Source organism: Salmo salar, chromosome ssa29 (assembly GCF_905237065.1).
Source record: "Salmo salar chromosome ssa29, Ssal_v3.1, whole genome shotgun sequence".
In the NCBI taxonomy this organism is placed as follows: Eukaryota; Metazoa; Chordata; class Actinopteri; order Salmoniformes; family Salmonidae; genus Salmo; species Salmo salar.
Window position 1 is genome coordinate 37,431,140 of NC_059470.1, and position 133,861 is coordinate 37,565,000.

General features: G+C 43.2%; 2 protein-coding genes across 2 annotated transcripts; both read right to left on the minus strand.

Annotated features, from left to right (window-relative positions):
- Nucleotides 1-20,259: 20,259 nt before the first annotated feature.
- LOC106590664 (musculin) lies at nt 20,260-22,290 on the minus strand. Its single transcript, XM_045710937.1, has 2 exons — nt 21,389-22,290; nt 20,260-20,540 (listed from the first exon to the last, which is right to left on the minus strand). The coding sequence occupies exons 1-2, from the start codon at nt 21,845-21,847 to the stop codon at nt 20,463-20,465; spliced, it is 537 nt and encodes a 178-aa protein (XP_045566893.1). The 5' UTR covers nt 21,848-22,290; the 3' UTR covers nt 20,260-20,462.
- Nucleotides 22,291-37,953: 15,663 nt separating this feature from the next.
- On the minus strand, nt 37,954-121,290 carry LOC106590663 (transient receptor potential cation channel subfamily A member 1). The gene is made up of 28 exons (XM_045710959.1): nt 121,174-121,290; nt 111,336-111,506; nt 109,886-110,048; nt 109,357-109,532; nt 97,615-97,722; nt 94,154-94,262; nt 90,630-90,775; nt 85,935-86,071; nt 81,501-81,549; nt 79,202-79,301; nt 78,770-78,870; nt 74,548-74,717; nt 68,382-68,546; nt 67,178-67,292; nt 65,215-65,381; nt 64,728-64,818; nt 64,271-64,330; nt 63,976-64,074; nt 61,516-61,586; nt 61,041-61,200; nt 54,033-54,122; nt 48,064-48,233; nt 46,624-46,753; nt 45,761-45,943; nt 40,872-40,940; nt 40,495-40,596; nt 39,101-39,201; nt 37,954-38,715 (listed from the first exon to the last, which is right to left on the minus strand). Exons 2-28 carry the CDS (start codon nt 111,459-111,461, stop codon nt 38,514-38,516), a joined length of 3,360 nt encoding a protein of 1,119 aa, XP_045566915.1. The 5' UTR covers nt 111,462-111,506; nt 121,174-121,290; the 3' UTR covers nt 37,954-38,513.
- Nucleotides 121,291-133,861: the final 12,571 nt, after the last annotated feature.

The following is a 133,861-nucleotide window of genomic DNA, read 5'->3' on the forward strand; positions in this document are numbered from 1 at the left end:
GAACTAATGGGGATCCATAATAAACCCCAGGAAGAGTAGCTGCTGCCTTGGCAGGAACTAATGGGGATCCATAATAAACCCCAGGAAGAGTAGCTGCTGCCTTGGCAGGAACTAATGGAGATCCATAATAAACCCCAGGAAGAGTAGCTGCTGCCTTGGCAGGAACTAATGGGGATCCATAATATGAAAAGCCAACTCCTGAGGTGCTTAAATGTTGCACCTCCTACAACCAATGTTGTTATTATTTGACCCTGCTGGTCATCAATGAACATTTAAACACCTTTTTAGATCCATCTGGCCTTAATGGCCATGTTCTGTTATAATCTCCACCCGGCACAGCCAGAAGAAGACTGGACACTACCCCTCAGAGCCTGGTTCCTCTCTAGGTTTCTTCCTAGGTTCCTGCCTTTCAAGGGAGTTTTTCCTATCCACCGTGCTTCTACATCTGCTTTGCTTTGCTGTTTGGGGTTTTAGGCTGCTTTTCTGTATAAAGCACTTTGGGACATCAGCTGATGTAAAAAGGGCTTTATAAATACATTGGATTTGATTATCGTTGGCAATGAAACTGTGGCTTGGTTCCTTGGCCTGATCTGGCTACATACGCTGTGAATCTAAAGTAGCATTTTGCATTGATAACCAAATAAAATATCAGTGACTGTTTAAACAATAAACCAAACAAGATTAGAATCCCCCCAAGTAATAACTGAACCAGTCTTGTTCTCTGTGATGTAATGACATTTCTATTTTTAGCTGAAATATGAGAGTGAACACATTGAAACAGCATATCACATTTGGATAATGTTGTAGGTTTACAGTGGCAAGCATAAGAATATTTGCAATCGCAAATATTTAACTATGAATTTTATTATTTCACATGGAAATTTGGCAAGATAAATGTAAAAAGTTATTTTACTAGGCAAGTCAGTTAAGAACAAATTCTTACTTACAATGACAGCTTACCGGGGAACAGTGGGTTAACTGCCTTGTTCAGGGGCAGAACAACAGATTTTTATTTTGTCAGCTCGGGGATTTAATCCAGCAACCTTTCGGTTACTAGTCCAACGCGCGGACCACTAAGCTACCTGCCACCCCCCAAAAATGAATAGCTATGTTATTAGCCAGGCTAAATCCAGAGCTATCGCCCCGTGTGAATGGGACTCTAGAAAACATAGACGGGCAGGAGTTGTGACAAAGTGAGAGAGTCTTCAATTTTACACAGATATTCGATACACATTTTTAAATAAATTATAAATATAGAGTTTATTTTTTTCCTATCATGATGGAATGGTCCCCAACCCTGTATCCTAGACACCCACTTGAGCGACTCACCAACTAATGAGAAGTCCTGCAAGTATCCTACACAGCCATGACAGAAAAGACCCACTAAATCAGCCTACTCATTCAAGGGTTTTTGTGTATTTTTACTGTTTTCTACATTGTAGAATAATAGTGAAGACATCAAAACTATGAAATAGCACATATGGAATCATGTAGTAACCAAAAAAGTGTCAAAATATATATTATATTTGAGATTCTTCAAAGTAGCCATCCTTTGCCTTGATGACAGCTTTGCACACTCTTGGCATTCTATCAACCAGCTTCATGAGGTAGTTACCTGGAATGCATTTTAATTAACAGGTGTGCCTTGTTACAGTTCATTTGTGGATTTTTTTCATTCTTAATGCATTTCAGCCAATCAGTTGTGTTGTGACAAGATAGGGGTGGTATACAGAAGATAGCCCTATTTGGTAATAGACCAAGTCCATATTATGGCAACAACAGCTCAGATAAGCAAAGAGAAACGACAGTCCATCATTACTTTTAGACTTGAAGGTCAGTCAATCCAGAAAATGTCAAGAACTTTTCAAGTTTCTTCAAGTGCAGTCGCAAAAACTGTCAAGCGCTATGATGAAATTGGCTCTCTTGAGTATCGCCACAGGAAAGGAAGACCCAGAGTTATCTCTGCTGCAGAGGATAAGTTCATTACAGTTACCAGCCTCAGAAATCAGCAATTAACTGAACCTCAGATTGCAGCCCAAATAAATGCTTCACAGAGTTCAAGTAACAGACACATCTCAACATCAACTGTTCAGAGGAGACTGAATCAGGCCTTCATGATCGAATTGCTGCAAAGAAAACACTACTAAAGGACACCAATAAGAAGAAGCAACTTGCTTGGGCCAAGAAACACGAGCAATGGACATTAGACCGGAGGAAATCTGTCCTTTTGTCTGATGAATCCAATTTTGAGATTTTTGGTTCCAACAGAGTAGGTGAACGGATGAGCTCCGCATGTGTGGTTCCCACCGTGAAGCATGGAGGAGGAGGGGTGATGGTGTGGGGGTGTTTTGCTGGTGACACTGCCAGTGATTTATTTAGAATTCAAGGCACACTTAACCAGCATGGCTACCACAGCATTCTGCAGCGATAAGCCATCCCATCTTGTATGCGCTTAGTGGGACAATCATTTGTTTTTCAACAGGATAATGACCCAAAACACACCTCCTGCTGTGTAAGGGCTATTTGACCAAGAAGGAGAGTGATGGAGTGCTGCATCAAATGACCCGACTTCAACCAAATTGAGATGGTTTGGGTTGAGTTGGACTGCAGAGTGAAGGAAAAGCAGCAAAAATATGTGGGAACTCCATCAAGACTGTTGGAAAAGCATTGCAGGTGAAGCTGGTTGAGAGAATGCCAATAGTGAGCAAAGCTGTCATCAAGGCAAAGTGGCTACTTTGTTAAGCACTTTTTTGGTTACTACATTATTCCATATGTGTTATTTCATACTTTTGATGTCTTCACAATTATTTTACAATGTAGAAAAAAGTAAAAAATGAAGAAAAATCCATGAATGAGTAGGTGTGTCCAAACTTTTGACTGGTAGTGTATATTTAAAAAAATATATTGGGATTGGAAATGATGCAAACAATTACAATGACGGAAGCCACAATCTGTCAGCATTATTAAATAAAAATAAAAAAGGAAGATATATTAAAATATATACTGAACTTTATTTGTACTCTCTCTTTGTGTGTTGTTATCATTCGTAATATCGACAAATCTGTTGGTTGAGCAAAATGTTTTGAGGACTGATCGAATGCAAAATACTTCCAGACAACTTCATTAATGTAAAGAGAGAGAAGTAGCCTACGATCTGTAAAACCGAATTAAACTTTGTTCTCTTGTCTGGTGAACTAGACATTAGTCAAGCCAGGAGAATAGTTGTAGCGAGTTCGTCATTCTATACTGAACAAAAATATAAACGCAACATGTAAAGTGTCGGTCCCATTTTTCATGATATGAAATAAAAGATCCCATAAACGCGCACAAAAAGCTTATTTCTCTCAAATGTTGTGCACAAATTTGTTTACATCTCTGTTAGTGAGCATTTCTCCTTTGCCAAGATAATCCATCCACCTGACAGGTGTGGCATATCAACAACCTGATTAAACAGCATGACCGTTACACAGGTGCACCTCGTGCTGGGGGACAATAAAAGGCCACTCTAAAATGTGCAGTTTCCACACACAACACAATGCCACAGATGTCTCAAGTTTGTGAGGGAGCGTGCAACTGACATGCTGACTGCAGGAATGTCCACCAGAGCTGTTGCCAGAGATTTAATGTTCATTTCTCGACCAATGTTGTTTTAGAAACTTTGGCAGTACATCCAATCGGCCTCACAACCTCAGACTATATGTAACCTGCCAGCCCAGTACCGCCACATCTGGGTTTTTCACCTGCGGGTTCATCAGGGGAGGGGTTCTGAGTATTTCTGTCTGTAATTAAGACAGTAAAACGTATTATCATTGGTTGGGCCTGGCTCCCCAGTGGGTGGACCAGTCATGTGAAATCCATAGATTAGGTCCTAGTGAATATATTTCAATTGACTGATTTCCTTCTATGATCTGTAACTCGGTAAAATCTTTGAAATTGTTGCATGTTGCGTTTATATTTTTGTTCAGTATATTTCAAAGCAGTGTTTCGATATTGGAAGAATTTCTATTGAAAATACACATTGAATAACGAGGTACATGCAACTTTAACTTAATTATTCAAATTAGTGAATTCGGCTATTTTAGCCACACCCATTGCTGACAGTTGTATAAAATTGAGCACACAGCCATGCAATCTCCATAGACAAACATTTTCAGTAGAATGACCTTAACCTTACTTAAGAGCTCAGTGACTTTCAACGTGGCACCGACACAGAATGCCACCTTTCCAACTAGTCAGTTTGTCAAAATACTGCCCTGCTAGAGCTGCCCCGGTCAACTGTTAGAGCTGCCCCGGTCAACTGTTAGTGCTGCCCCGTTCAACTGTTAGACCTGCCCCGGTCAACTGTTAAAGCTGCCCCGTTCAACTGTTAGACCTGCCCCGGTCAACTGTTAAAGCTGCCCCGGTCAACTGCTAGAGCTGCCCCGGTCAACTGTTAGAGCTGCCCCGGTCAACTGCTAGAGCTGCCCCGGTCAACTGTTAGAGCTGCCCCGGTCAACTGTTAGAGCTGCCCCAGTCAACTGTTAGAGCTGCCCCATTCAACTGTTAGAGCTGCCCCGTTTAACTGTTAGAGCTGCCCTGGTCAACTGTTAGAGCTGCCCCGGTCAACTGTTAGAGCTGCCCCGGTCAACTGTTAGAGCTGCCCCAGTCAATTGTTAGAGCTGCCCCGTTCAACTGTTAGAGCTGCCCTGGTCAACTGTTAGAGCTGCCCCGGTCAACTGTTAGAGCTGCCCCGGTCAACTGTTAGAGCGGAGTGGAGGAGTGGAGGCTGTTGATGCAGCAAAGGGGGGGACCAACGCCATATTAGTGCCCATGATTTTGGAATGAGATGTTGACAAGCAGGTGTCCACATACTTTTGATCATGTAGTGTATCTGCTAAATATCCCTTACCTTCCTATTTCTCAACCAGTTGTCTGGGATGTTCATCACTTGCTGGTGCTCAAATGGACTTCTTCCTTTCTCTCACTTCCTTGGCTGCTCTCTCAAGAACCTTGTTTTCCATTTCTACATGATGATGTCTGCTCTGTAACAAACGTTCTTATGCATGACACATTGCAAAATATACTATGCATAAAATGTAGAAAATGTAGTCATCATTTATATTGGGCATGGTGGCCATCGGTTCAACTTACCCCAAGGAAAACAAATGACTATATTAGCCAACATAGCTTCAAGGATGCACTTTGTAAAACTTTTTTTTTTAAATCTTAAAACAATCTACTTTGGTTTAGATACGAGCATCGTGATAGAATTCACCATATTTGTCTTTGTGAAAATCTGTTGTTTTGGACCTAACTTGCTTACCACTTTTTCCATGTGGTTTCTTCCTTCACAGATTTCATGAAATGATGACCTCTTTCTAAACATTTGGTCAAATTATGAATTTTATGTGTCCTAGAAACACGAGGTGGCTCCTCTTACCCCACTCTCCCCTACTAGACCAAGAGGTCTCCTCTTACCCCACTCTCCCCTACCAGACTAACAGTCCTTAACTAGACCAAGAGGTCTCAACTTACCCCACTCTCCCCTACTAGACCAAGAGGTCTCAACTTACCCCACTCTCCCCTACTAGACCAAGAGGTCTCAACTTACCCCACTCTCCCCTACTAGACCAAGAGGTCTCAACTTACCCTACTCTCCCTTACTAGACCAAGAGATCTCAACTTACCCTACTCTCCCTTACTAGACCAAGAGGTCTCAACTTACCCCACTCTCCCCTACTAGACCAAGAGGTCTCAACTTACCCCACTCTCCCCTACTAGACCAAGAGGTCTCAACTTACCCTACTCTCCCTTACTAGACCAAGAGATCTCAACTTACCCTACTCTCCCCTACTAGACCAAGAGATCTCAACTTACCCTACTCTCCCCTACTAGACCAAGAGGTCTCAACTTACCCCACTCTCCCCTACTAGACCAAATCAAATCAAATGTATTTATATAGCCCTTCTTACATCAGCTGATATCTCAAAGTGCTGTACAGAAACCCAACCTAAAACCCCAAACAGCAAGCAATGCAGGTGTAGAAGCACGCTGGCTAGGAAAAACTCCCTAGAAAGGCCAAAACCTAGGAAGAAACCTAGAGAGGAACCAGGCTATGAGGGGTGGCCAGTCCTCTTCTGGCTGTGCTGGGTGGAGATTATAACAGCACATGGCCAAGATGTTCAAATATTCATAAATGACCAGCATGGTCAAATAATAATAATCATAGTAGTTGTCGAGGGTCTAACAAGTCAGTAAGTGTCAGTTAGCTTTTTCATAGCCGATCTTTGAGAGTATCTCTACCGCTCCTGCTGTCTCTAGAGAGTTGAAAACAGCAGGTCTGGGACAGGTAGCACGTCCGGTGAACAGGTCAGGGTTCCAGCAGGTCTGGGACAGCAGTACTGGGACAGGTAGAACGTCCAAGAGACCTCAACTTACTCCACTCAACCCCTACTAGAATACAGACTCATCTTATCCTACTCTCCCCTACTAGACTACAACGTGAGATACAAAACGCAACACCTCTGTCACCTCTGTCAGTCATGGAGGTTCCCTTTGTGGAATACTGACTACAGATGGACAGGATATTTCTGCCTGCCTGAGCGTTCTCCTGCCACCACAAGATGGTGCTGTTTTTGCAGTGTGAAAACCACCTTGCCCCAGCTTGTAAAAATTACATTGCTCTTAAAGACATGTACCTTTGGTGACAAGTAAGTCTTTTAATGTTTTAAACCTTCCACTTTGGGCTGGATGCGTCAATGTGTAGTTCATATATGCTTAATTTATAAGCAGAAAAACTGTCTTGCGTCAATTAGCCATGAAATCCCTAGTTTGAAGGCAACTGTTTTCTCTACATTTACCCTCACGTGGGGCTAACCCCCGTAGCAAATTGAGTTTCAACCAATGAGCTTCAGCCCTTCGCCATTTGAGTGACAGCTAGCAAGACACACACAGTAGAGAGTAGAGAGAGAGAAATCACAGTCTACTTTAACAGAGAAATACTCAGTCATGAGGCATCAAAGCCAAAGGAACTGAGTAATAATAAGAAATGCTATAGATGGAAGGAAAGTAGTGTGGAAACCTAACAAACAACAATTAGGCAACAACAAATTCAATCCCTTTTAGACAACTTCCTGGACAAAAAAATCCCCTATAATAGTGAAGGTGTAAACTTGGCAGTAGAAATACTAAACAGTATATTTGACCTCTCAGCTTCCCTGTCAAACAGTAAAACAGAAGAAAATTAACAACAATGACAAATGATTTGATGAAGAATACAAAAACCTAAGAAAGAAATTGAGAAACCTGTCCAACCAAAAACATAGAGACCCAGAAAACCTGAGTCTACGCCTTCACTATGGTGAATCACTAAAACAATACAGAAATACACTACGGAAAAAGAAGGAATAGCACGTCAGAAATCAGCTCAATGTAATTGAAGAATCCATAGATTCGAACCACTTCTTGGAAAATTGGAATTCACTAAACAAACAACAACACAAATAATTATCTATCCAAAATGGAGATGAATGGGTAAACCACTTCTCCAATCTGTTTGGCTCTATAACAATGAACAAAAGCACAATAGAAAATTTGTGGGCAGAACTGAAAAAAAACACGTGTAAGCAAGGAGGTCTACAAACCTGACTCAGTTACACCAGCTCTGTCATGAGGAATGGGTCAAAATTCACCCAACTTATTGTGGGAAGCTTGTGGAAGGCTACCCGAAACGTTTGACCCAAGTTAAACAATTTATAGGCAATACTACCAAATACTGATTGAGTGTATGTAAACTTCTGACACACTGGGAATTTGATGAAAGAAATAAAAGCTGAAATAAATCATCTCTCAACTATTACTCTGACATTTCACATTCTTAAAATCAAGTGGTGATCTTAAATGCCCTAAAACAGGGAATTTTTACTAGGATTAAATGTCAGGAATTGTGAAAAACTGAGTTTAAATGTATTTTTGCTAAGGAGTACGTAAACTTCCAACTTCAACTGTACATGATCAAATACAAATCTTAGAATCAACTATTAAAGACTATTAAAGAGAGAGATAGAGGGAGAGGAGACAGAGGGAGAGAGAGAGCGAGAGGAGAGAGAGATAGAGAGAAGATACATAGGGAGAGAGAGAGAGAGCGAGAGGAGAGAGAGATAAGATACATAGCGGGAGAGAGAGATAGAGAGGAGAGGAGACAGAGGGAGAGAGACTACCAGAACCCACTGGATTCTCCAATTACCTTGAATGAACTACAGAACAACAACAAAAAACCTCCAACCCAAAAAGGCCTGTGGTGTTGATGGTATCCTCAATGAAGTGATCAAATATACAGACAACAAATTCCAAATGGCTATACTAAAACTCTTTAACATCATCCTTAGCTCTGGCATCTTCCCCAATATTTGGAACCAAGGACAGATCACCCCAATCCACAAAAGTGGAGACAAATTTGACATCAATAACCACCATGGGATATGTGTCAACTGCAACCTTGGGAAAATCCTCTGCATTATCATTAACAGCAGGCTTGTACATTTCGTCAGTGGAAACAATGTACTGAGCAAACATCAAATTGGCTATTTACCAAATTATCGTACGACAGACCGCGTGTTCACACCTTAATTGACAAACAAACAAAGGCAAAGTCTTCTCATGCTTTGTTGATTTCAAAAAAGCCTTCGACTCAACATGACATGAGGGTCTGCTACACAAATTGATGGAAAGTGGTGTTGGGGAAAAGCATATGACATAAAATCCATGTACACAAACAACAAGTGTGCGGTTAAAATTGGCAAAAAACACACACATTTCTTCCCACAGGGCCATGCAGCTTAAGCCCCACCCTCTTCAACATATATATCTATGAATTGGCGAGGGCACTAGAACAGTCTGCAGCACCCGGCCTCACCATACTAGAATCTGAAGTAAAATATCTACTGTTTGCTGATGATCTGGTGCTTCTGTCACCAACCAAGGAGGGCCTACAGCAGCACCTAGATCTTCTGCACAGATTCTGCCAGACCTGTGCCCTGACAGTAAATCTCAGTAAGACCAAAATAATGGAGTTCCAAAAAAGGTCCAGTCGCCAGGACCACAAATACCAATTCCATCTAGACACCGTTGCCCTAGAGCACACAACAACTATACATACCTCGGCCTAAACATCAGCGCCACGGGTAACTTCCACAAAGCTGTAACAATCTGAGAGACAAGGCAAGAAGGGCCTTCTATGCCATCAAAAGGACCATAAAAATGGACATACAAACTAGGATCTGGCTAAAAATACTTGAATCAGTTATAGAACCCATTGCCCTTTATGGTTGTGAAGTCTGGGGTCCGCTCACCAACCAAGAATTCACAAAATGGGGCTCTGTTCACAAACACAAACACACTCGACAGAGCCCCAGGATAGCAACACAATTAGACCCAACCAAATCATCAATCAAAAATACAAATTCCATCTAGACACCGTTAGACATGATCAGTCTATAATTTTAATGGAAGGTTTATTTGAACAGTGAGAGACAGAATAACAACAAAAAAATCCTGAAAAACGCATGTCAAAAATGTTATAAAATGATTTGCATTTTAATGAGGGAAGTAAGTATTTTACCCCTCTGCAAAACATGACTTAGTACTTGGTGGCAAAACGCTTGTTGGCAATCAGAGGTCAGACGTTTCTTGTAGTTGGCCACCAGGTCAGCACACATCTCAGGAGGGATGTTGTCCCACTCCTCTTTGCAGATCTTCTCCAAGTCATTAAGATTTCGAGGCTGATGTTTAGCAACTCGAACCTTCAGCTCCCTCCACAGATTTTCTATGGGATTAAGGTCTGGAGACTGGCTAGGCCACTCCAGGACCTTAATGTGCTTCTTCTTGAGCCACTCCTTTGTTGCCTTGGCCGTGTGTTTTGGGTCATTGTCATGCTGGAATACCCATCCACGACCCATTTTCAATGCCCTGGCTGAGGGAAGGAGGTTCTCACCCAAGATTTGACGGTACATGGCCCCGTCCATCGTCCCTTTGATGCGGTGAAGTTGTCCTGTCCCCTTAGCAGAAAAACACCCCCAAAGCATAATGTTTCCACCTCAATGTTTGACGGTGGAGATGGTCTTCTTGGGGTCATAGGCAGCATTCCTCCTCCTCCAAACACGGCGAGTTGAGTTGATGCCAAAGAGCTCCATTTCGGTCTCATCTGACCACAACACTTTCACCCAGTTGTCCTCTGAATCATTCAGATGTTCAGACGGGCATGTATATGTGCTTTCTTGAGCAGGGGGACCTTGCAGGCGCTGCAGGATTTCAGTCCTTCATGGCGTAGTGTGTTACCAATTGTTTTCTTGTTGACTATGGTCCCAGCTGCCTTGAGATCATTGACAAGATCCTCCCGTGTAGTTCTGGGCTGATTCCTCACCGTTCTCATGATCATTGCAACTCCACAAGGTGAGATCTTGCATGGAGCCCCAGGCCGAGAGAGATTGACAGTTATTTTGTGTTTCTTCCATTTGCGAATAATCGCATCAACTGTTGTCACCTTCTCACCAAGCTGCTTGGCGATGGTCTTGTAGCCCATTCCAGCCTTGTGTAGGTCTACAATCTTGTCCTGACATCCTTGGAGAGCTCTTTGGTCTTGGCCATGGTGGAGAGTTTGGAATCTGATTGATTGATTGCTTCTGTGGACAGGTGTCTTTTATACAGGTAACAAACTGAGATTAGGAGCACTCCCTTTAAGTGTCTCTCAATGTTCAAATAAAACTACCATTAAAATTATAGACTGATCATTTCTTTGTCAGTGGGCAAACGTACAAAATCAGCAGGGGATCAAATACTTTTTTCCCTCACTGTAACTTCCACAAAGCTGTGAACGATCTGAGAGACAAGGCAAGAAGGGCCTTCTATGCCATCAAAAGGAACATAAAATTCGACATACAAATCTGGATCTGGCTAAAAATAATTAAATCAGTTATAAAACCCTTTGTCCGTTGTGGTTGTGAGGTCTGGGTTCCGCTCACCAACCAAGAATTCACAAAATGGGGCAAACACCAAATTGAGACTCAGCATGCAGAATTCTGCAATAATATCCTCCATGTGCATCGTAAAACACCAAATAATGCATGCAGAGCAGAATTAGGCCGATACCCGCTAATTATCAAAATCCAGAAAAGAACCGTTAAATTCTACAACCACCGAAAAGGAAGCGATTCCCAAACCTTCCACAACAAAGCCATCACCTACAGAAAAATGAACCTAAGCAAGCTGGTTCTGGGGCTCTGTTCACAACTACAAACAGACCCCACAGAGCCCCAGGACAGCAACACAATTAAACCCAACCAAATCATGAGAAAACAAAAAGATAATTACATGACACATTGGAAAGAATTCACAAAAAATCTGAGCAAACTAGAATTCTATTTGTCCCTAAACAGAGAGTACACAGTGGCAGAATACCTGACCACTGTGACTGACATAAACTTAAGGAAACTTTTGACTATGTACAGACTCAGAGAGCATAGCCTTGCTATTGAGAAAGGCCGCCGTAGGCAGACATGGCTCTCAAGAGAAGACAGGCTATGTTCACACTGCCCACAAAATGAGGTGGAAACTGAGCGGCACTTCCTATCCTCCTACCAAATGTATGACCATATTAGAGACACATATTTCCCTCAGATTACACAGATCCACAAAGAATGTGAAAACAAACCCGATTTTGATAAACTCTCATATCTACTGGGTGAAATACCACAGAGTGCCATCACAGCAGCAAGATTTGTGACCTGTTGCCACAAGAAAAGGGCAACCAGTGAAGAACACACACCATTGCGAAAACAACCCATATTTATTTAGTTTACTTTTTGTACTTTAACCAATTGCACATCGTTACAACACTGTATATTTACATAATATGACATTTGTAATGCTGGCCCGCCTACCTCTGAGGAAGCACAGTTTCCGCTCAGCCCAGTCAAAACTGTTCGCTGCTCTGGCACCCCAATGGTGGAGCAAGCTCCCTCACGACGCCAGGACAGCGGAGTCAATCACCACCTTCCGGAGACACCTGAAACCCCACCTCTTTAAGGAATACCTAGGATAGGATAAAGTAATCCTTCTAACCCCCCCTTAAAAGATTTAGATGCACTATTGTAAAGTGGTTGTTCCACTGGATATCATAAGGTGAATGCACCAATTTGTAAGTCGCTCTGGATAAGAGCGTCTACTAAATGACTTAAATGTAAAAATGTAAATGTATTTATTATTTTGGAATTTCTGTGAGTGTAATGTTTACTGTTCATTTGTAATTTTTTTTTCACTTTTGTATATTATCTACTTCACTTGCTTTGGCAATGTTAACATATGTTTCCAAAGCCAATAAAGCCCCTTGAATTGAAATGAACTGATAGAGAGAGAGAGAGAGAGAGCGAGAGAGCAATGATGTGGTGCACATATCTGCACATTTTTGACATAGTGTGCAATCTTTGGGGACCACTGTTGGCTCATGGGCGGTACTTTCAGAACTACTGCCTAACAAGTAAACAAAAGTACCAGAGAATCTCTTTAAGTTTCTAAATACTGTATTGCTGTTTAATAAGTATTCTTATCTTTTGCCAAATAACAATCACGCTTGGATAGCCATGGACATGCATGTCAAAGCTTTTGGATGAGCAACCCTTTTTCATATGTTTCATGGTGACGTTTCAAAACCAGAGTTGTCAAAAACAAAATACATTGTTTCCGATGGTTGGCTCTGTATTAACAGTCAAGTGCCAAATAAGGGATGTGTACTAAAAGTCATCCTAAATTCCCTATAGAGTGCACTGTATTTGACAAAAAGTCCTGTGTACTACAAAGGGAAAAGGGTCCCCATTTGGGAGGCAACCATTTGCAACTTTATGGGTCGATGATAATCCTTTGATTAATGTCAAGCCGTCTTCAAAGCATCCTCCCTCAGTGATAATCTGATACTGTTCTCATAATTTTTTACGCATCTCAAATGGCACCCTATAGTACTAGCAGGTTCTTCTATCGTACTATCATGTCATATAGTACTGTCATGTCATTATATAGTACTGGCAGGTCCTTTTATAGTACTGGCAGGTAATTTTATAGTGCTGGCAGGTCCTTCTGTAATACTGGCAGGTCATACTTTAGTACTGTCATGTCATTATATAGTACTGACAGGTCCTTCTATAGTACTGGCAGGTCATTATGTAGTACTGGCAGGTCATACTTTAGTACTGTCATGTCATTATATAGTACTGACAGGTCCTTCTATAGTACTGGTAGGTCATTCTATAGTTCTGGCAGGTCATTCTATAGTACTGACAGGTCATTCTATAGTACTGGCAGGTCATTCTATAGTTCTGGCAGGTCATTCTATAGTACTGACAGGTCATTCTATAGTACTGGCAGGTCCTTCTATAGTACTGTCATGTCATTATGTAGTACTGGCAGGTCATACTTTAGTGCTGGCAGGTCCTTCTGTAGTACTGGCAGGTCCTTCTATAGTACTGGCAGGTCATTATATAGTTCTGGCAGGTCATTATCTAGTTCTGGTAGGTTCTTCTGTAGTACTGGCAGGTCATTATATAGTTCTGGCAGGTCATTATATAGTTCTGGTAGGTCCTTCTGTAGTACTGGCAGGTCCTTCTATAGTACTGGCAGGTCATTCTATAGTTCTGGCAGGTCATTCTATAGTACTGGCAGGTCCTTCTGTAGTACTGGCAGGTCCTTCTATAGTACTGGCAGGTCATTATATAGTTCTGGCAGGTCATTATCTAGTTCTGGTAGGTTCTTCTGTAGTACTGGCAGGTCATTATATAGTTCTGGCAGGTCATTATATAGTTCTGGTAGGTCCTTCTGTAGTACTGGCAGGTCCTTCTATAGTACTGGCAGGTCATTATATAGTTCTGGCAGGTCATTCTATAGTACTGGCAGGTCCTTCTGTAATACTGGCAGGTCATTCTATAGTACTGGCAGGTCCTTCTGTAATACTGGCAGGTCATTCTATAGTTCTGGCAAGTCCTTCTGTAGTACTGGCAGGTCATTCTGTAGTACTGGCAGGTCCTTCTATAGTACTGGCAGGTCATTCTGTAGTACTGGCAGGTCATTCTATAGTTCTGGCAAGTCATTCTGTAGTACTGGCAGGTCATTCTATAGTTCTGGCAGGTCCTTCTGTAGTACTGGCAGGTCCTTCTGTAGTACTGGCAGGTCCTTCTATAGTACTGGCAGGTCCTTCTGTAGTACTGGCAGGTCATTCTATAGTACTGGCAGGTCCTTCTGTAGTACTGGCAGTTCATTCTACAGTACTGGCAGGTCCTTCTGGTGTACTACAGTAGCAGGGAATTTTATTGTACTGGCAGGTCCGTCTGTAGTACTACAGTAGCAGGGAATGTTATAGTACTGGCAGGTCCTTCTATAGTACCTCCCAGATACTTGCATCTATATGGAAAAGAGCATCTGAGAGGACATAAATGAATGTAAATCCCATTGTTGGTGTGAGGAAGAACCAGGGGGTGAATGTGAGAGGCTGGCCCATCAGACTGCCTCGTGTATCCCAATAGACGAGTTCACAGCCCCGAGAAACTCACCAACCACCAAACAGCTGCAACCCTCCAGGAGCCCGATGAAAAGTCTCTCCCATCTTCCGCTCTTCTGTCTGCACGTTCTGATTATCAGTGTGTGTGTGTGTGTGTGTGTGTGTGTGTGTGTGTGTGTGTGTGTGTGTGTGTGTGTGTGTGTGTGTGTGTGTGTGTGTGTGTGTGTGTGTGTGTGTGTGTGTGTGTGTGTGTGTATGTGTGTGTGTGTGTGTGTGTGTGTGTGTGTGTGTGTGTGTGTGTGTGTGTCCCAACATGGCTTCCAACACGTATAGTTTGGGGATTATACCAAAGAAACTGCTGGTAGATCAAGAGATCCTTGTCATGTCTGGGTGCAGTGATTTTACCTTCCGTGAATTTAATTTAGGCCTGGAACACTGACTAAGGTTAAAGGAGTTTGTTGAAGTGGTGTGTTATGGCTGCACTGGGAATGACTGTGGGATAGCCTAACAAACATACCGTCTGGAGAGGGTAGTAGGAACCTCATGGAGGGCTGAGATCTATTCAGGAGGGCTGAGACCTATTCAGGAGGGCTGAGATCTATTCAGCAGGGCTGAGATCTATTCAGGAGGGCTGAGATCTATTCAGGAGGGCTGAGATCTATTCAGCAGGGCTGAGATCTAATCAGCAGGGCTGAGATCTAATCAGCAGGGCTGAGATCTAATCAGCAGGGCTGAGATCTATTCAGGAGGGCTGAGACCTAATCAGCAGGGCTGAGATCTATTCAGCAGGGCTGAGATCTATTCAGGAGGGCTGAGACTATTAGGAGGGCTAGAGGGCTGAGATCTAATCAGCAGGGCTGAGATCTAATCAGCAGGGCTGAGATCTAATCAGCAGGGCTGAGATCTATTCAGGAGGGCTGAGACCTAATCAGCAGGGCTGAGATCTATTCAGGAGGGCTGAGACCTAATCAGCAGGGCTGAGATCTATTCAGGAGGGCTGAGACCTAATCAGCAGGGCTGAGATCTATTCAGGAGGGCTGAGATCTATTCAGCAGGGCTGAGATCTATTCAGCAGGGCTGAGATCTATTCAGCAGGGCTGAGATCTAATCAGCAGGGCTGAGATCTATTCAGCAGGGCTGAGATCTAATCAGCAGGGCTGAGATCTATTCAGGAGGGCTGATACTTTCTCATCATTACCACGTCATCAAAGACGTTTGTATTTGTATTTATTATGTATCCCCATTACTGCCAAGGCAGCAGCTACTTTTCCTGCGGACCAGCAAAATTAAGGCAGTTAATATATATAATATGTTATTATTTTTTAAATTACAATACATTCATAATATATTTCACATCACATTACGTGTGTTCCCATAAGTCCTTACTCTACTACCACATATCCACAACATAAAATCCATGTGTACGTGTGTGTCGTCATCACAGACTCCACTTGTTGAAATGTTATTAAAGGAAAACCTACTGCCCAGTTTATGTGTCTAGCTGGTCCTATCAGATATAATAACCATGACAACCATAATGCGTATATAGCTGTGACGCAATGTGGATCACGCAAGGCTTTTTGTTCCAAAACGTTTCCCTTTAAAGTGCACTACTTTTGACCAGAGCCATATGGTCTTTGGTTGAACGAAGTGCAGTATAGGCTATAGGGAATAAGGTGCCATTTGGGACGGAGTAAATGTGGATAACTCTTTGAGAGAGTGCCCTCTGTCATGGCCTGTGAAACTGGGCCCCTTCTAAAAAGGGCTTTGGGGAGGATCTAATTGATTACGGAACGGTTTAATGGACAGATGTACTGTGACTGAATAAAAGTACCTTTTTTTATGAGAAACAAATATAACTTTTTCACACGGGCAAACTAACACTGGAAAGTACCAACCCCACATTCTGTACATTTAGATCATGTTTATCACTATTGAACACTGTATATTGACAATTGGGATATCGGGAATGGGATATTTGTTATTGGTTAATGGGTATGGGATATTTGTTATTGGGTATTGGGAATGGGATATTTGTTATTGGGTATTGGGAATGGGATATTTGTTATTGGTTATTGGGAATGGGATATTTGTTATTGGTTATTGGGTATGGGAATGGGATATTTGTTATTGGGTATTGGGTATGGGTATGGGATATTTGTTATTGGGTATTGGGTATGGGTATGGGATATTTGTTATTGGTTATTGGGAATGGGATATTTGTTATTGGGTATTGGGAATGGGATATTTGTTATTGGTTATTGGGAATGGGAATGGGATATTTGTTATTGGTTATTGGGAATGGGATATTTGTTATTGGGTATTGGGTATGGGATATTTGTTATTGGTTATTGGGAATGGGTATGGGATATTTGTTATTGGGTATTGGGAATGGGATATTTGTTATTGGGTATTGGGAATGGGATATTTGTTATTGGGTATTGGGAATGGGATATTTGTTATTGGTTATTGGGAATGGGATATTTGTTATTGGGTATTGGGTATTGGGAATGGGATATTTGTTATTGGTTATTGGGAATGGGATATTTGTTATTGGTTATTGGGAATGGGATATTTGTTATTGGGTATTGGGAATGGGATATTTGTTATTGGGTATTGGGTATGGGATATTTGTTATTGGGTATTGGGAATGGGATATTTGTTATTGGTTATTGGGTATGGGAATGGGATATTTGTTATTGGGTATTGGTTATTGGGAATGGGATATTTGTTATTGGTTATTGGGAATGGGATATTTGTTATTGGGTATTGGGAATGGGATATTTGTTATTGGGTATTGGGTATGGGATATTTGTTATTGGGTATTGGGAATGGGAATGGGATATTTGTTATTGGTTATTGGGAATGGGAATGGGATATTTGTTATTGGTTATTGGTTATTGGGAATGGGATATTTGTTATTGGTTATTGGGAATGGGATATTTGTTATTGGGTATTGGGAATGGGATATTTGTTATTGGTTATTGGGAATGGGATATTTGTTATTGGTTATCGGGAATGGGATATTTGTTATTGGTTATTGGGAATGGGATATTTGTTATTGGTTATTGGGAATGGGATATTTGTTATTGGGTATTGGGTATGGGAATGGGATATTTGTTATTGGTTATTGGGAATGGGATATTTGTTATTGGTTATTGGTTATTGGGAATGGGATATTTGTTATTGGGTATTGGGTATGGGATATTTGTTATTGGTTATTGGGAATGGGATATTTGTTATTGGGTATTGGGTATTGGGAATGGGATATTTGTTATTGGTTATTGGGAATGGGATATTTGTTATTGGTTATTGGGAATGGGATATTTGTTATTGGTTATTGGGAATGGGATATTTGTTATTGGTTATTGGGAATGGGATATTTGTTATTGGGTATTGGGAATGGGATATTTGTTATTGGTTATTGGGAATGGGATATTTGTTATTGGTTATTGGGAATGGGAATGGGATATTTGTTATTGGGTATTGGATATTGGGTTATTGGGGTATTGGATATGGGGTATTGGGCATTGGGTATTGGGTATTAGTTATTGGGTATTGGATATTGGGGTTTTGGATATTGAGGAATTGGATATTGCATATTGGGGTATTGGACATTGGGGTATTGGGTTATTGGGTATTGGAAATTGGGGTATTGGGTTATTGGGGTATTGGGTATTGGATATTGGGGTATTGGGGTATTGGATATTGTGTATTGGATATTGGATATTGGGTATTGGGGTATTGGATATTGGGGTATTGGAGTATTGGGTATTGGGGTATTGGACATTGGGGTATTGGGGTATTGGGTATTGGATATTGGATATTGGATATTGGGGTAATGGGGTATTGGGTATTGGGTATTGGGGTATTGGGTATTGGGTATTGGATATTGGATATTGGGGTAATGGGGTATTGGGGTATTGGGTATGGGGTATTGGGGTATTGGAGTATTGGGGTATTGGGGTATTGGGTATCGGGGTATTGGATATTGGGGTAATGGGGTATTGGGTATTGGATATTGGGTATTGGTTATTGGGTATTGGATATTGGGGTATTGGGTATTGGATATTGGGGTAGTGGGGAAATGGGGTAGTGGGTATTGGTATTGGGGTATTGGGGTATTGGGTATTGGATATTGGGTATTGGTTATTGGGGTATTGGGTATTGGATATTGGGGTATTGGGGAAATGGGGTAGTGGGTATTGGGTATTGGTATTGGGGTATTGGGTATTGGGGTATTGGGTATTGGGGTATTGGGGTATTGGGGTATTGGATATTGGGTATTGGGGTATTGGATATTGGGGTAATGTGGTATTGGGGTATTGGGTATTGGGGTATTGGGTATTGGGGTATTGGGTATTGGGTATTGGGGTATTGGGTATTGGGGTATTGGGTATTGGGTATTGGGTATCAGGTATTGGGTATTGGATATTGGGTATCGGGTAATTGGGTATTGGGGTATTGGGTATTGGGGTATTGGGTATTGGGGTATTGGGTATTGGGGTATTGGGTATTGGGTATTGGGTATCAGGTATTGGGTATTGGATATTGGGTATCGGGTAATTGGGTATTGGGGTATTGGGTATTGGGGTATTGGGTATTGGGGTATTGGGTATTGGGTATTGGGGTATTGGGTATTGGGGTATTGGGTATCGGGTATTGGGTATTGGGGTATTGGGGTATTGGGTATTGGGTATTGGGGTATTGGGTATTGGGGTATTGGGTATTGGGGTATTGGGTATTGGGTATTGGGGTATCGGGTATTGGGGTATTGGGTATCGGGTATTGGGTATTGGGGTATTGGGTATTGGGGTATTGGGGTATTGGGTATTGGGTATTGGGGTATTGGGTATTGGGGTATTGGGTATTGGGGTATTGGGTATTGGGTATTGGGGTATTGGGTATTGGGGTATTGGGTATTGGGGTATTGGGTATTGGGGTATTGGATATTGCTATGTCTTTTGGGTGTCTGGCATTGGACATCAACAATCTGTAATTGTATGACATAGGCCTGTTCCTGATTATCTTTTCTCCAAACGAATGGAAATGAAACACAAAACTGCATCCAGTGAAAATCATTACGTTGCTATTTACAGCATGGCTTGAAATAACAAAACACAGGGTACTGTGCTTAGACCACTAACAGAACAAGACTCTGCATAACAATGAAACAACCATAGAAAAATGGCTGTTTTCTCCCCCTAACAGAGCTTCCTCATTAAGGAAATGTTCTCCTTGTCTTGCTTTAAGAGTGTCCCCTCCATCGCTTTGAAGAAACTGGCCATTCTAGATGCTTATCGGCAGATTTATTATTAAATGATAAACATGCTCCCAAAGACTCTCCTCAGTGCATTACAATTAAAGTTGGAATAGAGTTCAAAGTGAATACTCTGTGAGAGAGAGATAGAGAGAAGAGACAGAGAGAGACAGAGAGAGAGTTAGAGAGAGAGAGAGAGAGATAGAGAGAGAGCCAGAGAGAGAGAGAGAGAGAGCCAAGAGAGAGAGAGAGAGAGAGAGAGCCAGAGAGAGAGAGAGAGAGAGACAGAGCGAGACAGAGAGAGAGACAGAGAGAGAGAGAGAGAGAGAGAGAGAGAGAGAGAGAGAGAGAGAGAGAGAGAGAGCAGAGAGAGAGAGAGAGAGAGAGCAGAGCGAGACGAGAGAGAGAGCCAGAGAGAGAGAGAGAGAGAGAGAGAGCCAGAGAGAGAGAGAGAGAGAGCCAGAGAGAGAGAGAGAGAGAGAGAGAGAGAGAGAGAGAGAGAGAGAGAGAGAGAGAGAGAGAGAGAGAGAGACAAAGGACAAAAAAATACTTGAAATGAGTTCCAAATGGTATCCACCCTATTCCCAGTATAGTGCAGTACTTTAGTGCACTATGTAAAGAATAGTGTGCCAGCAGCCAGGGTAGAACAGGACTGTCCCAGCAGAGAGAGAGATCTCTCCTGTCCTATGATATAACTCCACACAGTCCGGCAGCAGAGATGTCTTTGTTGTCCTCTGATCTACCTACCACGAATGGCCAAGTCTGTAGACAGAGACAGAGACAGACGAGAGAGAGAGAGAGAGAGAGAGAGAGAGAGAGAGAGAGAGAGATTGAATAAATAGACAGGATATATTAATAAATATTGCAACAACAAAAAAGGTAGCAGGAATAGGAATCATATTTGATTTACTATCATGGTGTTATTATAGTATCTTAGCCTACGTAATTCAGTCACAAAGTAGACTCATCAATGGTCTGACTCTCACCACCCCTTTCCGCAAAAAAACTATGGATGAAATTTGTTTGTTGCATTTTCCTAACACATTTTACACAGCACATTTTCCTAACACATTTTACACAGCACATTTTCCTAACACATTTTACACAGCACATTTTCCTAACACATTTTACACAGCACATTTTACACAGCACATTTTCCTACACATTTTACACAGCACGTTTTCCTACACATTTTACACAGCACGTTTTCCTACACATTTTACACAGCACATTTTCCTACACATTTTACACTGCGCATTTTCCTACACATTTTACACTGCGCATTTCCCTACACATTTTAACAGCACGTTTTCCTACACATTTTACACAGCACATTTTCCTACACATTTTACACTGCGCATTTTCCTACACATTTTACACTGCGCATTTTCCGACACATTTTACACAGCACATTTTATCTACATGCAATAGTAATGAGTTGCTCTGGGTAAGAGAGTCTGATAAATGACCAACGTTTAAATGTAAAAATATATATATATATATATATATATATATATATATTATAGACATTTGTGTCTTTCATACCCAAGTTGACAATGTGAAGTCTGTGAACAGACAGAGACATTGTCTAATATATAAGGCTTCCCTACCAGGTTGACAGGGTGTACAAAGCTGCTCTCGAAGCGGTTGTCTTGTAGTAGCTGTCGTAGGTGTGATATATAACTCGACGCTAGTCTCAGCGTGTCCAGTTTGGACAGTTTGGTATCGACCGGTACCCACGGCAGGCAGGTTTTCAGTCTGGAAAACGCTTTGCTCAGCACCCTCATCCTCGCCCTCTCTCTGGCGTTTGCGGCGTTCCTTTGCGTCTGCCGACCATCTTTAGGATGACCCCCTTTGAAAAGTTGTTTTCCTCCGGCAGCGGTGCTGTGCGATCGCTTGGTTTTGACTTGGTAACCGTCGTCAGTACCGAACTCGTCGTCTGAGTACTCAGTGGAAGTGTAATGTCTCTGTGCAATGTTTCGTTTGGTTTTGATGCTTTCTAACGGTGCGTCAGTCCGTTTATGACATGTCTCAATGTCCTCTCCATCGCTTACTGAGCCGGTGGACATGTCTGCCTGTTTCACCTGTGTCCTGTAGCAGGACAGAGGAGTCACTGGAGAGTTACAGGTGGGATATCCCTTATTAAACCACCTCTACTTTGATACTATGTCTGTCCATAGGTGGTTTTGAAATAGACGTTTCCAGTTCTTCTGATCCAGGAATGTGAAGGCTGCTTCTTCAACCAAAATGAAATGGGGAAAAAAAAGGATTTAAAAATGTCCTTAGTTGATCTGTCTCATCCTCAGATGTCAAAATGACATTCCTAGTTCAGGAATGCTGCCATTGTTATCGTGTAGTTTGTCTTAGCCTACCAGTAGATCGAAAGTTTAGTTCAGAATGAAGTGTGTATTCTCTTAACCTCTATTGTATAGCGAGTCAAGTCTTTGTAAAACTGAAACCTGCCACACCTCTCATCCGGCTAATTTAAGTGTCCTGGAATTGGCAGGGTGACAGTGTTTTCAGCAACATTTCCCCACCCCTCTCTCTCTCTCTCTCTCCATCTCTCTCTCTCTCTCCATCTCTCTCTCTCTCTCTCTCTCTCTGTCTCTGTCTGTGTATCTCTCTCTCTCTCTCTCTCTCTCTCTCTCTGCTTCTCTCTCTCTCTCTCTCTCTCTGTCTCTGTCTCTCTCTCTCTCTCTCTCTCTCTCTCTCTCTCTCTGTGTCTCTCTCTCTCTCTGTCTCTCTCTCTCTCTCTGTCTCTCTCTCTCTCTCTCTCTCTCTCTCTCTCTCTCTCTCTCTCTCTCTCTCTCTCTCTCTCTCTGTGTCTCTCTCTCTCTCTTTCTGTGTCTCTCTCTCTCTCTGTCTCTCTCTCTCTCTTTCTGTGTCTCTCTCTCTCTCTCTCTTTCTCTGTGTCTCTCTCTTTCTGTCTCTCTCTCTCTCTCTGTGTCTCTCTCTGTCTCTCTCTCTCTCTCTCTCTTTCTCTCTCTCTGTGTCTCTCTCTCTGTGTCTCTCTCTCTGTGTCTCTCTCTCTCTCTCTGTGTCTCTCTCTCTCTCTGTCTCTCTCTCTCTCTCTCTCTCTCTAAACCACAGTGACCTTTCCTCTAGCATACTGCACTTTGGTATTGGGGATGACTGGTTACTCCTTTGTTACTGATTAGGCATCTATAAACAATGTATGACTGGGACATTATCTGGAAATAGGATTATGGTAGAATTACCCAGATGTTCTGAAATTGTTTCCCAAACAATAAATATTTTCTGGATCTGTAATTCCGTCCATTTCTCAGACAATCTAAGGACACACTGTGACCTACTGCACTGTAGTGTAACAATAACTAACCCAACTACCTACCTCATCCCCATATTGTTTTATTTACTTTTCTGCTCTTTTGTACACCAGTATTTCTACTTCCTCATCTTCATCTGCACATCAATCACTTCAGTGTTAATTTGCTAAGTTGTAATTACTCCGCTACTATGGACTATTTATTGCCTTACCTCCTGACGCCATTTGCACACACTGTATATAGATTTTTCTATTGTGTTATTGACTGTACTTTTGTTCATCCCTTGTGTAACTGTGTTGTTGTTTTTGTCACACTGCTTTGCTTTATTCTTGGCCAGGTCGCAGTTGTAAATGAGAACTTGTTCTCAACTGGCCTACCTGGTTAAATAAAGGTGAAATTAAAAATTAAAATTAAAAATTAAAAAAAGGTAATGTTAGAGGTTTATTTATCTACTGGGGCAAAGTGAAAACCTACAGTACCAATTCTGGGTGACAAATGGCTTCCTATTCCCTATGTACTGCACTACTTTAGACCAGAGCCCTATGGCACCCTATTCCCTATATAGTGCACTACTTTAGACCAGAGCCCTATGGCACCCTATTCCCTATATAGTACACTACTTTAGACCAGAGCCCTATGGCACCCTATTCCTTATATAGTGCACTACTTTAGACCAGAGCCCTATGGCACCCTATTCCCTATATAGTGCTCTTTACTGATGTACATCAGCCATTACAGTGTACTGTGAACAAACACTTCATTTTACAGCAGCTTACTTCATACACTTCCAGCTTGTCTTGTTGTCAGAAAACATTTCAGAACATTTCTCAGTTTCCTCATCCTAGTTCCTCTCAGAACATGTGTCAGTTTCCTCATCCTAGTTCCTCTCAGAACATGTCTTCGTTTCCTCATCCTAGTTCCTCTCAGAACATCCTCAGTTTCCTCATCCTAGTTCCTCTCAGAACATGTGTCAGTTTCCTCATCCTAGTTCCTCTCAGAACATGTCTCAGTTTCCTCATCCTAGTTCCTCTCAGAACATCCTCAGTTTCCTCATCCTAGTTCCTCTCAGAACATGTCTCAGTTTCCTCATCCTAGTTCCTCTCAGAACATCCTCAGTTTCCTCATCCTAGTTCCTCTCAGAACATGTGTCAGTTTCCTCATCCTAGTTCCTCTCAGAACATGTCTCAGTTTCCTCATCCTAGTTCCTCTCAGAACATGTGTCAGTTTCCTCATCCTAGTTCCTCTCAGAACATCCTCAGTTTCCTCATCCTAGTTCCTCTCAGAACATGTGTCAGTTTCCTCATCCTAGTTCCTCTACAGAACATGTCTCAGTTTCCTCATCCTAGTTCCTCTCAGAACATGTCTCAGTTTCCTCATCCTAGTTCCTCTCAGAACATGTGTCAGTTTCCTCATCCTAGTTCCTCTCAGAACATTCCTCAGTTTCCTCATCCTAGTTCCTCTCAGAACATGTTTCAGTTTCCTCATCCTAGTTCCTCTCAGAACATGTGTCAGTTTCCTCATCCTAGTTCCTCTCAGAACATGACTCAGTTTCCTCATCCTAGTTCCTCTCAGAACATGTGTCAGTTTCCTCATCCTAGTTCCTCTACAGAACATGTCTCAGTTTCCTCATCCTAGTTCCTCTCAGAACATGTCTGTTTCCTCATCCTAGTTCCTCTCAGAACATTTCTGTTTCCTCATCCTAGTTCCTCTCAGAACATGACTCAGTTTCCTCATCCTAGTTCCTCTCAGAACATGACTCAGTTTCCTCATCCTAGTTCCTCTCAGAACAATCCTCAGGCTAGCTACAGTAGATGGCAGTATACAGCACAATCAAATCGATTGTGTGGTGGTATGGGAGAGAAGTACACTACACTAGCCATTATCCAACCTCTCCTCTGTGACCCCCAGCCATTCTCCAACCTCTCCTCTGTGACCCCCAGCCGTTCTCCAACCTCTCCTCTGTGACCCCCAGCCGTTCTCCAACCTCTCCTCTGTGACCCCCAGCCGTTCTCCAACCTCTCCTCTGTGACCCCCAGCCGTTCTCCAACCTCTCCTCTGTGACCCCCAGCCATTCTCCAACCTCTCCTCTGTGACCCCCAGCCATTCTCCAACCTCTCCTCTGTGACCCCCAGCCATTCTCCAACCTCTCCTCAGGGATCCCCAGCCATTCTCCAACCTCTCCTCAGGGATCCCCAGCTCTCACATGTATTTTAACTATTGCACAGCTAGCACACCTGATTTAACTAGTCCACTAATTATCAAGCCCTTGACTAGGTGAATCAGGTGGGTGAGCTATTTCAGGGCTTCAACAACATTGTGAAATGTCTGGTGGTCCCGAGGAGAGGTCTGAGAACCACTGGAGTAGTGTGCATCTCTCCCATCCAATGATCACACCCCCACACATCTTGTTCCCCTTTGGTAACAGAAATGTCTGAAGACCTTATCAAAAGAGGCTAATCCTGTGTGCGTTTCACAGAGAGATTGGGTTACCGCAGATGTAGCGTCCTTTCACACGCGGCCCACGTGCTTCGGCCACAGCTGTCAGCTTTTCCCATGACATCTGGAGCACTGGCATGACTAGGGCGTGGCAATGGGGTAGGGGTTAGGGGGGAACCCTGTGCTTTATCAGGGGATTCCCCAATGCAGCATTCTTTTTTATATTTTGTATTTAACCTTTATTTAACTAGGCATGCAGCTGTTGTATTGGTGTCTTAGGCATTTCTTAGGTATTGGTGTTTTAAGCATGATTTAGTCCACATTTTGTTTCTCAACCCCACTCTCAAGTCAAGCCAGAAGTTACACCTTAACCACAGATCTAGGATCAATTCTGCTAGAAATTGAAATTGTTAGACACATAGCCTAAACATCTTGAGTCTATGTTTAGCAGAAATCTTCTGTGAATAAAGTTTTATTTAACTAGGCAAGTCAGTTAAGAACAAATTGTTATTTACAATGACAGCCTAGGAACAGTGGGTTAACTGCCTTGTTCAGGGGCAGAACAACAGATTTTTACCTTGTCAACTCAGGGATTCGATCTAGCAACCTTGCGGTTACTGGTCCAACGCTCTAACCACTAGGCTACCTGCCGCCTCTACGCTCTAACCACTAGGCTACCTACCGCCTCTACGCTCTAACCACTAGGCTACCTACCGCCTCTACGCTCTAACCACTAGGCTACCTGCCGCCTCTACGCTCTAACCACTAGGCTACCTGCCGCCCCAGTGATGCAGAAGGGCAAAAACAAGCATCCAACAATGCTCTTTGGCTGCTGTTCGAGTTGTCTTGGATAACTTGTAGATGAGCGAAGGTTTTTAGGAGCCAGAAGGCTCTGGGAAATACATTGGCTATTAAAGACACATCGTAAGAAGGTTCTGACGAGCACTATGAAGGCCGCTGGGTAACAAGACCCTGAACTTGATTTCACCCGTCCATTCCGCTCATATCAGAATGATTAGTGTGAAGTGGAGATAACCTTCTCCCCACAGCAACACAGTCAGAATCATCCTCCTTGTTCTGAGGAAATATTCCCAGTACATCAGATATCTATCTATGAGTAGTCATGTAATTCCCCCCCATAATTGGGTTGAAATTGTGATTTTATTACAATAGCAACGCTGTGCCAATGATAATCTACAAGGCACAGCTGAGATCCATTCTCCATTGTGGTGTCAGACGGGGCCATGCCAAATTCACTAGAAAGATAAAGGGATGGATGGATGGAGGGGAAAGGATGAATGGAGAGATGGAGGGATGGAGGAGAGCTACTGTACACCGCTGCTCTCCACAGTATCTAGACAGTTGATTGGAGGAGAGCTACGGTACACCGCTGCTCTCCACAGTATCCAGACAGCTGATTGGAGGAGAGCTCCTGTACACCGCTGCTCTCCACAGTATCCAGACAGCTGATTGGAGGAGAGCTACTGTACACCGCTGCTCTCCACAGTATCCAGACAGCTGATTGGAGGTTGTCTAATTCACACCAGGACTACCTCCCAAATGGCAGCCTATTTTCTATTTAGTCCACTGCTTTTGACCAGAGCCCTATTGGCCCCCTGGTAAAAAGAAGCACGCTACATATGGAATAGGATGTTACTTGGGACGCATCCCCAGCACTCCACTGAAGCACCTGCCTTTCGCCCAGCATGCTTCCCAGGGTTCCATTATTCCCTTCAAGAAAATGTTCGTTGCTATTTCTGAAGCTTGACATTGCACTTGTATGGTTAAAATACATTTATGAATTCATAGACACACCATCAATTAGGTATATGTGACTTGTGGCTTTTAGGTTGTTTCTGTTGTTCCATTATCCCTTCTGAGATATAGTGTTAGAGGAAGTTAGAAACTTCACAGACCCATAGGTGTTACTGATCTGGGTTTAAACACCCTTTGAAGGCTAAATGGTAGTAACACTAGCGAAACTGCAACAGCCCCATACAGTGTTGGTGTATAGGGATTGTTTGCTGCACATAAGGCTTACATACAGTCACTGTTTCCCTTTCTCTCTTAGGGCACTCTCTCTTTTGTTCATTCATCAGTGAGAGGGCAATACGTTTCCTGCACTCTGTCTGTCAGCTCCGTATTTCTCAAATTTCCCTCTCTCTCTCTCTCATTGGTCAGGAATGCTTCCTGATCCAAGGACACATTCCCATGCTTCCGTTAATCCCACTCCTTCTCCAACCGTTTTCCACATGAAAACTTCAGCAGGACCGTCGGGAGTACCTTGAACTTATTTATAAAACAAATCAATTCAAACTTGATTTGTCACATGCGCCGAATACAACAAGTGTAGACATTACTGTGAAATGCTTACTTTCAAGCACTTAACCAACAGTGCAGTTCAAGAAGAGTTAAGAAAATATTTACCAAATAAACTAAAGCAAAAAATAACACAATAACATAACAATAACGAGGCTATATAGAGGGGGTACCGGTACCGAGTCAGTGTGCGGGGGTGCAGGTTAGTTGAGGTAATTTGTATATGTAGGTAGGGGTGAAGTGACGTCGCCAAGATAATTAACAGCGAGTAGCAGCAGTGTACAAAAAAGAGGGGGGGTCAATGTAAATAGTCCGGTGGCCATTTGATTAACAGTTCAGGAGTCTTATGGCTTGGGGGTAGAAGCTGTTAAGAAGCCTCTTGGTCCTTGACTTGGTGCTCCGCTACCGCTTGCCGTGTGGTAGCAGAGAAAACAGTCTAGGACTTGGGTGACTGGAGTCTCTGACAATTTTATGGGCTTTCCTCTGACACCGCCTGGTATATAGGTCCTGGATGGCAGGAAGCTTGGCCCCAGTGTTGTACTGGGACGTAGGCACTACCCTCTGTAGCGCCTTAAGGTCAGATGCCGAGCAGTTGCCATACCAGGCAGTGACGCAACCGGTCAGGATGCTCTCGATGGTGCAGCTATAGACATTTTTGAGGATCTGGGAACCCATGCCAAATCTTTTCATTCTCCTGAGGGGGAAAATGTTTTGTCTTGCCTTCTTCATGACTGTCTTGGTGTGTTTGGACCATTATAGTTCGTTGGTGATTTGGTCTTACTCACACTGAGGGAGAGATTGTTGTCCTGGTACCACACTGCCAGTTCTCTGACCTCCCTATAGGCTGTCTCATCATTGTCAGTGATCAGGCCTACCACTGTTGTGTCGTCAGCAAACTTAATGATGGTGTTGGAGTCGTGTTTGGCCACGCAGTCGTGGCTGAACAAGGAATACAGGTGGGGACTAAGTACACACCCCTGAGGGGCCCCAGTGTTGAGGATCAGCGTGGCAGGCGTGTTGTTGCCTACTTTTACCACCTGGGGTCGGCCCGTCAGGAAGTCCAGGATCCAGTTGCAGAGGGAAGTGTTTAGTCCCAGGGTCCTTAGATTAGTGATGAGCATTGTGGGCACTATGATGTTGAACGCTGAGCTGTAGTCAATGAATAGCATTCTCACATAGGTGTTCCTTTTGTCCAGGTGGGAAACGGCAGTGTGGAGTGCGATTGAGATTGCGTCATTTGTGGATCTGTTGGGGCGGTATGCGAATTGGAGTGGGTCTAGGGTATCCAGGAGGATGCTGTTGATGTGAGCCATGACCAGTCTTTCAAAGCACATCATGGCTAACGACGTGAGTGCTATGGGGCGATATTCACTTAAGCAGGATACCTTCGCTTCCTTAGGCACAGGGCTATGGTGGTCTGCTTGAAACATGTAGGTATTACAGACTCGGTCAGGGAGAAGTTGAAAGTGTCAGTGAAGTCACTTGCCAGTTGGTCCGCGCATGCTTTGAGTACACGTCCTGGTAATCCGTCTGGCCCTGTGGCTTTGTGAATGTTGACCTGTTTAACTTCTATGGGCTAGGTGGGACGCTTGCGTCCCACCTACTCAACAGCCAGTGTAATCCTGTGGCGCGATATTCAAATACCTTAGAAATGCTATTACTTCAATTTCTCAAACATATGACTATTTTACACCATTTTAAAGACAAGACTCTCGTTAATCTAACCACACTGTCCAATTTCAAAAAGGCTTTACAACGAAAGCAAAACATTAGATTATGTCAGCAGAGTACCCAGCCAGAAATAATCAGACACCCATTTTTCAAGCTAGCATATAATGTCACATAAACCCAAACCACAGCTAAATGCAGCACTAACCTTTGATGATCTTCATCAGATGACAACCCTAGGACATTATGTTATACAATACATGCATGTTTTGTTCAATCAAGTTCATATTTATATCAAAAAACAGCTTTTTACATTAGCATGTGACTAGCATGTGACTAGCATTCCCACCGAACACTGCCGGTGAATTTACTAAATTACTCACGATAAACGTTCACAAAAACATAACAATTATTTTAAGAATTATAGATACAGAACTCCTCTATGCACTCGATATGTCCGATTTTAAAATAGCTTTTCGGTGAAAGCACATTTTGCAATATTCTCAGTAGATAGCCCGGCATCACAGGGCTAGCTATTTAGACACCCAGCAAGTTTAGCACTCACCAAAGTCAGATTTACTATAAGAAAAATGTTATTACCTTTGCTGTTCTTCGTCAGAATGCACTCCCAGGACTTCTACTTCAATAACAAATGTTGGTTTGGTCCCAAATAATCCATTGTTATATCCAAATAGCGGCGTTTTGTTCGTGCGTTCAAGACACTATCCGAAAGGGTAAATAAGGGTGACTAGCATGGCGCATTTCGTGACCAAAAATGTCTAAATATTCCATTACCGTACTTCGAAGCATGTCAACCGCTGTTTAAAATCAATTTTTATGCAATTTTTCTTGTAAAAAAAGCGATAATATTCCGACCGGGAAAGCCTGTATACGTACAAAGAGAGAGAAAATAAATACATCTCGTGCCCTCGTGCACGAGCATGAGTCTCAGAGTACTCTGACCAGCCACTATCCAAACGTGATAATGTGTTTCAGCCAGAGGCTGCCTCGATATCATTCAGCTTTTTCCCGGGTTCTGAGAGCCTATGGGAGCCGTAGGAAGTGTCACGTTACGGCAAAGATCCTCAGTCTTCAATAAAAAGAGCCAAGATGAACAACAACTTGTCAGAGAGGGCGCTTCCTGTTTGGAATCTTCTCAGATTTTTGCCTGCCATATGAGTTCTGTTATACTCACAGACTCCATTCAAACAGTTTTAGAAACTTTAGGGTGTTTTCTATCCAAAGCCAATAATTATATGCATATTCTAGTTACTGGGCAGGAGTAGTAACCAGATTAAATCGGGTACGTTTTTTATCCGGCCGTGTCAATACTGCCCCCTAGCCCTAACAGGTTAAAACTTCTTCGGGATCAGTGTCCCATCCACGGGACAGTTGAGCTAACTTAGGCTAATGTGATTAGCATGAGGTTGTAAGTAACAAGAACATTTCCCAGGACATAGACATATCTGATTTTGCCAGAAAGCTTACATTCTTGTTAATCTATCTGCACTGTCCAATTTACAGTAGCTACTACAGGTAAAGAATACCATGCTATTGTTTGAGGAGAGTGCACCATTTTGAACATGAAAAGTTATTAATTTATTAATAAATTAGGCACATTTGGGCAGTCGTGATACAACATTTTGAACAGAAATACAATGGCTCATTGGATCAGTCTAAAACTTTGCTTATACACTGCTGCCATCTAGTAGGCAAAATCTAAATTGCACTTGGGCTGGAATAATACATTATGACCTTGCTCTTGCATTTCAAAGATGATGGTGCGAAAAAATACAAAAGATCGGTTGTTTTTTCTTTGTATTATCTTTTATCAGGTCTATTGTGCTATATTCTCCTTCATTCCTTTCACATTTCCACAAACTTCAAAGTGTTTCCTTTCAAATGGTACCAAGAACATGCATATCCTTGCTTCAGGGCCTGAGCTACAGGCAGTTAGATTTGGGTATGTCATTTTAGGTGAAAATTGAAAAATAGGGGTGGATCCTTAAGAGCTTTTAACAGGAACAACACACAGGTCTTTCCATCATTGTATGATTTTTTGGTATGCAAATGAACTCAAGCTTACAGACAATGTCAAATGTGATATAGCAAAGTACCTGAGTGAGCTGGGTGCGCATTTACACAGGTACATTCCCGAAACGGACGACTCAAACAACTGGATTTGTTATCCCTTTCACGCGCTACCTCAATTCCACTTACCAATATCTGAAAAAGAGAGCCTCATCAAAACTACAACAAGCGGTTCTGTGAAAATTGAATTTAATCAGAAGCCAATGGCAGATTTCTAGATAGGGCTGCGCTCAGAGTTTCTTGCCTTGGCAAATCGTGCTGTTAAAACGCTGATGCCCTTTGCAACCACGTACCTATGTGAGAGTGGATTCTCGATCCTCACTAGCATGAAAACTAAATACAGGCACAGACTGTGTGTGGAAAATGATTTAAGACTGAGATACTCTCCAATACAATCCAACATTGCAGAGTTATGTGCATTCTTTCAAGCACACCCTTCTCATAAACCTGTGGTGAGTTATTCACAATTGTTTATGTAAGATGGCTAAATAATGAGAAAAATTATTGATTATTATTATATTATATTAATATTTGTGCCCTGGTCCTATAAGAGCTCTTTGTCGCGTCCCACGAGCCGGGTTGTGACAAAAACTCACACTCATTCTTATAGTGTGTGTGTGTGGCAGACTTACAATGATGGCAAAAAAACAACATTTGAGAGTACGCTGACCCTGGTGCTAGAAGGGGTACAGCTGGAGGTTGAATGTTTGAAGGGGTACGGGACTATAAAAAGTTTGTGAACCACTGCTCTGCATCATGCTACCGTGTATACATAGAAGAACATGAATAGCTGAAAGTCTCTTGGGATAACAACACCTGACCCTATGTCTGATTCTATGTCATAGTGATATATTGACTTTGGGTCCTTCCTGTGTCATATCCCTATCCCATATCCCCATTAGCCAGCAGCATACCACCCTGCATCCCACTGCTGGCTTGCTTCTAGAAGCTAAGCAGGGTTGGTCCAGGTCAGTCCCTGGATGGGAGACCTGATGCTGCTGGAAGTGGTGTTGGAGGGCCAGTAGGAGGCACTCTTTCCTCTGGTCTAAAAAATATCCCAATGCCCCAGGGCTGTGATTGGGGACAATGCCCTGTGTAGGGTGCTGTCTTTTAGATGGGATGTTAAATGGGTGTCCTGACTAAAGATCCCATTGCACTTATAAGCGTAGGGGCGTTAACCCTGGTGTCCTGGCTAAATTCTCAATCCGGCCCTCATACCATCACGGCCACCTAATCATCCCCAGCTTACAATTGGCTCATTCATCCCCCTCCTCTCCCCTGTAACTATTCCCCAGTTCGTTGCTGTAAATGAGAATGTGTTCTCAGTCAACTTACCTGGTAAAATAACAGTTAAATTAAATATCCCATCTACCATCAGGCCAGGGACTCTATGGACTGACTCTACCAGAGAAGTGCACGCAAAGGGGATTTCATTTTTGAATAGGATTTATGTATCTGATTCACTGTAATACTTTTCTAAATAACAAGAAAATGGCTACAAGGAAAATGGCTACAAGGAAAATATTTAATCCCAGCAAGATATTTTCTGTGTCACAACCGGCACACTATCCCCCATATAGTGCACTACTTTTGACCAGGGAATATAGGGCTCTGGGTTGTTTTCAAAAGTAGTGCACTATATAGGGAATATGCTGCCAGTTAGGATGCACACATTAATTCCAGCCAAAGAGCAAAGTCAGAAGAATATGGGAAACAAGGGAAATGTATTTATAATTTGTTCCTCTATTTAGTCAAGTAAAAAAATAAAAATCCCTCAAATATGGTCCCAAACCATTAGAGTTCCACACTCTGTATTTATTAAGGTCCCAAACCATTAGAGTACTATATAACGTAAGTAGGGTCCCAAGCCATTAGAGTACTATATAACGTAAGTAGGGTCCCAAACCATTAGAGTACTATATAACGTAAGTAAGGTCCCAAGCCATTAGAGTACTATATAACGTAAGTAGGGTCCCAAGCCATTAGAGTACTATATAACGTAAGTAGGGTCCCAAGCCATTAGAGTACTATATAACGTAAGTAGGGTCCCAAACCATTAGAGTACTATATAACGTAAGTAAGGTCCCAAGCCATTAGAGTACTATATAATGTAAGTAGGGTCCCAAACCATTAGAGTACAATATAACGTAAGTAAGGTCCCAAATCATTAGAGTTCCACACTCTGTATTTAAGGTCCCAAACCATTAGAGTACTACATAAGTAGGTTAACAAACCATTTGAGTACTATATACTGTAGGCAGGGTCCCAAACCATTAGAGTACTATACAAGTAGGTTAACAAACCATTTGAGTACTATATACTATTGGTAGGGTCCCAAACCACTAGAGCACCATGTGCTGTAGTTAGGGTTAGAAACATAGAGTACTATTTAAGGAGGGTCCCAAACCACTAGAGCACCATGTGCTGTAGTTAGGGTTAGAAACATAGAGTACTATTTAAGGAGGGTCCCAAACCACTAGAGCACCATGTGCTGTAGTTAGGGTTAGAAACCTAGAGTACTATTTCAGGAGAGTCCCAAACCACTAGAGCACCATGTGCTGTAGTTAGGGTTAGAAACCTAGAGTACTATTTAAGGAGGGTCCCAAACCATTAGAGTAACGGATTGCTATACTGTACATACTTATTGTTTTGGTCATGGGAATAATTACCCTAAGGCTTAGCAGTTATACATATGGTTTTGAAGGGGACATTTTAATATTTTGCCCAACAACATGGTTTCTCAGGGGTTTTTACCTCAATCAAGTTATTTATGTGGTTCCCAAATGGAACACTATCTCCTGCAGTATATAGTGCACTACTTTTCACCAGAGCCCTACGGGTAGTAGGGTAGTTGTAAACGTTACAGATTGCCATTTGTGACACAACCCCAGTCCACTCAGTGGTGTGCCTGATAGACAGAGGGGGACAGGTGCAAAGCTCAAGCTATGACATCAGCGGTGGCCATTTTGTGTTTTCTTCCTCAACTGACTCTTGGTTCCCATGGTCACCACTGTGGTTCCACAGCTGCAGAGCGGAACGAGTGGTGTGTGACAAGAGATGAACATATGGCCATTAAGAGGGTATGTATGCATCTCAAATGGGACCCTATTCCCCTTTATAGGGCATTACTTTTGACTAGAGCTCTGTGGACCCGGATAGAAAATTAGTTCCCTACAGGGAATAGGGTACCATTTAGGACAAAGACAATGGAATCATTGAGGAGGATATCTGTGACTCCTTTTAACAGAGTCAACCTGTATTTGAGACCAGATTTAAATAGTTTAATAGTAAACTTTAAGATGTAGGTATTACCCTTTGACCAAGCTATATTTGATGGAGATTTAAAGGGTTTAACAGTAAACTTAAATTGTGCATTGACTCATTTATTTTCGATGTTGGGACTTTTAAACAACTTTAGAAGTTACTTAAGATGTTACACTTAATCCATGTTTAGGGATAAGGCTGTGTGAATTGGTAAACAACAGCTGCTAGTAGCAGACCACTATCTTATATGTTAAAATCTCCTGTTCTACTTTGTCCTGGTATTGGCACATTTCGCTAATCCATTTGTCCTAGAACACGTTGCTGACACCGGGGCTAACTATGCTATCTGTTATGCTACCACTTAGTACAGATTCAACAGATTGTACACTAGGAGAGATGCAACGGTTTTGTGGAATTTACTGTGACCTGGATATTGACTGTACCTTTACTAGAATTCCCAGGTTTCACACAAATCCCTGTTTGAGTGTTCCTCGAATCAGGAAGAATTGAGAACGGAGGGATGAATCCTTCAACTAGGATTCTGGAAAACCAGGGAATGTTGGGGAATGTTACAGGAATAGGACGCCATTTGGGATGCACCCGTGGGCCGCAAACGTTAAACGTTATGATGTCAGAATGTTCTATAAGCACACTGTTGTTCCCACAGTGTGTGTTTTACAGTCCAGGGCATAAAGAACTACCGCTCAGCTGAGAGAACCACTTTCAACACTTTCTTTGGAAGCTAGAGTTGGGGACAAGAAAACAGAGAAAATATATACACTCTTTCAGACAAGAGCCCACATCTGTCTGAGATCTTTATGGAACAACAGTCAGCTAATCACCACACCTCTTTTACCCAGCCCTGGCTAGCCTTTCACTACACCAGCCCACACCCCCTGGCTCTTACCCAGCCCTGGCTAGCCTTTCACTACACCAGCCCACACCCCCTGGCTCTTACCCAGCCCTAGGCTAGCCTTTCACTACACCAGCCCACACCCCCTGGCTCTTACCCAGCCCTGTTCGGTAACAGGCTAGCCTTTCACTACACCAGCCCACACCCCCTGGCTCTTACCCAGTCGTGTTCTAAACCCAATGAGCTAACAGGCTAGTCTTTCACTACACCAGCCCACACCCCCTGGCTCTTACCCAGCCCTGGCTAGCCTTTCACTACACCAGCCCACACCCCCTGGCTCTTACCCAGCCCTGTTCTAAACCCGACGAGCTAACAGGCTAGTCTTTCACTACACCAGCCCACACCCCCTGGCTCTTACCCAGCCCTGTTCTAAACCCGACGAGCTAACAGGCTAGTCTTTCACTACACCAGCCCACACCCCTGGCTCTTACCCAGCCCTGTTCTAAACCCGACGAGCTAACAGGCTAGCCTTTCACTACACCAGCCCACACCCCCTGGCTCTTACCCAGCCCTGTTCTAAACCCGATGAGCTAACAGGCTAGCCTTTCACTACACCAGCCCACACCCCTGGCTCTTACCCAGCCCTGTTCTAAACCCGACGAGCTAACAGGCTAGTCTTTCACTACACCAGCCCACACCCCCTGGCTCTTACCCAGCCCTGTTCTAAACCCGACGAGCTAACAGGCTAGTCTTTCACTACACCAGCCCACACCCCCTGGCTCTTACCCAGCCCTGGCTAGCCTTTCACTACACCAGCCCACACCCCCTGGCTCTTACCCAGCCCTGTTCTAAACCCGATGAGCTAACAGGCTAGTCTTTCACTACACCAGCCCACACCCCTGGCTCTTACCCAGCCCTGTTCTAAACCCGACGAGCTAACAGGCTAGTCTTTCACTACACCAGCCCACACCCCCTGGCTCTTACCCAGCCCTGTTCTAAACCCGACGAGCTAACAGGCTAGCCTTTCACTACACCAGCCCACACCCCCTGGCTCTTACCCAGCCCTGTTCTAAACCCGACGAGCTAACAGGCTAGTCTTTCACTACACCAGCCCACACCCCCTGGCTCTTACCCAGCCCTGTTCTAAACCCGACGAGCTAACAGTCTAGCCTTTCACTACACCAGCCCACACCCCCTGGCTCTTACCCAGCCCTGTTCTAAACCCGACGAGCTAACAGGCTAGTCTTTTGTAAGGCTCATCAACTGCGTCAAGGCTTTCACTGTCAAGTACAGTTTTTTTTTTGTTAATGGATGAACCACAACATTTAAAGTTCTAATATGTTCTAATGCTTTAAACACATCAGGAGACCTTTTTTGAAGTCTGGAAAAACATTTAAAAGAAATGTGTAGTTCCCTTCAATTTAACTGCACACTTAGCAAAGGCCTTATTCATTCGGATGGCCTTATGACTGTTATTTTACAGTCCTGACGGTCTTCATCCATAATCATCGGTTACACGATTTAACGGTAAATGTGGCGGCCTTACTCAATACACACGTAACCTGTCCCTTTCGAGAAAGTCTTTGGAGTCTATAAGAAATGGGTTAATACTGACTAGTTTGTGGTTTATAGGTCGGTATAACTCGGATAGTCCCAAGCAGATGGTTTGTAGATGTTCAATAACTGTCAACAACATTTCAACTAACCGTCCACCAACCATAACCTAATCCTTATCCTAACCTCAGCACTTACCCTAACCCTTATCCTAACCCTAACCTTATCCCAACCCTAACCTTATCCTAATCCTAACCTTCTCCTAACCTTAGCACTTACCCTAACCTTATCCTAACCCTTATCCTAACCTTAGCACTTGCCCTAACCCTTATCCTAACCCTAACCTTATCCTAACCCTAACCTAACCTTAGCACTTTCCCTAACCTTATCCTAACCCTAACCCCAACCCTAACCCTTATCCTAACCTCAACCCAACCCTTACCTTTACCCTTAGCTTAACCCTAACTGAAACCTTAGCAAGCAGTTGCATATCAACCGATAGTTAGTTGATAGTTTGACCATCTGTAGAGCATCAGTTGGGACTATCCAGACCATCTGTAGAGCATCAGTTGGGACTATCCAGACCATCTGTAGAGCATCAGTTGGGACTATCCAGACCATCTGTAGATCATCAGTTGGGACTATCCAGATAAAGTGGGACCAATAGTTCCATTGTTATTTCCCGCCACATATAGAGTATGAGTACGATTTGACACTTTTTATTAGTTCCATGCAAAATATAACCATTCAGTTACAGCAGGTTTCAAATGGGTTAAAATATAAAAGATATACACTAATTCCAATATTGTTTTACTCATATGCAACCACACACTATTTCAAGTTATTTCAATCTCATGGAATAACCCACTATTTCAAAATTATGTAGATTTTATGTAATAATTATTACATGCATACAAGCATACAGTAGGTATGAAGTCAGAGAGACAAATATGGCATTTGCCATGAGAGAGGGAGAGATTGAGAGAGAGAGATTGAGAGAGAGAGATTGAGATAGAGAAAACAACAGAATGGCTTAATAACATTCTGAATAATAAATGGGAAATCAACAATCAAAGTGCGTCGGCATTAGTATCCCTACTGATAGCTCATTCATGCTAATCAAGACATTTGAAATCAGTTAAATGATTGTGTATCTACAGATGACATTCTACAGTATTTTAAATGTGCTATAATAATATGTCTTAATTGCGGTAATATCTTTAGTTGTCGTATAGTTGATGGTCACCAGTTAAGGTGAAGTACTCAAACGTTCTTGCGCTTGATGGCCTTCATCAGCGGGATCCACTTAGAGCCCTTGGCTTGACCCCAGTTTGACCTCTGCCTGTAACCTTTGACCTCTGTGGGCCCGTCATGTTCGTCTGCCTCCGATGTGATCTCCATCTTCTGGATCATCAGCTTCATCAGGTCGTGCTGCTTCTCCAGCACACTGGATATCTCCTTCAGTCTGTATGGGATTATATAGAGATATACACACTGAATATCTCCTTCAGGCTGTATGGGATTATATAGAAATAGAAACACTGGATATCTCCTTCAGTCTGTATGGGATTATATAGAAATATACACACAGGATATCTCCTTCAGTCTGTATAGGATTATATAGAAATAGAAACACTGGATATCTCCTTCAGTCTATAACATAGAAATACTGGATATCTCCTTCAGTCTGGAAGACAAGGCCACTAGAGGCTACTCACACACCATACAACCCCTAGCCCTCCTTTACACACCATACAACCCCTAGCCCTCCTTTACACACCATACAACCCCTAGCCCTCCTTTACACACCATACAACCCACAACATCCCTTTCGGATCTATACGTGTCACCTTTGCTTCTGTTTGCGTAGTTCAGCTTCGACAGAGGTTGAATTTGATGAGTTGGTCAATAGATGAGTACGCACTTCGTTGGCTTCTCCCTGACTCCACAACTGCAGTATATAGAGACCATTTGAACAAACAACAGGTTACAAGGGAATACTGCACAGCTCTTTAATTATTTAGCATATAGATAGAGATTCTCTAAGGACATCATATATGTTGAATATACAGTCAAAAGTTTGGACACACCTACTCATTGAATGATTTTTTTTTTCTTTATTTTTTACTATTTTCAACATTGTAGAATAATAGTGAAGACATCAAAACTATGAAATTACACATATGGAATCATGTAGTAACCAAAAACGTGTTAAACAAATCAAAATATATATTTGAGATTCTTCAAACTAGACATCCTTTGCCTTGATGACAGCTTTGCACACTCTTTGCATTCTCACAACCAGCTTCATGAGAAATGCTTGAAGGAGTTCCCACATATGCTGTTGGCTGATGTGTTGGTATTCAGGCCAAAGGGTTCAATTTTGGTTTCATCAGATCAGAGAATCTTGTTTCTCATGGTCAGAGAGTCCTTTAGGTGCCTTTTTACAAACTCCAAGCGGGCTGTCGTGTGCCTTTTTCTGAGGAGTGGTTTCCGTCTGGCCACTCTAACATAAAGGCCTGATTGGTGGATTGCTACAGAGATGGTTGTCCTTCTGGAAGGTTCTCTCATCTCCACAGAGGAACTCTAGAGCTCTGTCAGAGTGACCATCTAGTTTTTAGTCACCTCCCTGACCAAGGCCCTTCTCCCTAGATTGCTCAGTTTGGCCGGACAGCCAGCTCTAGGAAGAGTCTTGGTGGTTCCAAATTTCTTCCATTTAAGAATGATGGAGACCACTGTGTTCTTGGCGACCCTTCCCCAGATCTGTGCATCAACACATGTCTGTTTTTTGCTTTGCCGTTATGGGTGTATTGTGTGTAGATTGCTGTTGAATGACATCAATAGACACCTACATACGGCTAGCCTGTAACTCTACTGTAAGAGATTCTGCTATTCATTTATTTATTTTTCTCTTTTTCTTTTTTGTTTTGCCTCCGCTTTTGAACGCTTTCGATGTTTTGTACACTCAGTGTTGTAATCTACATTGATCGTCCTCCGTTCTCTATGTCGTTTGTTATTGAAGACCTCAATAGAGAAGACATCAATCTACACCAGTCACCAATAACTCTACTTTTCAATTTAGGTGTCGTTTTCCCTCCAGTGAATGTGACTCTGAGCACTAGGGCTACGTTTAAACAGTGTCTCTGAATAGGAGAACTGATCTACTAGAGTATTAGTTTCGTCTTGTAGATTTGAATCCTACTATGAGATGCTTTACGAATCCAGGACCAGGCACCATACCTACCTTGGAGCACTTGCGGTTGGGATAGATGGTGATGGATGATTGGTCCACTCTCTTCAACAACCAGTATGGCATCTTCTCCTCCAGATTGGTGTGGAGTTCAATCTGACATAGAAATACATCAATGCCTTCAGTCATCAATATCCGCAAGGGATTTTGTCATTTTGAGTATTTGGAGAAAGGTTAAGCTATATTTTGGTATACTCGTACAGTATGATGAAGAAGTGATGTTGACCCAATCAGAACACATTTTACAATGACACTAAAGCAAGTACCCATTAGCTATTCAAAATGTGTAAAAATTCCTCAAAACATCCTAACATAAGCAATAAAATATCAAAAATCTTATCAAGTGGATTGATTGTTATCCAGCTACACACCTGCATGGCTATTCTCTTCAGAGCGGCACTTCTCTGTACCTCAGCGATGTCACCGACAGCCAATCCAATCTGTAGTACACACAAAGGGACACCAATAGGAACCATCAATATTTGTGGTTGGCAGCTATCCATTGACAATTAGCATTGACCTCCCGTAGTCTTTTTTCCTTGCGAAAAGTGGGGCTGTCATCAATAGTCTGAAGCGGTTTCCTCTCCATCTTCCATTCATCAATAAAAAGAGACAAGGAAAGATCTAAGTAAAGGAGACCAGAGAGGAAGCCACTTTAGACTGTTGAGATTAATCCCTTAGATCAATGGTGTCAAACTCATTAATCTGCCAAAATGAAGACAAAATTACATACAGACATTATTCAGCCTGGTCTCATTGACTAGGCATAACATATTAAATGTAGGGGGATACCTAGTCAGTTGTACAACTGAATGCACTCAACTAAAATGTGTCTTCCGCATTTAACCACACCCCTCTAACCACACACTATGCTGGCCTTTTATGCAGAGTTGCAAAGAAAAAAGCCATATCTCAGACTGGCCAATAAAAATAAATTATTAAGATGGGCAAAACAACACAGACACTGGACAGAGGAACTCTGTCTAGAAGGCCAGCATCCCGGAGTCGCCTCTTCACTGTTGACGTTGAGGCTGGTGTTTTGCGGGTACTATTTAATGAAGCTGCCAGTTGAGGACTTGTGAGGCGTCTGTTTCTCAAGCTAGACACTAATGTACTTGTCCTCTTGCTGAGTTGTGCACCGGGGCCTCCCACTCCTCTTTCTATTCCTGTTAGAGCCATTTTGCGCTGTTCTGAGAAGGGAGAAGTACACAGCATTGTACGAGATCTTCAGTTTCTTGACAATTTCTCACGTGGAATAGCCTATATTTCTCAGAAAAATAATAGTCTGACAAGTTTCAGAAGAAAGTTATTTTTTTGTGGACATTTTGAGCATGTAATCGAACCCACAAATGCTGATGCTCCAGATACTCAACTAGTCTAAAGAAGGCCAGTTTTATTGCTTCTTTAATCAGAACAACACAGTTTTCAGCTGTGCTAACATAATTGCAAAAGGGTTTTCTAATGATCAATTAGCCTTTTAAAATGATAAACTTGGATTAGCTAATACAACGTGCCGTTGGAACACAGGAGTGATGGTTGCTGATAATGGGCCTCTGTACGCCTATGTAGATATTCCATTAGAAATCTGCTGTTTCCAGCTACAATAGTAATTTACAACATTAACAATGAATACACTGTATTTCTGATCAGTTTGATGTTATTTTAAAAACAAGGACATTTCTAAGTGACCCCTAACTTTTAAACGGTGGTGTATACTGAACAAAAATAAACATGTTGGATCCCATGTTTCCTGAGCTGAAATAAAATATCCCAGAAATGTTCCATATGCACAAAAAGCTTATTTGGCAGTAATTACAGCTGTCTTTCGGGGTAAGTCTCTAATAGTTTTCCACACCTGGATTGTGCAACATTTGCCCATTATTCTTTTTATTTTTTTATTATTCAAGCTCTGTCAGTTGAATACATCAACTGTATTCTTGGTTAGCAACTCCAGTGTAGATTTAGGCCTTGTGTTTTAGGTTATTGTCCTGCTTGAAAGGTGAATTCATCTCCCAGTGTCTGGTGGAAAGCAGACTGAAACAAGTTTTCCTCTAGAATTTCGCCTGTTCTTAGCTACATTCTGTTTACACTTTATCCTGAAATAACTGCCCAGTCCTTATCAATTATAACCAAACCCATAACATGATGCAGCCACCACTATGCTTGTAAAATATGGAGAGTGTGTCACGTCTACTCCACCTCCTCCCCTCCGGCGTTCCACGTTGCCGTTATACTAACCAACGGTCCATCGTTACGCACACCTGCACGTCATCATCAGACACACCTGGACTCCATTCTTACCTCCTCTATATCCGGCACTCCCTTAGGTTATTTGCCCAGTCAGTATTGTTTATGAGTTTCTTGTCTATACGCTACTCGTGTTTGTTATATTGTTCGATGTTCCATTTGTTATTAAACTCACCACCTGCACTTGCTTTTCGATTCCCAGCGTATACGCTAGAGTGATACTCAGTGATGTGTTAGCCCCAAAATATAACACTTTGTGTTCAGGACCAAAAGTTAAAAAAAATTGGCATATTTTTGCAGTATTACGTTAGCCTGTTGGAAAAGGATGGAATAAAAAAATTATTCTGTACAGGCTTCCTTCTTTTCACTCTGTCAATTAGGTTAGTATTGTGGAGTAACTACAATGTTGTTGATCCATCCTCAGGTTTCTCCCATCACAACCATTCAACTCTGTAACTGTTTTAAAGTCTCCATTGGCCTCATGGTTTCCTTCTTCTCCGGCAACTGAGTTAGGAAGGACGCCTATATCTTTTTAGAGACTAAGTGCATTTATACACCATCCAAAGGGATATTCAATGTCAGCTTTTTTTTTTTACCCATCTACCCATAGGTGCCCTTCTTTGCGAGGCATTATAAAACCTCCCTGGTCTTTGTGGTTGAATCTGTGCTGAAAATTCACTGCTTGACTGAGGGACCTTACAGATAATTGTATGTGTGGGGTACAGCGATAAGGTAGTCATTCCAAAATCATATTAAACACTATTATTACGCACAGACAGAGTCCATGCAACTTCTAATGTGACTTTTTATGCACATTTTTATTCCTGAATTTATTTAGACTTGCCATAAAAAAAGGGGTGAATACATGTTGACATGTATTCAACCTTTCGCTTATCATTTTAAATTAATACAAAAAAAATGTGTCAAATGTAACAGTTTAACTTCTGTCCCTTTCCTCACCCCAACCTGGGCTTGAACCAGGGACCCTCTGCACACATCAATAACTGACACCCCACGAAGCATCGTTACCCATCGCGCCACAAAAACCACGGCCCTTGCAGAGCAAGGGGAACAACTACTCCAGGTCTCAGAGCGAGTGACGCCACCCGATTGAAACGCTATTAGCGCGCACCACCGCTAACTAACTAGCCATTTCACATCGGTTACACAAACATAATTCCACTTTGACATTATGGAGGTATTGTGTGTAGGCCAGTGGAAAGAAAATCTCAACGTAATCCATTTTAAATTCAGGCTGTAACACAACACAATGTGGAAAAAGTAAAGGGGTGTGAATAATTACTGAAGACACTGTATCTACTGATTGGATAGGTCCATCTGAGCCACAGCTTAGTATCTACTGATTGGATAGGTCCATCTGAGCCACAGCTTAGTATCTACTGATTGGATAGGTCCATCTGAGCCACAGCTTAATATCTACTGATTGGATAGGTCCATCTGAGCCACAGCTTAATATCTACTGATTGGATAGGTCCATCTGAGCCACAGACTTAATCCCATCCTTTAACTTTTATTTTTGGTTGAGTTGGAGACGTGTATTGTATTTTCAAAAGTTATTGAATTGTGTTTGGTTGTTAAATGAAACCAAATGTCAACATTAAATAATAGTTATCTTTTGCTTGGATAGTTCCATTTGTGCCACTGACTTCTGGCTTAAATTCCAGTTTGTCTACAAATTAATAATTTATATTTTGGATTCAACTCTATCTCAAACACAAATCTAAGTTAAAGAATCAGTAAATCAAATCAAATGACCTTTACATGATTTGATTTAGTCCTATTGTTTAACTTTGTAGACAAACTGGAATTAAAGTCAGACTACTGTAATTTATAGTCAGACTACTGTAATTCAAAGATGGAACTACCCAAGCAGAAGATACACCTCCTTCAAATGTTGATATTTGGTAATTCAGTTCCCCGACTTTAAATATCATTATATTAGAAATCAACCAGAGATGGAAACCCTATTTTATAGTTAATTTGTTGGTTGAATTCTGGGTTAAATTTAAACAATAACTGTTTATGGTTTTGCAAATTCTATTTTAACCAATATAACATCAGTGATGATATACGAGTGATAAAGTATGGTCACATTTCATTTGCTCTGTTAAACCTACCATTTGGAATGACTATGATAGCAACAGTGAGTCTATTTCGTTTTTAAAATGGAGATCTCTCAACAATCAAGTAGTCAATGACAAATACCATGTCTATGCAGGGATGGACTTGGACACCATGGATAGGACACCAAAGGGTAGCTGTAGATCAGCGATGGGCAACTTTTGATGGCCCGCGGATCAATTTCCAAAGTTTAAAAAAAAGTTACAAAATTACTCAAGTCAGGGTCTCAACTTAACTGTTGCTAGGTAGAATAGTAGAATACACAAGGTGAAATTTCAACATGAGGTTGTGCATCATTAGTTTTTCTCTTGTTATGTCAGTCACTGACAGTCACTCAATTAGACAACATTTGTTTTATATTGGTACATTTGTAGATTGGTAAATCGGCCACATATTTAAACTTGGTCGAATTACCGACTGGGGGCCCCCATTGATTTTGTGAGTCACTTTCAGATATCATACTAAAAACAGAAAACATTTCTCTTCCTTAATGGCAACGTGTAGAATTGCAGGAAATATTCTGTAAAACTCCACATTGGCAAAGGAGTAAAATTGCTTCTCTCCGCCCCATGGCAAAATGTGTAGATTAGCAGGAAATTAACTCTTAAAAAGGTAAATTGGATGAGGTTTTTAGTGCAGGCCGGGACATCAATCATTTATTTAACTAGGCAGGTCGGTTAAGAACAAATTCTTATTTACAATGACGGCCTACACCGCCCAAACCGGGACCAATTGTGCGCCGCCCTATGGGACTCCCAATCACGGCCGGTTGTGATACAGCCTGGATTTGAACCAGGGTGTCTGTAGTGACACCTTAGACTGCTGCACCACTGGGGATTCCCAGACACTGGGTCATCATGGAGATGCTTACCATCATGTTCATCAGCAGGATCGGCATGAAGATAATAAACAAAACCAACATGTAGAAAGTGATGAAGGGAAATGGAAATTTGTTGTGTAGGTATATGTCCAGAAAATTGCTTTGGTAATTCAGTTCCCCGACCATCATCACAAAGATCTGGATCAATGACAAATCCAGTCGCTCAAACTCTTCCTAAAAAGACAAAACGAGAGAAGAAAAAAAAAAACAGTTTAGCTTAAAACAGAACATAACAGAGGGAAGACAGAACGCGACTGAGGGAAAGCTGGGACCGAGAGATAGAAAATGTTTTTCAATCTCAAGGCCATCAGACTGTTAAACAGCCATCACTAACTCAGAGAGGCTGCTGTTGCCTACATTGAGACCCAAACACTGGCCACTTTAATAAATGGATCACTAGTCACTTTATACAATGCCACTTTAAATAATGCCACTTTATTAATAACGTTTACATATCTTACATTACTCATATCATATGTATATACTGTATTTTATACCATCAATTGCACCTTGCCGATGTATCCATGTATTTATATGTACATATTCTCATTCACCCATTTAGATTTGTGTGTATAAGGTAGTTGTTGGGGAATTGTTAGATATTACTGCACTGTCGTAACTAGAAGCACAAGCATTTCACTACATTTGCATTAACATCTGCTAACCATGTGTACGTCACCAATAAAATGTGTTTTGATTTGATTAGATTTGACTTTAAACAGATTTTAGTTCCATCTCCTTTCCATCTCATATACCTTCATTGATTTGAGGAAATTACAAATTACCTATGTAGGACTTATACAAAACAATGTGTTGTTTAAAGTGAGACCACTGTTTCTAATGTCTCTTGTCACCTGGTTGAGCATGAGGGCATGGAAGACCAAGGCAAAAGCCAGCATCAGAAAGAAGAATAGCAGTAGGATTTTAAACAACGTCCTTGCAATCTCCCGAAACATCACCACGTAGATCCCAAAGTGCTCAAACCTGGAAAGACAAAACACAATGCCCATAATTACCAACATGGACCCATGAGTACCAACGCGGACCCATGAGTACCAACGCGGACCCATGAGTACCAACGCGGACCCATGAGTACCAACGCGGAGTCATGAGTACCAACGCGGACCCATGAGTACCAACACGGACCCATGAGTACCAACATGGACCCATGAGTACCGACATGTGAAGTTCATTTGACCCTATCAAATTGGGTGTCCAATGAAAGCTAAGAGTCTATATTTCGGGGAAATAAAAGCATAGATACATTTTTCAACTATTTTCTATGTGAAAAATGAGGCGTAATTAATGGCTTTGATTTCTGGTACAACAAATGGAAAGGGGGTCTTAGAAAACATGTACTAGAAAAGGTCTTAACCCTTGTGGTGTTCGAGTCTTTGGTACCCATTTTCAATGTTTACTAAAAGAAAAAGGATACAATTAGTACTTTTTTCAACCTGAGACTCATTGGCCTTGGCCCATTTTCTGTGAAGAACGTGTAAAATAAACACATTTTCATTGAGTGTACACTGTACACCCCCCTACACGTTTATATTACATATGTGGTCTTCGGGTCCACTGGACCCGAGGGTAATAAAAGTGTGGAAAAGTGTGTGTGTAGGTGAAAACAAATAAAACATTGAACTCAACTATACTGAACTCTACTGCGCTGTGCTGTACTGAACTGTACTCTACTGTACTCTACTATACTGTACTCTACTATACTGTGATGTCTAAACTTGTGAAAGATTGACGTCTTTGATTGGTTTATATTTGGTCCGGTCCGAACCAACCAAATTTGGTGTTATTTGGTATATCTACCTCGGGTATACCTATCCAGGATAAATCACTGTGAAGAGAATGACATTCATAATGATTTATTTCTGTATAGTACAGATAAGGGACCGATGATGTAACTGTGAAGAGAATGACATTCATAATGATTTATTTCTGTGTAGTACAGATAAGGGACCGATGATGTAACTCCAATGCTGTAATTCCTATATCGGTGTAAATCCACTTCACTTACTTTAGATCAATAACCAAAATAGATTTGTACAATGTCAAGGTGTAATGTCATAGCTATAAGTAGTTGCTGTGCATAGAGTTGTATGGTTTGTTAAACTTTGGAACCAATTGTTTTTGTTGGATCTCAGCGTATTTCCGTTACCATGGAATGTTAACCAAGCACGAACAATCATCAGAAAATTAACAATCTCTAAATGACAGTAAACACACTTTCTTATCTCTCTAGACAGAGACGAATGGGCTACATTGTTTGGACAGTTGATAAATACCTTTGGAGATAGAGGAGGAAGTTAACCCATGACATGATTATGGCCAGTGCCCCAGCCTGCCAGTGCCAGGACCCCTCAGCGTTGAAGAACAGGGCGATAACGAAGAGAAGAGAGAAGATGATTGAGTACCAGTCCTGAATGTTAGAGATGTCCTTCAGGTAGCTCAAACGCTATTGAGGGAAAACAAGAGAATGTTATTTACATTAGGCCGGGACTAGAACTCAGAGCCTCAGCAGCCAGAGAATGTTATTTACATTAGGATGGAACTAGAACGCAGAGCCTCAGCAACCAGAGAATGTTATTTACATTAGGATGGAACTAGAACTCAGAGCCTCAGCAACCAATTGACTTCAATGCGTGAGTTACAACACTTTCTTTGAGTGTTTCTCAAATTAGGATTTTGCCTTTAAATTCAAATTATGTATCTTACTGAAAACACCTTTCACTGCCTTTGAATTACATAACTCAGTTACATGTTCTGACTAAGTCGCTCTGGATGAGAGCGTCTGCTATATTACAAAAATGTAAATGTGACCTAGTAGATCCAGCTGCAGAACGATATTCCAACATTTCAAACAGATTTCTGTAAAAATGCCCCATTACAGAATGCTTCTCGTCCCTACCAAGGTTGGTTGTGTCATGATTCATCATGATGAGTGATGGTCTGCATGTCCTCCACCTGCTCATACTGTGTGAAGGTTTCATCACGCTACACCTACAATACCAGTCAAAAGGTTGGGCACACCTACTCATTCAAGGGTTTTTCCTTATTTTTTTTACTATTTTCTACATTATAGAATAATAGTGAATACATCACAACTATGAAATAAGATATGGAATAGTGCAGTAACAAAGAAATTGTTAAACAAATCAAAATATATTTATATTTGAGATTCTTCAAAATAGCTTCCCTTTGCCTAGATGACAGCATTCTCTCAACCGGCTTCACCTGGAATGCTTTTTGAAGGAGTTCCCAGATATGCTGACCACTTTTTGGCTGCTTTTCCTTCAATCTGCGTCCAACTCATCCCAAATCATCTCAATTGGGTTGAGGTTGGGGGATTGTGGAAGCCAGGTCATCTGATGCAGCATTCCAACACTCTCCTTCTTGGTCAAATAGCCCTTACACAGCCTGGAGATGTGTTGGGTCATTGTCCTGTGGAAAAACAAATTATAGTTCCACTAAGCGCAAACCAGATGGGATGGCGTATCGCTGCAGAATGCTGTGGTAGCCATGCTGGCTAAGTGTGCCTTGAATTCTAAATAAACCACAGACAGTGTCACCAGCAAAGCACCCCCACACCATCACACCACCTCCATGCTTCACGGTGGGAACCACACATGCGGAGCTCATCCGTTCACCTACTCTGCGTCTCACAAAGACACGGTGGTTGGAACAAAAAATCTCACATTTGGACTCATCAGACCAAAGGAAAGATTTCCACCAGTCTAATGTTCATTGCTCGTGTTTCTTGGCCAAAGCAATTCTCTTCTTATTGGTATCCATTAGTAGTGGTTTCTTTGCAGCAATTTGACCATGAAGGCCTGATTCATGCAGTCGAGATGTGTCTGTTATTTGAACTGTGAAACATTTATTTGGGTTGCTATTTCTGAGGCTGGTAACTCTAATAAACATGTCCTCTGCTGCAGAGGTAATTCTATGTCTTCCTTTCCTGTCACAGTCCTCATGAGAGCCAGTTTCATCCTAGCGCTTGATGTATTTTTGCGCCTGCACTTGAAGAAACTCTTGAAGTTCTTGAAATTTTCCAGATTGACTGACCTTCATTTCTTAAAGTAATAATGTACTGTCATTTATCGTTGCTTATTTGAGCTGTTCTTGCCATAATATGGACTTGGTCTTTTTCCAAATAGGGCTATATTCTGTATACCCCCCTACCTTGTCACAACCCCAGAAGAGGACTGGCCACTCCACGGAGACTGGTTCATCTCTAGGTTTCTTCATCTTGTCAGATGTTTTAATACCTTGGGAGTATCCTAAAGCAACGATTCTCAGCTGGTGAGTCACGACCCAAATTTGGGTCAAGGAAGGTTTTGAATGGGTCTGGTGTGTCTGATGTGGCAAACCTCTTCAAAGTTAGGAGCATTTGTCACAAATTAAGTGGGAAACTGTCACCAAAGTCAGCCCAGAATGAAAGTTATTTCGAACATGACAGTACCTGTGTGTTTGTTTCGCTGTCCTGGTCCACCCAGGCCGCAGGTAAGGTCAAGGATAGCAGGGTTCGGTACACAAATCTGGTTCTCGGTAGGTCCAGGTCTAAACGCCAACAGGTAAGTCCAAAACAGTCCAGCTCGTACACGGTAAATCCAGCCAATGTAGATTGTCTCTTTCTCTATGGTTCATAGATCCTTCCCGCCCTCTCTCTCTGTTCCTGGTTTTTCTTGACCTTTTATCTGTGGGTCGGCTCCACCTTCTGAGGGTTCCCCTTGCTTCTGGGAATTGTAGTTTTGGCAGTCGGCCATTTTGTGATCTGTAGTTCTGATCGGGGTGGCCATTTTAGTGATCGGGCAGAGCCCGTTTATTAGTTCTGCCCTCACATATCTGCCATTTATCACTCGACCCCCTTCTTTGCCACACTGAGTTAAAAAATATATATATTATTTAAAAAATAAATAAATATGATTTCATGAGAAAAAAAAAATCTAAATACTTCAACTAGGTAGAAAGTGTGTAGAAATGTTAATTATCGTTCAAAATATATATAATTTGATCTCTTCAATCACAGTATTTTAAATACAGAGCTTTTAGCAGTTCTATTTTGGTTGATTTTGTGTCTCAAGCCAGTGAGTTTAATAACATTCTTCATCAAGAATATTGGAAACATTTAGATATTGACAATGAAAGAGGTGGGAATGCTGTTCCCTTGTCATATAATTGCAACATTTACTATCAATATAGCATTAAAAATATTTTTTTTGAGATGCGAATATTGGATTGCGAATGAGACAACCTGTTTTAATTTGGGTCGCAAGGCAAAACCAGTTGTGAACCACTGTCCTAAAGTCAGGCTGTCTCCACGTTTCCTAAAGCCAGGCAGTCTCCACGTATCCTAAAGCCAGGCTGTCTCCACGTATCCTAAAGAGAGGCTGTCTCCACGTATCCTAAAGCCAGGCTGTCTCCACGTTTCCTAAAGCCAGGCTGTCTCCACGTATCCTAAAGCCAGGCTGTCTCCACGTGCCAGGCTGTCTCCACGTATCCTAAAGCCAGGCTGTCTCCACGTGCCAGGCTGTCTCCACGTATCCTAAAGCCAGGCTGTCTCCACGTATCCTAAAGCCAGGCTGTCTCCACGTTTCCTAAAGCCAGGCTGTCTCCACGTGCCAGGCTGTCTCCACGTATCCTAAAGCCAAGCTGTCTCCACGTATCCTAAAGCCAGGCTGTCTCCACGTGCCAGGCTGTCTCCACGTATCCTAAAGAGAGGCTGTCTCCACGTATCCTAAAGCCAGGCTGTCTCCACGTATCTTAAAGCCAGGCTGTCTCTCCTATATATATATATATATATATATTGCTCAAAAAAATAAAGGGAACACTTAAACAACACATCCTAGATCTGAATGAAAGAAATAATGTTATTAAATACTTTTTTCTTTACATAGTTGAATGTGCTGACAACAAAATCACACAAAAATAATCAATGGAAATCCAATTGATCAACCCATGGAGGTCTGGATTTGGAGTCACACTCAAAATTAAAGTGGAAAACCACACTACAGGCTGATCCAACTTTGATGTAATGTCCTTAAAACAAGTCAAAATGAGGCTCAGTAGTGTGTGTGGCCTCCACGTGCCTGTATGACCTCCCTACAACGCCTGGGCATGCTCCTGATGAGGTGGCGGATGGTCTCCTGAGGGATCTCCTCCCAGACCTGGACTAAAGCATCCGCCAACTCCTGGACAGTCTGTGGTGCAACGTGGCGTTGGTGAATGGAGCGAGACATGATGTCCCAGATGTGCTCAATTGGATTCAGGTCTGGGGAACGGGCGGGCCTGTCCATAGCATCAATGCCTTCCTCATGCAGGAACTGCTGACACACTCCAGCCACGTGAGGTCTAGCATTGTCTTGCATTAGTAGGAACCCAGGGCCAACCGCACCAGCATATGGTCTCACAAGGGGTCTGAGGATCTCATCTCGGTACCTAATGGCAGTCAGGCTACCTCGGGCTGTGCGGCCCCCCAAAGAAATGCCACCCCACACCATGACTGACCCACCGCCAAACCGGTCATGCTGGAGGATGTTGCAGGCAGCAGAACATTCTCCACGGCGTCTCCAGACTCTGTCACGTCTGTCACATGCTCAGTGTGAACCTGCTTTCATCTGTGAAGAGCGCAGGGCACAGTGGTGAATTTGCCAATCTTGGTGTTCTCTGGCAAATGCCAAACGTCCTGCACGGTGTTGGGCTGTAAGCACAACCCCCACCTGTGGACGTCGGGCCCTCATACCACCCTCATGGAGTCTGTTTCTGACCGTTTGAGCAGACACATGCACATTTGTGGCCTGCTGGAGGTCATTTTGCAGGGCTCTGGCAGTGCTTCTCCTGCTCCTCCTTGCACAAAGGCGGAGGTAGCGGTCCTGCTGCTGGGTTGTTGCCCTCCAACGGCCTCCTCCACGTCTCCTGATGTACTGGCCTGTCTCCTGGTAGCGCCTCCATGCTCTGGACACTACGCTGACAGACACAGCAAACCTTCTTGCCACAGCTCGCATTGATGTGCCATCCTGTATGAGCTGCACTACCTGAGCCACTTGTGTGGGTTGTAGACTCCGTCTCATGCTACCACTAGAGTGAAAGCACCGCCAGCATTCAAAAGTGACCAAAACATAAGCCAGGAAGCATAGGAACTGAGAAGTGGTCTGTGGTCCCCACCTGCAGAACCGCTCCTTTATTGGGGGTGTCTTGCTAATTGCCTATAATTTCCACCTGTTGTCTATTCCATTTGCACAACAGCATGTGAAATTTATTGTCAATCAGTGTTGCTTCCTAAGTGGACAGTTTGATTTCACAGAAGTGTGATTGACTTGGAGTTACATTGTGTTGTTTAAGTGTTCCCTTTATTTTTTTGAGCAGTGTGTTTATATATATATATATATATATATATATATATATATATATATATATATATATATATATAGCTCACAGATCACTGCACCTGTACATAGCCATCTATAAACAGCCCAATCAACTACCTCTTCCCCTACAGTATTTATTTATTTATTTTGCTCCTTTTTGCACCCCATTATTTCTATTTCTTCCACTACAAATCTACCATTCCAGTGTTTTACTTGCTATATTGCATTTACTTTGCCACCATGGCCTTTTTGCCTTTACCTCCCTTATCGCACCTCATTTGCTCACATTGTATATAGACTTATTGTTCTCCTGTATTATTGACTGTATGTTTGTTTTACTCCATGTGTAACTCTGTGTTGTTGTATGTTGTCGAACTGCTTTGCTTTATCTTGGCCAGGTCGCAGTTGTAAATGCCTACCTGGTTATTAAATAAAGGTGAAATAAAAAATAAATAAAAGATCCTAAAGCCAGGCTGTGTCCATACTGTATGTCACATAGCATGTATTACATATATCCATAAAACACCTCGGCACTATTCACCTCCCAGGAAGTGTAGAATAAATCGGCACCAGATAATTTCAGTACAGCTCGACTTTAGAACCCTCCCAAGGTATGAATACGTCCGACAAAGATTGATTCCAGTTTGAAATGTCCTCCTAAGTTTAAAACTTCAGTAAACTGATTCTAGATCAGTATCTGGAGCAACATTGTCCTAATCTGGTATAGTAATGCACATGTAAGGCTCTGACTTTTTGGAAGGTAAACTGATCCTAGATCAGTGCTTAGAGCAACATTGTCCTACTCCGGTATATTCATTTGCGATGTGATGTTAGGATTTTGGGAACGTAAGCTGATTCTAGATCAGTATCTGGAGCTGTTACAGTACCTGGTGGTACATCTGCATCACTTCCTTCCCCATGGAGTAGATGTTCATGACTAGCACCATCACCATGCAACTGGACAGGAAGGAGTTTTGCTGTGGGGCAAAGGTAAAAAATAAAAATAAAAAAAAAGGTTAGGGTTCGATTCAGATTGTGGATGTTGCTTCATCAAAAGGTAATGTATGTTCAACCAACAGATTGTGGATGTTGCTCCATCAAAAGGTAATGTATGTTCAACCAACAGATTGTGGATGTTGCTCCATCAAAAGGTAATGTATGTTCAACCAACAGATTGTGGATGTTGCTCCATCAAAAGGTAATGTATGTTCAACCAACAGATTGTGAATGTTGCTCCATCAAAAGGTAATGTATGTTCAACCAACAGATTGTGGATGTTGCTCCATCAAAAGGTAATGTATGTTCAACCAACAGATTGTGAATGTTGCTCCATCAAAAGGTAATGTATGTTCAACCAACAGATTGTGAATGTTGCTCCATCAAAAGGTAATGTATGTTCAACCAACAGATTGTGAATGTTGCTCCATCAAAAGGTAATGTATGTTCAACCAACAGATTGTGGATGTTGCTCCATCAAAAGGTAATGTATGTTCAACCAACAGATTGTGGATGTTGCTCCATCAAAAGGTAATGTATGTTCAACCAACAGATTGTGGATATTGCTCCATCAAAAGGTAATGTATGTTCAACCAACAGATTGTGGATGTTGCTCCATCAAAAGGTAATGTATGTTCAACCAACAGATTGTGGATGTTGCTCCATCAAAAGGTAATGTATGTTCAACCAACAGATTGTGAATGTTGCTCCATCAAAAGGTAATGTATGTTCAACCAACAGATTGTGGATGTTGCTCCATCAAAAGGTAATGTATGTTCAACCAACAGATTGTGGATATTGCTCCATCAAAAGGTAATGTATGTTCAACCAACAGATTGTGGATGTTGCTCCATCAAAAGGTAATGTATGTTCAACCAACAGATTGTGGATATTGCTCCATCAAAAGGTAATGTATGTTCAACCAACAGATTGTGGATGTTGCTCCATCAAAAGGTAATGTATGTTCAACCAACAGATTGTGGATATTGCTCCATCAAAAGGTAATGTATGTTCAACCAACAGATTGTGGATGTTGCTCCATCAAAAGGTAATGTATGTTCAACCAACAGATTGTGAATGGCATCGGATGGCGATACACTTAGCCAATACTTACTTGTATGCCTTTCTCTAACCCGAACCCTTACTGAAACTATACCTAACCCCATTTTCTTAACCTAACCTTTATCCCTAAACCTAACCTAACCTTCACCATAACCTTAATTAACCTAACCCATATCCCTAAGCCTAACCTAACCTAACCTTCACCATAAACTTAACCTAACCCTGATCCCTAAACCTAACCTAACCTTCACCATAAACTTAACCTAACCCTTATCCCTAATCCTAACCTAACCTAAACTTCACCATAAACTTAACCTAACCCTGATCCCTAAACCTAACCTAACCTTCACCATAAACTTAACCTAACCCTTATCCCTAAACCTAACCTAACCTTCACCATAAACTTAACCTAACCCTGATCCCTAAACCTAACCTAACCTTCACCATAAACTTAACCTAACCCTTATCCCTAAACCTAACCTAACCTAACCTTCACCATAAACTTAACCTAACCCTGATCCCTAAACCTAACCTAACCTTCACCATAAACTTAACCTAACCCATATCCCTAAACCTAATTAATTTCAACCTTTATGCCCTAAACCCTATGGCCCTTTGTTTCTGTTCTGCATGCTGAATGTACACTATCATACAAGATACAGTGTGGTCCAACATTTACCTTGTTAAAGATGAGAAAAAAAGACTAACAAATACATTAGACAAAATCTGAGCTATATTGTATGTTCAACATAATACAATTGCTCAGAGAAATGTTTGTTTAAAAAGTAATTAAAAAAAGAATATTCCAGCACCCTCCCTCTGTAATAGGATCCCCTGTTTACAGTATTCCAGCACCCTCCCTCTGTAATAGGATCCCCTGTTTACAGTATTCCAGCACCCTCCCTCTGTAATAGGATCCCCTGTTTACAGTATTCCAGCACCCTCCCTCTGTAATAGGATCCCCTGTTTACAGTATTCCAGCACCCTCCCTCTGTAATAGGATCCCCTGTTTACAGTATTCCAGCACCCTCCCTCTGTAATAGGATCCCCTGTTTACAGTATTCCAGCACCCTCCCTCTGTAATAGGATCCCCTGTTTACAGTATTCCAGCACCCTCCCTCTGTAATAGGATCCCCTGTTTACAATATTCCAGCACCCTCCCTCTGTAATAGGATCCCCTGTTTACAGTATTCCAGCACCCTCCCTCTGTAATAGGATCCCCTGTTTACAGTATTCCAGCACCCTCCCTCTGTAATAGGATCCCCTGTTTACAATATTCCAGCACCCTCCCTCTGTAATAGGATCCCCTGTTTACAGTATTCCAGCACCCTCCCTCTGTAATAGGATCCCCTGTTTACAATATTCCAGCACCCTCCCTCTGTAATAGGATCCCCTGTTTACAGTATTCCAGCACCCTCCCTCTGTAATAGGATCCCCTGTTTACAGTATTCCAGCACCCTCCCTCTGTAATAGGATCCCCTGTTTACAATATTCCAGCACCCTCCCTCTGTAATAGGATCCCCTGTTTACAATATTCCAGCACCCTCCCTCTGTAATAGGATCCCCTGTTTACAGTATTCCAGCACCCTCCCTCTGTAATAGGATCCCCTGTTTACAGTATTCCAGCACCCTCCCTCTGTAATAGGATCCCCTGTTTACAGTATTCCAGCACCCTCCCTCTGTAATAGGATCCCCTGTTTACAGTATTCCAGCACCCTCCCTCTGTAATAGGATCCCCTGTTTACAGTATTCCAGCACCCTCCCTCTGTAATAGGATCCCCTGTTTACAATATTCCAGCACCCTCCCTCTGTAATAGGATCCCCTGTTTACAATATTCCAGCACCCTCCCTCTGTAATAGGATCCCCTGTTTACAATATTCCAGCACCACAGTAGGGTTGAGGTATGGCTATTTTGCTTCCACTGCTAATATCTGCAGAGCAGCACCCTCTGCAGAGCAGCACCCTCTGCAGAGCAGCACCCTCTGCAGAGCAGCACCCTCTGCAGAGCACCTTCCAGTACGAGGGTCATGATTCATTATTTCCAGTTCATAATGAAAGAGAGGTGTGATGAATCATTTTTAGTTCATCATTTAAAAAAAAAAGATTCATGATGAGTTTTAAAAAAGGCTTCAAAAAATGTATACTATGACATTTCCGACTTGATTTACCCCAATAAAAAATGTATCAACCCATACAAAAAAATACTACTATAGCCCAGAGAAACCCATTGAATAACACATTCATCAAGGCCAAAAAAGACAATCAAAAAATAATTCATAATAAACAATGTTTTTGTCATGTCCTGACCAGTAAAGGGGTCTATTTGTTATTGTAGTTTGGTCAGGACGTGGCAGAGGGTATTTGTTGTACATGTTTTTGGTTGTGTGTTTATATAGAGGGTTATTTTGTGTAGAGTGTTTCTGGGTTTAGTGGTGTATCTATGTAGAAAGGGTATTTGATTTAAGTGGTTCGGGGTTATTTAGATATGTATTTATGTAAGATGGGGTGTTTGATTTAGGTGTTCCGGGTTGTTAGGTATGTTCTTGTGTTTGTATTTCTAAGGGGCTGGTCTAGTGTTGTATTTCTGTGTTGGCCTGGTGTGACTCTCAATCAGGAACAGCTGTACATCGTTGTTGCTGATTGAGAGTCATACTTAGGTCGCCTGTTTTCACCTGTTAGTTTGTGGGAGATTGTGCTGTGTATAGCTTTGTGCCTTACCGGCCTGTTATTCGGCGGTGTGTTGTTGTGTACGTGTTTGTTTTGGGTTTTTCCTTCTTTGTCCGTAATAAAAGAAGATGAGTGTACATATTCCCGCTGCGTTTTGGTCTTTACCCTACGACACCCGTGACAGTTTTGAAGTGTCTGTCCTATATCTAGGACATCCAATATGAGAAAGATCAGGAAATATATATTTTCCTTCTTTTTTTTTTTACACATTTTAAACCCTTTTTTTGGGGTAGGCACAAAACTACAATACTTCTTTTTATTTTTTAAAGAAGGTACCAGTTACCTTCAGACGAGTCCTGTGACACTTGTTGGGGTCGTAAAGAAAAACCAGAGAACACCATCGTGTTCATCAGAGTCTCCCCTTTCCATAGATTAGTAATAGTTTTGTAGGTCAAACCATTTGGACGCTGGACACGTTTTCGTGAGGTGGATTGAGACGCATCAATTGCAAAATTAACTGATGTATCTCTCTAGCTTAATAATATATTATATATAGATAAATAATGATAGATAGATAGATATATAGATAGATAATGTTGTTAAACATCATGAAATATATATTGAGGGGAAAAAAAATTAGACAGTAGCCTAGAATTAGCAAAGTAGAATTCAATTGAATGAACATAACCTTTATTTCAATTGGATTAAAATATAAAGGCCTATAAATGGATTTCTATTTTGCAGTCATCTCGGGTTTTCATATGAAGAATAGTTTTAATTCTTCGCTTTTGTTTTTGCAACAATTGAAAAGACATTGGGGACTTCGTATTTGTAGTCAACTTTGTTCTGAGGTTATCGGCGGTCACAGAGAGACGCATAAACCTATTGATTATGTGTTTAGCCACGCCGAAAGGGTGCCTTCAGGAAGGATTCACAACCCTCGACTTTTACAAAGTTTTGTCTCAGCGGGTGTGAATATACTTATGTATATGAGATATTTCTGTATTTCAGGTTAATTTCTAAGAACATGTTTGCACTTTGTCATTATGGAGTATTGTGTTTTAGATGGGTGAGAATAGTTCAGGCTGTAACACAACAAAATGTGGAAAAAGTCGAGGGTTGTGAATACTTTCTGAAGGCTCGGTAGGTAGCTGTTCTACGAGTTGTCGTAGGAAGTCAGTACATAACAAGCGTTTTCAAGTGTAACTTTAGTAACAATGGGTTTGGGAAACAGCTCGGCTACTAAAGATATCATAATATGGTTCTAGCTATGATCTTAATGCCAACAGGGCTCTGGGAAACGAGGCCCTGGCCAAAAAGGCTCTGGGAAACGAGGCCCTGGCCAACAAGGCTCTGGGAAACGAGGCCCTGGCCAATAAGGCTCTGGGAAACGAGGCCCTGGGAAACGAGGCCCTGGCCAATAAGGCCCTGGGAAACGAGGCCCTGGGAAACGAGGCCCTGGCCAATAAGGCCCTGGGAAACGAGGCCCTGGCCAACAAGGCTCTGGGAAACGAGGCTCTGGGAAACGAGGCCCTGGCCAATAAGGACCTGGCCAACAAGGCTCTGGGAAATGAGGACCTGGCCAACAAGGCTCTGGGAAACGAGGCCCTGGGAAATGAGGCCCTGGGAAATGAGGCCCTGGGAAACGAGGCCCTGGGAAATGAGGCCCTGGGAAATGAGGCCCTGGGAAACGAGGCCCTGGCCAACAAGGCTCTGGGAAACGAGGCCCTGGGAAATGAGGCCCTGGGAAACGAGGCCCTGGCCAACAAGGCTCTGGGAAATGAGGCCCTGGCCAACAAGGCTCTGGGAAATGAGGACCTGGCCAACAAGGCTCTGGGAAACGAGGCCCTGGGAAATGAGGCCCTGGGAAATGAGGCCCTGGGAAACGAGGCCCTGGCCAACAAGGCTCTGGGAAACGAGGCCCTGGGAAACGAGGCCCTGGCCAACAAGGCTCTGGGAAACGAGGCCCTGGCCAATAAGGACCTGGCCAACAAGGCTCTGGGAAATGAGGACCTGGCCAACAAGGCTCTGGGAAACGAGGCCCTGGGAAATGAGGCCCTGGGAAATGAGGCCCTGGGAAACGAGGCCCTGGCCAACAAGGCTCTGGGAAACGAGGCCCTGGGAAACGAGGCCCTGGCCAACAAGGCTCTGGGAAACGAGGCCCTGGCCAATAAGGACCTGGCCAACAAGGCTCTGGGAAACGAGGCCCTGGGAAACGAGGCCCTGGCCAATAAGGACCTGGCCAACGAGGCTCTGGGAAACGAGGCCTGGCCAACAAGGACCTGGGAAATGAGGCCCTGGCCAATAAGGACCTGGCCAACAGGCTCTGGGAAACGAGGCTCTGGGAACGAGGCCCTGGCCAATAAGGCCACATTAATAATAGTTTTCTCCTCCTACTGGACCGGGGAGTGAGGAGTGAACACATTATCTCTGCCATGACATCACCTAGAGTGTATCCCAAATAGTACCCTATTCCCTTTACAGTGCACTACTTTAGACCAGAGCCCTATGCCACCCTATATAGTGCACTACTTTAGACCAGAGCCCTATGGAACCCTATTCCCTATATAGTACACTACTTTAGACCAGGGCCCTATGGCACCCTATTCCCTATGTAGTGCACTACTTTAGACCAGGCCCCTATGGGCCCTATATGGGAAGCTGGTGCCATTTGGGAGGTAGCCCCTTATAGTGTGTCCTGTGAGAGCTCTGGGTGTCATGCCTCTTCTACCTAGAGACAGTTGTCATGTGTTTTATGAATTGACTCAATAACCTGCAACCTTGACTATGTTGGCACCTGTCTTTCTATAGCAGTGTTTCTCAAACTCGGCCCTCAGAACCTTAAGGTGCAAACGTTTATTTTGATGTATTTTTTTGTTGTTGTTGCCCTGGCACTACACAGCATAATGAAATATTCAACGCTGATGATGATGTTGATGATTTGAATCCCCCAGGACAGAGAGGGAAATGGTGTTCTATAGTAGTGTGTTGTTCATATGCTACCGAATGAAAAATCCCCCTTCATGAAACTGTTTGCCCACTAAACCTGTACATCCTAACAGTCATATGTTATTTTTATTCCATCTTGTGTTATTCACTAGCCTAACGCCCCCCCCTCAAACCTGCCGTTTGATAGCCATGCAGCGGGTATTAGCGTACAGTATTATACCTCTCTGAAGGAAATGGGCACCATGGTGACAGCCGTGGTGTTGTCAGGGCCGGTGTAGTCCAGGCTGGGTCTCAGGCTCACTATGAGGTGGGTGAGAGGAAGCAGACCCAGCAGGTATACAAACAGGTTCAGAAGGTGAGCAACGCTCCCGTAGGCCACCCTGGAGTTAGGAAATAGAAGAATCGATGAACAGAAAAAAACCTGCCCACTGCAAAATAGAGTGTAAAATAACCTCCATCACTCTGAAACAGGGAAAGAAAATTCAAGTATTTTTTTTGCAAATTTTTAGAAAGTTTCAGGAAATTTTGCAACTGTACTATAATTTCTGACCACTTCATAGAAGACAGTACTATAATCACTGACCACTTCATAGAAGAATTGTAATATATTCCTATAGGCCCTGGTTAAAAGTAGTGCACTATGTAGGGAATAGGCTACCATTTAGGATGCATCCTAAAGCACTGTGAATACTAACCACTTCATCTCCAGGTATTTCTTGCAGACGGGGTGTGTAAGGAGCTCTATGCGGTTGTAGTTCACCATCGCCTCAGAGAGAGAGAGAGAACAACAGGTTGTAGTTCACCATCGCCTCAGAGAGAGAGAGAGAACAACAGGTTGTAGTTCACCATCGCCTCAGAGAGAGAGAGAACAACAGGTTGTAGTTCACCATCGCCTCAGAGAGAGAGAGAGAGAGAACAACAGGTTGTAGTTCACCATCGCCTCAGAGAGAGAGAGAGAACAACAGGTTGTAGTTCACCATCGCCTCAGAGAGAGAGAGAGAACAACAGGTTGTAGTTCACCATCGCCTCAGAGAGAGAGAGAACAACAGGTTGTAGTTCACCATCGCCTCAGAGAGAGAGAACAACAGGTTGTAGTTCACCATCGCCTCAGAGAGAGAGAACAACAGGTTGTAGTTCACCATCGCCTCAGAGAGAGAGAGAACAACAGGTTGTAGTTCACCATCGCCTCAGAGAGAGAGAACAACAGGTTGTAGTTCACCATCGCCTCAGAGAGAGAGAGAACAACAGGTTGTAGTTCACCATCGCCTCAGAGAGAGAGAACAACAGGTTGTAGTTCACCATCGCCTCAGAGAGAGAGAGAGAGAACAACAGGTTGTAGTTCACCATCGCCTCAGAGAGAGAGAGAGAGAGAACAACAGGTTGTAGTTCACCATCGCCTCAGAGAGAGAGAGAGAACAACAGGTTGTAGTTCACCATCGCCTCAGAGAGAGAGAGAACAACAGGTTGTAGTTCACCATCGCCTCAGAGAGAGAGAGAGAACAACAGGTTGTAGTTCACCATCGCCTCAGAGAGAGAGAACAACAGGTTGTAGTTCACCATCGCCTCAGAGAGAGAGAGAACAACAGGTTGTAGTTCACCATCGCCTCAGAGAGAGAGAGAACAACAGGTTGTAGTTCACCATCGCCTCAGAGAGAGAGAACAACAGGTTGTAGTTCACCATCGCCTCAGAGAGAGAGAGAGAGAACAACAGGTTGTAGTTCACCATCGCCTCAGAGAGAGAGAGAGAACAACAGGTTGTAGTTCACCATCGCCTCAGAGAGAGAGAGAGAACAACAGGTTGTAGTTCACCATCGCCTCAGAGAGAGAGAGAGAGAGAGAACAACAGGTTGTAGTTCACCATCGCCTCAGAGAGAGAGAGAGAACAACAGGTTGTAGTTCACCATCGCCTCAGAGAGAGAGAGAGAACAACAGGTTGTAGTTCACCATCGCCTCAGAGAGAGAGAGAACAACAGGTTGTAGTTCACCATCGCCTCAGAGAGAGAGAACAACAGGTTGTAGTTCACCATCGCCTCAGAGAGAGAGAGAGAACAACAGGTTGTGGTTCACCATCGCCTCAGAGAGAGAGAGAACAACAGGTTGTAGTTCACCATCGCCTCAGAGAGAGAGAACAACAGGTTGTAGTTCACCATCGCCTCAGAGAGAGAGAACAACAGGTTGTAGTTCACCATCGCCTCAGAGAGAGAGAGAGAACAACAGGTTGTAGTTCACCATCGCCTCAGAGAGAGAGAACAACAGGTTGTAGTTCACCATCGCCTCAGAGAGAGAGAACAACAGGTTGTAGTTCACCATCGCCTCAAGAGAGAGAGAGAACAACAGGTTGTAGTTCACCATCGCCTCAGAGAGAGAACACAGGTTGTAGTCCGATGCCTCAGAGTGGTCGAGAGCCCAGAACAACAGGTTGTGTTACGATCGCCTGCAGAACACAGGTGAGGTCTTGATCGCCCAGAGAAAACCTGGTTGAGTTCTTGATGCCCAGAGAGCCAGGTGATCACAGATTGCACCGATCGCCTGAGAGAGAGAGAACAACAGGTTGTACTTCACCGCCCAGAACCCTGGTGGCCTTGATGCCCAGAACCCTGGTGGTCTTGATGCCCAGAACCCTGGTGGTCTTGATGCCCAGAACCCTGGTGGTCTTGATGCCCAGAACCCTGGTGGTCTTGATGCCCAGAACCCTGGTGGTCTTGATGCCCAGAACACTGGTGGTCTTAATGCCCAGAACCCTGGTGGTCTTGATGCCCAGAACCCTGGTGGTCTTGATGCCCAGAACCCTGGTGGTCTTAATGCCCAGAACCCTGGTGATCTTAATGCCCAGAACCCTGGTGGTCTTAATGCCCAGAACCCTGGTGATCTTGATGCCCAGAACCCTGGTGATCTTGATGCCCAGAACCCTGGTGATCTTGATGCCCAGAACCCTGGTGATCTTGATGCCCAGCACCCTGGTGATCTTGATACTTCCAACCGTTAATGGATCTTTAATACCCAAACGTTTCATTTTCAGTAGACCTTCAACAGACTGTTTATAGATCTGTCTGTCACAGGGATCCACATTCTGTAACAGCGCAGCCTTGCTCTTACAGTAGATCAACAATAGAAAGCTAAGGAGAGAGTATTGTACTTGTATTGGAATTACTTACATTCAGAGCGGCGAGGGGTTGGACCTTCAGGCTTTTGTTAGTCTTTGCGTGTTTCTTTAGTGCTATCGGTGCCTGAAGCCACTGGAAATTGTACTCAATCTACACAATAGAAAGAAAAACAACATGTATAATTGTATGAAGAAGAGAGAGCAAATAAGTCAATCCTTTTCTATAAGTATACAGTTTTAAGTGTGTATGGTAGTGTAAGGACGATGATTAAAAAAATGGAAACCAGTCAGGGACACTAAGACTTCACGTTTCACAATTAAAGTCACACTGTAGAATTTACACACACATGATAGTCAGGACTGTTGTCATCATCCTCTGACTCTCTGATGCAGCGGTCCAGTAGGTGCTGAGCAGGTTACAGGGAGATAACAGGGAACATTGTCATCTGGTTAATCACTGTTGGTTAGCTTTGCAAAATTACATTAACTTTCCTTAATAAATTCCCAATTTTTCTAGAAATCCTGGTTGGAGGATTCTGGATTTCCTACTTATTCACTCATGATTTTGGGAAACCTTCAACTGGGATTTCATGAAAAACAGCGAATTTTAGGAAAGTTACTGGTATTTTGCAACGCTGCACACTTTTCCTACAGATTTGTTTAAAAAGTCAATGCCCAAGCCTACAACAAAGATGACTACATACAGTAGGCATATATACCGTTTACACCGTTTCATTGCTGCATGTTGCCATCATTTCACAATAATATACTGTATTGGAATTGTTCAGGTGTGTGAGGTCAAACCTTGCAAGACTCTGGCAGCAAGTCAACCAGGTCCAACACTGGACAACGTTGGCCAGCACCAAGTTTGAACGTCATCAGGGTGTCACTACATCTGCAATAAACAAACAAACAAATTATGCATGGACACAGCACTGTGCTTATCTGGAAGGATCCAAGAACATTCACAAGTCTTTGAAAGTATCCAGACTACAGGGCTCAGAGTTGTTCCTGTCCTGATGACCTGACCTAGTCATGGCACAAAAGGGTTAGGGACCGACTGGACTTGGGTTGTAAAATTCCAGTAACTTTCCCCAAATCTGTAGGTGTTCCAGAAATGTTGGTTGGAGGACTATAGATTACCTGCTTACTCCCTCCTAACTCCAGGAAACTGCTAACCTGTCACTGTCGATGATGACCTGAACTAACGTTCTGGAATATTCCAACCAGGAACCAAAACCTAGGGGATTTGGGCAATTTTGCAACCCTCAGCCCACATGACTGATCAAACCTGTCACTGTCGATGATGGCATTGACCACATCCTTCCTCCTGTGTTGCAGTGCTTCGTGGAAGAAGGAGGCGTGGCGCTTGTTGAGGCTGATCTCCGCCCCTCTCTGTAGCAGCAGTCTCACTGCAGCTACTTGGCCCTCCCTGGCTGCCACGTGCAGCGCTGTGCTCTGATCAGAACAACAACACAAGATTTGTGAATTCACATCGTCACCTAATCAACACATCTCGAGGAACGTTTAATGATTAATTCATTCAGTGAGGAGTCTCTGCAGAATAAAAGCATTTCAAAATAAATAATCTTACTTCCAACAGGGGTGATGATTGCTGTTAGAATGTCTAGCTAGGCTAAATATCTTTTTTTTTTTTTTTTTTTACATATGGCAGCTAAAAATGTAATTGTGTATACAAAACTGATATGTCCTGAACTTAGCGAAAGACAGAATGAAACGTAAAGGCTGTCTGAAACATAAAGGTTGTCTGAATGAAACGTAATGGTTGCCTGAATGAAACGTAAAGGTTGTCTGAATGAAACGTAAAGGTGGTCTGATTGAAATGTAATGGTGGTCTGAATGAAACATAAAGGATGTCTGAATGAAACGTAAAGGTTGTGTCATGATGCTAGCCCTTTCAGTGATTCGGCTAGAAGAAATGTGAACAACCCCCCCTCTCCTGTTAGGAGGGAACAGGTCAGATTTATGACTTTAAAACCACATCATAAATTCCTTGCAGAGACTCTTGTCTCCCTGACCATGCAGTATGGGAGAGAGAGGGTCACAGTAGAACAAAGGAACTCTCCCGCCAAATACTCCTACCTCCCCAAATTGGAGAATTAAACATTATTCCTAATTTAGAGAATGTGGAAACGGCCACATTACCCCAACTCTGTTTACACAGGTTCCTCAGTTACGAGGCTTGCATCTGAATGTTGGATAAAATGTTTGACAAAGTATAAGAATACCTTTGAAAAGATAACAATGTGATTTAGTCTTCTAAAATGAAAAGTGTTTGTTTTATGGTAACTTGTGCCCAGTCAGTCATCACGCCCAAGTGAACAGGCATTGGTTGGAAATGAAAAACCAACCTCTTTTCCACTCTAGAATAAAAGTCCCCGTGACAAAATGTCACCTCAGTTCCAAATACCGCGAGGACATATCCTCACGTTTAAAAAGTTTAATTTCAACTCTACCGGCCAGAAAACATGAGAGCTTGCTCCACACGTGAAATGGTTTGAACTCTGAACTATTGATCTCTCAAGAAGAAGTGAGTCCTAGATTACAGCCTAATAGACTGCAGCTGGAAAGGTAGCAAATCTAGTAAGAACATTGACCGACACAGATGAACATCTCACTCCACGACGACCCGGAAGAGTCTACAAAGCAGAATGGCGACCTCGACTGGGAAAACCAGAGCCTCATATCACCAGCTCCATCGTAAATACTGATTACATTTCTTTATCCGAACGAGCGATTATAAAAGTACATATGCGTTCATATTTATGCGAGAATAGATTCCCATGTCCAATAGAGACCCATGTTCCTTTTTATTCCTCTGTCCCCCCCTTTCCTCTCTGAATTTATCTTGCTATAACCAAACTGTTTTTGTTTAGCGACTAGGGATGGTATTTACAGTGTAATGTTATTATGTATTGTATAATATGTAATTGTTTAATTAGTTAGTAAATAAATAATTGAGACAATTGGTGTATGGATGATTCATAGTAAAGGCTGGGTTCGTGCAGATTACCAATCATTTTACTTTAAGAGTGGATTTGGGAGGTAGCCGCTCTATATGAAGTAACTCTTCCGTGGTGCCCCAGGTTATTAACGAGTTGAATGTTGTATGGTTTAATTCAATCACTTAATTAATCAAACGTTAGGTAATCGATTTGATAAAATAGCTTGTCATCACATTAAAGGAGTCAGAGACACGACAGTAGTCTGAATGAAACAAAGGTTGTCCGAACCCCATCCTCATCCAGCTTGTCCAGTAGTTTGATGTTGTTGGCCAGGACGATCTTCATGGTCTGTGTGTACCCTTCTGCCGCCGCATGGTGTAAACAGGTCCACCCTTTGTAATCACTAAGGAAGAGAGAGACGAGACAGAATACACCAGTGACAATAACACACCAGGGGTTCAGCTACATTTCCCAGAAATCTCAGTTGAAGAATCCCGGATTACCTATTTATTCCCTCCTGATTCTAGTAATATTCCATCCGGGATTTCAGAATAACAAGGGGCTTTTGGGAAATTTACAGAAATGTTGGTGATCCTACTCCTACGCCAATATTTACAGATTGATCTGTTGCAAACCTTTAATGACAAAATCTGTGCCACTGTCTTCCTCACTGTGAACAGCCTAGTCATGTACAGACGTGTCAGTGCCTCACTGTGAACAGCCTAGTCATGTACAGGCGTGTCAGTGCCTCACTGTGAACAGCCTAGTCATGTACAGGCGTGTCAGTGCCTCACTGTGAACAGCCTAGTCATGTACAGGCGTGTCAGTGCCTCACTGTGAACAGCCTAGTCATGTACAGACGTGTCAGTGCCTCACTGTGAACAGCCTAGTCATGTACAGGCGTGTCAGTGCCTCACTGTGAACAGCCTAGTCATGTACAGGCGTGTCAGTGCCTCACTGTGAACAGCCTAGTCATGTACAGGCGTGTCAGTGCCTCACTGTGAACAGCCTAGTCATGTACAGGCGTGTCAGTGCCTCACTGTGAACAGCCTAGTCATGTACAGACGTGTCAGTGCCTCACTGTGAACAGCCTAGTCATGTACAGGCGTGTCAGTGCCTCACTGTGAACAGCCTAGTCATGTACAGGCGTGTCAGTGCCTCACTGTGAACAGCCTAGTCATGTACAGACGTGTCAGTGCCTCACTGTGAACAGCCTAGTCATGTACAGGCGTGTCAGTGCCTCACTGTGAACAGCCTAGTCATGTACAGGCGTGTCAGTGCCTCACTGTGAACAGCCTAGTCATGTACAGGCGTGTCAGTGCCTCACTGTGAACAGCCTAGTCATGTACAGGCGTGTCAGTGCCTCACTGTGAACAGCCTAGTCATGTACAGGCGTGTCAGTGCCTCACTGTGAACAGCCTAGTCATGTACAGGCGTGTCAGTGCCTCACTGTGAACAGCCTAGTCATGTACAGGCGTGTCAGTGCTAGTACCTGTGAAAGAGAGCTCCTTTACGAAGCAGCAGCTCCACCACTTTGGTGTGTCCCCCTCCAGAGGCCAGGTGTAGGGGAGTCAAGCCTCTCTCATCCCCCTCGTTCAGCAGGCGGGAGTCTGTGATGGTCTCCAACAGACGCTGGCAGGTGTTAATACGACCATATCTGATGAGAGGAGAGTTAGAGGTTTACCTGGTGTTAATACGACCATATCTGATGAGAGGAGAGTTAGAGGTTTACCTGGTGTTAATACGACCATATCTGATGAGAGGAGAGTTAGAGGTTTACCTGGTGTTAATATGAACATATCTGATGAGAGGAGAGTTAGAGGTTTACCTGGTGTTAATATGAACATATCTGATGAGAGGAGAGTTAGAGGTGTGTGTGTGGGATGAGGGGGAGGAGGGGGATGAGGGGGTGAGGGGGATGAGGGGGGGTAAGGGGTTAGAGGGGGATGAGGGGGTGAGGGGGAGGAGAGGGAGGAGGGGGAGGTGGGGAGGAGGGGGGAGGAGGAGGGGAGGGGTGAGGGGAGGAGGGGGTGAGGGGAGGAGGGGAGGAGGGGGAGGAGGAGAGGAGGGGAAGAGTGGGATGAGTGGGATGAGGGGGATGAGGGGTGAGGGGAGAGGGGTGAGGGGGGAGGGGGTGAGGGGAGGAGGGGGGAGGAGGGGAGAGGGAGGGGATGAGTGGGAAGAGTGGGATGAGGGGGATGAAATAATATACAGTACTAGTCAAAAGTCTGGACTTACTCATTCCAGGGTTTTTCTTTATTTTTTATTATTTTCTACATTGTAGAATAATAGTGAAGACATCAAAACTATAAAATATCACATATGGAATCATGTAGTAACCAAAAAAACATGTTAAACAAATGAAAATATATTTTATATTTGAGATTCTTCAAAGTAGCCACACTTTGCCTTGATGACAGGTTGTCACTAGTTACTACAGCCACAAAGTAAAAATTAGCTATATCGTGAAAATTCATGAAAATGAAATGTTGCTTTTTGGTCTTCATTTTTGGGTCAGGGTTAGGCATAACATTAGCAGTGTGGTTAAGGTTATGGTTAGAGTTAGGTTTGAAATCTGATTTGAAGATAATAAATCGTAGAAATAGGCAAGGTTTAGCCATTTGTGGCTGTGGTAACTAGTCTTTGTCTGCATGTCTGTCTGTCTCCTTAAACCTTATATGTCATGAAAACCAAGACTTAGGCTATAGTGCCGTACAGCGCATTCAGATAGTACTCACACACCTTTACTTTTACCGCAATTTGTTCAAATTTTTCAAAGTCAAATCAAATTGTATTGGTCACGTACACATATTTAGCAGATGTTGTGGGTGTAGCTAAATGCTTGTGTTCCTAACTCCAACAGTGCAGTAGTATCTAACAATTCACAACAATACACACAAAACTAAAAGTTAAAGAATGGAATAAAGACATATATAACTAGTAGAATGAGCAATGTTGGAGTGGCATTGACTAAAATACAGTAGAATAGAATACATTATATACATATGAGATGAGTAAAGCAGTATCTAAACACTTTTTTTATTTTACCTAGGCAGGTCAGTTAAGAACAAATTCTTATTTACAATGACGGCCGAGGAACAGTGGGTAAACTGCCTTGTTCAGGGGAAGAAGGACAGATTTTTACCTTGTCAGCTTGGGGATTCGATCTTGCAACCTTGCGGTTACTATTCCAATGCTCTAACCACTAGGCTACCTGCCGCCCCAATTAAAGTGACTAGTGTTCCATTATTAAAGTGGCCAGTGATTCCAACTCTATGTTTAAAGGGTAGAGGTCTATAAGGTACAGGGTTGTAACCGGGTGTCAAGGATTCTAGGAGTGGTGGTTGGAGTCAGGCGCAGAGAGCAGAGGTAAAGTATATCGTCTTTATTTTCTCCGGCACAAAACGGTCACGCCAAAACAGGAGGGCGCGTAATAATAATGACCAACCCAAAGCACAGGGCAAAACGGTCCGGAGAGAAAAAATAAGACGTCAGCCAGCACATCCAAAATGCAAACAGCGAAATAAAATATATTCCCACGGCACAAAAAGCAAGGGGCGCAGCCCGGTAAATCTTCTGACTAAACCTGTCAGTAAAAATGTATCAATCACGGACCACCGTCCTGAGTGGACAATCAACAATCCCGCACAACACCCCAACTGAAAACACACACTAAATAAGGCCCCACTAATGACAGACACAAAACAGGTGCGGAACAGACAGACAAAACCAAAAGACACAGAACCAACGATCGGTGGCAGCTAATAGGCCGGCGACGACGACCGCCGAGCGCCGCCCGACCGAGGAGGGGCGCCACTTTCGTTGGATCCTGTGACACCGGGTGTCAGCCGGCTAGTGATGGCTTTGATGTATTGTTGTCTCTTCCTTCTTGCCCTTTGTGCTGTTGTCTGTGCCCAATAATGTTTGTACCATGTTTTATGCTGCTACAATATTGTGTTGCTACCATGTTGTTGTCATGTTGTGTTGCTGCCATGCTATGTTGTTGTCTTAGGTCTCTCATTATGTAGTGTTGTGGTGTCTCTCTTGTTGTGATGTCCTATATTTATATATATATATATATATATTTTTTTTTATCCCGGACCCCTGTCCCCGCAGGTGTCACGTCCTGACCATAGTAAGATGTTATTTTCTATGGTAGAGTAGGTCAGGGCGTGACAGGGGGGTGTTTTGTGTTTTTTCTATGTTTTGTATATCTATGTTTAGATTCTAGTTTCTCTATTTCTATGTTTTTTGGGGGGGATGATCTCCAATTAGAGGCAGCTGGTCTTCGTTGTCTCTAATTGGAGATCATACTTAAGTAGGGTTTTTTTCCACCTGTGTTTGTGGGTAGTTGTCTTCTGTTTAGTTTATGTACCTGACAGAACTGTGCGCTTTCGTTTTCTCGTTATTTTTTTCTTTAGTGTTCTGAGTTTAAATAAATATTCATCATGAGCAATCAACACGCTGCGCTTTGATCCCCTCTCTACGACAGCCGTTACAGCAGGAGGCCTTCTTCCTTTTGGTCGGCCGTCATTATAAATAACAATTTGTTCTTATTAACTGACTTGCCTAGTTAAATAAAGGTTCAAATAAAAGATGGCTAAGTACTCTCTACTAGCAAAGGCTATTGTTGTGTCTGACCCTTACAGTTGGTGGCACCAGCCCATGATTTGGTCTGACTGAAATTATGATTAATCATCTGATAAAGTCATTAAAAGTGCTTTATTAAGAAGTAAATAATAAATAGATTACTGAGGTATATCAAGAAATACGATTTTTTTCATCTAACATGTCCAAGCAGGAATGAACGATTCAAGATATTTTGACGAGCAAACTAATCCAGTGATTGTCATGCATTTTGGGTTAACAATTAGACTATAGTTGTTATATTTTACTGTCAAAATAGGACTCCAGAATTTTCACGATTTTTTTTTGTTTTGTTCAATAGAGATGAATTACATAGATCTGTATGTGCACTAACTAATATAATTGTCAGATTAACTTGAGTGTTCAAGAAAAATCAAAACATTAATTAGGTCGCTAACTAAATATATAATACCCACGTATATAGGTGTAACCGGTGTGAAATGGCTAGCTAGTTAGCAGTGGCATTTCAATCGGTGATGTCACTCGCTCTGAGACCTTGAAGTTGTTGGTTCCCTTTGCTCTGAGTGATAGGTAACTGTCACGTCTTGACCAGTAAAAGGGGTTAATTGTCATTGTAGTTTGGTCAGGGCGTGGCAGGGGGTGTTTGTTTTGTGTGGTTCGGGGGTTTTTGGTTTATGTTCTATATTTTCTATTTATATGTGTTTATCTAGCTTTTCTATTTCTATGTTAGTTTTTCAATGACCTCCAATTAGAGGCAACTGGTTGTAGTTGTCTCTAATTGGAGGCCATATTTAAGTGTGTTCGTTTTTCACTTGTGTTTTGTGGGTGGTTGTTCCTAGTATAGTCTGTGCGCCTTACTGGACTGTTTTCGACGTTTGTTTTGTTTAAGTGTCGTCTCTTTAATAAAGTAAAGAAGAGGATCAATATACCCGCTGCATTTTGGTCCACTCCTTACGACACCTGTGACAGTAACAATGCATGGAGGGTGACTGTTGTTGATGTGTGCAGAGGGTCCTGGTTCAAGCCCAGGTTGAGATGATAGAAACAATACTGTTACGTAGGCAGCCTTTCTATTTTTTCACTATCCATGATCTTGGCTGTCTAACGGAGGACAGGAGTCAGAGCTGATCTCTTTGCAGCGTTTGACTTTGAATGTGAGTTTGCATGACCTCAGCTCAGCCTATCAGAAAACCGGGCCGGACAATCTTGATAGGGCGGCCAGGCCGTTGGCCACTGATCAGCCAAAGGCTTCGTATAGATTAGTATGACAGTGAAATTGCTATAAAAAAAAAAATCTTTACAAAGAAAATCTGAAGAGCCCCATGCATGGACTGCCAGCCATGTCACCTTTTTATATTGCTTTTTTTAATATATAAAACTATATTTTTGTGTCAATATCGACCAGCCCACCCAACAAAAAAATAGTCCAGCCCATCTGGCATTTGCCAGAATTGCCAGATGGCCAATCTGCCCCTTCTGCCCACAAATTCTGAGACACTGTCTAGGCTACTTAAAACAAATCGAAAATACAGTAGGGTACATACAGTAGTAGAAAAGATACTTCAAAGTAAAATATCAACTGTCTTGATGTGCCTTCCAATTCGTCTGTAGGCTATAAATTGCACTGTATCAAATACAGCCTAATAGAGATTCACATTATCATTTGTTGTATGGCTACTTTGGGAATATGAACCCGACAGAAAAGGTGACAACCGGTATAACCAATGTCACAAAAATGACTCACCTTTTAGCCAGGTACAATTCTATGGCAAAGAATCCTTCAGAACTAACCTGAGGGGTATCCTACAAATCAGGTTTGGGGACTTAGCTAGGTAACTTTGGTCAACTCTGAGTTCAACTCAGGACAACCAGTCATACGAATGTGGCTCACCTTTTAGTCAGGTAAATCTATATGAATCCTTAGGAACTAACCTGCTCCTCATTGCGTCATCATTCCATTCATTTGAGGAAGAAGACTGATTAAATATTTAATTAATCAAATGTTATTTTGTTTGAATTTTTTTGAATTTTATGATAATACCTATCACATTACTTAGTAATGATGTATTTGAAATTTCACGCACAGAAAAATTTTTTGTATGACAAATCAAAGTATTATTATAAAATTATTTTATCGATAGGAGTGGAGAAAAAAAGCTGCTCGTGCATTAATAAGCACATAACGATAAGTAATAAAAAAATAAAGATGGCATTTCTAAGAGCAAACTTGCAGATAACTTTTCTTTCATTTTTATTTCGGCACAAATGAAAATGTGTCACAGACTCGCCCGGATTGATGTTTCAGCGTTGTCCCAGTGAAGAGTTTGGTGTTCGACTAGCCACGTGTGACATGCACGAGCAGTTACAAGCCTGGCTAAAGTTAGCGGTAGGCGGACGAGAAATATCTACCGTCATAGTACTGTAGGCCTACGGATGAAGCCTGAGTTGGAATGTGAAGCTAAATGAAGCTGGCCCTCTTTAGAAAACCCTGAGAAGATCTAGCTTGCTTCGTAGGATTCCCCTCTGCTAAATGGCTAACTCCATTTATCCTGAACGAAGTGTCTGAGCCGCAAGATGAGGACCGATGAAATCAGAAATCACCCTCCCTCTTGCAAAAGATTGAGTCATCATCACTGGTGTAAAGTACTTTAAGTAAAAAATACTTTAAAGTACTTAAGTTGTTTTTTGGGGGTATCTACTTTACTTTACTATTTATATTTTTGACAACCTTTACTTCACCACATTCCTAAAGAAAATCCTGTACTTTTGACTCCATATATTTTCCCTGACAACCTATAGTACTCATTGCATTTTGAATGCTTAGCAGGACAGGAAAAATGTCCAATTCATGCACTTATCAAGAGAACACAAGGTCATCTCTACTGCATCTGGTCTGGCGGACTCACTAAACACAAATGCATATTTTGCATAATAATGTTTGAGAATTGGAGTGAAAATGAAAACGTGGCACTGAAACATCAAACCCCCATGGTTTGATGTTTCAGCACTGTCTCGGCAATGCATCCACCACTTCGCCTAACAACACTCACTGGGCAGCGAAGTGCAGGGCTGACTTCTTGTCCTTGGACTTGCTCTCCAGAGAGACCTGTAGAACCAGGATGTTTTTGACAGATTCGTGGATGCCCAGTCTGCACGCGTAGTGGAGCGGAGTACAGCCCTCGTTGTCTTCAGTACTCAAAAGATCCAACATACTGCTGTGCTGTAGGGGGCAGGACACACACACGTAAGTAAACAGATATGTACACACACGGCACACACACACACTACAACCCTGACTTCCTGAAAGCAGATAGACAGACAGACTGTCCCACCCAAAAGGTCAACTACATTTACATTTTTAGTCATTTTAGCAGACGCTCTTATCCAGAGCGACTTACAGTAGTGAATGCATACATTTCATACATTTTCATACATTTCATACATTTTTTCTCCGTACTAAAGTCCTTTAAGTCTGATTCAATCTGTCTCGGCCAGTTCTGTAGATAAAGTAGGCAACAGCAGAAGGCTGAGGCATTTGGCAAACCTCTAAATGGTTTTAATAAACTATCACAGAGAGTAATCCAACTTCATTTGATACTAGAAACAGACTAAGGACAAATGGTTCATGGCGATAGAGAGAACATTTAATTATCTTTAACAGTAGGCAGTGTATATTCAGCTGGCAGAAAAGGATTGGCAGCAGAAGGCATTATGCTTCCCATTCTTCTCTGCAGATCCTCTCAAGCTCTATCAGGTTGGGGGGGAAGAAAAAAAAGTTTGTGAACCCTTTGGAATTACCTGGATTTCTGCATTGATTACTCATAAAATGTGGTCTGATCTTCGTCTAAGTCACAATAATAGACAAACACAATCTGACTAAACTAATAACACACAAACAGTTGTACTTTTCAAATTTGTATTGAAGACATTGAGTAATCATTCACAGTGCAGGCTGGAAAAAGTAAGTGAACCTCTGTGTTAACGACTTCTCCAAAAGCTATTTGAAGTCAGGTGTTTCAATTAAGGAGATGAGATTGGAGGCGTGGGTTGCACAGGTGCCCTGCCCTATAAATAAAGGCACGCAAAACCTGGTTAATAACAAATCTTTTTTTTTCCAGAAAGATTGGTTCGTGTGAACCTTTGCCTCGATCCCAGCAACTTTCACAGGACCTTAGAAGACGCATTATAGAGATGCACAAAGCTGGACAAGGTTACAAAAGCATTGCTAAAGACCTTGGTGTTCATCAATCCACGGTAAGACAAATTGTCTACAAATGGAGAAGATTCAGGACTGTTGCTAATCTCCCTAGGAGTGGGTGTCCTGCGAAGATCACTCCGAGAGCACAAAGAGCAATCCTAAAAGATGTGAGGGGTAACAGCAAAAGACCTTCAGAAAACTCTACAAACAATGAAAGTCTGGTGTTCATGTGTCCACTGTGAGAAAAACACTGAACTGCATTGGTGTTCATGGAAGGACACCGCGAAGGAATACCACTGCTGTCAACAATAAAAAACATTGCGGCGCGTCTCAAGTTTGCCGGAGATCACCTGGATGTTCCACAACTCTTCTGGGAAAATGTGCTGTGGACAGACGAGACAAAAGTAAAACCTTTTGGGAAAAAATGCACAACGCTATGTGTGGAGGAAAAAAGTGCACTGCACACCAACACCAAAACCTCATCACAACTGTAAAGTATGGTGGAGGGAGCATCATGGTTTTGGGGCTGCTTTGCTGCTTCAGGGCCTGGACACCATGCCATCATTGAGGGAACAATGAATTCAAAAGTGTATCAAGATATTTTACAGGAGAATGTCAGGACCTCAAGCATAAGAGAGGTTGAGTGATGCAACAAGACAATGACCCAAAGCACACAAGTAAATCAACCAAAGAATGGCTGAAAAAAAAGAAGATATGTGTTTTGGAATGGCCAAGTCAGAGCCCTGACTAACCCAATTGAGATGCTGTAGCATGACAAGAAGAGGGCTGTGCAATCAATACAACCCAGAAATATTGATGAACTGAAACAGATTTGTAAGGAGGAATGGTTCAAAATTCCTCCGCAACGTTGTGCAAGTCTTATAAGCAGCTACAGGAAACTTTTAACAGCGTAGCACTATGAATGATGAATGTCTTAAATAAAAATGTGAAAATTACAACAGTTTGTGTGTTAATAGTTTAGTCAGATTGTGTTAGTCTATTACTGTCTGTGACTTAGATGAAGATCAGACCACATTTTATGAGTGATCAATGCAGAAATCCAGGTAATTCCAAAAGGGTTCACAAACTTTTCTTGCAGCTGTATTTTGAGGTCTCTCCAGAGATGTTCGATCTGGTTCAAGTCCAGACTCTGGCTGGGCCACTCAAGGACATTCAGAGACATTTAGAGTCCCGAAGCCACTCCTGCTTTGTCTTTGTTATGTGATTAGGGTCATTGTCCTGTTGGAAGGTGGACCTTCAACCCAGTCTGAGGTTCTCAGCACTCTGGAGCAGGTTTTCATCAAGGATCTCTCTGTACTTTGCTCCGTTCATCTTTCCCTCGATCCTGACTTGTCTCCCAGTCCCTGCCGCTGAAAAACATCCCCACCACATGATGCTGCCTCACGATGCTTCACCGTAGGTGGCCAGCTCTAGGAAGAGTCTTGGTGGTTCCAAACTTCTTCCATTTAAGAATGATGGAGGCCACTGTGTTCTTGGAGACCTTCAATGCTGCAGACATGTTTTGGTACCCTTCCTCAGATCTGTGCCTCAACACAATCCTGTCTTGGAGCTCTACGGACAATTCCTTCGACTTCATGGCTCGGTTTTTTGCTCTGACATGCGCTGTCAGCTGTGGGACCTTATCTAGACAGGTGTGTTTCTTTCCAAATCATGTCCAATCAATTGAATTTACCACAGGTGGACTCCAATCAAGTTGTATACATAGTTCAAGGATGATCTATGGAAACAGGATGCACCTGAGCTCAATTTCGAGTCTCATAGCAAAGGGTCTGAATACTTATGCAAATAAGGTATTTATGTGTTTTTTTTTGTTTTTTTTGTTAACATTTCTAAAAACCTTTTTATTACTTTGACTTTATGGGGTATTGTGATGTCATTATGGGGTATTGTGATGTCATTATGGGGTATTGTGATATCATTATGGGTGATGGTGATGTCATTATGAAGGATTGTGTGTAGATAGATGAAGACGTTTTTTAAATCCATTTTAGAATAAGGCTGTAATGTAACAAAATGTGAAAGAATTCTAAGGGGTCTGAATACTTTCCGAATGCACTGTATATATTATGGTGTCAAGGCATAAGAACTAACAGGTTACAGAGCAAGCAACGCAATTATCACAACACATAGGTTGTAACATAGCTTTTTCCCCCTGGCTTCGCTTCCTTTTTGGTTTTACCAACGCACCACTACTGCAACGCACTAAAGTAATACTGCAAAAAATGTGGCAAAGCAATACACTTTTTGTCCAGTAAACAAAGTGTTATGTTTTTGGTAAATCTAGTACAACACATCACTGAGTACCACTCTCCATATTTTCAAGCATAGTGGTGGCTGCATGACGTTATGGGTATGCTTGTCATCATTAACAAGTTTTTCAGGGCAAAAAGAAACGAAAATCTTTGAGAAAAAAACGTGTTTTGTCTGCTTTCCACCAGACACTGGGAGATGAATTCACCTTTCAGCAGGACAATAACCTAAAACACAAGGCCAAATATACACTGGAGTTGCTTACCAAGAAGACAGTGAATGTTCCTGAGTAGCCGAGTTACAGTTTTGACCTAAATCTATGAAAAAAAATCTATGAAAAGTCCTGCAAATGGTTGTCTAGCAACAATCAACAACCATGAAGAAATTTGAAAATAATTATGGGCAAATGTTTTACAATCCAAGTGTGGAAAGCTCTAGGAGACTTACCCATAAACACTCACAGCAGTAATCTCAGCCAAAGATGCTTCCACACAGCATTGATTTAGGGGTGTGAATACGTAAGTGAGATATTTCTGTATTTCATTTTCAATAGATTTGCTAACATAATTAAAAATATTTAAAAAAACATGTTTTCACTTTGTCATTCTGAGGAATTGTGTGTGGATGGGTAACGAAAAAACCCTGAATGCAATCAATTTCGAATGAAGGCTGTAACACAACAAAATGTGGAATAAGTCAAGGGGTATGATCACTTTCTGAAGACAATGTACCTTTCCAAGCACTGCTACCATTGGATACCATTTGTTAGGCTACCTGTTACATCTACTGTTATGTTGTGTTACCTGTAAGATGTCTCCTGTGAGATTCTTTAGGCCTTTGGGCTGCAGGATGGCCAGGTGAAGGAAGTTACATCCTGACTTGTCCTTTATGTTGACGTTGGCACCTGAAGATACACACGCACACAAACACACACACGCAGACACGCAGACACACACACACACACACACACACACACACACAGACAGACAGACAGACAGACAGACAGACAGACAGACAGACAGACAGACAGACAGACAGACAGACAGACAGACAGACAGACAGACAGACAGACAGACAGACAGACAGACAGACAGACAGACAGACAGACAGACAGACAGACAGACAGACACACAGACAGACAGACACGTAGACACACACACACACTCCACAAGCTGAGTTCATTCCACAGATATGTTGCATTTGAATTCAGTTATTGATTTAGTGTAAAAGCTGACCTTTTGACAACAGAAGAGCCACAGTTCTCCAGGCTCCACAGTTAGTAGCCTGCAGCAGTGGAGAAAGACCCTTACAGTCTATGTAGTCAATGTCTGCACCCTGTCAACACAACAATCAATACAAGTTAAGTCCTATTCCTTATATGGTGAACTATTTTTTGTAGGGAATCGGGTGCCGTTTGGTCAAACAGCCTTTTAGGATTCAGAAGCACATTATGCAAGATGGTTTCTAGGCAATTTTGTATTATTTATTTCACCTTTATTTAACCAGGTAGGCCAGTTGAGAACAAGTTTTCATTTACAACTGCGACCTGGCCAAGATAAAGCAAAGCAGTGCGACACAAACAACACAGAGTTACACATGGAATAAACAAACATACAGTCAATAACACAATAGAGAAGTCTATATACAGTGTGTGCAAATTAGGTAAGATTAGGGAGGTAAGGCAATAAATAGGCCATAGTGGCGAAATGATTACAATATAGCATTAACACTGGAGTGATAGATGTGCAGAAGATGAATGTGCAAGTAGAGATACTGGGGTGCAAAGGAGCAACAACAACTAAAAATAACAGTATGGGGATGAGGTAGGTGGATGGGCTGTTTACAGATGGGCTATGTACAGGTGCAGTGATCTGTGAGCTGCTCTGACAGCTGATGCTTAATGTTAGTGAGGGAGATATGAGTCTCAAGCTTCAGTGATTTTTGCAATTCGCTCCAGTCATTGGCAACAGAGAAGTGGAAGGAAAGGCGGCCAAATGAGGAGTTGGCTTTGGGGGTGACCAGTGAAATATACCTGCTGGAGCGCGTGCTACGGGTGGGTGCTGCTATGGTGACCAGTGAGCTGAGATAAGGTGGGGCTTTACCTAGCAAAGACTTATAGATGACCTGGAGCCAGTGGGTTTGGCAACGAGTATGAAGCGAGGGCCAGCCAACGAGAGCATACAGGTCGCAGTGGTGGGTAATATATGGGGCTTTGGTGACAAAACGGATGGCACTGTGATAGACTGCATCCAGTTTGTTGAGTAGAGTGTTGGAGCCTATTTTGTAAATGACATCGCCGAAGTCGAGGATCGGTAGGATGGTCAGTTTTACGAGGGTATGTTTGGCAGCATGAGTGAAGGATGCTTTGTTGCGTAATAGGAAGCCAATTCTAGATACATTTTTGGATTGGAGATGCTTAATGTGAGTCTGGAAGGAGAGTTTACAGTCTAGCCAGACACCTAGGTATTTGTAGTTGTCCACTTATTCTAAGTCAGAACCGTCCAGAGTAGTGATGCTAGACGGGCGGGCAGGTGCTGGCAGTGATCGGTTGAAGAGCATGCATTTCGTTTTACTAGCATTTTAAGAGCAGTTGGAGGCCACGGAAGGAGAGTTGGATGGTATTGAAGCTCGTTTGGAGGTATGTTAACCCTTTGCGCGCCAATCCCTTTAGCGGGATTGATTTGACAACATCCAGTGAAATTGCAGAGCGCCAAATTCAAACTACAGAAATATCAATATTCAAGATTCACGAAAATGTAAGTGTAATACATCGAAATAAAGCTTAACTTCTTGTTAATCGAGCCACGGTGTCAGGTTTCAAAAAGGCTTTACGGCGATAGCAGACCATGGGATTATCTGAGGAAAGCGCCCCGCATGAAAATCATTTTCAACCAGGCAGGTGGCAACACAAAAGTATAGGTCTGTAGCAGTTTGGGTCTAGAGTGTCTCCTCCTTTGAAGAGGGAGATGACCGCGGCAGCTATCCAATCTTTGGGGTTCTTCTCAGACGATATGAAAGAGAGGTTGAACAGGCTAGTAATAGGGGTTGCAACAATTGCTGTGGATAATTTTAGAAAGAGAGGGTCCAGATTGTCTAGCCCGGCTGATTTGTATGGGTCCAGATTTTGCAGCTCTTTCAGAACATCATCTATCTGGATTTGGGTGAAGGAGAAATGGTGGAGGCTTGATCAAGTTGCGGTGGGGGGGGGTATAGAGCTGTTGACCCGGGTAGGGGTAGCCAGGTGGAAAGCATAGCCAGCTGTAGAAAAATGTTTATTGAAATGATCGATTATTGTAGATGTATAAGTGGTGGCAGTGTTTCCTATCTTCAGTGCAGTGGGCAGCTGGGAGGAGGTGCTCTTATTCTCTATGGACTTTACTATATTACTGTAGTGTTAACCCTTTGAAATGAGGTTTACCGCCAACTCTGATGTGTGTGTGTGTGTGTGTGTGTGTGTGTGTGTGTGTGTGTGTGTGTGTGTGTGTGTGTGTGTGTGTGTGCGTGTGTGTGTGTGTGTGTGTGTACTGTATTTACCTTTGAAATGAGGTACTCCGCCAACCCTGTGTGATTGAATATGGTTGACCTGGAAAAAGAGAATCAACAACAGCTACAGCACCTTCTGAAATTATTCACACCCCTTTACTGTTCCCACATTTTGTTGTGTTACCGACCTGCATTTAGAATTGATGAAAAAAAATGAGAAAAAAAATTGTCACTGGCCTACACACACACAATACCCCATAAAGTAAACATGGAATTATGCTGGTTTGATATTTTTAAAATCAAATTTATAACAAATGGAAAGCTGAAATGTGTTGAGTCAATAAGTATTCAACCCCTTCGTTATGGCAAGGATAAATAAGTTCAGAAGTAAAAATGTGCTTAACAAGTCACATAATATGTTGCATGGACTCACTCTGTGTGCAATAATAGTATTTAACATGATGTTTAAATGATTACCTCATCTCTGTACCCCACACATACAGATAATATATGTAAGTTCCTGCAGTCGAGCAGTGGATTTCAAAAACATATTTAACCACAAAGACCAGGGAGGTTTTCCAAAACCTCGCAAATAAAGACACATACAGTATTGGTAGATGGGTAAAAAAAAAAAAAAAACAGACATTAAATCTCCCTTTGAGCACGGTGAAGATATTAATTAGACTTTGGATGGTGTATCAATACACCCAGTCATTACAAAGATGCAGGCGACGTTCCAGTTACAGAAGAGGAAGAAAACCGCTCAGGGATTTTACCATGAGGCCAATGGTCATTTTAAAATGCTTATAGAGTCGAATGGTTGTGATGGGAGAAAACTGAGGATGGATCAACAACATTGTAGTTACTCCACAATACTAACCTAATTGGCAGATGGAAAAGAAGGAAGCCTGTACAGAATAAAAATATTCCAAAACATGCATATTTTTAAGCATTGTGGTGACTTGACTTTGCTTTGCTATATATATTTTTGGCATTTACTTTTACTTCACTACATTCCTAAAGAAAATAATGTACTTTTTACTCCATACATTTTCCCTAAAAACCTATAGTACTCGTTTACAGTTTGAATGCTTAGCAGGACAGGAAAATTGTCCAATTCAAGAGAACATCCCTGGTCATCCCTGCTGCCTCTGATCTGGAGGACTCACTAAACAGAGAACATCCCTGGTCATCCCTGCTGTCTCTGATCTGGAGGACTCACTAAACAGAGAACATCCCTGGTCATCCCTACTGCCTCTGATCTGGAGGACTCACTAAACAGAGAACATCCCTGGTCATCCCTTGTCTCTGATCTATGGGACTCACTAAACACAAATGCTTCATTTGTAAATTATATCTAAGTTTTGGAGCGTGCTCCTGGCTATCTGTAAATAAAAAATAAAAAAATTATATATATATATATATATATATATATAAGGGTGTTATGTACCCTTTACAAGGGTATATGTACCCTATACAAGGGTGCTATGTAGCCTATACAAGGGTGTTATGTGCCCTATATAAGGGTGTTATGTAGCCTATATAAGGGTGTTATGTAGCCTATATAAGGGTGTTATGTCGCTCAGCGTGTTAAGAGCAGGCTTTAACATAATATGCTGCCTGACATATTTTTTGCAAAAAACCCCGGAAATGTCATATTTATGTAAGTATTCAGACCTTTTACTCAGTACTTTGTCGAAGCACCTTTGACAGTGATTACAACATCGATTACAGCATACCCAAGTCTTCTTGGGTATAACGCTATGAGCTTGGTACACCTGTATTTGGGGAGTTTCTCCCATTCTTCTCTGCAGGTCCTCGCAAGCTCTGTCAGGTTGGATGGGGAGCGTCGCTACACAGCTATTTTCAGATCTCTCTAGAGATGTACCGTCGGGTTCAAGTCCGGGTTCTGGTGGGGCCACTCAGGGACATTCAGAGACTTGTCCCGAAGCCACTCCTGCATTGTTTTGTCTGTGTGCTTAGGGTCGTTGTCTTATTGGAAGGTGACCCTTCACCCCAGACTGAGGTCCTGGGCGCTCTGGAGCAGGGTCTGAGAGTTCTTTAAATGCCATTCGGCAAACTCCAAGCGGGCTGTCATGTTTATTTTACTGAGGAGAGGCTTCCGTCTGGCCATTCTACTATAAAGGCCAGATTAGTGGAGTGCTGCAGAGATGGTTGTCCTTCAGGAAGTTTCTCCCATCTTCACAGAGGAACTCTGGAACTCTGTCAGGGTGACAATCGGGATCATGGTCACCTCCCTGACCAAGGCCCTTCCCCCACGATTGCTCAGTTGGGAAGAGTCTTGGTGGTTCCAAACTCATTCCTTTTAATAATGATGGAGGCCATTGTGTTCTTGGGGACCTTCAATGCTGCAAACATGTTTTGGTACCCTTCCCCAGATCTGTGCTTTGACACAATCTTGTCTCGGAACGCTACATAGAATTCCTTCGACCTCATGGATTTGTTTTTGCTCTGACATGCACTGTCAACTGTGGGACCTTATATAGACAGGTATGTGCCTTTCCAAATCATGTCCAATCAATTGAATTGACCACAGGTGGACTCCAATCAAGTTTTAGAAACATCTCAACAATGATCAATGGAAATAGGATCCACCCGAGCTAAATTTCGAGTCTCATAGACAAGGGTCTGAATACCTATGTAAATAAGGTTTTTCTAAAAACCTGTTTTCACTTTGACATTATTGGGTGTTGTGATGTCATTATGGGGTATTGTGATGTCATTGTGGGGTATTGTGTGTAGATTGATGAGGATTAAAACAAATTTAAAAAATGAATGCACTGTATATCAGCGTACTGCTTAATGTTTGTGGCACAAGTGGCACCTTATTCCCTACATAGTGCACTACATTTGAACAGAGCCCATATCATTCCAAAGGGCACCCTATAGATCCCTATGGTCACTGGTCAAAAGTAGTGCACTGCTGTGTATAGGGAAGAAAGTGACTTTCTCCTTTCAACTCCTTCCATTGATCTGTACTGATCTGTAGATCTAGGCAGGTAGAATCTTTAGATGTCCATTTTTCCCATTCTACTTCTTATTGTATGGACTACACAACAGAATTATTTGTCCGTTAGATTTTTTTTTTTAATTTGGATCTGAAGTGAAGTCAGGTGTCACGGTTGTCGTTGGTTAAGGAGGACCAAAACGCAGCAGGTATATGTAAGCTCATCTTGAGGTTTATTAACTCCAAAATGAACACCAAAATAACAAAAGAGAACGAACGATCAACACAGTCTGGCAAGGCACAAGGCTAAACTCAGAACAATCTCCCACAATTAAACAGACAAACACACCCAACTAATATAGGACTTCCAATCAAAGGCAACACCACACAGCTGCCTTCAATTGGAAGTCCACCCCAATTAACCAAACATAGACATACAACTAACTAGATCAACATAGAAATACGTGAATTTCAAACAGTGCCCAAAAACCCCGGAATACTAAATAAAATGCCCTTACTACAAAAACACCACCCCGAACCACATAAAACAAATACCCTCTGCCACGTCCTGACCAAACTACAATACCAATTAACCCTTATACTGGCCAGGACGTGACATCATGAAAATAATGAGGTTTTGATTTTCCATCGACTTGTTATTAAGCGTTCATAAAACGCGTAGCTGAAGAATACAGTCTAAATAGCTAAACGTTTTTTTTTTTTTTTAAATAAAAAGCGTGTTCCTTTTCCGTTGAGTCAGAACCTGTTTCTATTCTGTTTCCTGTTGCCATCACACAGCTGTTAAATTAAGTGGATGTGAGACTGAGGCATATCCTTACGATCACAAATATAATTAATAACCAGTCATCCCATACTTTCTTAACCACGCAGTATAGCTTTTTATACCTACAGTATCATTCCCTTTTTTTTTTCTATGAAGGTAGTTATGTTATGATGTAGGTTTTAGCCAGGTGTAGCCAAGTCATGTTCCTCTTTACACAGCACACACTGCTGTTGCATAGTTACCGCGGTTACTAGTCATGGAGACAAAGGACTAGAAACATAGGACTCTGGTCAAAAGGTAGCGCACAGGGTATAGGCACTAGGCTGCAATTTGGGACGCAGACAAAAGGTATACGTTGTGAGACAATGTCTCTTATCTATCTTTCACTACAAATATTATTCAAGCTATTTCCCCCAGTTCTTACATTACCAAACACAAGCTTTGTCACCGAGCAACCGTTACCCTGACTCCTGAAACATGTTTGGTTCTGTCACACCATAGAATAGAATGATGATTTCTTATTATGATGGATCGGTTCATGACTTTAACATTCAAAGGAATTCATGGATAAACGAACGATTGAACGAATGGATGACTGAATGAATGAATGAACAAATTAACGAACAAAATAACAAAGTAATTAATTAATTAACTAATGAACAAACATGCAAATAAATGTATGGAAAATGTATGAATAAATCAAATAAATAAATGAATGAACAAAGTCTCCCACCTGTGTAAAGGTGTCTGGCAGGCTCCATCAGGTAGGTTAATGATGCTGTCCACTCTACTGTAAGAAGACAGCATCAGTTTAACTGCCTCTGTAGCTCCCTGGGAACAGGCAAAGTGCAGAGCTGTGGACCGGTCCACCTGGAGTACGGTACAATATACACACAGTGAGAACACTCACATACACAGACAGACACACACACACGCACCAAACACACACACACACACACACACACACACACACAGTGACCAGGGCTCTGGTCAAAAGTAACACACTATATAGGGAATAGGTTGCCATTTGGGATACACACTTGGTGAGAGGTGGTAACACAAGCCCGTAGCCCTTTCCTGAAGTCAAATGATCTCATGGGTGGAATGTTATTAACGTTATTCATAATTCCATAATTAATAATACATTTAAAAAATATCAAATGCAGAAAAAAAATCGGTAATTTCTATGTCCATTTTTTTTTTTAAATGTATATATAGGGTCATGTTGGGATGCAAACTTAAAATGTTATTTATTTCAACTCTATATCTGACATGGTACAGATGTCTTCTTTTGTTAGGCCAATAACCCATAACCAAAGTCGATGCCGCCGGAGAGGATGCCGTTTTACGTGTCCCCAGCCGGTTGTGTTTTTTTTGTTTTGTTTATTTGCGTTGTTTGTAACTTATTTATGTACATAATGTTGCCGCTACCGTCTCTTATGACCGAAAATAACTTCTGGTCATCAGAACTGCGATTACTCACCACGAACTGGCAGAATTGTCATGTGTGCTCCCTCTTCGGCCTCTAGGTCACCTGGCTGCTCGTTATGGAGCACACCTGTCGCCATCGTTACGAGCACCTGTGCATCGTCTGACTCACCTGGACTCAATCACTTACTTGATTACCTTCCCTATATATTTCACTCCCTTTGGTTCCTTCCCCAGGCATCACTGTTTCTGTCATGTCTGTGCGTTGTTCATGGTTTCTTGTTTTGTATTACTGTATGTTACGTTCATTTATTAAAGCACTCACTCCATGAACTTGCTTCCCAACTCTCAGTGCACTCGTTAAAAGAATCCTCTTTTTCCTTTCACGACTCTGACGAGCCCAACGCGAAGCATTCACTGCTTCCTTGGGAACAGGCTCCGATCCCCGTGATCTGCATGAAGAGGAGGCGGAGAAAGATGGGGCGAATGTCGGGCTGCCTTCTGAGAATTTGCAGGCGATTGAATAAACCCCCACTTCCCTCCATTCTGCTTGCAAACGTGCAATCTTTGGACAATAAAATCGCTGAGTTACGTCGAGGACTAAACTACCAACGGGACATTCCAAACTGTACCATATTATTCTTCACGGAGTCGTGGCTGAATGACAACATCAACAGACAACATAACATACTGGTTTTTGATGTACCGGCAGGATGGAACAGCGGCATCTGGCAAGATAAGGGGAGGCGGTCTATGTATTTTTGTAAACAACAGCTGGTGCACAATACCTAAGGAAGTCTCAAACTATTGCTCGCCTGAGGTAGAGTATCTCATGATAAGCTGTAGACCACACTACCTACTGAGAGAGTTTTCATATGTATTCTTGTTAGCTGTTACTGTACATACCACGACAGTCAGAGGCTGGCACTAAGACAGCATTGAATGAGCTGTATTCCGCCATAAGCAAACAAGAAAACGCTCACCCAGAGGCGGCGCTCCTAGTAGCCGGAGACTTTAATGCAGGGAAACTTAAATCCGTTTTACCAAATTTGTACCAGCATTTTAAATGTACAAACAGAGGAAAAAGAACTCTGGATCACCTTGACTCCACACACAGAGACACATACTAAGTTCTCCCTCGCCCTCCAATTGGCAAATCTGACAATAATTCTATCCTCCTGATTCCTGCTTACAAGCAAACATTAAAGGAGGAAGCACCAGTGACTAGATCAATAAAAAAGTGGTGAAAGGAAGCTACAGGACTGTTTTGCTAGCACAGAATGGAACATGTTCCAGGATTCCTCCGATGGCATTGAGGAGTATACCACCTCAGTCATTGGCTTCATCAATAAGTGCATTGATGACGTCATCCCCACAGTGACTGTACTTACATACCCCAACCAGAAGCCATGGATTACAGGCAGCATCCGCACTGAGCTAAAGGCTAGAGCTGCCGCTTTCAAGGAGCGGGACTCTAACCCGGGAAGCTTATAAGAAATCTCGCTATGCCCTCCGACGAACCATCAAACAGGCAATGCGTCAATACATGACTAAGATTGAATCATACTACACCGGCTCTGATGCTCGTCGGATGTGGCAGGGCTTGCAAACCATTACAGACAACAAAGGGAAGCACAGCCAAGAGCTGACCAGTGACACAAGACTGCCAGATGAGCTAAACTACTTCTATACTTATTTGCTTCGATATCAGCTGATGTAAGAAGGGCTATATAAATACATTTGATTTGATTTGATCTGTAGCCATGAAGTGCTTTGAAAAGCTGGTCATGGCTCACATCAATACCATCATCCCAAAAAACCTAGACCCACTCCAATTTGCATACGGCCCCAACAGATCCACAGATGATGCAATCTCTATTGCACTCCACACTGCCCTTTCCCACCTGGACAAAAAGGAACATCTATGTGAGAATGCATTTCATTGACTACAGTTCAGCGTTCAACACCATAGTGCCCTCAAAGCTCATCAGTAAACTAAGGCCCCTGGGATTAAACACCTCCCTCTGCAACTGGATCCTGGACAACTGGATCCTGGATCCCAGGTGGTAAGGGTTGGTAACAACACATCTGCCACACTGATCCTCAACACGGGGGCCCCTCAGGGGTGCGTGCTCAGTCCCCTCCTGTACTACCTGTTCACTCATGACTGCACGGCCAGGCACGACTTCAACACCATCATTAAATTTGCCGATGACACAACAGTGGTAGGCCTGATCAACGACAATGACGAGACATCCTATAGAGAGGAGGTCAGAGACCTGGCAGTGTGGTGCCAGGACAACAACCTCTTCCTCAACGTGATCAACACAAAGGAGATGATTGTGGACTGAAAGAAAAAGAGGACCGAGCACGCCCCCATTCTCATCGACGGGGCTGCAGTGGAGCAGGATGAGAGCTTCAAGTTCCTTGGTGTCCACATCACCAACAAACTAACATGGTCCAATTACACCAAGACAGTTATGAAGAGGGCACAACAAAACCTATTCCCCCTCAGGAGACTGAGAAGATTTGGCATGGGTCCTCAGATCCTCAAAAGGTTCTACAGCTGCACCATCGAGAGCATCCTGACTGGTTGCATCACTGCCTGGTATGGCAACTGTTCAGCCTCTGACCGCAAGGCACTACAGAGGCTAGTGCGAATGGCCCAGTACATCACTGGGGCCAAGCTTCCTGCCATCCAGGACCTCTATACCAGGCGGTGTCAGAGGAAGGCCCTAAAATTTGTCAAAGACTCCAGCCACCCCAGCCACCCTAGTCATAGACTGTTCTCTCTGCTACCGCATGGCAAGCGGTAACAGAGCGCCAAGTCTAGTTCCAAGATGCTTCTAAACAGCTTCTACCCCCAAACCATAAGCCTCCTGAACATCTCGTCAAATGGCTACCGAGACTATTTGCAGTGCCACACCCTCTCTCACCCCTCTCTTTACACCACTGCTACTCTCTGTTGTCATCTCTTCAAATAACCGGTGCCCCGGCACATTGACTCTGTACCGGTACCCCCCTGTATATAGTCTCACTATTGGCATTTTACCGCTGCTCTTTTGTTACTTTTATCTCTTATTCTTATCCATATTTTTTGGAAACTGCATTGTTGGTTAGGGGCTCGTAAGTAAGCATTTCACTGTAAGGTCTACACCTGTTGTATTCGGCCCATGTGACTAATACAATTTGATTTGATTTGTTTAAGACTGTTAAGAAACGGTGTGTGTGTGACCCTGATTTAGACCTTTGCGGTAAAATGTTAAGGGGTCATAAGCATGAAGGGCAGGAACAGAGCAGAGATCTCCCCACTCCACTCAGCTCCACACCACATGCCATTCAGTATAGTAAGTGGAGGTCAGTACAGGAAGTGGAGGTCAGTACAGGAAGTGGAGGTCAGTACAGGAAGTGGAGGTCAGTACAGTAAGTGGACGTCAGTACAGTAAGTGGAGGTCAGTACAGGAAGTGGAGGTCAGTACAGTAAGTGCCATTTGGGAAGCAATCTTACAGATGGTGGGATCAGTCCCAGACTCTGCTACACCGGTGGAGTGGGAGTAAAAGTTATAAATCCTAAAATGATTATTTGCCTGGAATATCCTGAGGAGATCTTTACTTAAGCTTGTGGTCTTCTGGTGCAGTCCAATGAGCCCCTCATCTAAATGAATGAATAAATGAATTTCCTAGATAGGAAATGCCAATCATATCATATATATGTTGATGTACCTGATTCTGAACCAATCATATGATCACATATGTTGTTGTACCTGTTTCTGAACCAATCATATGATCCCATATGTTGATGTACCTGTTTCTGAACCAATCATATGATCACATATGTAGTTTTACCTGTTTCTGAACCAATCATATGATCCCTCCTGTTACCTGTTTCTGAACCAATCATATGATCACATATGTTGATGTACCTGTTTCTGAACCAATCATATGATCACATATGTTTATGTTCCTGTTTCTGAACCAATCATATAATCCCTTCTGTTACCTGTTGCTGGTCAATCTTAGCTCCTTTCTGGATGCAGAACTTAATGATGTCCACGTTCCCTCCCCTGACCGCCATGTGCAGAGGACTACTGCACGACTTATCCAGGAAGTTAATGTGATCCTCTATGGAATGACCCATCTCCTCTCCTGGACAACACACAAACACAGGAGTGTTCATTTCATAGCCAGCACCTGAAAGTCAGTGGATGTGTGTACACTGCATTTGAAGCTAAACTCACACACAAAGAGTGTATCTCAATAGTAGGGTTGTTGTGGTGACCGGCAGTCATGAGTCATGAGTCTTATGCACTCTGGACTTGCGTTGGTAGTACCCAACTCGCTAACGATCATCAGGTCCTAATGGCCTGGTGCTCAGGGCTCTATTGTCCCTGTAACATCTCTGACGTCAACGCAAACACATTGAAAATCACATCAAAAACACATCACCAAAACAGCATCAGGCTTTTAAAACTCACCTCACTGTGATTGGTCAATTTGAAGAAAGAAGTTCAACAACAGAGTGTAAAACATGGTCGTTGTGGATGTTGTTTCAAAGCCAAACACAACAAAATGGACGCCGCTTTCTAGGCTGATGACTAATTCAAAACACATAGTAGAGCTTGTTATATATATATATATATATATATATATACACTACTGTTCAAGAGTTTGGGGTCACTTAGAAATTTCCTTGTTTTTGAAAGAAAAGCACATTTTTTGTCCATTAAAATGAAATAAAATTGATCAGAAATACAGGGTAGACATTGTTAATGTTGTAAATGACTATTGTAGCTGGAAACAGCTTTTTTTTAATGGAATATCTACATAGGCGTACAGAGGCCCATTATCAGCAACCATCACTCCTGTGTTCCAATGGGACATTGTGTTAGCTAATCCAAGTTGATCATTTTAAAAGGCTAATTGATCATTAGAAAACCCTTTTGCAATTATGTTAGCACAGCTGAAAACTGTTGTCCTGATTAAAGAAGCAATAAAACTGGCCTTCTTTAGACTAGTTGTGTATCTGGAGCATCAGCATCTGTGGGTTTGATTACAGGCTCAAAAGGGCCAGAAACAAATAACTTTCTTCTGAAACTCGTCAGTCTATTCTTGTTCTGAGAAATGAAGGCTATTCCTTGTGAGAAACTGCCAAGAAACTGAAGATCTCGTACAACGCTGTGTACTACTCCCTTCACAGAACAGCGCAAACTGGCTCTAACCAGAATAGAAAGAGTGGGAGGCCCCGGTGCACAACTGAGCAAGAGGACAAGTACATTAGAGTGTCTAGTTTGAGAAACAGACGCCTCACAAGTCCTAAACTGGCAGCTTCGTTAAATAGTACCCACAAAACACCAGTCTCAACGTCAACAGTGAAGAGGCGACTCCAGGATGCTGGCCTTCTAGGCAGAGTTCCTCTGTCCAGTTTTTGTGTTCTTTTGCCCGTCTTAATCTTTTATTTTTATTGGCCAGTCTGAGATATGGCTTTTTCTGTTCTGGCTTTTTTACTGTCGTTTCTGTTCTGTTGAGGCCAGACACTACACGGAAAGCTGTTCTGTTGAGGCCAGATACTACATGGAGAGCTGTTCTGTTGAGGCCAGACACTACACGGAGAGCTGTTCTGTTGAGGCCAGACACTACATGGAAAGCTGTTCTGTTCAGGCCAGACACCTCACGGAGAGCTGTTCTCTTGAGACCAGACACTACACGGAGAGCTGTTCTGTTGAGGCCAGACACTACACGGAGAGCTGTTCTGTTGAGGCCAGACACTACACGGAGAGCTGTTCTGTTGAGGCCAGATACTACACGGAGAGCTGTTCTGTTGAGGCCAGACACTACATGGAAAGCTGTTCTGTTGAGACCAGACACTACACGGAGAGCTGTTCTGTTTACAGGAGATACACTAAGTTGAACTGCTAAGTTATTAGTGTATATCCTGTTCAAGTTAATAACTCTAAACTGTGTTCTGTTTTTTCTTTCAGTTTAATGGAAACTAGGATGACAAGTGAACGATCATCTGAGTCTTCTAACTCAACTCATTTCCCCTTAGTCTTGCCATCTGTGGATATCTGGCTAGGCCTGGCCTTAAGAATGTGAATTCTCATTTGGTCCAACTCTGACGACAGAACCTTCACAAATATTTAGCTGTTGGATTAAACACATCCTGTGTCCTGTTATGATGATGTGTAAACAGGTTGGGTAAACAGTGAGTCCGTGATGTGATCTCTGGTTTCTCGTGTGGCTCCACAGATGACCATTCTGACACAAAATGACCGCCGTGTATAAGTCAGTGCAAAGAGGAACAACGTTGATGGGGGGGGTGTGGGCCACAATAAAATCTGACTTCATCAAAGGGGGGCCGCAGTGGCTCACGGGTCTGCATACCTACTTCCATACCCACACATGTAGTCATAGCTGGCCCTAGCTTTTTGGGGGTCCTAAGCAACAACAAAAATGTCCCCCACCTTGCAAGCAAAACATTTTAGCGGTCCCCCTTCCTGACAGCGGAGAGAACAGGGTAGGGAGCATGAGTTTTACTCACCAAAGTAACAACACTGTGTAGTTAAAGACTTAGTAACTTAGTTGTAGTTACGACCTGGTTAAAGACATAGTTATATTTTGAGGTTTTTAACCTATTTAATAACTTAAGTACAGATATCTTCGGAACTACCCACAATGCACTGTTTCTCAACGTCATATGGAGAACCTGTGCTATGTAGCTGGTTCCAGCTGGCTAAGGTTAGATACTAGCCATGTTAGCATGTAATTACATTCCAAACCAAGTGTTTTAGACGCTGGTGAGCTACAATGTACATCCACGAAAAAGAGACCATATAGCTAAATTCATTCAAACCTGCATCTGCTCTTCTCCTCTGTGTTTGGAAGCTGTAATGGTGTATATAGATACAATGCCAAAAGTATGTGGACACCCCCTTCAAATTAGTGGTTTTGGATATTTCAGCCACACCCGTTGCTGACCGGTGTATAAAAATCGAGCACACAGCCATGCAATCTCCATAGACAAACATTGGCAGTACAATAGCCCGTACTGAAGAGCTCAGTGACTTTCAAAACCTACTGAGTGATAGTGAAAAGGGGAGATATGTTGTGTGGGGAAACGGCTTTTTTTCACCCGATTTGTCCAAGTGATCACCTCTAAAGTGTCAATAAAACAATATAAAGAGTTTATATAATGTGTCATTACATACCTATTTGAAGGTTTATGTCGAATTTGAATCAGGTTATTTAGGGCGGCGCTAAAGTTAACTTCAGAAGTAAACAGTGGCTGTCACCCCAGCTATCCTCATGTACTTTGTGCCCCCTCAGACTTTTGGTGTGCATGACGCCCCTGGATACACAGTCAGATGGTAACTATACAATGGTAATGGGGGGGAGGGGACACATAATAGTAGACCTAATGAAAAACCTTTTATAGATACCACACTTTATGATCATCCTTACAGTAGGACCATAGACAAAGTGGAAAAGCAAATGCAGTCCTTTATTGTTATCATCGTAAAGACGTACCAGCTTTGAGGATGACCTCCATGGCTTTCTTTGCGCCTGCGAAGGCAGCTGCGTGGATGGCGAAGTGGCCTAGCTTGTTCTGACTACAGAGCTGTGCCCCGTGCTTCAGCTAAAGGACAGAGAACAGGTAAGGAGATGTGTTAGGGGGAAGAGCCAGTGGTTTGGACAGAGAACAGGTACAGAGATGTGTTAGGGGGAAGAGCCAGTGGTTTGGACAGAGAACAGGTACAGAGATGTGTTAGGGGGAAGAGACAGTGGTTTGCAATAGCATTGATAGTCTTGTCATGCAATATTCATACAATTGTCAATCGCAAGAATTGTCTCTTTCTCGAGAAAAGCTATTTCCTTTTATTATATACTGATAAAAAAATTATAAAATAAATATTGGTCATCAGGAAAATGTCACCTCTATAATCAAAGCGGGCCATACTTGCTAACATTACACAAAGTTTAACTGTCCAATGCAGCCATTTTTATCTCATTATCAAATTATTTCTGGGTAACAAGTACCTTCCCTTCAACTAGTCAACAAGAAACAATTATAGCTTCTTGGCAAAAATGCCATTTCTCAAGCAAGACTGTAGCTATGACTGTCTGGCAGTGGTTTGACTGGGAGGGGGAAACTGAAAACTAGCTGTTTTTGGCTGCACTGGGCCTTTAAGTGTTAGTTCAAGTTTAAGCATCAGCCAATTAAAATTGTCAACGTAGTTGCGCGTGAAGAAAAGGCTACATGTTAGCTGTTCCCATTACACAACCTGGCACATTTAGCCCCTATGCTAACCTCACCATGTGGCACTGATTATTTCCATTAACAAATTCAGTATCAGCCTATAAAATTCAAGGTTTACTTCTTTTCTCCTTCATTTGGTCTGTCCCAAGTGTAATAATAACTAGGCTTTATACAAGGAGTAACGGTACGGAGTCAATGTGCTGGGGTAGAAGGAAATGAAGAAAGGAATCGAGGATGGATGAATGAGAAAGAGTCTAGCACTCACCTGTCAACTAGCTCACACGTGCTAAACACATGAGGCTAAGTTACGCTGAGTTATACTGTCGGAAGCTGAGTTATACTGTCGGAGGCTGAGTTATACTGTCGGAGGCTGAGTTATACTGAGTTATACTGTCGGAGGCTGAGTTATACTGTCGGAGGCTGAGTTATGCTGAGTTATACTGTCGGAGGCTGAGGTATACCGTCGGCGGCTGAGTTATACTGTCTGAGGCTGAGTTATACTGTCGGAGGCTGAGGTATACCGTCGGCGGCTGAGTTATACTGTCTGAGGCTGAGTTATACTGTCGGAGGCTGAGTTATACTGTCGGAGGCTGAGTTATACTGTCGGAGGCTGAGTTATACCGTCGGAGGCTGAGTTATACTGTCGGAGGCTGAGTTATACTGAGTTATACTGTCGGAGGCTGAGTTATGCTGAGTTATACTGTCGGAGGCTGAGTTATACTGTCGGAGGGTGAGTTATACTGTCGGAGGCTGAGTTATACTGTCGGAGGCTGAGTTATACTGTCGGAGGCTGAGTTATACTGTCGGAGGCTGAGTTATGCTGTCGGAGGCTGAGTTATACTGTCGGAGGCTGAGTTATACTGAGTTATACTGTCAGAGGCTGAGGTATACTGTCGGAGGCTGAGTTATGCTGAGTTATACTGTCGGAGGCTGAGTTATACTGTCGGAGGCTGAGTTATACTGTCGGAGGCTGAGTTATATTGAGTTATACTGTCGGAGGCTGAGTTATACTGTCGGAGGCTGAGTTATACTGTCGGAGGCTGAGTTATACTGTCGGAGGCTGAGTTATACTGTCGGAGGCTGAGTTATACTGTCGGAGGCTGAGGTATACCGTCGGAGTCTGAGTTATAGTGAGTTATACCGTCGGAGGCTGAGTTATACTGTCGGAGGCTGAGTTATGCTGTCGGAGGCTGAGTTATACTGTCGGAGGCTGAGTTATGCTGTCGGAGGCTGAGTTATACTGTCGGAGAGTTATACTGTCGGAGACTGAGTTATACTGTCGGAGGCTGAGTTATGCTGTCGGAGGCTGAGTTATACTGTCGGAGGCTGAGTTATACTGAGTTATACTGTCGGAGGCTGAGTTATACAATCGGAGGCTGAGTTATACTGTCGGAGGCTGAGTTATACTGTCGGAGGCTGAGTTATACTGAGTTATACTGTCGGAGGCTGAGGTATACTGTCGGAGGCTGAGTTATACTGTCGGAGGCTGAGTTATACTGTCGGAGGCTGAGTTATACTGAGTTATACTGTCGGAGGCTGAGGTATACTGTCGGAGGCTGAGTTATACTGTCGGAGGCTGAGTTATACTGTCGGAGGCTGAGTTATACTGTCGGAGGCTGAGTTATACTGTCGGAGGCTGAGGTATACTGTCGGAGGCTGAGTTATACTGAGTTATACTGTCGGAGGCTGAGTTATACTGTCGGAGGCTGAGTTATACTGTCGGAGGCTGAGGTATACTGAGTTATACCGTCGGAGGCTGAGTTATACTGTCGGAGGCTGAGTTATACTGTCGAAGGCTGAGTTATACTGTCGGAGGCTGAGTTATACTGTCGGAGGCTGAGTTATGCTGAGTTATACTGTCGGAGGCTGAGTTATACTGTCGGAGGCTGAGTTATACTGTCGGAGGCTGAGTTATACTGTCGGAGGCTGAGTTATACCGTTGGAGGCTGAGTTATACTGAGTTATACTGAGTTATACCGTCGGAGGCTGAGTTATACTGTCGGAGGCTGAGTTATACTGAGTTATACTGAGTTATACCGTCGGAGGCTGAGTTATACTGTCGGAGGCTGAGTTATACTGTCGGAGGCTGAGTTATACTGTCGGAGGCTGAGTTATACCGTCGGAGGCTGAGTTATACTGTCGGAGGCTGAGTTATACCGTCGGAGGCTGAGTTATGCTGTCGGAGGCTGAGTTATACCGTCGGAGGCTGAGTTATACTGTTGGAGGCTGAGTTATACCGTTGGAGGCTGAGTTATACTGTCGGAGGCTGAGTTATACTGTCGGAGGCTGAGTTATACTGTCAGTATAAAATCACCAGGAGTCAGGCTCGCAAGCCTGAGATTAACGTCCATCTGAAAAATGATGTTCGTTTTAGTAACTTTGATCTGCAGATGGTGCCGTATGATTGCTATAAATTAAGAACGCTCTGATAGAAAAGTGTTCTGTCACGTCTAACTACGTCGATCATTTTCATTTGCTCGTACAGAATTTGAACCGGATACAATCACGGCCACCTGGTGAAGTTAGCATATGGCTAAATGCGCCAGGTTGTGTAATGGGAACAGCTAACGTTTTTTTAATCGTCTGATGGTTAAACTTAAACTTTTTATAATGTTCACAAGTATAGCCCCAGCAAAGTTTCAACTTGTAAAAACAATTATGTGTTTCGTATTTACTGTATATCTGTACATTTACAGCCACTTACAGTACGAATGTCACTGTGAATACTCACCAGTATGGAGAGAGCCTCGGTGTTATTGATGGAGCAGGCTAACATGACAGGAGTGTTGCCCAGACATCCTTCTAGGTTAGACTCTGTCTTATAGTGGGACAACAGGAGCTACACACAGACAGACAGACAGACAGACAGACAGACAGACAGACAGACAGACAGACAGACAGACAGACAGACAGACAGACAGACAGACAGACAGACAGACACACACACACACACACACACACACACACAAAGGAATAATGAGGCCTTCAGTGATACATAAATACCTTTCTCCGCTCTCGGCTTCCTGCCACAGGGACAGCTGGTATTGTCACCCCAGAACAGACAACAGAAAGGCTGACAAGGTCCTACGAGCCAACAAGGTCCTACGAGCCAACAAGGTCCTACGAGCCAACAAGGTCCTACGAGCCAACAAGGTCCTAGAGCCAACAAGGTCCTACGAGCCAACAAGGTCCTAGAGCCAACAAGGTCCTAGAGCCAACAAGGTCCTAGAGCCAACAAGTTCCTAGAGCCAACAAGGTCCTAGAGCCAACAAGGTCCTAGAGCCAACAAGGTCCTAGAGCCAACAAGGTCCTAGAGCCAACAAGGTCCTAGAGCCAACAAGGTCCTAGAGCCAACAAGGTCCTAGAGCCAACAAGGTCCTAGAGCCAAGGGTGCTCATGTTCAATCATCTTTAGCACAATGTGTGGCTGAAGCCTTTCTATTCAGGTTTCCCCAGCCACATGATCTAACCCCAGAGTGACCACATCATTTACACCCACACTCAGTCACCCACACCCAGTCACCCACACTCAATCACCCACACTCAGTCACCCACACCCAGTCACCCACACTCAATCAACCACACTCAATCACCCACACTCAGTCACTCACACTCAGTCACCCACACCCAGTCACCCACACTCAGTCACCCACACCCAGTCACCCACACTCAATCACCCACACCCAGTCACCCACACTCAATCACCCACACTCAGTCACCCACACCCAGTCACCCACACTCAATCACCCACACTCAGTCACCCACACTCAATCACCCACACTCAATCACCCACACTCAATCACCCACACTCAATCACCCACACTCAATCACCCACACTCAGTTACCCACACTCAGTCGCCCACACTCAGTCACTAACACTGTCGCCCACACTCAGTCGCCCACACTCAGTCACCCACACTCAATCACCCACACCCAGTCACCCACACTAAATCACCCACACTCAATCACCCACACTCAATCACCCACACCCAGTCACCCACACTAAATCACCCACACTCAATCACCCACACTCAGTCACCCACACTCAATCACCCACACTCAGTCACCCACACTCAGTCACCCACACTCAATCACCCACACTCAATCACCCACACCCAGTTACCCATACTCAGTCACACACACCCAATCACCCACACCCAATCACCCACACCCAGTCACCCACACTCAATCACCCACACTCAGTCACCCACACTCAGTCACCCACACTCAGTCACCCACACCCAGTCACCCACACTCAGTCACCCACACTCAGTCACCCACACCCAGTCACCCACACTCAGTCACCCACACTCAGTCACCCACACTCAATCACCCACACCCAGTCACCCACACTTAATCACCCACACTCAATCACCCACACTCAGTCACCCACACTCAGTCACCCACACTCAGTCACCCACACCCAGTAACCCACACTCAGTCACCCACACTCAGTCACCCACACCCAATCACCCACACCCAATCACCCACACTCAATCACCCACACTCAGTCACCCACACTCAGTCACCCACACTCAGTCACCCACATCCATACACACCTCTGGAACACAACTGACTCTTAGCTTAAGGCTTAGGTAGACCAGCTTCTGGTCAAGATGCCTTCCCACATGTGTCTCTCCAGGGTGATCTGGCCGGTTACATTCATCCACTCATGTCCATTCAAATGGATACATTCATGTCTTGGATCCATTGACCCTTGACCCCTGGCAGACCACTGGGTTACCAGATGCTCCTGCCCCACCACCAGTTTCAGTTCAGTGGGAACTGGACACTCACCTCTTCCAGGTTGTTGAGTGTCTGGCAAACAGCCAGGTGTAGAAAGCAAGGACAGGTTAGGGTAACAGTAACTCACCTCTACCAGGCTGTTGAATGTCTGGCTAACAGCCAGGTGTATAGGAAACACAAGGGCAGGTACAATATGTTGTTGGAAAGTAGCAGGTGTCTGGGAGGGTAAGGACAGAAGAGTCGTAGGCCTCTGTTTTTCGGCTGGTGTTAAGCCAACACTATTGTCAAATGTACACTTGTTTGCAATTTCAACCTGTTAATTAAAGCCGGCACACTTCTATTTTCAAACTATGCCCGCATCTATTCTACTATTCAAACCCTAGATTCGTATATGTGGTCCTTGTGATGAGGTGAGCGGGGTGGCAACATCTGAGGTGGGAGGGGCAATATCTGAGGTGGGAGGGGCAATATCTGAGGTGGGAGGGGCAATATGTGAGGTGGGAAGGGTAATATCTGAGATGGGAGGGGCAACATCTGAGGTGGGAGGGGCAATATCTGAGGTGGGAGGGGCAATATGTGAGGTGTGTCCTTAAAAACATGCTCTAAAGTTGCAATTTCAGGCAGTGCTGGTGGGGATATTTAAAGAGCGACTGAAAGCTGGGCCCAGTGCTGGTGGGGATATTTAAAGAGTGACTGAAAGCTGGGCCCAGTGCTGGTGGGGATATTTAAAGAGCGACTGAAAGCTGGGCCCAGTGCTGGTGGGGATATTTAAAGAGTGACTGAAAGCTGGGCCCAGTGCTGGTGGGGATATTTAAAGAGCGACTGAAAGCTGGGCCCAGTGCTGGTGGGGATATTTAAAGAGTGACTGAAAGCTGGGCCCAGTGCTGGTGGGGATATTTAAAGAGTGACTGAAAGCTGGGCCCAGTGCTGGTGGGGATATTTAAAGAGTGACTGAAAGCTGGGCCCAGTGCTGGTGGGGATATTTAAAGAGTGACTGAAAGCTGGGCCCAGTGCTGGTGGGGATATTTAAAGAGTGACTGAAAGCTGGGCCCAGTGCTGGTGGGGATATTTAAAGAGCGACTGAAAGCTGGGCCCAGTGCTGGTGGGGATATTTAAAGAGTGACTGAAAGCTGGGCCCAGTGCTGGTGGGGATATTTAAAGAGCGACTGAAAGCTGGGCCCAGTGCTGGTGGGGATATTTAAAGAGCGACTGAAAGCTGGGCCCAGTGCTGGTGGGGATATTTAAAGAGCGACTGAAAGCTGGGCCCAGTGCTGGTGGGGATATTTAAAGAGTGACTGAAAGCTGGGCCCAGTGCTGGTGGGGATATTTAAAGAGCGACTGAAAGCTGGGCCCAGTGCTGGTGGGGATATTTAAAGAGTGACTGAAAGCTGGGCCCAGTGCTGGTGGGGATATTTAAAGAGCGACTGAAAGCTGGGCCCAGTGCTGGTGGGGATATTTAAAGAGCGACTGAAAGCTGGGCCCAGTGCTGGTGGGGATATTTAAAGAGCGACTGAAAGCTGGGCCCAGTGCTGGTGGGGATATTTAAAGAGCGACTGAAAGCTGGGCCCAGTGCTGGTGGGGATATTTAAAGAGCGACTGAAAGCTGGGCCCAGTGCTGGTGGGGATATTTAAAGAGCGACTGAAAGCTGGGCCCAGTGCTGGTGGGGATATTTAAAGAGCGACTGAAAGCTGGGCCCAGTGCTGGTGGGGATATTTAAAGAGTGACTGAAAGCTGGGCCCAGTGCTGGTGGGGATATTTAAAGAGCGACTGAAAGCTGGGCCCAGTGCTGGTGGGGATATTTAAAGAGCGACTGAAAGCTGGGCCCAGTGCTGGTGGGGATATTTAAAGAGCGACTGAAAGCTGGGCCCAGTGCTGGTGGGGATATTTAAAGAGCGACTGAAAGCTGGGCCCAGTGCTGGTGGGGATATTTAAAGAGTGACTGAAAGCTGGGCCCAGTGCTGGTGGGGATATTTAAAGAGTGACTGAAAGCTGGGCCCAGTGCTGGTGGGGATATTTAAAGAGTGACTGAAAGCTGGGCCCAGTGCTGGTGGGGATATTTAAAGAGTGACTGAAAGCTGGGCCCAGTGCTGGTGGGGATATTTAAAGAGTGACTGAAAGCTGGGCCCAGTGCTGGTGGGGATATTTAAAGAGTGACTGAAAGCTGGGCCCAGTGCTGGTGGGGATATTTAAAGAGTGACTGAAAGCTGGGCCCATATACACAAAGCATCTCAGAATAGAACATTTATCGTGAGTAGGGCTGTTGTGGTGACAGTATTACCGCCACATGGGTAGTCATGACTAATGACCGCATTTAAGTTCCACTTGACCGCTGAGTCACGGTAATCTCATTTTATTCGCTCTGGACATGCGTTGGCAGTACCCAACTCGCTAACGATCATCAGGTCCTAATGGCCTGGTATTCAGGGCTCTATTGTCCCTCCATCAGGTCCTAATGGCCTGGTACTCAGGGCTCTATTGTCCCTCCATCAGGTCCTAATGGCCTGGTACTCAGGGCTCTATTGTCCCTCCATCAGGTCATAATGGCCTGGTATTCAGGGCTCTATTGTCCCTCCATCAGGTCCTAATGGTCTGGTGCCCAGGGCTCTATTGTCCCTCCATCAGGTCCTAATGGCCTGGTACTCAGGGCTCTATTGTCCCTCCATCAGGTCCTAATGGCCTGGTACTCAGGGCTCTATTGTCCCTCCATCAGGTCCTAATGGCCTGGTACTCAGGGCTCTATTGTCCCTCCATCAGGTCCTAATGGCCTGGTACTCAGGGCTCTATTGTCCCTCCATCAGGTCATAATGGCCTGGTGCCCAGGGCTCTATTGTCCCTCCATCAGGTCATAATGGCCTGGTACTCAGGGCTCTATTGTCCCTCCATCAGGTCCTAATGACCAGGTACTCAGGGCTCTATTGTCCCTCCATCAGGTCCTAATGGCCTGGTACTCAGGGCTCTATTGTCCCTCCATCAGGTCCTATTGACCTGGTGCCCAGGGCTCTATTGTCCCTCCATCAGGTCCTAATGACCTGGTGCCCAGGGCTCTATTGTCTCTCCATCAGGTCCTAATGGCCTGGTACTCAGGGCTCTATTGTCCCTCCATCAGGTCCTAATGACCTGGTGCCCAGGGCTCTATTGTCTCTCTAACCCCTCTGTTTCGTATGGTTACATAAAACAGATGATCCCTTGAGGCAAAAACGCTAATAGTAAAATGCAGTGAGTCATTAGTTCCTCAGACAATTGATTTAGAGTTGTTTAAAATAATATTTTAATATTTCTATATGGAACAGTATCTATAAATAATCCAGACGTACATGGAACAGTATCTCTTGAGCTTTTGACAATGATTCCACATGAAGCCTATTTCACAATTATATGCCTAAATACTAGGCTAATAAATAAACATGTTACGTCCACAATTTTTTTATTAACTACAGTAGAAGTCAGAAGTTTACATACACTTAGCTTGGAGTCACTAAAACTCGTTTTTCAACCACTCCACAAATGTCTTGTTAACAAACTATAGTTTTGGCAAGTCGGTTAGGACATCTACTTTGTGCATGACACAAGTCATTTTTCAAACAATTGTTTACAGACAGATTATTTCACTTATAATTCACTGTCTCACAATTCCAGTGGGTCAGAAGTTTACATACACTAAGTTGACTGTGACTTTAAACAGCTTGGAAAATTCCAGAAAATGATGTCATGGCTTTAGAAGCTTCTAATAGGCTAATTGACATCATTTGAGTCAATTGTACGTGTACCTGTGGATGTATTTTAAGGCCTACCTTCAAACTCAGTGCCTCTTTGCTTGACATCATGGGAAAATCAAAAGAAATCAGCCAAGACCTATTGTAGACCATCACCAGTCTGGTTCATACTTGGGAGCAATTTCCAAATGCCTGAAGGTACCACGTTCATCTGTACAAACAATAGTACGCAAGTATAAACACCATGGGACCACGCAGCCATCATACCACTCAGGAAGGAGACGCGTTCTGTCTCCTAGAGATAAATGTAACTTGGTTCGAAATGTGCAAATCAATTCCAGAACAACAGCAAAGGACCTTGTGAAGATGCTGGAGGAAACAGGTACAAAAGTATCTATATCCCCAGTAAAACGAGTCCTTTATCGACATAACTTGAAAAGCTGCTTAGCAAGGAATAAGCCACTGCGCCAAAACCACCGTAAAAAAGCCAGACTACAGTTTGCAACTGCACATGGGGACAAAGATCGTACTTTTTGGAGAAATGTCCTCTGGTCTGATGAATCAAAAATAGAACTGTTTGGCTATAATGACCATCATTATGTTTGGAGGAAAAAGGGGGAGCCTTGCAAGCCGAAGAACACCATCCCAACCGTGAATCACGGGGGTGGCAGCGTCATGTTGTGGGGGTGCTTTACTGCAGGAGGGACTGGTGCACTTCACAAAATAGATGGCATCATGAGGTAGGAAAATCATGTGGATATATTGAAGCAACATCTCAAGACATCAGTCAGGAAGTTAAAGCTTGGTTGCAAATGGGTCTTCCAAATGGACAATGACCCCAAGCATACTTCCAAAGTTATGGCAAAATGGCTTAAGGACAACAAAGTCAAGGTATTTGAGTGGCCATCACAAAGCCACGACCTCAATTCTATAGAACATTTGTGGGCAGAATTGAAAAAGCGTGTTTGAGCAAGGAGGCCTACAAACCTGACTCATTTACACCAGCTCTGTCAGGAGGAATGGGCCAAAATTCACCCAACTTATTGTGGGAAGCTTGTGGAAGGCTAACCGAAACGTTTGACCCAAGTTAAACAATTTAAAGGCAATGCTACCAAATACTAATTGAGTGTATGTAAACTTCTGACCCACTGGGAATGTGATGAAAGAAATAAAAGCTGAAATATATCATTCTCTCTACTATTATTCTGATATTTCACATTCTTATTAAAATAAAATGGTGATCCTAAGTGACCTAAGACAGGGAATTTTTACTTGGATTAAATGTCAGGAATGGTGAAAAACTGAGTTTAAATGTATTTGGCTACGGTGTATGTAAACTTCCGACTTCAACTGTACATCATGTTCTCATGGTATTCATTTGGAGCGCAACATCACATTGTTAAAAAACATGTCTTATTTTGGCATGCCTATAAATTAGGCAACTTAAGGCATCTAGGGCATAACTTAACTTTAAATGTGTTAGTAGATAATGATATGCCTTTCAAACATTTTATGCAACATTGTGTTCAACATTATCAGCAAGTGACTTGATGTCTACTGTGCCAAAGAGATTTAGAGTCGTTAAACGGGAGTGACGAGTGTGTTGATATAATGGGAACTTTTGTCAAAATTCAGCTTTTAACAACCATCAGAATTGGTAAAAAACGTTATGCATGCCAACATATTAGGCAATAATTAAGAGTAGGCAAGGTGATCGTGTCAGATGAAAATATTTTTAAATGTTTTACTATTGAAAAAATGAGATGCACCGTCACATTCACGCGGTTGTCTGAAGCAACGTGTGCTACAGAGTTCACAGCTGGCGATGCCTCATCGTGATTGGTTATCCCCCAATTTCCAACAATATCGATGAGCGTCATCACTATCGTTCCTTTGCGTTACCTCAAACTGTCGTGATTACCAGATGAAATTAACGTTTATGAGTTGATTTTTATCTGGTCAGTGATTTTACATCATCCTAAAACCTACTCTTAGGAATCCTGTTAAAAACCTGTTTCAAGACAACAACAACAAATCATAGCGTAGACTTTTTTCTGAGATGCTTTGTGGATACGGGCCCTCGTCATATCAAGACAACTGGAAACTGAAAAATACAAGGTCAAATCATGACGTCAGTGATCTTCTGGTCGGAAAGCTCTAGAAAAGAGTCCAGAGTTCCCAAGTTTGAATTCCAAGTTGGATGACCGTTAAAAACTATTTTTACAAGTCAGAGCTCGTTTTTTTTCCCCGAGTTACCAGTTGTCTTGAACGCACTGAAGTCAGAAGTTAGAGACTTCCAAGGTCCCAGTTCCAGTTGTTTTGAACGTGGCATTATGCCCTGTTTACATCGTAACGTATTTTCATCACACCGTATATCATCTTCCCGGAGTCTTGCCCCTCTACTGAACGTACAAGTGTAGTGTTTGTAAGGCAAGATGGAGGACAACCTGTCTATGACCGGATAATATATATTGTTTCAGGTGAAACTAAAACATGTTCTGTTAAGTTACTTTTTCTTTGACTTTGTTCTCTAACTTTATAGCAAAGGCTAGGTTGAAGATATCATTGTAGCCAGTGACCTCCACCTAATAATTATCATAGAAAACAAATGTCATTAACCTGTTAGGGCTAGGGGGCAGCATTGACACGGCTGGATAAAAAACATACCCGATTTAATCTGGTTACCACTCCTACCCAGTAACTAGAATATGCATATACTTATTACATATGGATAGAAAACACCCTAAAGTTTCTAAAACTGTTTGAATGGTGTCTGTGAGTATAACAGAACTCAAATGGCAGGTCAAAACCTGAGAGATTCCTTTACAGGAAGTGGCCTGTCTGACCATTTGTTGAACTTCTTTTCCATCTCTATCATTTACTAAGGATCTCTGCTCTAATGTGACACTTCCCACGTCGTCCATAGGCGCTCAGAGCCCGGGAAAAAACAGAATGTCGTCATTCCAGCCCCAGGCTGAAACACATTATCGCCTTTCTCAAGGTGCCGATCAAGAGACACTAGCTTATGCGCGTGACCCCGACCGCCCCCGCCTTTGGGATTTTTTTTCTCTGTTTGCCGAAAAGGAGATTCCCTGTCGGAATATTATCGCTTTTCTACGAGAAAAATGTCGTAAAAATTGATTTTAAACAGCGGTTGACATGCTTCGAAGTACGGTAATGGAATACTTAGAATTTTATTGTCACGAATTGCGCCAAGCGCGTGACACTTCTTTACTATTTCGGATAGTGTCTGGAACGCATACGAACAAAACGCCGCTATTCGGATATAACGATGGATTATTTTGGACCAAACCAACATTTGTTATTGAAGTAGCAGTCCTGGGTGTGTATTCTGACGAAGACAACAAAAGGTAATGAAATTTTTATAATAGTAAATATGATTATGGTGAGTGCTAAACTTGCCGGGTGTCTAAATAGCGAGCCCGTGATGCCTGGGCTATGTACTTAGAATATTGCAAAATGTGCTTTCACCAAAAAGCTATTTTAAAATCGGACATATCGAGTGCATAGAGGAGGTCTGTATCTATAATTCTTAAAATAATTGTTATGCTTTTTGTGAACGTTTATCGTGAGTAATTTAGTAAAATGTTAGCGAATTCCCCGGAAGTTTGCGGGGGTATGCTAGTTCTGAACGTCACATGCTAATGTAAAAAGCTGGTTTTTGATATAAATATGAACTTGATTGAACAAAACATGCATGTATTGTATAACATAATGTCCTAGGGTTGTCATCTGATGAAGATCATCAAAGGTGAGTGCTGCATTTAGCTGTCTTCTGGGTTTTGGTGACATTATATGCTGGCTTGAAAAATGGGTGTCTGATTATTTCTGGCTTGGTACTCTGCTGACATAATCTAATGTTTTGCTTTCGTTGTAAAGCCTTTTTGAAATCGGACAGTGTGGTTAGATTAACGAGAGTCTTATCTTTAAATGGCTGTAAAATAGTCATATGTTTGAGAAATAGGATTTTTAAGGTTTTGAAAATCGCGCCACAGGATAGCAGTGGCTGTTACGTAGGTGGGACGAATTCGTCCCGCCTAGCCTAGAGAGGTTAACGTCAGAATCAACTTAAACGGGAGCCAACAGTCAAATAATATAATTAGCTTAAAATCTGTTGGGGCTAGGGGGCAGTATTTTCACGGACGGATGAAAAACGTACCCAATTTAAACAGGTTACTACTCTGGCCCAGAAAATTGAATATGCATATTATTAGTAGATTTGGATAGAAAACACTCTGAAGGTTCTAAAACTGTTTGAATGGTGTCTCTAAGTATAACAGAACTCATATGGCAGGCAAAAACCTGAGAAAAAATACAAGCAGGAAATGAAAATCTTGTGGCTGTACTATTTTCGAGTCATTGCCAATGGAACACACAGTGACAAAGGATTCATTTTGCACTTCCTATGGCTTCCACTAGATGCGCCCTACATTTTGAGTAGCCTACTGAACGCGCTAACAACACGGAACAACATGGAGTTATTTGGAGATAAATTATGAACTTCATCGAAAAAAACAACATTTGTTGTGGACCTGGGATTCCTGGAAGTGCCTTCTGATGAAGATTATTAAAGGTAAGGGAATATTTGTAATGTTATTTATGATTTTAGATGATTCCAAAATGGCGGCTATCTGTATTGCGTAGTGTATTTTTCTGAGCAGAGTACTCAGATTATTGCAAAGTGTGTTTTCCCAGTAAAGTTATTTTAAAATCTGTCAATGCGGTTGCATTCAGGAGATGTTAATCTATAATTCTTTGAATAACAGTTTAATACTTTAACCACGTTTTATAATGAGTATTTTTTGTAAATTCACTGGCAGTTTTGGGGGAGACACATTTTCTCAATGACACGCGCCGATGTAAAATGCTGTTTTTGGATATGAATATGAACTTGATAGAACAAAAAATGCATGTATTGTCTAACATAATGTCCTAGGAGTGTCATCTGATGAAGATTGTCAAAGGTTAGTGCATAATTTTAGCTGGTTTTCTGCTTTTGGTGACGCCTGTCCTTGAATTGAAAATGGCTGTGTGTACTTTTTTGGCTATGTACTCTCCTAACATAATCTAACTTTATGCTTTCGCCGTAAAGCCTCTTTGAAATCGGACAATGTGGTTCGATTAAGGAGATGTTTATCTTTCAAATGGTGTAAAATAGTTGATTGTTTGAGAAATGTTAATTATTAGATTTTTTCTGTTTTGAATTTCGCGCCATGCTAGCAATCCCGTCAGTGGGATTCTATCCCCATTAACAGCCAATGTGTATTACTATTACTATTAAAATCAGTGGCATTCCAGGGTGCCAAGGGAAGCCAGGCTACCCGCAAAAAATAAAAACACATACAAATAATGTATCTTTCGTCTCTCTGTGTTTCATACATTTCCTTCAATTTGCAAGAGTCTGAATGTATCTCACCGGAGAAAGCATCTGAGTGAGAGAAACAGAGCCCCCTCTGTCTCAGCATGTGTAACCCATCTATTTGATTCTGTCTGGTCAAAAAGAGTATGACATTGTTGTCGCCCACAGCATGCAATGGAAGCTAGTGAGAATTTGGCCACCCTTGATAAAAAAATGTATAAAAATAATAGCCAATCAGCGTTGAGCCTAACTGAGTGAGCTCAGCTGTGAATGGTCTTGGCCCAAAACAACAAAAAAACGTGTCTAGGGAAGCCAGATTGGATTTGGCTTCACACCAATCACATTACATCAGAAGCCAAATTTCACTGACAGAAAAAAAAAATGGAATTGTGGCATCTCGTTGTGTCATTGTCCTCCGGTGGCTAGGTAGCTAAAATCGTCCCTTTGCTAAATTAGCCATTAACAGAGATAAGGATTTGGTCTTGTGGTTTTGCTTAATTCTCCGTACCGGTCAATGATTATAATTGTGATTCTGTTTATCCAACCATAAATTCATCCATTTTCCCCTGAGAGGATGGGAAATCAGCAGGGTTTTGTAAGGGGAAGGCACGAGCCGGTATAGGCTGTGTCTCACCTTGACCAGGTGGTTGTGTTGGTGGCTGACTGCCAGGTGTAGAGGAGACATCAAGGCCTTGTTGAGGACGTTGGGTTCGGCCCCCAACTCTAACAGAGCCCTGCAGCTTTCTAACTGGTTCCTCTCCACGGCCCAATGCAGCGGCATAGACCCCTCATCATCGTACAGGTTCCACTCTGGGGAGAGAGGACAGAGGTAGGAAACATATGCATACACACACAGTCACCGGATAAACAGACACATGCATAAACAGACGCATACACACACGCACAATGATGGTACACACACACACACACGCAATTTAGCAGAGGAAAAGGATAAGCAATATACATTTTAAAAAAACAAACAGAACTCAGTTGAACAACCATGTTCTAGTGTGCATCCCAAATAGGATCATATTCCATATATAGTGCACTACTTTTAACCAGAACCCTATGGACCTTGGTCGAAAGAAGTACACTACATAGGGAATAGGGTGCCGTTTGGGATGCAGATCCTAGAATGACATGGCGCTGAGCGGGAGCCTCACCATCTCCGTGTGTGTTGCTGCAGATGAACCTAATAACAGGGACGTTTCCTGCACCAGCAGCGTGGTGGACCAGAGAGGCACCAGAGTCATCCTCTTCCCTCAGTACCCCTGGGTTCCTCCTCACCAAGCCCTCCAGCTGGGACACATCACCTCCCCTAGCCCACTGGACCGAGGTAAGGAAAGGGTTAATTCCATTTCCCTTCTGTCAATTCAGGTAAACTGAAAGATTTGTATGTATTGGATGACATCACATTTCCTGTTTCTGCACGTTTGTATCAGATCCTAACTCCTCACGTAGAGAGGCATTGAGGACAACAGGTATTGGAATGGAAAAGTTCAGTTTCCTTCATGAATAAGCAGTGAACCCTGGAAAATACTGAGTACAGCAAAACAACAGAACAAAGATAACTTAACCAAAGAGGCTCCACTTTGTTTTGCATCTTTGGTTCCCTGTGGGGGTGTCGTGGAGGTGTGGCCTATGAGTGGATGGGGTTAAACTGGAGATGATCTATTTTGTACATCCTGAGGTGAGAGGGTTGGTGACATTCTGTAAATGTTTTGAAAAAGTGCTATGCATCCTTCTTTATCCTCTCCCCTTATTTCCTACTCCCCTCCCACTCACAATCCCCTCCCTCCCTCCCCTCCCCCACTCCCTTTCACTCCCTCCCTCCCTCCCCTCCCACCTTCCCTCCCTCCCAGTCCCTCCCACTCCCTCCCTCCCACTCCCTCAATCCCTCCCTCCCTCCCACTCCCTCCCACTCCCTCCCTCCCACTCCCTCAATCCCTCCCTCCCTCCCACTCCCTCCCACTCCCTCCCTCCCACTCCCTCAATCCCTCCCTCCCTCCCACTCCCTCCCACTCCCTCCCTCCCTCCCTCCCACTCCCTCCCACTCCCTCCCTCCCTCCCTCCCACTCCCTCAATCCCTCCCTCCCTCCCACTCCCTCCCACTCCCTCCCTCCCTCCCTCCCACTCCCCCACTCCCCCACTCCCCCACTCCCTCTACCCTCCCTCCCACTCCCTCCCTCCCACTCCCTCCCACTCCCTCCCTCCCACTCCCTCCCTCCCACTCCCTCCCTCCCTCCCACTCCCCCACTCCCCCACTCCCCACTCCCTCCCCCACTCCCTCCCACTCCCTCCCTCCCTCCCTCCCTCCCACTCCCTCCCACTCCCTCCCCCTCTACCCTCCCTCCCACTCCCTCCCTCCCCCACTCCCTCCCACCCTCCCTCCCTCCCTCCCTCCCTCCCTCTACCCTCCCTCCCACTCCCTCCCTCTACCCTCCCTCCCACTCCCTCCCCCCCTCTACCCTCCCTCCCACTCCCTCCCTCCCCCACTCCCTCTACCCTCCCTCCCACTCTCCTCCCTTTTGCGATCCTTGACAAGCCAAAGACACATTTCATATTTTAAATGGACATTTCAATGAACAATAAAGCGTTGGAATTTGTACTAACCTCAAACAGGTTTATAGCTGCCAGCGTGACGTCTGTTTCTGCAGTGAGTTGATGAGATGTTGTTGCATCATCGATCACACACGTATAGGAACTGTTCTGCTGTGCCACTTCCTTGGTGAGCTGCATGGGGGACCCTTTTAGAGGTCGCACAATCCAATGCAGAAACAATCACTGAATGGAAGAAGCGTAGAATGATGTCAGCAACACACGTATGTGCACTCAGGATAACACATATACACATGCTCCTGCAAGGCAGTTAACCTGCTGTTCCCCGGGCGCTGAAGACGTGGATGTCCATTTAGGAAGCCCCCCTGCACCTCTCTGATTCAGAGGGTGGTTGGGTTAAATGCGGAAGACACATTTTAGTTGAAGGAATTCAGTTGTACAACTCACTAGGTATCCCCCCAGCAAGAGTGCGGAGGGGTGAGGAGGGGTGGAGAGAGGGAAGGGAGGTGAGGAGGGGTGGAGAGAGGGAAGGGAGGTGAGGAGGTGTAGAGAGAGTGATGAGGGGTGAGGGGGGGTGGAGAGAGTGATGAGGGGTGAGGAGTGGTGGAGAGGGGGAAGGGAGGTGAGGAGGGGTGGAGAGAGGGAAGTGAGGTGAGGAGGGGTGGAGAGAGGGAAGTGAGGTGAGGAGGGGTGGAGAGAGGGAAGGGAAGTAAGGGGGGTGGAGAGAGGGAAGGGAGGTAAGGGGGTGGAGAGAGGGAAGGGAGGTAAGGAGGGGTAGAGAGAGGGAAGGGAGGTAAAGAGGGGTAGAGAGAGGGAGGAGAGGAGAGGAGGGGTGATATGGAGAGGAGAGGGAAGGGAGGTGAGGAGGGGTGGAGAGGGAGGGGAGGTGAGGTGAGGTGAGGAGAGGAGGTGTGATATGGAGAGGAGAGGGAAGGGAGGTGAGGAGGGGTGATATGGGCAGGAGAGTGGGAGGGGAGGAGAGGAGGTGTGATATGGAGAGGAGTAGGAGGGGAGGAGAGGAGGTGTGATATGGAGAGGAGTAGGAGGGGAGGAGAGGAGGTGTGATATGGAGAGGAGTAGGAGGGGAGGAGAGGAGGTGTGATATGGAGAGGAGAGGGAAGGGAGGAGAGGAGGTGTGATATGGGCAGGAGTAGGAGGGGAGGAGAGGAGGTGTGATATGGAGAGGAGAGGGAAGGGAGGTGAGGAGGGGTGATATGGGCAGGAGAGTGGGAGGGGAGGAGAGGAGGGGTGATATGGAGAGGAGTAGGAGGGGAGGAGAGGAGGGGTGATATGGAGAGGAGTAGGAGGGGAGGAGAGGAGGTGTGATATGGAGAGGAGTGGGAGGGGAGGAGAGGAGTGTACGGGCGATGTCTCCTTGAATGTAATCCAAGGACCAAGCTACTATACTGGAAGACATTGGTGAAGACTGGAGAGAGAGGCTGGCTGTTACCTCAGTCCTGGGTCGTGTTTAGTGTAGGCACACGAACAGATAAGGAAAACAGAAATTAGCATTAACAGGTGCTAGCTTGCAAGCTAGGTATTTTTGTTACTATTACATGGCATTCTCTTTAATGCCTGGTCCATATTATCTTGTGTAGAAAACAGAAACGAAAAGCTGAGTTTATCATTGAACAAGTTCAGGGTTGTGTTCACTAGGACCCACATTTAAGGAAACGGGCCCAATGGGAAAGGGACCTAGCTGATTTTCACTAATAGAAATACGTACCTTCTGTTGCATAACATTTAGCGATGGTTTGTTACGGTTTGCACTAGTGATAATGACTTTCGTGTCAGTGTTTCCTCCTGTCGCGTTTTCAATTTTTTATTATTTTTTTTCATTTTCTTGAGCGGAAAAAGCGGAAAAATGATCGACGTTATCAACATCTAGTCACGAAGGTAGATGGGCTTCTGTTTGTTATCGAACTCAACTGTGTGTGTCACATTAAAACTCAAACAACTGTTCAGCATAAAGTGACAATCCCACGTTTGCCGTTGGTAGTGTCTACAGGAAGGATGTGATGACAACATGGCCATATTGTTGATGTATAAGGTAAGGCTGTATGGACCGCCTATCTGTTTTCTAGTGGAGCCATAATCCATCATTACTCTGGAGTTTAAACTCTACAAAAGGGCTGTGTCCTAAAGAGCACCCAATTCCCTATACTCTGAGTGTACAAAACATTAAGAACACCTTCCTAATATTGAGTTGCACCCCCATTTTGCCCTCAGAACAGCCTCAATTTGTCGGCGGAGGGACTCTACGAGATGTCGAAAGCGTTCCACAGGGATGCTGGTCCATGTTGACCCCAATGCTTCCCCTGCAGTTGTGTCAACTTGGCTGGATGTCCTTTGGGTGGGTGGACCATTCTTGATACACACAGAAAACTGTTGAGCTTGAAAAACCCAGCAGTGTTGCAGTTCTTGACATAAATCGATGCAACTGGCACCTACTACCATACCCTGTTCAAAGGCACTTAAAAAAATCTGTCTTGCCCATTCACCCTCTGAATGGCAGACATACACAATCCATGTCTCAACTGTCTTGAGGCTTAAAAACCCTTCTTTAACTTGTCTCCTCCCCTTCATCTACACTGATTGAAGTGGATTTAACAAGTGACATCAATAAGGGATCATAGCTTTCACCTGGATTCACCTGGTCTGTCTATGTCATGGAAAGAACAGGTGTTCATAATGTTTTTAACACTCAGAGTCCTACGGAACTTTAAATGTGTCCCAAATGGCACCTTGTTTCTTATGGGCTCTGGTCTAAAGTAGTGCAGTATATAGGGAATAGGGTGCCATAGGGCTCTGCTCTAAAGTAGTGCACTATATAGGGAATAGGGTGCCATAGGGCTCTGGTCTAAAGTAGTGCACTATATAGGGAATAGGGTGCCATAGGGCTCTGGTCTAAAGTAGTGCACTATATAGGGAATAGGGTGCCATAGGGCTCTGCTCTAAAGTAGTGCACTATATAGGGAATAGGGTGCCATAGGGCTCTGGTCTAAAGTAGTGCACTATATAGGGAATAGGGTGCCATAGGGCTCTGCTCTAAAGTAGTGCACTATATAGGGAATAGGGTGCCATAGGGCTCTGCTCTAAAGTAGTGCACTATAATAGGGAATAGGGTGCCATAGGGCTCTGGTCTAAAGTAGTGCACTATATAGGGAATAGGGTGCCATAGGGCTCTGGTCTAAAGTAGTGCACTATATAGGGAATAGGGGGCCATAGGGCTCTGGTCTAAAGTAGTGCACTATGCAGGGAATAGGGTGCCATAGGGCTCTGGTCTAAAGTAGTGCACTATATAGGGAAGAGGGTGATTTTGCGATATAGTCAATATTTTGCCCTGAACAGCTTCATCCTATACCTAGATTGTGTGTATTAGAAATTTGATGTGAATTGTTAGATATTACTGCACTGTCGGAACTAGAACACAAGGATTTCACTACACTCACAATAACATCTGTGCTAAACACGTGTACGTGACCAATACAATTTGATTTGATTTGATCCCTCCTTTATTGAGAGAATAATGAGTCTTTTATGAATGGGGATCAATATTGGACTTGGCCTCTCTCGGAGACTGTGGTCGTAGCTATCCAATTAATTATCTCTCCTGGCATTAACTTCAGTTCTCTTTAGATTAGAGAAGTATTGGCTTGATTTATGCATATAGAAGTATGAAATAGCATTGTCCTCAGGCAAGGGCATCAGCCATGGAGCCATACTTAAAATAGCATTTTAAATAGCAAGTGTCTGCTAGAGGTGAAATATTGAGTATTAACTTGGTTTCAATCAGAAAGAGTTGAAAATCACAGAAAGAGTTGAAAATCACTGAAAGAGTTGAAAGAGTATAAACACTATAGTGGTTATTGGCTGTTTTTCTACTTCCTGCACTGAGCTGAAATAGGTTACAGAAAGTTCCAAGGTTGATGTCAATTCCATTTCACTTCCTGTCTATACAGGAAGTACACTGGCATTTAAATTCCTGTCAATACAGGAAGTACACTGAAATTTCAATTCCAATGATCATAAATGGTTTTAATGGGGAACATTTTCTTTTCAACACATAGCATCAGCAATCCAGCATCAGCAATTATATACAGGGGGCTGGTGGGAAGAGTTGTAGGAGGATGGGCTCATTATAATGGCTGGTGGTTTCCATATGTTTGATGTGTTTGATACCGTTCCATTGAAACCGTTCCAGCCATTTCAATGAGCCTGTCCTCCTATAAATTACCCACCATGCTCCTCTGATCTACATCATTGGTTTCCACCACTGCTTTAGCCTGTTAAATCGGGCTCCCGAGTGGAGAGGGGCTCCCGAGTGGCGCAGCGGTCTCAGGCACTGCATCTCAGTGGTGGAGGCGTCACTACAGACCATAATTAGATTCCATGCTGTATCACAACCGGCTGTGATTGGGACTCCCACTGGGCGGCTCACAACTGGCCCAGCGTCGTCCGGGTTAGGGTTTGGCTACGGTAGGTCATCATTGTAAATAAGAACTTGTTTCTTAGCTGACTTGCCTAATTAAAGTTAAATAAAATAAATGGAACGGTATAATGTAGATTTTCAGCTAAATAGACATAACAAAAAGTATTTACATATCATGAGAGGACCATGAACAATATATAGTGTAGTAATGCTAAATAGTTCTAGAAAGGTCTGGAACTCACCTTTCTACTAAACATAACGATATTTGTGTCACTGTTCAGGACACAAGAAAATTTCCTAATTTCCTCTCCAAAAATACAATACAAGTGCATAGTACAAATATTATTAAACTATAAACATTATATATATATATATATTTTAAATAATAATTATTCAAAAATGTGGTGGAAAAGGGCTTGAATGATTTAAATACTTTCTACACTGAACAAAAATATAAATGCACTATTCAGCAATTTAGAAGATTTTACTGAGTAACAAGTTCATATAGGGAAATCAGTCAGTTAAAAATGTATTCCTTAGGCCCTAATCTATGGATTTCACATGACTGGGAATACAGATATGCAGCTGTTGGTCCCAGATACAAAAAAAAGCAGGGAATGTGTATCAGAAAACCAGTCAGTATCTGGTGTGACCACCATTTGCCTCATGCATCGCGACACATCTCCTTTCCATAGAGTTGATCAGGCTGTTGATTGTGGCCTTTGGAATGCTGTCACGCTCCTCTTTCCTCTTCAATGGCTTTTGTGAAGTTGCTGGATTTTGGAGGGAACTGGAACATGCTTTTGAACATGTAAATCCAGAGCATTCCAAACATGCTCAATTAAATTATGACAGCCCATACCATAACCCCCCCACCACCATGGGGCACTCGGTTCACAATGTTGTCATCAGCAAACGCCCACACAATGCCATACACGCTGTCTGCCATCTGCCCTGTACAGTTAAAACTAGGATTAATCTGTGAAGAGCACACTTCTCCAGCGTGCCATCGAAGGTGAGCATTTGACCACTGAAGTCAGTTACGATGCCAAACTTGTCAAGACCCTAGTGAGGATGACAAGCACACATATGAGACAGTTTCTGACAGTTTGTACAGAAATTCTTTGGTTGTGCAAACCAACAGTTTCATCAGCTGTGCGGATGGCTGGTCTCAGACGATCCAGCAGGTGAAGGAGCTGGATGTGGAGGTCCTGGGATGACGTGGTTACACGTGGTCTGGGGTTGTGAGGCCGGTTGGACATACTGCCAAATTCTATAGAGGCAGTATATGGTAGATAAATTAACATTAAATTATCTGGCAACAGCTCTGGTGGACATTCCTGCAGTCAGCATGCCAACTGCACGCTTCCTCAAAACTTGAGACATCTGTGGCATTGTGTTGTCTGACAAAACGTCACATTTTTGATTGGCCTTTTATTGTCCCCAGCACAAGGTGCACCTGTGAAATGATTCTTTGTCCACAAATTTCTTGTTAACACACTATAGTTTTAGCAAGTGGGTTAGGACTTCTACTTTGTGCATGACACAAGTCATTTTTCAAACAATTGTTTACAGACAGATTATTTCACTTATAATTCACTGTATCACAATTCCAGTGGGTCAGAAGTCTACATACACTAAGTTGACTGTGCCTTTAAACAGCTTGGAAAAGGTACTGGTGAACTTCACAAAATAGATGGCATCATGAGGTAGGAAAATTATGTGGATATATTGAAGCAACATCTCAAGACATCAGTTCGGAAGTTAAAGCTTGGTCGCAAATGGGTCTTCCAAATGGACAATGACCCCAAGCATACTTCCAAAGTTGTGGCAAAATGGCTTAAGGACAAAGTCAAGGTATTGGAGTGGCCATCACAAAGCCCTGACCTCAATCCTATAGAAAATATGTTGGCAGAACTGAAAAAGCGTGTTTGAGCAAGGAGGCCTACAAACCTGACTCATTTACACCAGCTCTGTCAGGAGGAATGGGCCAAAATTCACCCAACTTATTGTGGGAAGCTTGTGGAAGGCTAACCGAAACGTTTGACCCAAGTTAAACAATTTAAAGGCAATGCAACCAAATACTAATTGAGTGTATGTAAACTTGTAATGAAAGAAATAAAAGCTGAAATAAATCATTCTCTCTACTATTAATCTGACATTTCACATTCTTATTAAAATAAAGTGGTGATCCTAATTGACCTAAGACAAGGAATTTTTACTAGGATTAAATGTCAGGAATTGTGAAAAACTGAGTTGAAATGTATTTGGCTAAGTTGTATGTAAACTTCCTACTTCAACTGTATTTTATTATCATTTTTTTTTTTTTTTTTAACTAGGCAAGTCAGTTGAGAACAAATCCTTATTTTTAATGACGGCCTAGGAACAGTGGGTGAACTGCCTTGTTCAGGGACAGAACGACAGATTTTTACCTTGTCAACTGAGGGATTTTGTTTACTAGTCCAACGCTCTAACCACTAGGCTACCTGCTGCCTCAACATGTCCAAACATTTGCATGGTCGTTTCAATGGTTTTGATTACACTGTTGATTTTGTCTGTCCCTCCCAGTCAGGCTACGTCCTAAATTACACCCTATTTGCTTACGTAGTGCACTACTTTAGTCCAGAGCCCTATGACACCCTATTCCTTGCATAGTGCACTACTTTAGACCAGAGCCCTATGGCACACTATTCCCTGCATAGTGCACTACTTTAGACCAGAGCCCTATGGGGACAGGGTGCCATTTGGAACGCATGTCTGAGACAGTGATGTCACTGAGGTGGAACGAGGGTGCACCCTTGAACAAACAGACAGACATTATTTATATAATGAAGAGCTGCCTGGATGAAACTTCATTTGCATCATGTAAAAGTCACATCTCCTGTCCTATGCACCTGTCCTGTACAGGTAGGTAGCCTAGCCGTTAAGAGAGTTGAGCCAGTAACAGAGAGGTCGCTGGCTCGACTCCCCCGAGCCAACAAGGTGAAAATTCTGTCGATTTGCCCTTGAGCGAAGCACTTAAACTGTATGTCGCTCTGGATAAGAGTGTCTGCTAAATGACCTTCAAGCTATTGACTGTGTATTACTGTATTATACGGACAGGTGTTTTTCCAATGGGACACTGATTGTGTCGATCAAGACTTTTGAGTCCAGGCTGTGACTGAAAGCTTTCCTTCCGCCGTGCTAATTTCCTAATTTCCTCTCCAAACCATTGGAAGAGAGGATTCCAAGGTCCTTCTCTTGGACCTACTCCTCCAATGAGCATTGAGATTAATTGGACCTACTCCTCCAATGAGCATTGAGTTTAATTGGACCTACACCTCCAATGAGCTTTGAGATTAATTGGACCTACACCTCCAATGAGCTTTGAGATTAATTGGATCTACTCCTCCAATGAGCATTGAGATTAATTGGACCTACTCCTCCAATGAGCTTTGAGATTAATTGGACCTACTCCTCCAATGAGCTTTGAGATTAATTGGACCTACTCCTCCAATGAGCGTTGAGATTAATTGGACCTACTCCTCCAATGAGCTTTGAGATTAATTGGATCTACTCCTCCAATGAGCTTTGAGATGAATTGGACCTACTCCTCCAATGAGCTTTGAGATTAATTGGACCCACTCCTCCAATGAGCTTTGAGATAAATTGTTGACTAGATAGGACCTAATAGAACCCTAGAAAAGGCTAATGATACTAATCTACTAACACAGTCAGAAAATAACGTCACATTTTGCCACTTTTAACTGCGATATAGTCAGTGTTATTAGACTTTCTGTCATTGCCAGAACAATGGGAAGAGGCTGTGTCCAAAATGACACCCTATTCCCTTTATAGTGCACAACTTGGTATACAATGAGTGTGCCAAACATTAGGAACACCTTCCTAATATTGAGTTGCACCCCCTTTTGCCCTCAGAACAGACTCTCTCATCACACTGTCTATCTCTCTCTCTCTGTCTCTCTCTCTCTGTCTCTCTCTCTCTGTCTCTCTCTCTCTGTCTCTCTGTCTCTGTCTCGCTCTCTGTCTCTCTCTCTCTGTCTCTCTCTCTCTGTCTCTCTCTCTGTCTCTCTCTCTCTGTCTCTCTGTCTCTGTCTCGCTCTCTGTCTCTCTCTCTCTGTCTCTCTCTCTCTGTCTCTCTCTCTGTCTCTCTGTCTGTCTCTATGTCTCTATGTCTCTCTCTCTGTCTCTCTCTCTTGTTCTTTCTCTCTTCTATTTCTCTTCATCATCTCTCTCCTAACTCTGCTTTTCTCTTATTCTCCCTCTCTTCTATATCTTCCCCTCTTTAATTTGGGAAACATACACTTTGTCTACTAAACATTAAGCACACCGTCCTAATATTGAGTTGCAGTCACTCAGAACAGCCTCAATTCACGAAAGCGTTCCACAGGGATGCTGGCCCATGTTGACTACAATGCTTCCCACAGTTGTGACAAGTTGGCTGGATGCCCTTTGGGTGGTGGACCATTCTTGATAAACACAGGAAACTGTTGAGCTTGAAAAACCCAGCAGCGTTGCAGTTCGTGACACAAACCGGTGCGCCTGGCACTTCAATCGTTTGTATTGCCCATTCACCCTCTGAATGGAAAACTTACACAATCCATGTCTCAATTGTCTCAAAGCTTAAACATCCTTCTTTATTTAACACGTCTCCTCCCCTTCATCTACACTGACTGAAGTGGATTTAACAAGTGACATCAATAAGGGATCATGGCTTTCACCTGGATTCACCTGGTCTGTCTATGTCATGGGAAGAACAGGTGTTCATAATGTTTTGTTTATAATCACAGGAAATGACATGACTGTTTTGCCTCCATGCAATATGTTACCTTTAACAGTTCACTGCATGACTTGTACTGTGTGTGCGCGTGTGCGTGTGCGTGTGTGTGTGTGTGTGTGTGTGTGTGTGTGTGTGTGTGTGTGTGTGTGTGTGTGTGTGTGTGTGTGTGTGTGTGTGTGTGTGTGTGTGTGTGTGTACATAGTAATGATCAAACTGCCGATGATATTAGCACGTCAATGTCTCCAGGAACAATTGCACTTTATGACTTCAAAATATTAAGTTGTCTTGAGTGGTTCCCGTTTATCTTAATCCTGACCACAGATTTTAAACGTTTAAACATAGAACTCAGAAAGATATAGAGGAAGCAGTGACTGATGCAGTACAGGTCAGGGATGTACGATGCTCTGGTTGTCTTCAGTAAACACAACTGTATAAACAACAGGTTTCATGCCGATCAGAATTCAGGAATCAAAAGGTAAACATTGCCAATGGCACAATCAATTTAATAAGCATGGACGAATGAAACTTTTAAAATGAGAGTAGGAAAAGTTTACAATTGTCTAGGTGAAAAAAAAAATACATCTAGATTTATTAATTAAAAAAACATATTTCCAACAATCCTGTTTCTGTTACCAGTACATAAGAAAGCCACAGAAAGACAAGGGTTTATGCCTACTTACCTATTTGGTGGTTAGGAAGGTTGGCTGGATGGCTGGTTGGATGGCTGGTTGGCTGGTTGGCTGGCTGGCGGGTTGGCTGGATGCTGACTGTCTCTCTCTGAGTAAAGCAGCCTGCTGCGGGTCTGGTCTGTCTCCCGGGATGAGTGGAGTGTTGGTTTATGTACTGTAGTGTAGTGGTCACAGTTCAGCGACATCCTATTCAGACCAGGGTTCAAATAGTATTCAAAACCTTTCAAACATGTTCAGTGTTTGTTCTAATCTGCCTGAAGTGCCAAATGGGTGGGGATTGCACTCCTTGTGACTATTCTATTGGTTCCATTGTGCCAGGCAAGCTCAATCAAACGCAGATAAAAGTATTTACAATTATTTTGAATAGTATTTGAACCCATGATTGATCCCATTACAATCTCCAATCTAGATCTCTCAAACTCAACTGTGGACCTGAGTTTTTTTAATTGTTCCCCTCTAATCAGGGGCTGATTTAGACCTGGGACACAAGGTGTGTGTAATTTACTATCAGGTAGAACAGAAAAGCAGTGGGGCCTCCGTGGTCGGGAGTCCCATAGGACTGCACACAATTGGTCCAGCGTCGTCCTGGTTAGGGTTGGTTTGGCCGGGAGGGGCTTTACTTGGCTCATTGCTTCCTAACTTCTCCTTGTGGCAGGCCGGGTGCCTGCAGGCTGACTCTGGTCGCCAGTTGAACGGTGCTTCCTCCAAAACATTGGTGCAGCTGGCTTCCGGGTTAAGCTGGCGGGTGATGAGCGGCACGCTTAGGCAAGTCATGTTTCGGAGGACGAATGATTCTACCTTCGCCTCTCCGAGCCTGTTGGGGAGTTTCAGTGATGAGACAAGATCGACATTTTGCTAGAGGGTCAGAGTTGAATACCCCAGTCCTAGAGGGTCAGAGTTGAATACCCCAGTCCTAGAGGGTCAGAGTTGAATACCCCAGTCCTAGAGGGTCAGAGTTGAATACCCCAGTCCTAGAGGGTCTGTGTTGAATACCCCAGTCCTAGAGGGTCAGAGTTGAATACCCCAGTCCTAGAGGGTCAGAGTTGAATACCCCAGTCCTAGAGGGTCAGAGTTGAATACCCCAGTCCTAGAGGGTCAGAGTTGAATACCCCAGTCCTAGAGGGTCAGAGTTGAATACCCCAGTCCTAGAGGGTCAGAATTGAATAACCCAGTTGTAGAGGGTCAGAGTTGAATACCCCAGTCCTAGAGGGTCAGTGTTGAATACCCCAGTCCTAGAGGGTCAGAGTTGAATACCCCAGTCCTAGAGGGTCAGAGTTGAATACCCCAGTCCTAGAGGGTCAGAGTTGAATACCCCAGTCCTAGAGGGTCAGAGTTGAATACCCCAGTCCTAGAGGGTCAGAGTTGAATACCCCAGTCCTAGAGGGTCAGAGTTGAATACCCCAGTCCTAGAGGGTCAGAGTTGAATACCCCAGTCCTAGAGGGTCTGTGTTGAATACCCCAGTCCTAGAGGGTCAGAGTTGAATACCCCAGTCCTAGAGGGTCAGAGTTGAATACCCCAGTCCTAGAGGGTCAGAGTTGAATACCCCAGTCCTAGAGGGTCAGAGTTGAATACCCCAGTCCTAGAGGGTCAGAGTTGAATACCCCAGTCCTAGAGAGGTCAGAGTTGAATACCCCAGTCCTAGAGGGTCAGAGTTGAATACCCCAGTCATAGAGGGTCAGAGTTGAATACCCCAGTCCTAGAGGGTCAGAATTGAATAACCCAGTTCTAGAGGGTCAGAGTTGAATACCCCAGTCCTAGAGGGTCAGAGTTGAATACCCCAGTCCTAGAGGGTCAGAGTTGAATACCCCAGTCCTAGAGGGTCAGAGTTGAATACCCCAGTCCTAGAGGGTCAGAGTTGAATACCCCAGTCCTAGAGGGTCAGAGTTGAATACCCCAGTCCTAGAGGGTCAGAGTTGAATACCCCAGTCCCAGAGGGTCTGTGTTGAATACCCCAGTCCTAGAGGGTCAGAGTTGAATACCCCAGTCCTAGAGGGTCAGAGTTGAATACCCCAGTCCTAGAGGGTCAGAGTTGAATACCCCAGTCCTAGAGGGTCAGAGTTGAATACCCCAGTCCTAGAGGGTCAGAGTTGAATACCCCAGTCCTAGAGGGTCAGAGTTGAATACCCCAGTCCTAGAGAGGTCAGAGTTGAATACCCCAGTCCTAGAGGGTCAGAGTTGAAAACCCCAGTCCTAGAGGGTCTGTGTTGAATATCAAGGTCCTAGAGGGTCAGAGTTGAATACCCCAGTCCTAGAGGGTCAGAGTTGAATACCCCAGTCCTAGAGGGTCAGAGTTGAATACCCCAGTCCTAGAGGGTCTGTGTTGAATATCAAGGTCCTAGAGGGTCAGAGTTGAATACCACAGTCCTAGAGGGTCAGAGTTGAATACCCCAGTCCTAGAGGGTCAGAGTTGAATACCCCAGTCCTAGAGGGTCTGTGTTGAATACCCCAGTCCTAGAGGATCAGAGTTGAATACCCCAGTCCTAGAGGGTCAGAGTTGAATACCCCAGTCCTAGAGGGTCAGAGTTGAATACCCCAGTCCTAGAGGGTCGGAGTTGAATACCCCAGTCCTAGAGGGTCGGAGTTGAATACCCCAGTCCTAGAGGGTCAGAGTTGAATACCCCAGTCCTAGAGGGTCAGAGTTGAATACCCCAGTCCTAGAGGGTCAGAGTTGAATACCCCAGTCCTAGAGGGTCAGAGTTGAATACCCCAGTCCTAGAGGGTCAGAGTTGAATACCCCAGTCCTAGAGGGTCAGAGTTGAATACCCCAGTCCTAGAGGGTCAGAGTTGAATACCCCAGTCCTAGAGGGTCAGAGTTGAATACCCCAGTCCTAGAGGGTCAGAGTTGAATTCCCCAGTCCTAGAGGGTCAGAGTTGAATACCCCAGTCCTAGAGGGTCAGAGTTGAATACCCCAGTCCTAGAGAACAAGAGTTGAATACCCCAGTCCTAGAGGGTCAGAGTTGAATACCCCAGTCCTAGAGGGTCAGAGTTGAATACCCCAGTCCTAGAGGGTCAGAGTTGAATACCCCAGTCCTAGAGGGTCAGAGTTGAATACCCCAGTCCTAGAGGGTCAGAGTTGAATACCCCAGTCCTAGAGGGTCTGTGTTGAATACCCCAGTCCTAGAGGGTCAGAGTTGAATACCCCAGTCCTAAAGGGTCAGAGTTGAATACCCCAGTCCTAGAGGGTCAGAGTTGAATACCCCAGTCCTAGAGAGGTCAGAGTTGAATACCCCAGTCCTAGAGGGTCAGAGTTGAAAACCCCAGTCCTAGAGGGTCTGTGTTGAATACCCCAGTCCTAGAGGGTCAGAGTTGAATACCCCAGTCCTAGAGGGTCAGAGTTGAATACCCCAGTCCTAGAGGGTCAGAGTTGAATACCCCAGTCCTAGAGGGTCAGAGTTGAATACCCCAGTCCTAGAGGGTCAGAGTTGAATACCCCAGTCCTAGAGGGTCAGAGTTGAATTCCCCAGTCCTAGAGGGTCAGAGTTGAATACCCCAGTCCTAGAGGGTCAGAGTTGAATACCCCAGTCCTAGAGGGTCAGAGTTGAATACCCCAGTCCTAGAGGGTCAGAGTTGAATACCCCAGTCCTAGAGGGTCAGAGTTGAATACCCCAGTCCTAGAGGGTCAGAGTTGAATACCCCAGTCCTAGAGGGTCTGTGTTGAATACCCCAGTCCTAGAGGGTCAGAGTTGAATACCCCAGTCCTAGAGGGTCAGAGTTGAATACCCCAGTCCTAGAGGGTCAGAGTTGAATACCCCAGTCCTAGAGGGTCAGAGTTGAATACCCCAGTCCTAGAGGGTCAGAGTTGAATACCCCAGTCCTAGAGGGTCTGTGTTGAATACCCCAGTCCTAGAGGGTCAGAGTTGAATACCCCAGTCCTAGAGGGTCGGAGTTGAATACCCCAGTCCTAGAGGGTCGGAGTTGAATACCCCAGTCCTAGAGGGTCGGAGTTGAATACCCCAGTCCTAGAGGGTCGGAGTTGAATACCCCAGTCCTAGAGGGTCGGAGTTGAATACCCCAGTCCTAGAGGGTCGGAGTTGAATACCCCAGTCCTAGAGGGTCGGAGTTGAATACCCCAGTCCTAGAGGGTCAGAGTTGAATACCCCAGTCCTAGAGGGTCAGAGTTGAATACCCCAGTCCTAGAGGGTCAGAGTTGAATACCCCAGTCCTAGAGGGTCAGAGTTGAATACCCCAGTCCTAGAGGGTCAGAGTTGAATACCCCAGTCCTAGAGGGTCAGAGTTGAATACCCCAGTCCTAGAGGGTCTGTGTTGAATACCCCAGTCCTAGAGGGTCAGAGTTGAATACCCCAGTCCTAGAGGGTCAGAGTTGAATACCCCAGTCCTAGAGGGTCTGTGTTGAATACCCCAGTCCTAGAGGGTCAGAGTGTTTTATATGATACAGTCAGCATGCTAGCTACACAGCCAGTGTTGTATATGATATAGTCAGCTAGCTAGCTACACAGCCAGTGTTTTATATGATACAGTCAGCTAGCTAGCTACACAGCCAGTGTTTTATATGATACAGTCAGCTAGCTAGCTACACAGCCGGTGTTTATATGATACAGTCAACTAGCTAGCAACACAGCCAGTGTTGTATATAACACAGTCAGCTAGCTAGCTACACAGCCAGTGTTGTATATGATACAGTCAGCTAGCTAGCTACACAGCCAGTGTTGTATATAACACAGTCAGCTAGCTAGCTACACAGCCAGTGTTGTATATAACACAGTCAGCTAGCTAGCAACACAGCCAGTGTTGTATATAACACGGTCAGCTAGCTAGCAACACAGCCAGTGTTGTATATAACACGGTCAGCTAGCTAGCTACACAGCCAGTGTTGTATATAACACAGTCAGCTAGCTAGCAACACAGCCAGTGTTGTATATAACACGGTCAGCTAGCTAGCAACACAGCCAGTGTTGTATATAACACAGTCAGCTAGCTAGCTACTAATTAGCCATTGTTGCATTAAAAAGCAAGACAGTGGTCAACTAGCTAGCTACACAGCCAGTGTTTTATTATGAAGCACTTTGATGGTAGATGAAATCTAATAATATTCCTCTCGGGAATTAGAGAAGGATGAAATTACAATTGCGGGGAATATACTGTTTATCAAGTGGAATTATCAGATAACGTACTGTATATGATTAACTAGTGATTGCATTGTATTAACAAGGCTAAGGGAAGCATCTGAGCTTGTGGATTTGTTTGTTTATAACTTTAACCCTCTGGCTGTTGTACTGTTTATTGTTTATGTTATGATTGCAGGTGTATTTTATAGAAGCTTCTTGACTGATATGAAAAGCTCTCGTTAAGTTTATGTATGACGCAAACAGGTATCTGAGAAGTACTTAGATGAAAAAAGTACTGTAGCAGTTTGGTTTGCTATGAATGCACTAGTTCATAGGCTTGTCCACCTGTATAACCACAAATACCCCACCACAAAAATGTCAAAACGTACAGTACACAGCAGTCATTTCAACCATCAATTAACTTATATTGTATACAATTCACAGTAATATATATATATATGATAATATATATATATATGATTTAGACTAGACGATAATTCAGTTTGTCATAGGATGCATCCCTATTGGTACAAGGCCCCTATTTAACAATATGGGCTTTGGTCAAAAGTAGTGCTTTAGAGGAAATAAGGTGCATTTGGGACATACGGTACAGTACACATGGAGTTCAGTGTAATCAGCGCTGACAGTTCAGACCCAAGGAGATGCAGCTACTGTACACCTTGTTCATCTGAGGTTTAATACCGTTAGCAAATATTTGCGTGGTTATTGAGCCCCGGCTAGAGTCGGGATTAATCAGTCTTATTGTTCCCCACACAGGTCCACATCCCAAATGGCAAATGACACTAAGCCAGAGGCTGTGTTCCAAATGGCACCCCATTCCCTATGTAGTGCACTACTTTTAACCAGCCCTATGAGCCCTATGGGCACTAGTCAAAAATAGTGGACTACATAGGGAATAGGGTGCCATTTGAGGCTCACATTTTACACTCAGCATGGAGCTACTGCCACTAAACCAGTGCCATTTTAGACGAATCCTGGAATAAAGTTTACAGGACTTCCTGACAGATGGCTCCAAAAAGGTGATAATAACATCATTATAGACCAGCTACACGTACCATATGTAGAGTACTGTACCATATGTAGGGTACTGTACCGTGTGTAGAATACTGTACTGTATGTAGAGTACTGTACCATATGTAGAGTACTGTACCTTGTGAAGAGTACTGTACCATATGTAGAATACTGTACCATATGTAGAGTACTGTACCTTGTGTAGAGTACTGTACTGCATGTAGAGTACTGTACCTTGTGTAGAGTACTGTACTGCATGTAGAGTACTGTACCATATGTAGAGTACTGTATGTAGAATACTGTACCGTGTGTAGAGTACTGTACCGTGTGTAGAATACCGTACCTTGTGTAGAGTACTATACTGTACATAGAGTACTGTACCATATGTAGAGTACTGTACCGTGTGTAGAATACTGTACTGCATGTACAGTACTGTGCTGTGTGTAGAATACTGTACCATATGTAGAGTACTGTGCTGTGTGTAGAGTAATGTACTGTATGTAGAGTACTGTGCTGTGTGTAGAATACTGTACTGCATGTAGAGTAGTGTACCGTGTGTAGAATACTGTACCATATGTAGAGTACTGTACTGCATGTAGAGTACTGTACCTTGTGTAGAGTACTGTACCGTGTGTAGAGTACTATACTGTATATAGAGTACTGTACCGTGTGTAGAGTACTATACTGTATGTAGAGTACTGTACCATATGTAGAGTACTGTACTGCATGTAGAGTACTATACTGTATGTAGAGTACTGTACCATATGTAGAATACTGTACTCTGTGTAGCGTACTATACTGTATATAGAGTACTGTACCATATGTAGAATACTGTGCTGTGTGTAGAATACTGTACCGTGTGTAGAGTACTATACAGTATATAGAGTACTATACTGTATATAGAGTACTGTACCGTATGTAGAATACTGTGCTGTGTGTAGAATACTGTACCGTGTGTAGAATACTGTACCGTGTGTAGAATACTGTACAGTATATAGAGTACTATACTGTATATAGAGTACTATACTGTATATAGAGTACTGTACCTTGTGTTAATTAACTATGATCTGTCAAACACTCTGCTGCAGGCAGGGCTGTTCCAAGTGCAGATCCTGAGTGTGGGGGTGAACAGAATTCATCCCAAAGGACACCCTATTCCCTACATAGTGCACTACTGTTGACCAGAGACCACAGGTCCCACACATATATAAGGAAGAGGATGCCCTTTGGGACAGAGCCTTAGTGAACCCTGTGTCATGTGTCACGATAGCAGAGGTGTTATGACTTATTAATGCCTACCTCTCAGGACTTCCTGGTGTCAAGAGAAGGTCAAGATGGCAGGTGTTTCTATTCTGACACATTTGGGGATACGTCCTAAATTGCACCCTATTCCCTATATATATATAGTTCACTACTTTTGACCAGGGCCCATAAGGCCCGTTTAGTACACTACTTTGCATATGGAATAGGGTGACATTTGGGACGTAGAGACTTTAGACTGGAGAGGTTTTCTGATTGGAAACACTGTAGCGTACAGAATATGTATAGCTGTTTATCTGATGACATATGATTAGATCGACTTTAAATCACAAAAGTGACTGAGTAGGCTAACTGTTCGTGAGAATGGGCTTCTGAGGAGTTTAGCATGAGTGTCGGCACTTATTTTTCCCTTTATTTAACTAGGCAAGTCAGTTAATTAAGAACAAATTCTTATTTACAGTGACGGTGTCACGATTGTCGTAAGGAGAGGACCAAAACACAGCGGGAATATGTACACTCATCTTCTTTTATTACGGACAAAGAAGGAAAAACCCAAAACAAACACGTACACAACAACACACCGCCGAATAACAGGCCGGTATGGCACAAAGCTATACACAGCACAATCTCCCACAAACTAACAGGTGAAAACAGGCGACCTAAGTATGACTCTCAATCAGCAACAACGATGTACAGCTGTTCCTGATTGAGAGCCACACCAGGCCAACACAGAAATACAAAACTAGAACAGCCCCTTAGAAATACAAACACAAGAACATACCCAACACCCCGGAACACATAAATCAAATACCCCTCTAGAATACACACACGCCCCCGAACCACCTAAATCAACTACCCCCTCTACATCGACACTTACGCCAATAAACCCCAGAAACACTCTACACAAAATATCCCTCTTATCTAAACACATACACAAAACCATGAAAACAAATACCCTCTGCCACGTCCTGACCAAACTACAATAACAAATAGACCCCTTTACTGGTCAGGACGTGACAGACGGCCTACCACAGACGACGCTGGGCCAATTGTGCGCCCCCCTATGGGACTCCCAATCACAACCAGATGTGATGCAGCCTGGATTTAAACCAGAGATGCAGTGCCTTAGACCGCTGCACCACTCTGGAGCCAAAATCCACTTGGGAGGTCAGTGGAGGGGATGTGAGTTAAAAAAAATGCAAATACAAAAATATATATGTATAAAAATAAAACAAAATAGCAATTATACAACAACTATACAAATAATAACAAAATATATATATATATATTAAAAAAATTCAATTATACAACTATAAAAAATAATAACATTTAAAAAAATATATATATATAAATAAAAAATAAATAATAGTAATACATAATAACATTTAAATATATAGTAATACATAATAACATTTAAAAAATATATATATATATATATATTTCCTACATATAGAACATTTGTGGGCAGAACTGAAAAAGCGTGTGCGAGCAAGGAGGCCTACAAACCTGACTCAGTTACACCAGCTCTGTCAGGTGGATTAAGCCAAAATTCACCCAACTTATTGTGGGAAGCTTGTGGAAGGCTACCTGAAACGTTTGACCCAAGTTCAACTATTTAAAGGCAATGCTACCAAATACTAATTGAGTGCATGTAAACTTCTGACCCACTGGGAATGTGATGAAAAATAAAAGCTGAAATAAATCATTCTCTCTACTATTATTCTGACATTTCAGATTCTTAAAGTAAAGTGGTGATCCTAACTGACGTAAGACAGGGAATATTTACTAGGATTAAATGTCAGGAACTTTGTTTAAACATATTTGGCTACGTTATATGTAAACTTCCGACTTAAACTGTATATATGTATATATATACACACGTGTGTATGTGTTCCTTCTCTATTATAGACTTCAGATAAAAATAGAAAGTCTTAAAGCTCCATGATTGTGTATTGAAACCATGAAAACGAGGTGTTGAGAGAGTGTTTAACTGTAAACCCCCAGTGTACTGGTTATGATACACAGAAGATGTTTAAAAACAATGGAAATACTATCAAACACCAAAAGTGGTTCTTCAATTTGAATATTGTTGTTTTTAGGAGCTTTTTCTGGTATTTCAGTGCATGTAAAAGACAGCATCAAAACACTAAAACAAGTTTTGTTTTGCGTGATGTGTCTCATACAATAAAATGGTTAAGAAATGAAAATGGTTTATTGCCTAAATAATGTTTGATGAAAGGGGCCTGTGGAGAATATGTTCTGTGGATTTCCATTTCAACGCTTCATTTAGACGGATTAGAAACAGGACGAGACAGAGACAGAGTGAAAGGCGAAAGCAGGAATTGAACCGCTGACCTCTGTGGCGGTAAGATAGTATATTTCATTGGCATTTTACACATTTAACCACACAGCCACGCCGTGAAAAATTATTACATGGTGAATTGAAATTTAATACAAATGTAAGAATAAACATAATACAATTCATGCAAGTCGTTTCAATTATTTGTTTTTTTTAACCAAAAAATGTAGGAATAAATGCAATTTAATACTCAACATGTAAGTACGCTGGACAAAAATATAAGTGCAACGTGTAAAGTGAAATAAAAGATTGCAGAAATATTCCATACGCACAAAAAAGCTTATTTCTATGAAATGTTGTGCGCAAATATGTTTACATTAAATGTTTTACCATCCCCGTTAGTGAGCATTTCTCCTTTGCCAAGATACCTGACAGGTGTGGTATTGATGAAGCGCAGCGTGTGTATCGTTCCACATTTTCTTTATTAAACTGTGAAACTATGAAATAAATACAAATAAACTGAATGAACACAACAACAAACCGTGACGAACCGTTACAACATACACTTACTCAAAAACAATCTCCCACAAACCCATGTGGGAAAAACTATTACTTAAGTATGATCTCCAATTAGAGACAATGATGACCAGCTTCCTCTAATTGGAGAGCATCCCAAAAAAAGCCCAACATAGAAATACAAAAACTAGAACATAACAACATAGAAAATCTAAACTAGAAAAAAAACTGTCACGCCCTGACCTACTCTACCATAGAAAATAACAGCTTTCTATGGTCAGGACGTGACAGGTATATCAACAAGCTGATTAAACATCATGATCATTACACAGCAGGTGCACCTTGTGCTGGGGGACAATAAAAGGCCACTATAAAATGTGCAGTTTTGTCACACTACACAATGCCACAGATGTCTCAAGTCTTGATGAAGCGTGCATATTGGCATGCTGACTGCAGGAATGTCCACCAGAGCTGTTGCCAGGGAATGAAATGTTCATTTTACCATAAGCCACCTCCAACGTCGTTTTTGAGAATTTGGCAGTACGTCCAACCGGCCTCACAACCGTAGACCACGTGTAACCACGCCAACCCAGGACCTCCACATCCGGCTTCTTCACCTTCGGGATCGTCTGAGACCAGCCACCCGGACAACTGATGAAACTGAGGAGTATTTCTGTCTGTAATAAAGCCCTTTTGTGGAGAAAATCTCATTCTGATTGGCTGGGCCTGACTCCCCAGTGGGTGGACCTGGCTCCCAAGTGGGTGGGCCAATGCCCCCCCAGGCCCACCCATGTCTGCGCCCCTGCCCAGTCATATGAAATCCCTAGATTAGGGCCTAATTAATTTATTTAAATTGACTGATTTCCTAGAATGAACTGTAACTCAGTACAATCATTGAAATTGTTGCATGTTGCGTATGTATTTTTGTTCAGTATATATTATGATGATAACAAAAGATAGAGAAAATTGAGTGATTAAACACTTGAAGTTTTCATCTCCTTGCAAATCTAACTTCCTGTATCTCAGGCCCTGAAGCAAGGATATGCATAATCTTGGTACCATTTGAAAGGAAAAACTTTGAAGTTTGTGGAAATGTGAATGTAACGTAGGAGAATATAAAACAACAGATCTGGTAAAAGATAATACAAAGAATAAACCAACTGTACTTTGTATTTGTTTTGTAACTTCATCTCTGAAATGCAAGAGAAAGGCCATCATGTATTATTCCAGCCCAGCTGCAATTTATATTCTGGCCACTAGATGGCAGCAATGTATGTGCAAAGTTTTAGACTGATCCAATGAATCATTGCATTTCTGCATTTCTGTTAAACAAATTGTATCCAGACTGCCCAAATGTGACAAAATTGTGCACTCTCCTCAAACAATAGCATGGTATTCTTTCAATGTAATAGCTACTGTAAATTGGACAGTGCAGTTAGATTCACAAGAATGTAAGCTTTCTGCCAATGTCAGATATGTCTATGTCCTGCGAAAATGGTCTTGTTACTTACAACCTCATGATAATCGCATTTGCCTACGTTAGCTCAACGTCCCACAGGGGACACAGCGATCCTGAAGAAGTTTTTAAGCAGCTTGTTGTACCATGAGGTGTAATGAACCATGATTAATGGATATCAAAACCGTCAGACAAAAACCTCTAGTTATTGCTGGTGAATTGACCACTGTGCTCAACAACGCCTGCAAAAATGGGTTAAACTGGCAAATGATCAGACACATAAATCAATGTTGAACATTAAAATACTCCAGGAGAAGTGACCTAATTCTGCACTAGAAATGGATTGAAAAAAAGAAGAGTGTGTTTAACATTTTTCGGTTGTGTTCCCAGGACCTGGGAAGGTGTTGCACAAAACCTGATTTAGTGGTGTTACAACACACCATGTAACGTTTCAAAACATCTCAGGAAAACACATTTCAATTATTTACTACTTCCTGTCTGTCTATTCCCTGCTACTTCCTGTCTGTCTATTCCCTGCTACTTCCTGTCTGTCTCTTCCCTGCTACTTCCTGTCTGTCTCTTCCCTGTTACTTCCTGTCTGTCTCTTCCCTGTTACTTCCTGCCTGTCTCTTCCCTGCTACTCCTGTCTGTCTCTTCCCTGCTACTTCCTGTCTGTCTCTTCCCTGCTACTTCCTGTCTGTCTCTTCCTTGCTACTTCCTGTCTGTCTCTTCCCTGCTACTCCTGTCTGTCTCTTCCTTGCTACTTCCTGTCTGTCTCTTCCCTGCTACTTCCTGTCTGTCTCTTCCCTGCTAGTCCTGTCTGTCTCTACTCTGCTACTTCCTGCCTGTCTCTTCTCTGCTATTCCTCTCTGTTTTATTGTACTATAATCACAGCTAGCGCTGTCTGTGAAACCACTGTGTGTCCCAAATGACACCCTATTCCCTAATATGTGGTGCACTGTAGCTGAAGTATGGTGTTCTTTGTGATGCAGACACTGTGTTAATTGAAATAGCAGCGTATTTACCATATAAATCTCTATAGTCACAT

Excerpts from the sequence above, each read along its gene's own strand:
- LOC106590664 (XM_045710937.1), bottom strand. The coding sequence starts at position 21,847 with ATGTCCACCGGCTCAGTAAGCGATGGAGAGGACATTGAGACATGTCAT. Across the intron at positions 20,541-21,388 it reads TTGTACACCCTGTCAACCTG|ACTTGGCCATTCGTGGTAGG; the intron begins GTAGGGAAGCCT and ends CTCTGTCTACAG.
- LOC106590663 (XM_045710959.1), bottom strand. The coding sequence starts at position 111,461 with ATGCAGCTCACCAAGGAAGTGGCACAGCAGAACAGTTCCTATACGTGT. Across the intron at positions 46,754-48,063 it reads TTCCTCCTCTATCTCCAAAG|GTTTGAGCACTTTGGGATCT; the intron begins GTATTTATCAAC and ends TTGTCTTTCCAG. Across the intron at positions 45,944-46,623 it reads ATGCCCTCATGCTCAACCAG|GAAGAGTTTGAGCGACTGGA; the intron begins GTGACAAGAGAC and ends TTGTCTTTTTAG.